This window comes from Pangasianodon hypophthalmus, chromosome 12, assembly GCF_027358585.1.
Source record: "Pangasianodon hypophthalmus isolate fPanHyp1 chromosome 12, fPanHyp1.pri, whole genome shotgun sequence".
Classification (NCBI taxonomy): domain Eukaryota; kingdom Metazoa; phylum Chordata; class Actinopteri; order Siluriformes; family Pangasiidae; genus Pangasianodon; species Pangasianodon hypophthalmus.
The window spans coordinates 5,273,691-5,383,370 of NC_069721.1; the positions used below are offsets into that span (position 1 = coordinate 5,273,691).

At 39.3% G+C, this 109,680-nt stretch overlaps 6 protein-coding genes across 7 annotated transcripts; 4 read left to right on the forward strand and 2 right to left on the reverse strand.

The window, feature by feature from the left end:
- Positions 1 to 19,854: 19,854 nt before the first annotated feature.
- col1a1b (collagen, type I, alpha 1b) lies at positions 19,855 to 41,624 on the forward strand. Its single transcript, XM_026915780.3, has 51 exons — positions 19,855 to 20,073; positions 21,466 to 21,654; positions 22,059 to 22,090; positions 22,354 to 22,395; positions 23,019 to 23,111; positions 23,884 to 23,949; positions 24,540 to 24,584; positions 24,751 to 24,804; positions 25,035 to 25,088; positions 25,667 to 25,720; positions 25,992 to 26,045; positions 26,138 to 26,191; positions 26,327 to 26,371; positions 26,495 to 26,548; positions 27,060 to 27,104; positions 27,378 to 27,431; positions 28,099 to 28,197; positions 28,288 to 28,332; positions 28,762 to 28,860; positions 29,075 to 29,128; positions 29,233 to 29,340; positions 30,077 to 30,130; positions 30,658 to 30,756; positions 30,842 to 30,895; positions 31,099 to 31,197; positions 31,389 to 31,442; positions 31,627 to 31,680; positions 31,819 to 31,872; positions 32,002 to 32,055; positions 32,254 to 32,298; positions 32,454 to 32,552; positions 32,665 to 32,772; positions 33,541 to 33,648; positions 34,450 to 34,503; positions 35,873 to 35,926; positions 36,039 to 36,146; positions 36,230 to 36,283; positions 36,401 to 36,454; positions 36,625 to 36,786; positions 37,113 to 37,220; positions 37,344 to 37,451; positions 37,645 to 37,698; positions 38,048 to 38,155; positions 38,363 to 38,416; positions 38,502 to 38,609; positions 38,757 to 38,810; positions 38,926 to 39,033; positions 39,139 to 39,412; positions 39,768 to 39,958; positions 40,494 to 40,736; positions 41,004 to 41,624. Exons 1-51 carry the CDS (start codon positions 19,992 to 19,994, stop codon positions 41,148 to 41,150), a joined length of 4,347 nt encoding a protein of 1,448 aa, XP_026771581.2. The 5' UTR covers positions 19,855 to 19,991; the 3' UTR covers positions 41,151 to 41,624.
- Positions 41,625 to 42,247: 623 nt separating this feature from the next.
- sgca (sarcoglycan, alpha) lies at positions 42,248 to 53,863 on the reverse strand. Its single transcript, XM_026915784.3, has 11 exons — positions 53,727 to 53,863; positions 53,046 to 53,174; positions 52,226 to 52,380; positions 52,069 to 52,138; positions 50,561 to 50,759; positions 49,784 to 49,946; positions 48,688 to 48,896; positions 48,562 to 48,588; positions 46,012 to 46,197; positions 42,971 to 42,997; positions 42,248 to 42,840 (listed from the first exon to the last, which is right to left on the reverse strand). Exons 1-11 carry the CDS (start codon positions 53,761 to 53,763, stop codon positions 42,834 to 42,836), a joined length of 1,209 nt encoding a protein of 402 aa, XP_026771585.3. The 5' UTR covers positions 53,764 to 53,863; the 3' UTR covers positions 42,248 to 42,833.
- A 6,177-nt stretch (positions 53,864 to 60,040) lies between these two features.
- rfng (RFNG O-fucosylpeptide 3-beta-N-acetylglucosaminyltransferase) lies at positions 60,041 to 71,752 on the forward strand. 2 transcript variants are annotated; one of them, XM_026914578.3, is made up of 10 exons: positions 60,043 to 60,199; positions 60,354 to 60,416; positions 62,856 to 63,331; positions 65,518 to 65,566; positions 65,763 to 65,865; positions 66,589 to 66,742; positions 68,760 to 68,845; positions 69,629 to 69,794; positions 70,318 to 70,403; positions 70,608 to 71,752. In XM_026914578.3, exons 3-10 carry the CDS (start codon positions 62,942 to 62,944, stop codon positions 70,672 to 70,674), a joined length of 1,101 nt encoding a protein of 366 aa, XP_026770379.3. In that variant the 5' UTR covers positions 60,043 to 60,199; positions 60,354 to 60,416; positions 62,856 to 62,941; the 3' UTR covers positions 70,675 to 71,752. The 2 variants fall into 2 exon arrangements, with proteins under 2 accessions (XP_026770377.3, XP_026770379.3); XM_026914576.3 differs by having other exon boundaries at positions 60,041 to 60,416.
- Positions 71,753 to 73,522: 1,770 nt separating this feature from the next.
- On the forward strand, positions 73,523 to 80,100 carry dcxr (dicarbonyl/L-xylulose reductase). The gene is made up of 8 exons (XM_026915966.3): positions 73,523 to 73,682; positions 73,793 to 73,890; positions 76,268 to 76,422; positions 76,517 to 76,559; positions 76,645 to 76,744; positions 78,376 to 78,440; positions 79,530 to 79,647; positions 79,891 to 80,100. Exons 1-8 carry the CDS (start codon positions 73,631 to 73,633, stop codon positions 79,992 to 79,994), a joined length of 735 nt encoding a protein of 244 aa, XP_026771767.1. The 5' UTR covers positions 73,523 to 73,630; the 3' UTR covers positions 79,995 to 80,100.
- Positions 80,101 to 83,394: 3,294 nt separating this feature from the next.
- On the reverse strand, positions 83,395 to 95,598 carry lrrc45 (leucine rich repeat containing 45). Its single transcript, XM_034309354.2, has 18 exons — positions 95,496 to 95,598; positions 93,057 to 93,349; positions 91,973 to 92,034; positions 91,657 to 91,727; positions 90,358 to 90,536; positions 90,031 to 90,159; positions 89,126 to 89,238; positions 88,963 to 89,021; positions 88,593 to 88,670; positions 88,277 to 88,412; positions 87,628 to 87,705; positions 87,433 to 87,544; positions 87,263 to 87,333; positions 87,076 to 87,168; positions 86,227 to 86,319; positions 85,862 to 86,035; positions 84,724 to 84,871; positions 83,395 to 84,023 (listed from the first exon to the last, which is right to left on the reverse strand). Exons 2-18 carry the CDS (start codon positions 93,325 to 93,327, stop codon positions 83,827 to 83,829), a joined length of 2,064 nt encoding a protein of 687 aa, XP_034165245.2. The 5' UTR covers positions 93,328 to 93,349; positions 95,496 to 95,598; the 3' UTR covers positions 83,395 to 83,826.
- Positions 95,599 to 101,617: 6,019 nt separating this feature from the next.
- cabp5a (calcium binding protein 5a) lies at positions 101,618 to 108,179 on the forward strand. Its single transcript, XM_053238789.1, has 6 exons — positions 101,618 to 101,699; positions 103,128 to 103,158; positions 104,616 to 104,759; positions 105,220 to 105,329; positions 106,301 to 106,448; positions 106,569 to 108,179. The coding sequence occupies exons 1-6, from the start codon at positions 101,664 to 101,666 to the stop codon at positions 106,595 to 106,597; spliced, it is 498 nt and encodes a 165-aa protein (XP_053094764.1). The 5' UTR covers positions 101,618 to 101,663; the 3' UTR covers positions 106,598 to 108,179.
- Positions 108,180 to 109,680: the final 1,501 nt, after the last annotated feature.

Genomic DNA, 109,680 nt, shown 5'->3' on the forward strand with positions numbered 1-109,680 from the left:
CTGCGAGCACATTTAACAAAAGTGTTTCATTCAAGCGGCTAAAATACTGGTTTTGTTCAATCTGAATTCTCCACAGACAATGTTCATGCTAGTTATATCATGCTGGAGCATCTGCTTTAGTCACCATGTTTTAACAGCCCCGAGAGTTCAGTCAGCAAATACAGCTTGAAGAAGAGTGGCCTGCTAAAGGCATTTGGCAGAGAATGCACACGCTTCAGAGACGGCGAGTCTGAAATTTGTCTTCCATAGACGTGTAAAGGTTCATTTCTGATGCTGATAAACTAATCCTGGCAAATAATACCAGCTAAACAATTCAGCTTGCTTTCTTTTCAGCTTTCGTTTCTAACTTTTAGAGATTTTGAGAATGGCATTTGTCTCTCTCTCTCTCTCTCTCTATCTGTGTTTATATCTCTCTCTCTCTCTTTCCAAACACCTCCCTCTTGCCGTCTGGAAATACAACGTTCAGCACGACTGCTTTTTTCCCTTTGTCGTCTATTTGACAGACAAAAACGGAAAAGATCCCACATAACATTAAAATGTCGTGATTTTACAGTCACTTCCAAAAAACCAAGATGCGCAATGATAAGACTGAAATCACTGCATTTCATGTCCAGTCTGCCAACGTGTTTTGTGACCAAATTTGATAAAAGCGGCAAGACGAAAACAGCCGCAATGACATCATTTAAACGTGGTAATGAACTCTATGTGAATTTTGTGCTACACAAAGTCTAGGGCACTGATTTCTTTATTTTTAATAAAGTTAAAAACAAATGTAGGAAAAGTATCTATCTGTATATGGTTTTCTAAGATATGTCACACTGATATTTGGTTTTAAAACTATAATTAAGAAATACTTAGCCACAGTTCATATGTTTGTTGAAAATTAAATTGACGATTGTGATTTTACCCGTTAAAGACTTCATAGCTTCTCATAGCTTAATTTCTAAATTATTTTTTAAATCTAACTTTGCCTAAAAATAGAAAAAAAAAGTTTCAGGAAATCTCTAAAACACTTCAGATTGGTGTATACAGAGTAGATGGACTATGATTTTTTCCCCAAGAGCTGGTTTCCAAATTTTTTGCCCTGCCTGGTTTTACACTCTTTAATTTCGGATGTTTATTTCAGGAGAGTTTATTGTCCCCGTTCCTGTTCTGAATGCCCAGAGAAAAGACAAGGACTGAGTGGTGATATTTTGGGAGCTCCGTTGTGTCTCAGTAACACTGGGTGTGTATGTATGAGAAAGAGTGTGTGTTGTCTGCTCTACGTTTGTGACTCACGTTAGCCATGTCCACTCTATAATTTCAGCCATAGTGGTATTATATTATATGGTATTATGGCATACACGCTGTATTATAGTGTTCTCGTGCACTCTGAGGTTCTCTTTAGTTCAGTTGTACACGTTCACAGTGGTGCAGGATCCTCAATTCTGACTGGTTGATTCTGAAGAGGTTGATTAATTTTCTATAACAGCAGCTCTGACAGTAGTGCTGGCTGCAAGGCAAATCACAGGTTTATAGTAATGCACTCATTCTAATATATTATTGTTTTTTCTATCATAATAATAAGTAAGTCAGAGGGACAAACAAATACATATAATCATTCATATGGTGATGTTTTCTGTTAGGCAACATTTATTTAATGTTTAAGGAAGGAGTCTACAGTTTCAGCACTTTGTAACAGTAAGTTTTTCAGCACAGGAGAGTTTTCAAGACAAAGGACTTTTTTAATTTTATTTTTGATGCTTTTTTTTTTTTGTCTTATTAACAAAAAGACCAAAAAAGAGATGAAAATAAGAAAAAAGAGATGCTGGTGAGGGAATGAATATTTATAGCTGCTATAGGGGGATCTAACTTGTCTTGTGGATGTTCCACAACATTAACTGTAACTATAAACAGTTAAAAAGCACAACATGTTGTTCATTAATAAATTAAAAATGGTAATCTGTGGCTGCTGTGCTTTAAGAGGAATAAAACACTTTAGGAATGCTGTTATAGGAAAATAACCCAGGGTGGCAACAGTGACTCCGCTTCATGTCAGGCCACATCACATCACCCCATCCTTGATTATTTTCCTACAACAGCACATCCCAAAGTGTTTTATTCCTCACATATATACTCCGACTTGATCATTTTTATAAAATCAACAAACCCATCTTAATCACAAGTATCATCCATCTTGCGTTACTTGGCGTTCATTGGCAAAGATTTGAATTAAAAATTAAAAGGGGACTGTACGTTCTTCACCATCTGGAAGCTGTTATCAAACTCTGTCTCCATGACGGCAAGTATAAATCACCTTCTCTTTCTCTGTCTCTGAGAAGTCTCAGCTGAGGCGAAATGAAGGGCAGTGCACAGAAACTGCAAGTTGCCATCTCTAAGAGAGATGGATATCATGGGCACCGTGGTCTGAGCTAATGACCGGGTGCACTTTCCAAAAGAAAACATAAGTTGCTTTTAGACATAGAAAGCAACTAATGTGCACTTTGTCTGGACAACACCAGTCCTGAACATTTTCATTACAGTGAAAATATCTGATTCAAATGCAAGCATCTCGACACATTCTCCAAATAACCAACACATATCTTAGGAGTGTGAAAGTGTGCCAACAACTTATCTGCTTCCTTTTACAAGGCCGTTTTTTTCCCCCTACATGCACAGCATCGTACGTGGCAACACATCACATTTACTCCAGCAAGAAAGAGAAAGGGATGGAGAGAAAGAAGGACAGATATTGGAAACGTTAAAGGAGAACTGTGGTTTGTGTTTCATTCCCTCCTATTCCGTTCTCAGTCATGGGTTAGAGAGAGCAAGAGCAGGAGAAGGAGCACATATTGCCTGAGTTTCAATGTTAGGGAGGGAGAGGAGACCACTGTGCATTCTTTTCCGTTTAAGTCACTGTTTCTGCTCGGTTCTCAAGTGCACTGGGAGGCCAGGGCAGATGCAGGGATTCGTCTGAGTCTACAAAACTTTAGAAAAAGCCTCAGACTTTGCAGAAATATGGCAGAGAAAGGTTTCAGGCATAGGAAACGTCTGCTTAGTTGTGCACGAATCCTGTTATGTTGTGTTTGGTGATCCAATGAAGTTGGTGTTAAAGAACTGACAGTGCTGCATGTAGAGATTTTGGGATGTAAAGAAGAAATGAGACATGCAAAACTGAGCAAAGATGTTATGATCACGGTAAAATAAAAATCCCACACACCTGAACAAAGGCCCAGAGCCACCATTTGTTGCATAGACAAAACTAAAACTGGCTTTTTATTTTAAGTACTACCATACCTCTTTACTCATCAGTCACATTGATTACTACTGACATTTTCCTCCCAGTGGGGTAATGAGTGATCCAATCAGATGTTAAAGTCACCATGGTTTGGATGTGGGATATTTAAGGGGGAAAAAAATACCTACAATCCAAACAGACCTTTTAGGGTCTTACATTTACTTTTTGTCTAAGAAAGATGAGAAAGTAGCTGGTTATGTTTACCCAGTATCAGGTAAATGACCAGTTATCAATTCTTATACCACAGCACTGTTGAATTCTCAAATCGGATTGGTCAGAAGGTGTTGATTAATTTTCTATAAGTGCAGCTCAGACAGTAGTTCCTGCTGTAATTCAAATCACAGGTTTACTGTGTATTAATGTGCTCCTTTTAATATGTTATCGTTTCTATAGTAACTTACACAAGGACTTGTATGGATGCTCTACATAATTTAAACATACTAATAAACAAGGGGGGGGGGGGGGGGGCATTTATTTATTCTGTCAGCATGTATTGGGTCTACTTGTCCCATTAGAGAGAAGAGTCACTGCAAGTTATTCTGACGGCTCACTTCAATCTTATGATGAAACGTGTCTTTTCTGATGGGAGTGGTCTCATCCAGGATAACTCCACAGGGTATGAGGACTCGCTGATTGGATTGATGAGGATGAAAATAATGGAAATCATATGTTACAGCCTTCACAGTCACCCAATCTCAACCCACTTGATCACCTGTGAGAGACTTTGGAGTGACATATTTGACAGCGCTCTCCACCACCATCAGCATTTGAAGGAATATTTTTTTGAAGAACAGTGTTCCTGTACAATTCCAGAGACTTGTACAATTTATGCCAAGGTGCACTGACGCTGTTGTGGCAGCCCAAAACCTTACTAAAACAGTTTATGTTGGGTTTTTTTTCCTTTCATTCTCCCATTTTAAAACATAAGACTTTGTAAGTAGACCAACTAGACCATGTCTCCATTCAAAAACCTTCAAGCTTTTTGTTATGTTAGAAGATACATCTGTAAGATACTCTTGACCACCTGACAGAGCAATCACGTTTTGGGGTAAAATGTCCTGCTACCTAACTGAATTAACGATGCTATTAAACTTCACAAGACCTCTTGTGCTACCAGCCTCTAAATGATCAATGATCCCCCAACATGTTTTGCAGTTGGTACTAGCTACAATTGGTGCTTTTTTTAAATTATGGCCCTGATTGAGCTTAATGGTATTTTTTAACTACCATTTGACTCATTTGTCCTGAACACTTCTTGGTTTCCTCCTGGTTCAGGAAAGTGAAACAGATTCCTCATATATGCAACAATACTCTGATATACTACTGCATTTAAACAATGCTTGATGAAGTGAAGTGACCCATAGTCAGAATTTGTGCTCTGCATTTAACCCATCCAAGTGCACACACACACACACACACACACACACAGTAGTGAACACACACCCAGTGGGCAGTCTTTTTTGCTGCAGCACCCTGGGAGCAGTTCGGGGGTTCGGTGCCTTGCTCAAGGGTCTCACCTCAGTTGTGGTATAGAGGGTGGGAGAGAGCGCTGGTCATTCACTCCCCCCACCTACAATCCCTGCCGGGGATTGACTCGACTCGAACCCACGACCTTCAGGTTCACCTTTGGGTTGCAAGGCCGACTCTCGATCCATTAGGCCATGACTGGTATTGGTATTAAGGGGCCCAGTGTGTGCCAAGAAAACATTCCTCACACCATTACCCCACCCCCACCAGCCTGAACTGCCGACGCAAGGCAGGTTGGGTTCATGGATTCATGCTGTTGATGCCGATTTGACACCAAATTCATGCTGTTGATGGAAATGGATGTTTAAACTTTTGTTGAAACTCTAGAGACTGTTGTACCTGAAAATGCCAGGAGATCAGCAGTATCTGAAATACTCAAACTCTCATCTGGCACCAATAACAAAGTCAAAGTCACAGAGATCACATTTTCCCCCATTCTGATGTTTGACATGAACATTAACTGAGGCTCCTGACCTGCATCTGTATGATATGGATTGTGCTTCTGCCACAGATGATTGTCTGTTTGGATAATTGCACGGATGAGCAGGGGTACAGGTGTTCCTAGTTTTAAAGTGGCTGGTAAGTGTATATAGGAAAAGTGATTCGTTTCTCAAATTGTTTCTCATGTGTATTCAATATTCTCTTAAAGGGTGCCAATCATTATGGAGTTGCATGTAGCTGACAGTGTTTATCTGTTCTGCAACAACAACCCTGCACATTCTCTGTAGATTATGCAGCAGTCACAGTGGGCGGGATGTTTCTGGTTTGCCTCAAGTTTTGATTGGCTGTCCGTCAGTGTCCGCACTTAATTCCAGATTGTGATCTTTGGTTCGGCAGCACTGTCATGCAGAGTGTGGGGCTGCCAGAGGTTCAGATGAACCTACCTGATGTGCTCAACAGCACAAACATGAGCACGAATCTGGTATGAGACAGGAGTAAGGGAGTAGAACACGACTTGCTTTTAATGATGTTCTCTGGCAGGCCGTGCATCTTGAGGGAGGGAGTTTCCTTCTCAGTTTCAGGCTGCATCAACGCAGCGACAGGATCTGGCTATGCAGTGCGAGTTTTTCTCTCTGTGTAAAGTATTACTTACAGAGTTTTGGGTGACTGATGCCAAATCGCTTTGGCCCACCACTTTCTGTTGATGTATTTTACTGATCGTTGTCTCAGGCTTTGCAAGTACAGGAAGAAATACCTGCACCTGCTGAGTCAAGGTTGCTATCAACAGGCAATACACTGGTATAATGCCTTTCTTTAAAGATAAGAAAAGGTTGAGATAGAGCAGACTGACTGACACCAATCAAACCAAGCTGTTTCTTGAAGAACACACATAAGCTAAGAGTCACTACAATATAATACATTTAACATTTACGGCATTTGGCAGACGCCCTTATCCAGAGCGACTAACAATTATCTCATTTTTATACAACTGAACAGCTGGGGGTTAAGGGCCGTGCTATATTGACAATTTGATTCTCCCATTAAATTAATTGATCTATTAAAATATAGCAGTTAAAATATGATGACACATATCAGTTAATGCAGCTTCTCTGGTAACTTTATTTATAGAATGTATTGGCATTGGTTCAGAAAGAAAACAAACATAGGTAGCTTATTTTTGCTAATATACAGTATATGGAATACACAGCTACCTGTTGCTGTGCTGGCTAACTTCAGTATTTACCACTTTTTGTTGGCTGGAAGTTAGCTCACCAGTCCATCACATGCACTGCAACAAATGATTAAATACCAACAAAAATACAGTGGGGCTATAATACCTTGCTAACAAAGTAACATTTGCTAGCTACTGTATATCAGTTGTAATCATGTGCTTCTGCATATGAAGGTAAAATTTCAAAAACATAACATTCATGCTAGTAGCTTGGCTTTTTGTGGGGCAGGCTAATGCTAGGCTAAGCAATAGGTAACTTTGAAGTTGTTGATGAGTATCTGGCTAGCAAGCTAAGCTCTGAATTAACTTTTGACCCACTGAAACTGTGTTCCTGATACAGGAGACGCGCAAATCTTAATTAGGTTTATTTATTTATTTATTTATTTATTTATGTTGTGATTTTTTTTTTTTTTTTTTTTTTTTTTTTACACATGATCAATTTATTTTCATATAAATGTTGCATGTAATCACACAAGATCTCATATGTGTAAATTCTGGGCACAACATGTTGAAATGCACTTTCACAAGTTTTTCACATGTGATCACATGTTAATGACATAATTATATGTGGAAAAACATATGAAATGTGTGTGATTTTCTTTTTCCATAAGGCTGTCCTAACTGGAGTTTTCTGCAGCTTTGCTATCCGAAGAGTGTCTGAGTCAGACCTAAGCTATTCAGGTCATCTTTCTCTTTTTCTGTCAGCATATAAGTGAATAAAGAGTCTCATTCCCTTTTACCATCCCTCCTCCTTGTACTGTTTCTCTCTGTACTCCATCTATCTGTACTCCATATGGATCCATACTTTAGCCACCACATTTTCGTACCACCTCATCTCTTGTTCTTAGTCTTTCCTTCCCCTCTGCTCCCCTTTTTTCCATCCCTGCCTCCCTCTCTCTCCCTCTTCTTGCAGTCCGTGCACAGGCCTGCAGCAGTATTTACGAGTGCCTGTGCGGTGGCGTCAGGGGATGACTGATGAGGTTTCCAGACCATGGCGCTGAGCTAAGTTCCCCCACCATGCTCTCTCACACACCCCCCATGATTACTTTTGATTTTTAACAATTAAAAATCAGACACATGGTCATAGAAGTTAGGAACATTTGATAGTGACATAATTACAGTTCATTACATTACTAAACACATAAACACAATTCAAATTGTGTCGTCTTTGTCACCTCTTGCATTTCATCAATTTTGTGAAGACAAATGAGACGACTTCTTATCCTGCCTAGCTGTTTAGCCAGCAGGTTGAAGGGAAAAAAGGGACAGAGAGCAAAATTTGCAGAGAGCAAAAAAATATATATATACAAAATAAAACAAATGAAGAAAGCCCATGCATATAAACAGCAAGAGCAATGGAGAACAGCGTATTAAACATAGAGTCTAAAGAGAACTTTTTCCAGATGTTTCCCTGGGCAGAGGTTTTGAAATTAAATGTCTGCCAGAGAGACTGGAAATTATGTCTAGATTGAAAAGAGCACTGAACTGTTCTACAAGCCATGAAACAAAGTGCCTGATGTGTGTACTATTAATATTGTAATAGAAGTCTGCTTTAATGGTAAGTCGCTTTTTAAACTGATTGACATCTCAGATCATCCACTAGGTAACCACTAGGTATTAATCAGGAAATGAGTGTTTACACAGGCAGTATATGAACCCAGTCCTTTAAAATAAGCTTGTGTTTTATTTCAGAGTTGGAGTCAGTTTTAAAAAAAAAGAATAAAGAAGAATAATGCAAGGTCAGTGATGTATGCTTTTTTATGGTCTTTGCTGCTTTGACACAAAACAACTTGAAATCTGAAACACATTTAGACCACACCCCTTGGATAGCAAACTCACAGCGAGACACACATGGATTGAAGTGGATCACTCATTTTTCACTTGTTTGAACTCTTTCACCACAGCACCTTCTCCCATTTCAGACAATTAACCTTAAAACTAGCCTCTGACTAAACTGAACATTATAAATCTCTTTAATTGTGAGTCTAAGCAGTCTAACTGAACTGCATTTGTGTTCTTTCTTTTTGCTGAAACAGTAATATGGTAGCTTCCACCCACCATATGCACATTATCAGAAGTCTGGGAAGAATTCAGTCACATTTTCCATTCTCTCTCTCTCTCTCTCTCTCTCTCTCTTGCTCTCTCTCACCGTTAGCATGGGCGTCTTAGGAAGGAGGAGGGGACTGGTGCTCGGGGGCGGGGAGTAAATAAGGGACAGGACCGTGGAGACACATCTGCATGATTAAGGAAGTGAGGAACTAAGAAAGATGAAGAAAGAAAAACCACGTCACAACGTGAACCAAATGGAGCAGGTCGTGTAGAAACAACAAATGTTTCTGGAGCTGTCTTACCAAAAACATTGTTGCTGAGGTTACACATTTTAAAATAGATGCCAGGTCAAAAAAGGTCAAACATGGACAGCTTCAAACACCAGATGTGTATTTGGACAAGTATGGTATATGTGCACGTATTTCCAGTGTTCCTGTTATGTTAAAACATTATTGAACATTATGCTGCATTATTGAAAACCAAAATCAGACAGATCATGCAATGAAAACATCTTCCTAGTTTTCCCCCGGCACGCTTTCTGAAATGGGAGGAGCCATATCTAAGGGGAGGTCTATGATTACAATCTCCTTTTCCTTCAGGCATCCACATCCCAGCGTGTCCACTGGTGACGTGGTATGAGAATGAAACATATTAATCTCCTTAGGAGGAGCTTTAACAACCAAGTAGACACTAGTTCCAATTTTATCTAGCTACAGATGTCCTATACGTCCTTAAATCTATGAACCTTCCATCTCGTCAAGAACCTGAGCTCAGAATGTCAATAAATGAAATCAGTGTGTGTTACTGAGACAGTAAAATAGTCCCCTGTTAGGGAAAATGATGGGTTTGTTAGAGAGAGTTGGACAATGACTCTGTCTAAAGACAGGCATGATAAGCCATGTCATTACGACTTCAAGGTGCAAGCCTGCCAAGTATTCAGAAGACAGCCTGCCACCCTATAATCGAGTCCACCCACACAAATCCTGAAGGAGGAGTCAGGGCCTTCGCTTGCTTGCAGAGTTGAGTTGAAAGTAAGAGTGCACTTATCTCAAGGTGGTGCTGGGAGGGCAATTTTTCTTATAGCATCCCAGGTGTGAAAATTAAAGGTGGAAGATTTACCCTCAAGTGTTTATGCACAGTCAGTATCCAAATCCCAGTCTTCCCCATTGAATCAGTTATTACTGCTAAGCTGTACAGTCTTGGGTGGCATGGTAGTGCAGTGAGTAGTGTTCCCACTTCACAGCCCCAGGTTCATGTTCAATCAGGTTAAAGTTAGACTGGAGTTTCTCACACATGTTCTCACCATGTGGGTTTCCTCTGAGTTCTTTGGTTTCCTCCCACCTCCCAAAACCATGAATCAAGGTAGACTGTCCCATTCAAGTTGTGTCCTTGCCTCATGCCCTCACTTCTCCCATGATTATTCATGAAATGAATGAATGAATGACTGTAGAGCCTTGCTGGATCTCCAAGCATTTCTTGAGAAAGAGCTTGTCGCAGGCTGGATTCCCATCAGGGGAACAATTTGAGGGAACCTGTACGTATGTGATCTCCCAGATTCCAGAGTACAACAGTACAGGATAACATTTAGCCCCTTAGCTTGTTGATGGACAAAGAAAATTAGACAAGAAAGTCAATCCAGTCTAGTGTATCCATTCAGACCTCAGTTTAATGGTCCATGCCTCAGAGGGACCAACCTAATTTCTGAAAGTCCCCTTCCATATGGACAACTGCTAACTGCGAAGCCCAGGACTTTGTTTATGTTTGTGTTTAAACTGCTGCTGCAAGAGCATATGTGTGAGGGAATCTTGAAAAAAAAAATCCAGACAAAAACGTTGGAATACCATCTACAGTGTTGAGTCAAACATTCATGCAGGAAAGGCTGGAGTGATGTCAGGAAAGCATTAGTCAGGCACAGATTTTTGTACTTACTTCACCGAGGAACATTTTCAGACAGACTGCAGAGCTCAAGGTTAAACCTTTTTTTTTTTTTTTTTTTTTTTTGCAAATACGAAACAAGCTCTTTAAAGTCAGACATTAAGCTTGAAAATGTATGAAAATATATGTCTGAACACCTTCAAACCATGATTTGCATTACAACAAATAAATAGTGACCAGTGCAAAATGGCATGTGTAATTATTTTATGGTAATTTCCAAATGGCTAGTTGCTAGTTTAGTTCCCTGAGGTACTTTAGTATATTAAAAAACTTTAGGTCAAGCCTTGCAGAGCTACGGTGATTGACAGAATCCCAGAAACAAGGAGGGAAGTAGAGAGGAAGAAAAGAAAAAGGGGGAAGGACAAAGGGAGAGCTTGGGGGGTTTTGGCATGGATTTCTCCAGCAACAACTCAAGTGTTCTCTCCCCTCTCTGCAAGTAGGAACACGCGAGAAGCACCAGATGCTCAAGGACTGAGGAATCTTTGCAGCCCTAGACTCTCTCAGCACCTTAAACATGAAATGTTCTTAATGGTCCTCACAACAGTCTAAATAGAATCTAATAGCTCTGAGTCAAACATAGTGGACGTCTTATGAATTATGTAAGATATACTCAATTGTGAAGGAAATGACGTAAAACTGGTGTTAGCTGACAACAACATTACATCATCACAGCTGCCACGTGTGAGTGTGAAAAATCAGACATGATGGCACACCAAGCAGCAAACTGTTTTTGGTATGAATCTCACTGAAGAGCATATCTATAAGATTGATGTTGTGTTCAAGCACCTTTAAAAATCATGAATTCTCTGGTTGCAGTGCCAGATCATGCAATCATTACATAGGCAAACACAACATTTTTCAGATTATAAATTAATTCATATGCAAATGTCAAAACATTACAGGCAAAGCAGATGTAGCCTAAGAATAAACTGGATCTGCCTAACAGACACACCCAAGAGGTAGAAGCCTAGCAGAGGGGGTGCAGAAAGAATGCTAAATTTTCAAAGCTTCAGGCCAACATTATCACTGCACTTACCATATCAGGTAGGAGGGGTGCTTGCATTTTTCTCAAACCAGTTCATTCTACAGTTGTAGTTAACTCCAAGTAGAATGAACTGGTTTGAGAAAAATGGTTGTAGTTGTAGTTAACTCCAAGTAGAATGAACTGGTTTGAGAAAAATGTTTTTTAATAGAGCCAAATCTGGCATGTGTACTAGGTTAGGAACAAATGTAGAGCTTCTAGAAACAGACAAATGTTTCAAAATTCAAAAATCTACCTCCATGTAAATTGAAGGTTTTTAAAATCAGTGAGATTTTCTGACAGTTTCAAAACATTTTACTAATACGCTAATACTGAATAGGTCAAACCATAATCGCAAACAAAACTACTTTCAAAATTTGTGGAATCAAAATATCCTGAAAAACAGAGTATTCTGAAGGATGGGATGGAAGCACTTAAAGCTCGTATGGTCCTAATATTTCATCTGGCTTTTGTCTGGCCACCAGGTGTGTAATACAGAACACGTTAGCCTGTACATGCCCATTTTGGAGTGGTGACACGTTGTCCCTGGCTAGCAAAATGCCTTGTTTGATGGTGTCTATGAGGAAAGTGAACACTTTCCATTTAATTCTACTTCTTTCTGGATTGGGAAAGGGGGGAGTTTCAGACTTCTCTAATTGTAGGTACCAGTGCAGCTGGTGGATTTGAAAGGGAGTCTTATGAAACAAAGCAGGAGCCGCACCTAGTCATCTGACGTGGTGGTACTACTGAGATAAAACCAGGACACTGCTGAGAGATGGGAAGGGGTTATGTGGCAGAGCTAGCACCTGAGGTTTCTAGCAAGTCGTAACCTTAGTATTATAAGGATGTAAGACAAGATAGAATACCAGATACATCGTATAATACTATGTTAGTCTTTCTGGAGGGAATCCAATCAATTAAAATTCACTCAATCGGAATCCAGAGCCTCCTCCTGCCCATCCTGGATGGGATGCCAGTCCATCGCATGCCACCATGCACACAAATTCATGCACGCATTCACACCTAGGGGCAGTTTATCATACTTAAGCCACCTACCAGCATGCTTTTGGGAGGTGGGATGAATAACCTGAAGGAAAGCCACATAGACAAATGAAACTGTACAAAACTCCACAGACAGTGACCCAAGCTCAGGATTGAGCTGTGAGGTGGCAACTCTAACCCGCTGCACCACCATCAGTTAAAATCTTTGCGGTAAGAAGATGCAAAACATTTGTAGATTTTGAAAATGGTAATTATGAGAGTTAAGTGTGCATTATTATTATTGTCATACCTTTCATTATTTACAGACTTGGATGAAAATTAATATGATAGACTGTTACTGTCACAGCTATGACTGACTGCGTGTGATAATCTCATAATTATTCCATGTAATAATATTAAACAAAATATATTTAATATACTTTATTACCCACTATTCCATTCCCATATGATTCGTGCATTCAGGAGCACTATTTCTAACACACCAGTGCGCTGTCTTTTTCATAGTGCACTGGTCCAACATGTGTCCACCCTAACCGCCAGTCTGAACTCTCCCAGACACAAACCACAAAGCCCCACATTACTGCGGCTCCTGCCTGGACAAAAACACAGAAAATTGCAAGTTCTATTTAAACCCAGGCAAGTCTTAACTGTATCTCCACATTTCCACTTCCTTCAGTGATATGAAACCCTGACAATCAGGCGAATGCATATGAAAATGTACATGCTGGAATTTTTGTGTGCTGTCTTGTAGTAAATACTGGATGTGATTTTTGGGTGGGACATAGGGAAGTAACTGATACTTTATCATTGCCATTTTACCACAACAGAGGTAAAGAAAAAAAGAAAATTAAATTATTTCTACATTCATCGCACTTTCTCAGTCAGTAAAGTGTTGATAATATAGAATCAGCCAGTCAATAACCCAGTAGCATATATTCAACACTACTTTCCGACAAATAAATGTTTCCTATCCAGTGTTCTACGGTTAATTTATAGAAGTGCTTGTTGTTAATAGGCATTAGAACTATTTAACTAAGGAAATTGACCAAGTATCTCCACCATAGCTCTGAGTTCTCATAGAGTTTTTCCTTGCCACTGTCACTGGCTTGCTCATCAGTTATTCTAAATCTGGATCTGGAGGTTCAAGGGTGGATCGTCCATAGGGGTAGGTGGGTCATAGTCCAACTAAATACTGTATATCAGGCTTGTTAATCTCCATAAAGTCCTCAACTCCATGCATTTTAAATTCTGTTGAAATACTAATTGCCTCTATTGATTGAAAAAGTTGCAATTTTAGAGACATAAGCCCATGTTCCTTAGATTTGTTCTTATTTCTAAATGTTGCCCAATCATGGGATGGCATGCTCAGTATCCCATTTAGCGCCACAGAGTTTTTATTGCACCTAGTAGTAAAAAAATTATCAGTATCTGAGTGAACTTTTTGTCTGTTATGATCCACCATGCCTGCTTCGATCAAAATGTGCAGGCTTTTTATTAGTACCTAGAATATTCTAGTCTACAGCAGGGAGGAGGGCTTTTTCCTACAAAGCCCCCAGCTATGGGACAGCCTTTCAATCAGTATTCAGGACTCTTTAAGTCTAGGTTGAAAAGTTTTTCGTTTAGTCAAGCTTTTTTTTAACAGCTGTTCTCTTCGGTAATGGAGCACATTTGGGGGCTTAGGGGCATAGAGAGTTTTGGTAAAAACTTGTTTTGATGCTATTGCCCCTTCTCACACATACTCACTTCTGCTTGTTGACTTTGGTGTAGTGGGTTGTTTTATGTCCCAGGGTGCCTCATGGCTGTGTTAGCTTCTGACTCTCTGTTTTATTCATACTTTCATAGCTAATCTCTGCTTGGACTCTGACCACGATTTACCACCACTTTTCAACCACTGTATGATAAGCGCACATCTCTTTTTCTGCTGGTTACTCAGACATGCATTTCTGCTGCCTGATGTGATTCCTGTACCTGATCCTGACACAGTTCTCCAGCTGTGGCTCTGCTCACCCTCTAGACATGCAAGATTCATCCTGATGATCTACTCTGCTTCTGTTCTTCCTGTTTCTTCATCTGGAACTTTCTTCACTTCTGACTTTTCTCCTGTAGCTGTGGATAATCTCACCTGGATACCCTAAAGATTCACAGTTCCCAAAAACAGTTTATGCCAAGGACTCATCTTCCTTCTTCAAAAAATAATCTCACCCGATACTGAAGACTTGTACCTTCTAAGAACTACTGCTGTAATCATAAACACTTCTCTGCTCATCCCTGGACTCCCATACCTACTACTGCAAATCTACACCAAATCCCTTCAAACCCTTTAGTACTGTTTGTCTTTTCTCTATATGACTGTCTACTGTAATGATTCATAATTCCACTATCTCGTGTCACTTAGAAGAGGACAGGTTTCCTTTTGAGTCCGGTTCCTGTCAAGGTTTCCCCTCCCCACTCAAGGGAGCTCCTTCCCCTCAAGGGAGTTTTTCCTCACCACTGTCACTTCTGACTTGCTTATTAGGGATCTACATCCAGATTTCTGTAAAACTGCTTTGTGCAAATGTAATCGAATTTGTGACCTTTTCCGAGTGCAGCAATTTTACTTTCGTGACCCAAAAAAACTTTTTGTGTATTGTTAGGCTAACACAATGCTAGCTATCTAGCACTAATATACCTGATGATACTTGACCAGAAACACTCAAGTTGGTATAAAATATATTTACTTTTATAAGTGTATGCAAAGTAATATATTTTCTGACCAGAGTAACACTGTTAAATCCCACATCCCTGTGAAGGAGCTGTTGGATGTTAGAGACACAGTAGTAGCCATATGATAGGATGGTTCAGCCACCTCACGACTTTCTTTTCGCACATCAAAGAAGATGAATGGTTTTGGCAAAGCCATATTTAAGCTAGAAGGAATTAGAACAGCGGAATTGAATGTGTTTGCTCTTTGGAAACTTGTGAGACAATAGACTTTTTTCTTTGCATTTTTGTCAGTTAAAACTGTTTGGTCGTAATTCACAAAACCTACTCATTAACTAAAACTACCAATAAATCAATGACTAAAAGAAGAATAAGAGTTTCTGTTTATTTGTCATAAGACTAAATGTCGCAAGTTCACTCACTCCAGTGTTTTTTTTTGTCTTCTGTTTTGTTTTTTTGTCTTCTGCTTCCACATAGGTCTGGTTCCTGTTTCTTCTCACCTATTCTTAGTTTTCTTGAAAACTAATTCTCTTGAACTCTCTCTGCTCCAGGGGTGCTATATCATGGCAAATATCATTCTGAGCCCATGTTCCTAAGAAGCTGAGATACACGAAGAAAATTTTTTTTTGCTGTACTGTAATGTACACATAACAAGCCAACGGCTTGCCTCTTCCTCCTCCTCTTCTTTTCCTGTATCACAGTATAGCAACCAACATGAGATGCTGAGGGCTAGATTCCTCCATAACACATGAAGCCAGCTAATGCATCTTTTCCAACTGCTGCTCATGCTGCGTCTGTATATATGAACTCACAAACACCCACATTTGCTAGATTCAAACTGAATTAAGTTTTCTCTCAGAACCAGGTGAAAATAAACAGTGAAATGCACAAAATGAAATGCACCAAATAGTGAGCAATCACTTCTAAGACAAGAGTGAAATGAAAACCAGAACCACTCAGGAATCTGGATACAATGTGTATGGAGAAATGGTCTTAGACTTCGTAGACAGGAAAACCCACTGGTTGTTTGAGGGGTTTGGGTGCTGAACGTAGACAACATCTGATAAATGATAAAAGTAAACTGGACTTAGCATTGTTAGTCATTAGAATTGAGAATGCAGCTCTTTCTGGAGTGTAATGATGAGTTTACAGCTTGTGCATACTAAACACCACTGCCAAAGCTATCAAGCTATAAAGAGTTATTGTCATTTCTACACTAAAATAATGTGTTCGTATCACTATAATACTGCATCAGTCTTACAGTTCAATACTGTGGTCTGTCTGGTATTCCAGGAAAATATTTACTGCCAGATTCTGCTGTATTAATAGACATACTGTATAGCTACTGTAACACTGTTTTGACTATATTGTAAAAATTCAGTAAAACATACATTATCATTAACATTATTTCAAAACTAGGCACTAATTGCATTTATCTGAAGCAGCAAAGGACCCTCATTTTTTCATTCTTTCCATTATTTTGTAATCCTAACACATAGCTTTTGTTTTTGAGAAACCTGGGTGAATGCAAAACTTTTGAAACCTCCAGGCCAGTTCTTCTCAAACTTTTTTCAGCCATGGGCCCCTAGAATATTGTGACTGATCCTCATGGACCCCCCAAATAACACTGCTCTAGGCAACACGATGCAATGGTAGCATAGCTAGTTAGCTAAATAAAGTTATGAAAGTTTGTGGAAAGTTTATGGAAAGAAACATGCCTGAAGCTTCCTATAAATTCCTATTAACTTCCTATTAATTCCCATCTGTCATTTTGTCCACTAGTAATGAAGTTCCTCATCTTCCCAGTGGTGGTCTGTAAATCATGGATCTGTGTTGCAGATGTACGCTGAAAATGAACACCTACCTCTTGCTAATATGAATGTAGGATTATTGTGTACTTTGGTATCTTATAACTGTATACTCAGTGTTATTTATTCTAATTTTTTATGAGACAAAACATAAAATAATTGTTTTAATAAACTTTTTTTAAATTCTCTAGTTAGGATTTTTAGAATGTGTATTTGAAAATTGCATTATACAACTCTCTAGTCAACTAAAATTGCAGCAGTAATATGTTCTTATGAATATGTAGTCCTTTTTACAGCACAACGTACCATTACTGTAAATAAACATTATAGAAATAAAGCTGTAAATATTACTTACAGTACTGACCTGGCAACTCTGCTACTAGTACATTTACAAGGTCACTTTGAGACTTCTGAGTTGTGCGTTGATACACTTTACATAGAAAATAGATTTGTTAAATTAATTATAATATATGATGTGAAAATAGAAGTAAATTTAGATCAGGTTAAATGTATTTACTGCCAAAGTGAAGTGGGAATGTTATATTTCAAAAACTTTATGAGTCAATTCCTTTTAAAATTGTTCTATTATCATTTACAAGCATTTCTGACAGTGCAGACCAGCTCATAAAAAATGAGACGTGTTGGAGAAGGTTCTCTTGATGTCTGATGGTGATATTAGTTATGAGTTTAAAATCTAATATCTATCATTACCACAGCAGTGAAACTATTACTATAGAGTAATGCATTATATCTCAAGGACTCATTAATGGTGGGATAAGAATGATGTGGGGTGAACTATTACACACACACACACACACACACACACACACACGATTTCTCATTTTTTATGCCGTTCATGCTGTGTTTCCTCGGAATTCCAAACCCCTTAAACAGAAAAGTTGTAGCCTTTTCATTCAAACCAAAACAACACTAAAATTACTGTTCTGTCATTTCTCCTTTTGTGTAGCTTGTACGTTGATTGGACAATGTTTGCTTAGTCTGTGTATTTTAGTTTCTCTTCCAAATGGATTTTTGGGGAAAAGGATGATAGAGGAAAAATCCACCTCGTTCACATTCATTACATCTGAAAATGTATTTGACACGCCCCTTCTCAATCACTGCCGATGACGTGTCTGTTACGTGTTCGGACAGAGGTGTCCGAAAAATATCAGCCCTAATGGAGATCAAGCCTAGGGGGCGTGTCACTCTGTGTAATCACCTGACACTGTCTGATAGGCTGCATGTATCTACAGTCTGGGCTAGAAAGAAATCAGCCACAGCCTTGCTTCTTCATACCGATCTATGTATTTTTCTTATGACTGTTGATGGTGCTGTTGCACTTGGTTCCACAAAAGCCCAAAATAGTCCACTTTAAGATTTTTTAACAGAAAATAATCTGATGTGGATGAAAAAAAAAAAAAACTTATATTTTGTGTCTTTGGAAGATTAGCCCATTTATAGGTTCTATACTTGTATCTGGTAGATTGCAGGTTCATATCTCATAAATTCGGGAAAGTAGACCCTTGGTTCGACCCTTTGACAGTGCTGTTAACCCTCAACTGATCAGCTCTGTGCTCTGCTGAGGTTAAATTAGTCTCTTCTCATGTGAACAGCATTGCTCTTTAGTCAGTGAGGCTGACAGCGACTAATCAAAGACAGCACACAATACTGTATGAACTCTTCAGATCAGGCTCTGAACTTGCAACGTGTCCATGACACAACGCATACTTTCAAATAACGCCAAGTCTCTCTCTCTCTCTCTCTCTCTCTCTCTCTCTCTCTCTCTCTCACACACACACACACACACACACAAGTACATAATCTTCCATGTTACATATTTAACCTAAATGCTTAAAATCACTAAAAAGTTTGAGATGATAATTGCCCCATTATGTTCAAATGTGATTTATTTTAATTCATATTGATATTTCCATGAATGAACCATAAATGACTCTAGTTTTGACAGCAGACAAATGCAACAGGAAAATGATGGAATGTAGTTATAAAGTGGAGGAAGATGATGATCATAGATGGCATTGTTACTTTTGCTATTCTGAAACGAGGGAGGAAAAAAGACAGATTTTGTATTTTATTAAGCATAACACAAATGCAAAAGGCCAAGGAGGAGAGTTGGGTGAATACACTTGATTAAGACGGCGAACTCTGCATCAGCCTAATTTCTGCGATTCGAACCACCCTTTTCGATGAAAACAGTCATTAGCAAGTCAATGGTAGAGTCAACAACTGCTTTCAATCACAGAACAGTAGAAAGATGTGGATTAAACAGATCCACCGTAAACACCAGATCTGTGGAATGGCATGCAATCTTTAACCAGCATGTTTCACTGCTCATTTGAAAGTAAAGCCAGAAGAGTTGGAGAGACTTTCAACAATGCACTACAATAATAATAATAATAATAATAATAATAATAATAATAAAATCTATATCTAATGCAATAAGTGCCAAAAAAAAAAAAAAAACAGCCGCAGTGCAATATGTAACAGAGCTCCCTGTCAGTTTGCGTCCATTGTTGTCTTGTGTAACATAACATGAAGATGCACATGTGTTCATCTTCATGTGTTCATCTTCATCCATGCCATGTTAATTCCCTGGAAGAATCTTCCACCTCATCACTAAAAACCACTCAAAACGTCCACGTTGTCCTGCAATTGAGTTCTCTCGACATGGTTTTATTCTTTCTTGGCGAAGGAGGGTCTCTCTCTCTCTCTCTCTCTCTCTCTCTCTCTCTCTCTCTCTCTGTGTATGTGTGTGTGTGTGTGTGTGTGTGTGTTGAACATGCTGAGGATGTTGAGCACCTCCCTAACACTGCTGGCAATATAAAAGCCGGGATGAGGTGTGTGTTTGGGCAGTAGGGAGTGTGTGTGTGTGTGTTGGGGTCTGGGTTTGGAGTTATAACCTCGACGTGTATGATCGGCGCCTGCGGGAACTAAAGACACAACACTCTCGCCTCAAAGAGTCTACATGTCTAACATTTAGACATGTTCAGCTTTGTGGATATCCGGTTAGGGCTGCTGCTCGCGGCCGCCGCGCTCGTGGCGAGAGGACAGGGCGAGGATGACAGTGAGTACCGCGAGCTTTTGGGATGAAATTTAAAAAAAAATAAATAAATAAATAAAAAAGGGAAAAAGTGGAGAAGTGGGTTTCCTATAAAGCTGGGGTCCAAACAGCGCTTGCATGTTGTGTTGTGTTGTTGTGTTATGGTGTGGTGTGGTGTGATGTTGTGTTGTGTTGTGTTGTGTTGAGCGCGCGCCCTTACAAGTTTGCTGCAGCTGCCTCGCGCGCAGCCCCAAACTCTAACTCTGGACCCACTTGAGCAGAAAATAAATAAATTAATTTAAAAAAAAAAAATGAAGCTGCACTCAATTTAGCTGTTTTTTTTTTTTTTTTTTTTTTTAACAAACGGAAATTCTTCCTGACAGAGGGCAGAGGGGGAATTTCATGGAGCGTGAGACAGATGTGGAACATCTGGACAGTTTTTGAGCATTAATCAGAGTAGAAGTTAAACAGAGGCTACTCTGTGCAAAGGAAAGAAAAAAAAAAGAAAAGGAATGAACTGAAAAAAAAAAAAAAAGCTAATGTCGATGAAAATCAGTGATGTCTGCTCTGTAATATCCAGAGACAAGATAATAGGCTTTAATCGATGATGTAGTTTGGGCGGTGAAGTCACTCATGCGTAAAGTGAGTCAATGGCGGCACCATGTGGCCGCTTGGTGTATTGCATGCAGGCGCAATTTTTTTTTTTCTGGGGGCGGGGTATAGTCTGGGATTAGGACACGCCCACTGAACAAAAAATCGTGTTTTTTTTTTCTCCCCAGATTTTTTTTTTTGCTGAAGTAGAGCTGTGTTGACTTCAGAAGCATTCTCATGCAAGCTGCTGCTGTGAACTTTAGCTAATGTGAACCAGAAAGGTCATAAAAATGATAACAGTGATTAAAAATACAGCAGTGATTTAGTACAATTTAATTGAAAAAGATTGTTCAAATAGCCAACATACATACATACATACATACATACATGCATGCATATATACACTGCCATGGTACGGAGACTGTATTTACAGTTCTGTTTGTTCATTTCTGAAACATTCAGCATTTCTATGTCTGCAGAGTTTCTGGGTCTTGCATGACTGGTCATTGTTGGGGAAAAAAAGCGATCAGTGTTTGTGAAAATGTATAAAGCGTTAAATAGTTGTACAGGAAGACATCTGGACTTTATAAATGAATTAACATATAGACATGATGACTACCAAAATAACTCAGATCCTCGTTTATTATCCACGTTATATTACCTATGTAAATATTTTTGTGAACACACAGAGATGTTCGTAACTGAACCTCCTTCTTCCACTTGCTCCAGGTGGAACATTGTGAGGAATTCAGAAGGTCAGGAATCAGTGAGGAACCTAATGAAATGCTCATAACTCACGTGTTCCTCTTGGTCTTTCATTCGTAGGCATATTCAGTAGCTGCACATTAGACGGCCAGTCGTACAATGACAAGGACGTATGGAAACCTGAGCCATGCCGGATTTGCGTGTGCGACAGCGGAACTGTCATGTGCGACGAGGTGATCTGCGAGGACATACCGGACTGCGCCAACCCAGAAATCCCCGAAGGCGAATGCTGCCCTATTTGCATCGACGGTATATTTGCCACATCACCACTCACTCGCTCGCAGACGTGCTAGTTTTATGTCGCCCTCTAGCAGACTTGTCTCTTTACCTGAGCTCGGAAATATTAAAACCCAGTGAGGTGTCTCTCCTCCGATGGCCGTCCTGCTGGAAGGGAGCACAGTCTGGGAGGGCGCTTCTGCGGATCTATTTTCACACTGGATTAAGATTACGTTTGGAATGATCAGTGTTTGGCAGTTATTGATTTCGTGAAAGGGAACACAGTGGAACACTTTTTTTTCATGATCAAAGAGTGTTTCATCCGTTATCTTGGGCCAGTCATAATGAAAAAATACATAATGATAGAGAATATGTGTCCAAAACACTTGATTATAGACAGGCAAAGTACTAATTTTGATTTTTATTTCATTTCTCAGGCACAGAAACACCAACCACTGATAGTCCTGAGGTCAGTAACAATACCAGCTTACACTCAACACATACCTTAGTCATATATTCTTCATAATTTTGTATATAATTTTGTGTAAAATGACAAATTTTTAAATATAGATAGATAATAAAATAATTTGTGTACAAATGAAAAAAAAATCACATCCACTTTAGTTTAAATATATATATATATATATTGTTTATATATATATAAATATCATATTGTTTGTAAAAGTTATATTTTTGAGGTACAATTATATAAATATATGTATGTATTTTTAGAATTTTGGACCCAAAGGTCCCACTGGACCTAAGGGTGACCCGGTAAGCACCATTTTCCTCTTCCTGTCTTCCTTTGATATGGTTGTGTATTGCTTTAAGGTCGTGGTTATGTTGGCCTTGTTAATTTAATTTGCTTTTATAATTTTTTTTTCGGTTGTGTCAAATGATAAAGGTTATCCAGACACATTTTGGTGAAGTGTTAAATATTTAATAAATTCAACAAGAAACACAGAAACAGTTGTTTATATAAACCATAGGTTATGGAGGTTATACAGTTATTTTGAGTGAAGAAATTATACAGATCCTCTGTTGCCAAAATAATGGCAAAATTATTTTGTAACCTTATGACCTTATGACCTGTGTCAACTTTGACCTTTGCCACATTAAATTTAATGTATGACCTCAACATTTTTAATTTAATAATAAATGCCATATCATAACTTTTATTTTATTTATTTATTTAACAACTTTCTATTTATTTTATTCTATTTATAACATATTAAGTATATCTATTTATAACATATCAAAATTTATAGATTAATTTTTTTTATTTCGTATCATCATTTTCTGTGTCTTGCAACTGCACTGTAAGAGGTGGACTGGCTGTTGCTAAGCGTTTAATACATTTATGTATTTCTAATATAAATTGCGCTTTGGTTTGACAGGGTCCCGTTGGACCTGCCGGAAACGATGGCATTCCCGGAGAGCCTGGACTTCCTGGACCTCCTGGCCCCCCTGGACCCCCTGGTCTCGGTGGAGTGAGTACATCACTTTATAAATTTTCCACAGATAAAGCTGTGAAAAGCAAACCCATGCATGTTTAAGACATCATGAGGACAGTGTCCTTATGCCATGTGGCTCAAACACAAAATCCAACACATTACTTTAAAACTTACAGTGGACTACAGCATCTAGTTAGCAGGAAAGATCGGGTTTATATCATGTGCTAATGGGAATCTGATGCGGCAATGTAAAATCTCTTAACACATAAATTAAAAGTAATTCATAGGAAAGTACGTGTCATCAGGTTTCGCACCTGAATTTGTGATTAACAGAGATACCAGGAATTATCACAAAGGACATGTGGTTTAGAATTGGAGATTTTTTTTTCTGTTAAGTGATTCTATCATGTCACACCAAGACAGCCAAGGAAACCAACTCCACCATTTTCCCATGAATTCCCTGTAAATCAGCACCACTAAGATGGAGAGCAGCTTTAACTCTTTACGTGTAGAAGCTCTGAGTGCTGTATATTTATACACATCACATGAGCAGCGTGTGACACCAGTGACAATGTGAAGAAACTCCAACTAGAGAAAATGTATGAATATGAAAATAGTAAATAGTATAAAGAATAGTAATACTGACGCTGTGAGGGAGAAATTTCAGCAAATCAAATCGAAATCATTTTAGTCTAAATGCTAACCTGTGATCTAAACCAAAGTAGTGGGATGCACAGAGACATGTTGAAGGCGTAATGGACGGATTATTATAGCTTTTAATTTATAACTTTTGTTTGTTCTTTTGCAGTACAACTTGCCCCAGCTGTCTTATGGTAGTGAGAAATCCAGCGGCCCAGCTCTTCCTGGACCACCAGTATGACACCATTGTTCATCTCTTCTCTTCTCTTCTCTTCCCTTCTTCTCTTTTCTTTTCTTTCCTTCCCTTCCCTACCCTTCTCTTCTCTTCTCTTCTCTTCTCTTCCCTTCTTCTCTTTTCTTTTCTTCCCTTCCCTACCCTTCTCTTCTCTTCCCTAACCTTCTCTTCTCTTCTCTTCTCTTCTCTTCCCTAACCTTCTCTTCTCTTTTCTTTTCTTTTCTTCCCTTCCCTTCCCTTCCCTACCCTTCTCTTCTCTTCTCTTCTCTTCTCTTCTCTTCTCTTCTCTTCTCTTCTCTCCTCTCCCCTCCTCTTCTCTTCTCTTCTCTTCTTTTCTCTCCCCTCCTCTTCTCTTCTCTTCTCTTCTCTTCTCTTCTCTTCTTTTCTCTTCTCTTCTCTTCTCTTCTCTTCTCTTCTCTTCTCTTCTGATGTTGACTGTGATACGTGGTAGATGAACTTTACAAAACCATAAAATCTATTATGCTATAGAATTATGCATAAACACATGAAGACTGTGTCTTTTTTTCCGTAATTTCACACTAATAAATGCATCACACACCTAATTGTCTCTCTCTGTGTCTCTCCTTCAGGGCCCAATGGGACCCCGTGGACCTCCTGGACCTTCAGGTTCTCCTGTAAGTTTTTTTTTTTCCCAGTGTCACATAGTTTTATGCTCAGATCAGTTCAATCCTAAAATGTGCACCATTATTACCAAGGCCATTATTAAGAACACATTTGCAGCCAGTAGAGCAATGTCAGTGACATTGTTTTCTCCTCATTTTCCCTCTCTCATTCTCTCAGGGTCCTCAAGGATTCACTGGCCCTGCAGGTGAACCTGGCGAGCCTGGCCCTTCTGTGAGTATTTACTTCCTGCAACACTCTCCCACTGGCAACATCACTTCCTTGCTCTGTAGATGTCACTTCCTTTCCACAAACAGTGGAACATTTCTGTTAGAAACAGATTTGGGATTATTGAGATCACCCAATCTCTAACTTATTACTATTACATACAAATGTATGCATATCTTTATACAGTATATAAGTGTATGACATCTATTTCATACTTATGATTTTATTGTCTTCAGGGTCCGATGGGTCCTCGTGGTCCTATTGGTCCTCCTGGAAGGAACGGAGATGATGTGAGTCCATATTTAATTTCTTATTGAATTTCTTTTCTTATTGAAAAGTGTTATACAGTCTGAGTTTACTATCCAGAGCTAACAGTTTTCAGGATTTTTCTAAAAACAAATGCAAACTGTTATTCGGTATGATATTCAGGAAAAAAGTTTCGGTGGATATTTCAATATCATTCCTCATATAAAATTTAAAATCTCTCTGAATATACAAAGCACTAGCTTGATTTAGATTTTTGTTTAATATTCCACTGAAATAGTAACATATTTATTACTGTCATACTCACACAGTATTCACACAGAATTGTCTCTGCCACACCGCATTCATTAGATATAAGATTTTCATTTACTGATATGATGAAATATTTATAATAATAATAATAAAGTATCCAAAATAAATTCCACAGATAATAAGAATCTAATAGAATCATTAATAATGTAATAAAAACAGTTCTCAGTGTTAGATAGCGTTAGAGTTGTGGACCTTTGCGTAGATGTATCCAGTGTATTATAATCTGTTGTATTATATGTGCACATGCTTTCATTTAAACATGAAAGTCTAAACCTTTTTCTCACTTTTTTAGGGTGAAGCTGGCAAAGCTGGTCGCCCTGGTGAGCGTGGAGCCGCTGGTGCTCAGGTCCGTATACCTACTTGCTTTTCTTATTTCCCTCCTCACGTTGTGTTGACTGAATATAGACATTCACATCCTGTTCATATTATTAGTAAACAAATAAATCAAAATCCTGGTTTAAAAAATTCTGTTCTGTTTGTTGTAATAAATGATCATTTTAATGGAATAAACTAGCTTGAGTAAAATGAACCATTTAGAGCATTTAGTTCATATTAACGGAAGTCTCATCTCTCTCTCTCACACACACACATACACACACACATACACACACACACAGGGAGCTCGCGGTTTCCCTGGAACCCCTGGACTTCCCGGCATCAAGGGACACAGAGTGAGTATGACAGAGCATGAAGTCAAAACCCTGTCAGTTGACCTCTGAACCCTCTGTGACCTCTTTCTTTCTATCCCTTTATCTATCTTTAGGGTTTCCCTGGTCTAGATGGAGCTAAGGGAGATACTGGCCCTGCTGGACCTAAGGTACGATTCTCTCTTTGAACTTTGCGAACATTTTCGATGTGTATGATATATTTGGATTGAATTGTTTTAAGGAACTGTTTGATCTTAGTTGAATTTATTTCTATGGAAATGAATTGCATTGTGTGTTATTTGCAGGGAGAGCCTGGTTCACCTGGTGAGAATGGTGTTGCTGGTGTTATGGTGAGTCCATTAGGTTTTTTTGTTGTTGTTGTTGTTGTTGTTTAGTCTGTCAAATCTATTTGCTAGACAGAAATATGTACCAGTTTTATTAAAAGACTTTTTTTTCCCTTTTTTATTTTCTAGGGCCCTCGTGGTCTGCCTGGTGAGAGAGGCCGCCCTGGACCTGCTGGACCTGCTGTAAGTGTCTTGGTCACTCCGAGCCCTTCATCAGCCATTTCCACCTTCCTTTACATTACATACAGATTACAAAGAATGAGCTGAATTACGTAATACAAAAGCCGCACCCATCGTGCACTGTACCACTGAAACTGTGTAACACCAACCTTTTCAGAGGTAATAACATTTATGTTATGTAGGTCATCAGAAATGATATAAATAATAGGGAGGTATTCTACTAATGCAGTTCTAGCTCGAGTAGATTTACAGTTAATGCACAGTAAGTTACAGTGTACTTTATGTATTCAATCATTCCTAAAATTAAGTGAACAGGACTTTTCATTCAGACATTTAACCTCAAACTAATTATAATTTTTCATTAACTGTCTGTTATCTGACAGGCTAAACTAGTTTAACATATTTTTTGTCAGCACATTATACTAAAATAATACATTCTATATGCTTTGTATAAATTTTTAACACATTTCTGACAGTTTAACTGATTTTTTTCTGTCATATTTGCTTGCCATAGGGTGCTCGCGGTAACGACGGCAACTCTGGCCCTGCTGGACCTCCTGTAAGCATTACCTGTACTTTTATTAAATACAACAGAAATACTGAATAATATATAATTGTCTTATATATATTGTCTAAATATAACTATTAATTTGTGATGGTGAAGTATTAGTAGCATCTTTCCACGTCTTTTTCACTTCCATAAGCTGACATGAGGAATATAAAAGATTTAGATATGCGTTGTACTTCACCAGACAGAGTTGATGCTTGAATGGAGAGAGGAAAAGTGATGTAAGTGTTGTGAGCTTTTCTTTTATCTGATTTTCTCTTATAGGGACCCACCGGCCCTTCTGGTCCTCCTGGATTCCCTGGTGCTGCTGGAACTAAGGTAGGCCTTAAGCCTCTCCAACACACACACACACACACACACACACACATCATTATCATCATCATCATTACAGAACGTATTCCTTATAGTTATGCTCCCCTTGTATGTTTCCATGGTATTGATTTGAGCAGAATTACACCCTGGAGACATTTTACATTTACATTTAGAGACACTTTTTAGTCATCTCTAAGAAGTGTGTTACATAAACATGTTTGCAAACATCCATTTGCAGACACAATGATTTCCTTGTCCCATTTTTAATACAGATTATTAGATTAATTCTGTTCTCTAGTTTCCTTTGTGATACTTAAATTATTAACATAGACAACCGAAGCTGAATTACATATCTTTTCTCAGCTTAGCTTCTATATTTATATACCTTGGCTTGACTGTCAAAAGGACATTCGGGGCTGAACTGTTCCTCATATCGGGTGCTACATGAAGTAAACATCTATATAGTGAACATATATTCATTTGGCTCATACTTTTATCCAAAATTAGGAAGGAACTGAACATTTGAGGGTTTAGGGCCCGACAGTGGCAGTGCTGAGATTTGAATTCTCAGCTTTCTGATTGGTAGCTCAAAGCCTTAACCGCTGATCCAGCACTGCCCTACTGCCTCTCTGCATGACAACAGCATCTACATTAACCTCTTACCCCTCTGCAGGGAGAGACTGGCCCTGCTGGAGGCCGTGGCTCAGAGGGACCTCAGGGAGCCCGTGGTGAGCCTGGTAACCCTGGACCTGGTGGAGCTGCTGGACCCCCAGTGAGTCAATACTTTTTATATTTATTTGTATAATTATAATTAACAGTTTTGAGTCTGAACTGAGCTCTTCTCTTCTACTTCTCTTTCCAGGGTCCTCCTGGTAGCGATGGCAGCCCTGGTGCCAAGGGTTCTCCTGTAAGTAATTTGTTTTGTCTTTTATAGCAGACATATCATTATGATTAGTCATTATGCTTAGACAATATTATACATACTTTAGGTTTGATTGACATACTGATATGACAGGAAATCTTAAATAAATGAAAAAATCAGCCTTGTGCAAAACATCCCATGAAATAGATTAGAAGATTTTTAAACCAGATTAAAAACAATGCTAGGCTAAAATCAAAGAAAATGAGCAGATTGTGTTTTAAGAATGATTTTCGCAGGGTCTGCTAGTGCAGCACTGCTGCTCCAGTGTTACACGTCATTTCATCTCTTTGTATTTGTTAAGGCGTAAGCAGCTTGATATAACAATATGATACTGGGTTAGACAGTTATCATATCCAGAATATTTCATACAACCTTCACTGAATATTCGCTTCTCATTTCTCTGAACTTGTGTAGGGTCCTGCTGGTATTACTGGTGCTCCTGGTTTCCCCGGTACTCGTGGACCTGCTGGACCCGCTGGATCTGTCGGCGCTGTTGGACCTAAGGGTGTCAATGTACGTACACTTTTGTCTGACCATAGACTTTTGTCTGTTATTTTTGTGTAGGTTTCTAACACCTATAGCCACCCTGGTGGGTTAAAACAAGCTAACTCAAAGATGGACCTGATTCTTTATCCCTCCAATCATTCGTGGGTTGATTACTATATTTATCGCTTCACATTAGAGAAGATGAATAGGTTCTGATGGTACTTTGTTTTGCCGATCACAGGGTGATGCTGGTGCCCAGGGACCCAAAGGAGAGCCTGGTCCTAAGGGAGAGCCTGTGAGTATGCTTAATGTTTACCAAGAGGTGTACGTGAAATGTGATGGTGGAGAATTGTTGATCTGATCCTCTTTCCATTTCTTCTTTGTCTTTCTTTTATACAGGGACCTTCTGGACCTCAGGGTCTTGCTGGACCTCCTGGTGATGAGGGAAAGAGAGGAGCTCGCGGTGAGCCTGGCGGTACTGGACCCGTTGGACCTCCTGGACTTCGTGTAAGTTTAAAATATAAAATTCTACATATTTGTGTTGGAGCACTTTCCTGATCTCGTTTCTTCCCGAGTCCTGACAGATCCCTCAGAAATAATCAGGACTTGTGACAGAATCACAAAGGGAATGCAGAGAATCTTTTGTATACAGTACAACAACAGACAGACTATCTTCAAGGCAAAGAAGCTTAGAGAAGTGTTAAATACACCTTTACATCAAGTATCTCATTGTAAATCAAGGCCAGCGCAGTTCTCTTCACATACATTATCAAGCCACTGTGTCTGTTCTAAATCAACACGCTAAAATGCTCAGAGGAGAGCATCAACTTGTCCATGTTGACTACTGAAAAAATTTTAGATTATTAGGATATGTCACAGAGCATAAGCTTTGGCCTGTGCATCAGAAGCTCAGATGACTCAAAATGTACAAGTTTCAAGCCTAATTTGTATATGCATAATCTTATATAACTTTTAGAGCTAATATTCAAAACTCACAGTCATAAGTACATAAAGTATCCTACGATCAGAACTATTTTACATAAACAACTATTTTTTTACGTGTTTTTTTTCCAATTAATGCATATTCATAAATAAAAATAGAGTGTAAAAGATATGTAGATGTACAGAATGTTATACAGCCACAAGTTCTTTTGCATATATAATTTTCTTCTTCCTTTCATTCTTCCCTTCTTCATTATTATTATTAAGTTCTGTTAATCTTTACATCCGTCTCTTCAAACAGGGTGCCCCTGGCAACCGTGGTTTCCCTGGTGCTGATGGTGCCCCAGGCCCCAAGGCAAGTCTTTCAAAAACACAATTCACTATTCATTTATGGGTCACGTATCAAACGTAAGTGGGGAATCATCATTCCTGCACCGTAGGACAGAAGAAATGTGCAGAGCGTATTCTCGTACCAGCTGCCCCACTAAGCCCTTTCAGTTTCTGATAGGATGTAGTTTATTATAAAATGAAATGGGTCAGAATTTCTGTCTTTCTAACTCCCCCTTGTTTCATCATGAAGCAACTCGAAGTTCCTGCATGGTCTAAGAAAAAAAGTCAGTCAACACACTTGAAAGTTTCAGGATTTATGGGGTTAGTGGTCATAGTTGTTCTTAGAACTTCATTCTCATAACATCTAAAATCCACTAAAAGCATTACATTGTTCATCAGAAATTACAGTTCCTACAAATTTCTTACAAAATGTAGGCTTGGGTGGTTCTGTAGAGCTGTCCATGGTGCTGGATCAGAGCAGTCAGAGCGCAGCACATCGATAACAGTATAAGATGGAGATGTATAAGTTGTATGTATTTTCTTGTATTACAGGGTGCCCCTGGTGAGCTTGGCCCCAACGGACCTGCTGGACCTCAAGGAGCCACTGGAGAATCTGGCCGACCTGGAGAGCCTGGACTGCCCGGATCCAGGGCAAGATTATTGTCCTTTTTTTTTCATCTTGGTGATTATTTCCACATTTCTAGTCTTATCTTACTGTCCCATGTCTCCTATTTAGGGTGTGTCTGGTTCCCCTGGTGCCCCTGGACCTGATGGCAAAGCTGGACCTGCTGTAAGTCAAGTTTATGACCACACATTATTATAATACAGTTCAATGCGTCAAAATATACAGCCTTTGACTATAACATCATGGTGCATGTGTAAAGAAATATTAACTACATGTCAGACATGCCACTGGGTAATAATTTCAAGCCTTGCACACACTTGGCGCTGGGTTGTTTTCAAGGGAATTTAGCATGGTTCATTCTTTTTCAGGGTCCCGCTGGTCAGGATGGTGCTGCTGGACCTCCAGGCCCTGCTGGATCTCGTGGTCTCCCTGGTGTGATGGGATTCCCTGGACCTAAGGGAGCTGATGTACGGAAAGAAAAAACACTCATCACCAAACCATCACCATACTATTTCTTGTTTAATATTGGAGATAAAATTAGTGAATTGCATTCTGGCTACTCACAGTGTTATGTATCATTTGCAGTCATTTGCAACTTGAATTGATGTATACCGCAAAAAAACCCCTGAGAATTAATTATGATCCTGTCCTCTTGTAGGGTGAGTCTGGTAAACCTGGCGAGAGAGGCATTGAAGGACCCGTTGGTGCTGTGGTGTGTACTCTTTCCTCTCTACTAAAATGGTTCTTTATATAAAAAAAGAATAAATTTATTTTCTATTTGAAGATTGCTCAACTTGTGTACCTGGGAAAATCTTACTCATGTATACTGCCTTCCACACTACATGGCATTTTGAAGTCATTATAAACTTGAGTGATTTTTGAATGATCTTTTATAGGGTGCACCTGGTAAAGATGGTGATGTTGGTGCTCCTGGACCTTCTGGACCTGCTGTACGTTGTTTATAGGAATAATTAATAAAAACAAATATGTATTATTTGTGTTGTATTTTGTTTTCATAAATGTAACACATTATAATTGAATGCATTATAAATCTCTATTCTGAGTGTTTCCACTGTTTCTTTTAACAGGGACCTGCTGGAGATAAAGGAGAACAAGGACCTGCTGGACAACCTGGATTCCAGGTAGCTGTTGACCCTCATACCAAAACAAGCTCTCTTCATTAATGAAATTTTTTTATTTATAAGCCTTTCAGGTCAATCAATTAAAATGGGGCACCATCAATCACTGCTATGCTTTTGTTACCTTGGCAGGGACTTCCTGGACCTCAGGGTGCCACTGGTGAGACAGGCAAGGCTGGTGACCAGGTGAGTGCCAGTGCAGTGTGGTGGAAATGTAATATCCATCACTTATAACATAAGGTTCTGCTCCTTTTTTGTTACTTGCGTTTGTATTAAGTATAGGCCTAACATAGGCATTTTGAAGCCAACCAGGTAATATATTGCATTATGATATTTAGTCCTTGGTCACTATTAACTGTTAATACTGTTTGTTTCTCTGAGTAGGGTTTGCCTGGTGAGGTTGGTGTTCCTGGACCTTCTGGTCCCAGAGTAAGTATCACTATGGTCAGATTTTCCATCCAAAAAAAGCGATAGCTTCTTCAAAATCTTCAAAAACTTAATTGCCCCAGCTTAATAAGAACCTGCTATTAGTCTACCTACATTTGGTGTTATATATAACTAAAATGTAAATCCTTTCCCCTCAGGGTGATAGAGGTCTTCCTGGTGAGCGTGGTGCCCCAGGCCCTGCTGGCCCCACTGGTGCTCGCGGCTCTCCCGGAGCTGCTGGTAACGATGGTGCTAGGGTAGGTTTCACATGGCTTGTAGTTTCATGAGAAACAGGAATAAAGTCTGCTTACATCTGTAGAAGAATATATGTGTGTTTATGTGTGTGTGTGTGGGTGTGTGTGTGTTTAGGGAGATGCTGGTGCTGCTGGAGTTCCTGGTGGTGTGGGTTCTGCTGGTCCACAGGGAATGCCTGGAGAGCGCGGTGCTAGTGGACTTCCTGGCACAAGAGGAGATAGAGTGAGTGTTGAACATCACCTTTTCATATTAAACCCACTTTGAAAATCTACACCAAATTATTTTCCTCTCTGACGGCTTTAGGAACACATTAAGCCTAGTCTTGAGCTAAAAACCTTTTTAATTGCAATGGACAGCTACACTGAAAGTAATACATGACAAGGATAGACCCTGTGTCTGAAATTCCAGCCCAGTCGGTTCAGAGTAGTGCCTGTTCTATTCTTTAAAACACACGTTACTAATAAATTGTAAATAATGAAGCGTTCAGCCATAATCATAGCTTACAGATACAGAGTCATTTTTAAAATTAGTAATTTTTTTTAAAGCCATGATGATGTCATGGTGGGTGGCTCTTAGCTACATTTAGATATTTACTGATGAGACTTATTCATGTCTAAAATAATTATTGATTATGAGTATTATTATAACACTGAAAAAGCGAACAAATCTGTAAAAATTGTAAAAAATTCATTACAAAACATTTAACATTAAAATTTTAACAGCAAAATTTTAACATTCAATATTCATGATATTAATCATATAGCCCTAATTTACTGTATATAAATATATATCAGGTGAAGAGAACTCTGTGATCCTGTATAATTTGCAGAATTTTGTTTCAGCTGCATCAACTGAAAGATCCATACTATATTTAAAAGTGATAGTAGAATGTTGCACAGGAAAATTATAACAATAATTTCTAAAGCTTTCACTTGAGTTTGGAGAATGGTGTGTGATCACGTCTTTACTAGTGCTGTCTTCCGTTGATAGGGTGACTCTGGACCTAAGGGCCCTGATGGTGCCCCTGGTAAGGATGGTCTGCGTGGTTTGACTGGTGCCCTTGGTGCCCCAGGACCTCCTGGTGCTGCTGGAGAAAAGGTTAGCAAAGCTGCATTGTTTTTTTTTTTTTTTTGTTTGCTTGTTTATGATTTTTCGATTATGATTATTCGATTATTTGATTATGAGAATGTACACTATTGATTATAGATGCTCTCACTTAACCATCAAGGTCACTAAACCCATTCCATCCTGTTTCATTTTTCAGAACATTGTTCTACAGCACATTATAAAATAGATAATTTCGGTTCTAAAATCTGTGAAAGTCTTCAGTACACGCACAACTGTGACCGCATCACAATAATTGAATTCAGTATTAACGCACTAGTTTTTAAATCATTTCTATTCAAAGAATATCCTAATCTTTGTTTATGTTGCTTAGCAACCAAAGCTTTATGTTAATAGATTAGATAGCATAGTGAAAAGATTCATTGCGCATATTATTATTAATAAAATTTATTACCTAGTAATTGAACATTACATTTTACTGTATTATTTTTGTCACCCTCGAGTGGCTTATTGCTTTAGTACAGAATCTTCATCTTAACTCAGTAGCCATATCAACAGTTCTTGATTCTTGAAGATTCTTGAAGATGGCAGCTGGTCATGTGGTCATGTGACAGACTACAATCACCATTTTCTTTCAGATTTACAGTCTAATCATCTTGATAACATTTGACGACATCTCATGTTCCCTTGTAGCCATTTTAAATCTGCAATTTTGATCAGACAGAACATGTTATTTTTGCCTGTAGGGTTTTTGTGTGTGTGTGTGTGTGTGTGTGTGTGTGTGTGTTGGAACATGTGCTGTGTCATTAACATGCATTTCCTGTCATGCTGCAGGGTGAACCTGGACCTGTAGGACCTGCTGGATCTACTGGACCTCGTGGTGGCTCTGTGAGTGATTCATGCATGCTTCAATAATCTGCACAAAACACACACTGCCATGACTTATGACATGACAACAGTACATGGGGGAAAGGGAAAAACATGGGAAAAACTCGAATAAATGGGTGGAGGAACATAACGAGTGCAGATGATTTTCCATACAGGCGAACTACAAGATACATTCGAGCGATTAACATCCTACCATGCAGGATCAGCAGGCCTAGCTGACCCTGATTTTGGATTAAGATCCAAATCCAGAGAACTAAGCTCACCTTGAAAGAGAGTTCATTATTCTTGTTAGCTCATGTTTCAGTAGGCACAGTGACTAATGTGACATCTGGCTTCAGTAAATAGAATTGGAAATGAATGACACATCAATGATTCTCATACACTCTGTGGCCAAAAGTATGTGGACACCTGACCATCACATCAATACATACTTGTTAAAGGAGGATTTAGTCCCACTTTGCTGTTATAATAACCTCCACTCTTCTGCAAGGGCTTTCCACTAGATTTTGGAGAGTGGCTATGGAGATTTGTGTTCATTCAACCACAAGAGCATTAGTGAAGTCAGGCACTTATGTCAGGTGAGGAGGCCTGAGGTGCAGTCGGTGTTTCAGTTCATCTCAAAGGTGTTCAGTGGGGTTGAGGTCAGGGCTCTGTACAGGACACTCGAGTTCTTCCACTCCAGCCATGGCAAACCATGTCTTCACGGAGCTTGCTTTGTGCACAGGGGCATTGTCCTGCTGGAACAGGTTTGGGCATCTTAGTTCCAGTTAAAGGGAAATTGTAATACTAATGCACAGCATACAAAGACATCCTATACAATTGTGTGCTTCCAACTTTGTGGCAAACGTTTTGGAGAAGAACCTCATACCGGTGTGTGTGATGGTCAGGTGTCCACATACCTTTGGCCATATAGTGCACATTAATGCAATTTGTAAAGCAAAACAGAAGGGCAACTGTGCTTCAGGTGACTGAGGATGTTAATACAGGATGTGATCAGATTGACAGCAAGGACAATCCAACTGCACAGAAAGTGGTATAATAATAGCGTCACAGTGCATAAACCCTTCGTAGGAAAGGTGAATGCAGTAAGACACCTTAGTTGCTTTCCCTGTCTGTAGCTCAGTGATGTATTCACTATAACCCAAAGAGCATAAAACACTGTCCAGTAGCCCAAATCAGAGACTCTGACAAGAATTTTGGCACAATATAAATGCACATCGGCCATATTTCAACGTACAAACGTATAAAATTATACATATCAACACGTCTTCATGTAAGAATTCTACCAGAACCGGTTATATACTGACAATATATACATTTCTTAGCTAGGTAATGGCTAATCATGACATTTTCTCACCGAACTACCCAGGGTGACCGTGGTGAGCCTGGACCTCCTGGACCTGCTGGATTTGCTGGACCTCCTGTGAGTGTTCTGTCTTTCTCTCTATCACATTAGAAATATGGTCATTTATTTTTCAGGCAATATCCAGTATAGAGAGAAAATACAAGTTGTTGTTTTTTACCTTATAATACAGGGTGCAGCTGGCCAGCCTGGAGCCAAGGGTGAGCAGGGTGACAGTGGACCTAAAGGTGATGCTGGACCTCCTGGACCTCCCGGACCTGTTGGTGCTGGCGGTCCTCAGGTACCGTGCCGAAAGCTAATATAACGAGTAGATAATAGATAAATGGACATACATATATAAATATTTCTCTTTTCTTTTTCCAGGGCCTTGCTGGTGCTCCTGGACCCAAAGGTGCTCGTGGTGGTGCTGGACCTCCTGTAAGAACCTGTTTTTAACATCTCGTTCAATTGTTAATATGCTTGATGCAGCTCGTATGCTAACAAGTGTTGTACAAGATAAGTCATTAGCTGTGTATACTTCTTTATTTTTAATAGGGTGCCACTGGTTTCCCTGGTGCTGCTGGTAGAGTTGGACCTCCCGGCCCTGCTGTAAGTTACTTCCTCACGATCACCTTCATCATCCTCGGTGTGGTCGTATCTGTAGTCCCTTCCCAATAAGGCATTATTATTAGCTTATAAAGTATTAGCTTAAAAACGGACATTTCTACAACGTGTTACATTAAATTGAAATGATCTGCTCATAAATCTCTCCTTCCTAGGGTGCTGCTGGACCTCCTGGCCCTGTTGGCCCAGGTGGTAAAGAGGGACAGCGTGGTGCACGTGGTGAGAAGGGAGCACCTGGTCGCCCCGGTGAGGTTGGTGCTGCTGGACCCCCAGGACCTCCCGGAGAGAGAGGTTCTACCGGTTCTGATGGACCTGCTGTATGTAACTCCTTCACTCACATTTATTCAGTTCAATTAAATTTTATATATTGTGAAGCACTTTTAACAATGGACATTGTCACAAAGCAGCTTTACAGAAATCCAGATATAAAATTTTCGTTTAAATTTATCCCTCAATTGCTTCTTAGTTGAAACCTTTTTTGTCTTTGTAACATTGTATGGAACTAATTATTTGAAATTTGGCACTTCATTAGTAAGGAAATGAAATATTCTGGTCCTCTGTGCACAAAGTATAACAATGGATAGTATTGCAACAGTAATAATGCCATTTGAAGACATTACCCTTTGCTTTGTTTCTTCTCTAGGGTCCTGCTGGTGCCCCTGGACCTCAGGGTGTGAATGGAGGATTTGGTATTGCTGGTAGCCCTGGACAAAGAGGAGAGAGAGGCCTGCCAGGTCCCGCCGGACCAACTGTGAGTCTAGCTTACATTAGTCTCTTAAAACTTTAGTTACTCTCTAATCAAGACATAACACTAGTCTACATCAGTTATGAAATGGATTTTCATAAAGCTGATTGTGTTTCATTCTCCACTTAGGGAGAGCCAGGAAAACAGGGAGGTACTGGTGCAGTTGGTGAGCGTGGACCTCCTGGCCCAATGGGACCCCCTGGTCTGAGCGGAGGTCCTGGTGAGGCTGGCCGTGAGGTAAGAAAACCACTTTTATACATTTGCACATCCATGTACCATTAAAAAACTGCTAGATGCTAAATATAAAAAAAACAACTAGCACTGGAGCATACTTTTTTGTTCCTCTAACATAGGGAGCATCCTGTTTTGTGTGATGACATGGTAATATTATTCAAATAAATGAACTTTCTTTTCCTGTGTCTCATTGCAGGGTAGCCCTGGTCATGATGGTGCCCCTGGTCGTGATGGTGCTCCTGGACCCAAGGTGATTTATACTGTCTTTGCATTTTTAAGCTTGTATTTATAATCTTGCAGAGCAGTAGTTTAAACTGTATGGTACCCTTTATTTAAAAGAACAGACATATCACAGGAAATGGTATTCCTGCATTATGTGCTGTATATTAATATTTTAGTAATGTAGTAGATACTCCAAGAAAGATAATGAATTACTTGCAATGATGCAGAAGAGTTTTATGTCATTTAATTTTGCCCTGTTTTGAAGTCTGAAGAGCCGAATGGATTTGTGTGTGTGTGTGTGTGTGTGTACAGTCAGGAGTATGAAGCAGTGCTGTGCTTGCAATACTTTATTTTTGCGATTTTACTGTTTACCTCAGGGAGACCGTGGTGAGTCTGGACATGCTGGAGCACCAGGAGCTCCTGGACCCCCTGGACCTCCTGGACCCGTTGGTCCATCTGGCAAGCATGGAGATCGTGGAGAGGCTGTGAGTTCCAAGAGCTTGTGTGCTTTTTTTTTTTTGACATTTAACAGCTGGGTATTTTTATCCAGATGGGAATAATTTAAAGGGTTATCCAGTCAATGACGTACAACTGTAATAAACGCACATTTTAATTATCAATATTAATGTTCTCATTATTAATATAGTGCGTAGCTTACTCATGTCTTACTCTCTATCTCTCGCGCTCTCTAGGGTCCTGCTGGTCCCGCCGGCCTTCCAGGACCTGCTGGTGCACGTGGTGCTGTGGTGAGTGCACCGAAGCCTTTCAAACATAAAATAACACTTTTATTCAGGAAAAGTATTTTTGCTAAATACTTATATCTATGTCTAGGGCCCTGCTGGTGCTCGTGGAGACAAGGGTGAGGCTGGAGAGACTGGAGAGAGAGGCATGAAGGGACACCGTGGGTTCAGTGGCATGGCTGGACTGCCTGGACCTGCTGTGAGTGACCATGTCAAATAGCGAGAATGAGAGCCACTCAACCCAAGCAGAGAGGCTAAACAAAGCTTTACAGAGCTATTGCTATATTTTAGATCTAACGTAACGTCTCTAGTAGAGAATGTTTATTATCATTTTGTGCACCTTTAGGGCCCCCCTGGTGAGCCAGGACCTGCTGGACCCACTGGCCCTGCCGGACCTCGTGTAAGTCTTTGATGCCAAATCTGTAATTTAGTTCAGAAAGAGGTTCTGACACAATAATTATTTACCAGTTGGCTGTTCATTTCAGTGCTGAGTGGTACTGCCATTTTCGTTATAGGGACCTTCTGGCTCTACTGGTGTCCATGGTAAGGATGGCATGAACGGCATTCCTGGACCTGTTGGACCTCCTGGACCTCGTGGCCGCACTGGAGAGATGGGACCTGCTGTGAGTGGCTTAATCCCTCTTTAATTCATCCCACTGTTCCCTCTATGTATCTAATCTTTGACTTTGGCAGTCCCTGATGTCCTTGACCTACCTTTCTTTTCGTAGGGTGCCCCTGGTCTTCCCGGACCCCCAGGTCCTCCCGGTCCTGCAGGCATTGGTGAGCCATTCCCCATCATTCCCCAGCCTGAGAAGGCAGCTGACCCATTCCACGGCTACAGGGCTGATGAAGCTACTCTGCGTGACCGCGATGCTGAGGTGGACACCACCCTCAAGTCCATCAGCCAGAAGATTGAGAACATCCGCAGCCCCGAGGGAACCAAGACAAACCCAGCTCGCATGTGCCGTGACCTCAGGATGTGTCATCCCGAGTGGAAGAGCGGTGAGTCCAGAAGAGTCCAGAGATAGCTAGAGAAATTAATCCTTTCCTAGATATTTAGACAGCAGTGCCTTATGAAACTAAGTGAGGAACTAGGTGAAACATTCATATTTTTGAATGTGTTAGTCCTTCAAACACTGAAAACTATCCTTAAAACGAGCAGGCCACTGAGAAATTAGCAGAGTATCTGACTTTTCTGGTTTTTGTGCCTCAACTTCTCAACTTCAAACTTAATTCATTTGTAAAAATATAATTGTTATTTACTACACAGCTAGGTTCTAAGTGATAATTTTAACCTTTCAGTCTTAGCCTTACGGTCTCTGACTCTTCACTACAATCTTCTGTTCATTTGCTAAAGGTTCCTACTGGGTGGATCCCAACCAGGGATCTCCTCTGGATGCCATCAAGGTCTTCTGCAACATGGAGACTGGTGAGACCTGCGTCAACCCGACTCGTGCCAGCATTCCTCTGAAGAACTGGTACATCAGCAAGAACATCCGTGAGAAGAAGCACGTCTGGTTCGGAGAGTCCATGCCTGATGGCTTCCAGGTAGGGGAAGATGATGTAGTAGTCTTAATTCTGACCAAATGTTAAAGCAAATGGCTGTGGAGGAAAAAAAATAACCGATGAATAGAGAGGAATAGTTCAGGAACCACAGAGGAGGGTAACATATTACATTGTGTAATGAAATGAGAATGGCTAGATTATGGGTGTGTCTGAAAGGTTTGAAGACATCAAGCCATACTTGAATAAAATGTTTGTATACAGTTCAGCCTTCCAAGGGTGGTGTAGTCAGAATATTCGCTCTATTATCCCCAACATTATGATTCCATCTCACCTAATGGACTTCAAGGTTGTTGAGCATTAGGGTATGTTGGTAACCTGGCAACATGGTGACATATGCTGCCTTAGAACCCTGTCTCAATCCATTAACTTCGTAAATATCCAAGTTCTGCCTTATAATACAGCAAGGCATCAAGGCCATGTGTTTCCGACACATCTTATGCACATCCTGCATGTTATATCCTAAACCCATGATATCCAGGTGAATGGATTAAACCAAGTTCTCTGTCTCCATCCACAGTTCCAGTATGGCAGCGAGGGCTCCGACTCTGATGATGTGAGCATCCAGATGACCTTCATGCGCCTGATGTCCAACAAGGCATCCCAGAACATCACATACCACTGCAAGAACAGCATTGCCTACATGGACGAGGCCTCAGGCAACCTGAAGAAGGCTCTGCTCCTGCAGGGATCCAACGATGCCGAGATCAGGGCCGAGGGCAACAGTCGCTCCACGTATACAGTCAGCGAGGACGGCTGCACGGTGAGATCTCTCTCTTTTCTCTCAGCATGGCATTTGTGTTTTCTTACAGTCTCACATTGCTCCCACTCGTTTTTGCTTTATATTACTATATATCATATTTTTATCTTTTTTTTTCACTTGTAAGGATTGTCTATCATCCTTCACATTTTTAAACATAACAGCATAATAAGTAAAATTATTACTTACATATAAGTTATTAAGGGTCTCTTGGTGTTATGAATACTGCTTAGTGATTAATATAATTATTCCATCTTCTTGTCTCCACAGTCGCACACTGGCACTTGGGGCAAGACAGTCATCGAATATAAGACAACGAAAACATCTCGTCTTCCCATCATTGACATTGCTCCTATGGACATTGGTGCTCCCAATCAGGAATTCGGCATAGAAGTTGGCTCAGTCTGCTTCTTGTAAAAAGATAAATCTGGACATTAAAAATGTTGTTGTTTTGTTTCTAGCAATCATCTCCAAATCTTTTTCTATGCATTAAAAAAAAAAACTCATTCGGCTGCAATCAGTCCACGTGCTTACACTTTAACATCCTTGAGGACGGTGCTTGTTGTGATCTCGAGAGACGTTCCGCTTTTCTTTTTTTTTAAGAAAATAATTTTGAGGACCACTATTGCCAATCAGCGTCAACATCATGGACACTTAGTGAGAATTTTGTGAGTCATTTGGCAACAAGAAAATAATATATACCTGTACTTGTAAAGTGTAAGATCACCCCCCCCAAAAGATGCCAAAAAAGAGCAAACAACCCAAAAGGTCATGAAAATACCGGTGACTTTTTTGCCGTTTTTTTTTTTTGCCACTGCAGAAGGACAATGAAAAAACACACAAGTGCTAATGTACCATTTTCTGGTGTTGAATAAATCTGAAAAATGACAATTAAGTGTCTTGTTCTTCCAGCCAAAAGGGGAAAGATGTCAACATCCCATCATTGTGTCACACAGGCTTTAGACTCAAACTCGTAATGGCTACCTCAGGACAACCAATCATGTTACCTATGGGTGTTTGGGGGGACACTAAGGCAGGTTATTACCACTCAAAAAAAAAAAAAAAACGTATTAGCAAACTAAAAACACAAGTAACATTTGTGAAAAGGTGCTACTTTCCTCTCCGGGTCCTAACTGTGGTGTATATGTGTTTGACCAAAAGAACAGAAAATGCTCTTTTTTGTTTCTGTCTCTTGTGCTCTTGGGACCTGTTTGGTGCTATTTAGTCTTGTTGTCAATGTGATGCAAGTTTTCTCTCATTATACTGTTGGCTGAAAAAAAAAAAAAAGCTGAAAGCGATGCTTACTGTAGGTGAGTGAAGTAGGTGGACCGATTGCCAGTTTGATTCCCAGGTTCCCTGTAATCTTTGGGGAAATCTTTATTTGTGTCTGCACATGGCCCCCCGACTGTCAATTTTTCATTTTTTTCCTCTTCAAATGCAATGCACACCTTTCGTTTTTCCTTTTTTTTTTGGGTTTTGATTCATTTGTTTTTAGTTAAATAAGGCGGCACAGAAAGAAAACCACAACCAGACACTTTAATGGTTCCAAACAGAGGATCTGTACTTATTTTGTACATGTATAATATTTCGAGATGTTTTTAATTATTTTGGATGCTGAAATAAAGCATGTTTTAAAGTGGTCAAAGGAATGTTCGGCATGTCATCTTCTTGCCATGGCCTCATTGCCTTTCTATAAAATTAAGCAATCTATACTGCTTAGATAATAATATTTGATTTACTGGACTGATATATTTACACATGTGCTAGCATTTGGGTGGACGGAGGACATGTTCTTATGGTTAATATGTAAGCAAATCACATTCTACAGGTATCTATTTATATATTTTCCTAACACCAAGAAATAGATGAAATACAGATTTTAAACATTAGCATTACACTTCTAAAAGAGCCAGTTGGTGCACTTAAAGCCACATGGTACTGCAACTTTATCCATAACAGCAAAGCAGAGTGGCACATACCGTACGCCTATTAAAATGCACTTAAACACACAATGCAGATCAGAAAAAAAAAATCAGAGCAAGCAGAAAAAAACTCCCCAGCAACTTGTGATCCTTCACTGGGTTCCCAAGAACCATATCTTTATTTCCTAAAAAGCAGAAAAAGAGTTAGATATTTATAGTTATACAAGTGGATAATTATGAAATATAATAACAAATACATAAATGAAATGAATGAAATTAAATGATTAAAAAAACAACAACAGAGATGAGGATTACCTGGGCAGTGTGTCAACATTAGGTTCCCTGTAGGGACAAAAAAAAAAAAAAGAAGAAGAAGAAGAAGTCAGGGACTTTTGAAAAGTATTTCCAAATCGTAAATAATTATTTATCGGTCACAAAAGGCAAGGAAAGTTCATTTGTATAGCTGATTCCATCCACAGAGGTGATTCAGAATGCTTTACATGAGCAGAAATGATAGAAAGAGGTAAGAGAGAGATAATAAATTGAGCTAAAATCAGAATTAATATAGCAAAATTCATTTAAAATTTAAGGTTAAATGAATAAAAGCGCAAATGGCAAGGTAAGCACAAGAAAATAGAAATGATTTTCAGCTGGAATTTTAAAATAGCTACATCTGAGGCACATCCGTGATCTTCCAGAAGTTGGTTCCAGTTACATGGAACATAAAAGTTTAATGTTTGATGTTTAATTCGGATTTTAGTCGCTACTAACTGACCTGTACCCAAGCACCAAAGACATCTACTGTGCTTAAATTCTTTAGACTAGAAGCAGCACTTTAAAATGCATTCTGTGACTAACTGGAAGCCCGTGTACAGATTTTAGACCTGGACTATTGTTCTCTGTTCTCTTGGCCGATGGACGATGACAGTAAACCATTACAGTGCCACCTAATATGATGGTTTTCACAACATGATTCATGAACATCTTCATGATTTGCTTCAAATTCCTCCAATTGTTTTGGAATCATTGTTACATTCTCTACTAGTACAGCCTGTTACTGTCATTACTGCTTTAGGACTGGGCACTACTGCATGTATTACATATTTACTTTTATCACAGAATGACAGAACGTGGATGTGAGAAGACACTGATGTAGCCATGTCTCATCCGTACTCTGGAGTCATACCGTAGTGTTTCTGACTGCAAAACCAGAACAGTGATGTATTTAAAAAACATCCCTTGCTTTGCTATATTCCATTTGAGAGTCACATCTCATGCAATACTGCAAAAAAAAATGACATCTTTCTAGAGATGCTTGGATTAGAATTCACAAAATATTCAAATTATCTCATAATTTACAGAAATATTCTTCATTATGGTTTAACCCAGCAGTCCGCATTGGTAAAAAGATGGTTTACTGGAAGTACTGGCACCAGCAGGGTATAAGCATCATTGATGACTTATATGAGGATGGGGTGTTAAGGTCATATGAAAATTTTATTAAATGTTATAATCTTGTAGGAAAAGAAAATTTTTGGAAGTTTCTACAGTTATGTAATTGTATATTGTCTAAAGGTGGCCCTGTGGTCGACAACCCTTGCGTGTATTTTCTGTTATTATGGTATGTATTACAATGGCAAGTGGGATTATTTTGAGATACTGGAAGACAGTGAAAGCCCCAGAATTGAAAGAGTGGGCCAGTGCAATGGTAGAAATTGCATCCTATGAAGCCATGATTAATCGAGTAAATGGTGTTAGAGAGGAGGGGTTGTCTCCATGGGAAGAGTTCTGGACATATATTACTGTAAGGTCTCAAACTGAATAGACAACTATTTTGTGTTCTGTCTTGCATTGTATTTTATTACATGGTCACCTGTAATTATTACACTTATTACATTACACCTGTAACCTTGCATAATTATGGTAATGTTGTATTTCTGTTACCTATCAGCCTTCCAAAAAAAAGCAATAAAAACTTTAATAAAAAAAAAAATGACATCTTAGCAAGAGAAAATGCTAATAAAATGCTAATATTTATCTAGTATTTCCTATTATAAGGTTGCAACAAACAAAACAAGATTATTAAACGTATCATGGGGTCCAAAAGTCTGAGACCACACTGAAAATCTGAGATTATTTATTTATTTATTTATTTAAAACTGGAAATAAATAATAACATTTAGAAAAAAGGAAATGTGCAATATCTTGACTATTCAATGTTTGAGATGTTGCACTATTTCTAGGTCACTATTTAAATTTAAGAAATTTGTGATATTGATCATGTTGACTCCTTGGTAGAAAAGGTCAGATTTTCCGTGAGTCTTATCCCTTCCACTGAAGCACGGATTTAGACGACACTCTCATGCATTTGAACTAACATCAGGTTTTACACAAACTTTTGGAGTCTGTGTCAGTTATTAAAGGTGTATTAGGTAAGACTTTTTTCAAGATTAGGGCTATAACAGTTAAGTAGATTTTTTTTTTTTACACTACTTGAGCCCACTTTCCATTCCTGTCCATGTTTGGGAAGCTCCGCCCCCAGGATCTAGACCATCTATAAAATGACTGACAGGAGGTCCATCCGGACTGGAAACCAGCTTTTTTTAAACAGGCTTTCTCAGCCACTTGATACACTTGTGCTGAGGCAATGGCTTAAACACTTATTTTTCATCATGTTCTACATATATTCTAGGTTATGAGCACAAGTAAGAAATTTTAGCAACTATCAACTATCGCACCTTTAATGCAAAAGTGGAAATACCAAATACTAATAAATTCTGATGTGTAATACGTGCAAATATTTTTAAGATTCCACTTTTCACTCAAGTTGTTGCTGCTAATCTCATTTGTAAGGAAAAGCTTTGTGTTAAATTGAAAAAGAATGCCAAACAGAAGCATTTTGACTAGTGATCTCAGACATCTTTCTAAAAATTCAGAAATGTATTTCTAGAAAAAAAGTTAAATTATCTGACATTAGAAAGCTTTAAAGCTCCAAATGAGTAAAAGAATCTAAAACCAGGCTGAATAATCTTATATTTAATTTATATTAAACGCACAATTAAAAATATCAGATAACATTGGACATATTCAAAATATTTTCACTTGTTAAGATATCATTTTTGCAGTGTATGCACAAAGGTTGATGACAAAACAGTTTGGAGCTTTTTGAAGGTGAGGCTGTAACATTAAAACACCAAGGCAATGGCTTCGAGTACACACTTCTTTCTCCCAAGGTTAGCATTATTCCTGCTGAGAACGCCCTCTGCTGTGACATGGGCGATATGCACTTCCACCATGTGAGAGTCAACGATTAAAACAGTACAAATAGTTAATGTGCAAAAAGAATAACGGCTTACTGCTGGGCCATGATGAGGGGGATGTGGACACTGTCGGAGGGATACTCTGGAGGAGCCCTCTGCCCGGTTCGGGCGTTAAACATTGGCAGTGTAGACAGGGGCTGTGGTACACTACCACGGCTGCCTGCCATGTTCCGCAGTTCATTGCAGTTCCCATGGATGGTGTGGTGATGGTAAAGCTGGAGCCTGAGCATTACAGATGGAGGGATGAGAGAAAGAAGAAAGAACAGGAAGAAATGCAGTGTGAGAGCGAAGAGAAAAAGAAATGGTATGGACACATGTAAACAAAAGAGGAGGAACATTAGCATTAAGAAAGTGATGAGAAATGTTGTACTTATAATATATTGATTCAGTTGTAATATATATATATATATATATATACTATATGGCCAAAAGTATGTAGACACCTGACCATCACACCCATATGTGAGCCTTCCCCAAACTGTTGCCACAAAGTTGGAATCACACAATTGTATAGAATGTTACTGCTGTAGCATTAAGATTTCACTTCACTAGAACTAAGGGGCCCGAACCTTTTTCATCAAGACAATGCCCCTGTGCACAAAGCGAGATCCATGAAGACATGCTTTGCCATGGTTGGAGTGGAAGAACTCGAGAGTCCTGCACAGAACCCTGACCTCAACCCCACTGAACGCCTTTGGGAAGAACTGGAACACCGACTGCACCCCAGACCTCCTCATTTGATATAAGTGTCTGACCTCACTAACGCTCTTGCGGCTGATTAGGCAAATCCATACAGTTACGCTCCAAAATCTAGTGGAAAGCCTTCCCAGAAGAGTGGAGGTTATTATAACAGCAAAAGGGAAACAAGCTCTATATTAATGCCCATGGTTTTGGAATGGGCACATATGGGTGTGATGGTCAGGTGTCCACATACTTTCGGCCATATAGTGTATATATATGGCCAAATATATTATATATATACTGTATAATTGTATTAGATTTTTTTTTTATTGTTTCTTTGCTTTTATGTAAATTTTCTCTTGCTTTTATGTTACACTGTATTGCAATTGACAACATTTGCATTTCTATTCCACCATTTTATAGGCAAGTGCTTGTGTTTAAAGGTAGAGGTCTAGAGGCTACTGAAAAAAAAGTGCCATCTTGGACACCTCTACTCAATAAATAAATAAATAAATAAATAAATAAATACAAATCTGGCAACCTTGGATGTGTAAACAACACACAGGTCATTTTAATAATCTGAATGGACCACCTGCTTAACCCGACTCTGAATACAAGTAACTTTCTCCACATAAATATTGACGTACCTCTTGAACTTAACTTGCCAAATCTGAATACAGCCTTTACACTCACTGTCCACTTTATTAGGAACACCTGTATTCCTGTGCATTCATGCAGTTATATAATCAGTCAATCATGTGGCAGCAGCAAAATGCATAAAATTATGCAGATACAGCTCAAGTGCAATGTTCACATCGAACATCAGAATGGGAAAAAATATGATCTCTGTGACTTTAGCCGTGGTTGATCTCCTGGGAATTTCACAAACTGCAGTCTCTAGTGTTTACACAGAATGGAGCAAAAAAAAAAAAAAAAAAACACATCCTTTGTGTGGAGGTTCTGGAGGCTAAAACACCTTGTTGATGAGAGAGATCAGAGGAGAATGGCCAGACTAGTCTGAGCTGACAGGAAGTCTATAGTAACTCAAATGATCACTCTTGACAACTGTGGTGAACAGAAAAGCATCTCAGAAAGCACAACACATCAAACCATGAGGTGGGTGAGCTACAACAGCAGAAGACCACATCAGGTTCCACTCCTGTCAGCCAGGAACAAGAATCTGAGCAATTGTCCAGTTTCGATGAGCCTGTGCCCATGATAGCCTCTAATTCCCAATGTGGTTTCTACTGTTGTAGCCGATCGACCTCAAGGTTTGATGTTTTGTGCATGTTGAGATGCTTTTCTGCTCAACATGGTTGTACAGAGTGATTATTTGAGTTACTATATCCTTCCTGGCAGCTCGAACCAATCTGGCCATTTTCCTCTGGCTTCTCTTATCAACAAGGCGTTTCCACCCACAGAACAGTCGCTCACTCAGTGTTTTCTGTTTTCACACCATTCTGTGTAATCTCTAGAGATGTTTTGTGTGAAAATCCCAGGAGATGAGCAGTTTCTGAAATACTCAAATCTGGCACCAACAACCATACTACGATCAAAGAACACCGAGATCACACTTTTCCTTCACTGTGATGTTTAATGGGAACATTAACTGAAGCTTTTTACCTGTATCTGCATGATTTTTTGCATTGTACTGCTGTCACATGATTGGCTGATTAGATAACTGCATGAATGTGCAGGTGTGCACTGTTCCTAATAAAGTGGATGGTGAGTGTATAATGAACATCTAATAATGGCTCCAATAGTACAGTCTGTTGTCATTACTATCATTACTATCATTACTACTGCTATTGGAGTTTACATTCAATCACTAATCAAATGTCTTTTACCAGAAAATAAATGTGAAAATGTGAAGAGAATACTAAGATAGTAATGTGGCATACATACTCTGGAGTAATGGCGTCACGTTTCTGACTGCGAAAAGAGACAAATGGAATAGTAAGTGTATATACACTCATCGACATTCTTCATTTCAGAAGTATATTCTTCTGGTCTGGAATGAAGCGAACTTACACTCCTTCTCTCCTGCAGCACATCACGTAAGCTAGAATGAGGCAGAGGAGGATGGCGAGAGCGAAGGGCACGATAACAGTAACGATGTAATCAGGGATAAAGTCTCTCTCAGGTGGAGAGGCAGGTGGGATAAACTCTCCTCCCCATGCCAGAATGCCCGAACCCATGGTTGGTGCCGGAGTAGGAGGCACAGGCCTGGATAAATCAATCTGAGGGAAATAAAGAAATGATAAATGATTGATTTGTTTATTACTAGTTTTTTTAGTTAGAGTGTACTTTACTTCCTTGCAGTTTTATGTGTATTATTATGCTTGTGATATTGAAGAGTATATACAGTAGCCTTGTGGACAGGACTTTATTATCTCACATGTTGCAGCATCTTGCTGGAGGCTCAGTATCCCACTGTATACATTTGACATCATTTCTTTCTAGCATATTTCTTTTATAGAGCCTAAGCTCATGCTGGGAATACTGGGGAATGAGGTGGGAATGTAACCTGGGTGGAACACCAGTCAACACACACACACACACACACACACACACACATACCCATGGGCTATTTTTAACATAGCCAATCTGGAGAACCCAGAGGAAACTGGAGAAATCAGACGAAACCAGCAGTAATGGGGAAACATGCAGAAACTCCACACAAACAGTTACCCGAGCTCAGGATAGAGCCGAGGACCCTGGAGCTGTGAGACAGCAACACTACCCGCTGTGCCACCATGCACAAATACATAAAGCTCTAAAAAGCCTTTTTTAAAATGAAAAAAGCCTTAAATTTAGCATATGTAATGTTCACTGAGATATAATTGTGTCTTAAGGTAAGATTGCCTCCTCAGCATTCACCAAGAAGTTCTATAAACTCTATATTTTCCCAGTAGTTACAAAATTTTTTCACTTTTTACTATTTACTATTTTGCTAGCTGCACATCAGCTTCCAAGCTGCACAGAAGAGGGTTTAAATTCTCTTTCTTTTGGTTCGAACCTCATTGTCCTGTGAGTTTAAACTTAAACTTTGACTTGCTGTCACTGATACATAACCTTAACCTTTCAGCCATCACTGCTCACACTTGGTGATGTTGTAAATGCTTACCAGAGCTGACTTACACCAGGTCACACAGTTAGCAGGGATGCTGCACACACTGCAGTCTCCGCTGAGCTTCCCTCCAGCCTCACACTCTCGCAGATGAGCTTCTGTCTGCAGCCTCAGCAGACATGGGGAGTAGGGTCGATCTGACCCCAGCTTCACATACACACTGACACACACACACACACACACACACACACACACACCATTCCAACCCCTGAAATCGACTATTCTTCTTATAAAACAGCAATTTGTCAACAATTTATTATATTTTTTTTATTCATAAAAGAATGACATGCCATACTTTTTATCTGTTTATAGCTACATTTTATGGAACGTCCATGAGGCAAGTTAGTTTCTGTTAGCACTTATGTTACACAAGCTATAAACAGTCGTTCCCTCACCAGACAACAAAAACGCAGCTAGTCATGTTATCAGAATCTGAAAAGCGCAAAGTCGTCTATCTTTAAGACTTTCCCGTGGTGGAAACTTGCTGACTGTTACAAAGCACTGACACTGGAGACTCCTTCCATAAGTGTTGAATAAATGTCTTCTTTTTTAAAATTTCACCATGTTAACAATTATCCATTTTGCTTTGTTAAATAACATAATTTTAATCAGTTATTGTGGGAATACGTAGATCGTCTGCCATGAAAAAACCCTTGTGAATAAGCTGTTGCTATAGAAACCATGACATATTAGAATGAACGCATTAATATAAACCTATTATTCGAGAGTTCAGCAGGATTGTTGTATAAAAAAGAATAAAACACTTCAACTCACCCCTCATAGTGTCCAGCCAGAGGCAGAGGGACACGTCCACCACGGTCCAGAGCAGAGGTGATGTTGACGTAGTCGAGGTTATCAGTTCCCCAGATCAGCTGGATGTCCTGCTTGATCTCCTCCTGAACCTCAGATGGTAAGACCTTCTCGATCTCCCTCAGCCCAATGAAGAATTCAGCCTGGTAAGGCATCTGTTTGACTGGGAGCAAAGAAATACTGCATGATTGCATTTCTCCTCACCTGTTGCTTTACGTATTTTATTTAATGACAATATTTATGACTTTATTTTGCTCAGCTCACATTTACGTGATTATGTATTATTTGTTTTTATGGACCAGTCATTTAAAATGAGGTGTAATTTTCTAAATCCTTTTGTGAGGTTTTTTTCTGCATATAAACTTCATGACTGACAAATCAGTGCTAAATATATTTTTAATTGCACAGACTTTCTATCCCTGAGCTGTTAATCTTCGCACTCCCACTCACCAACATGCTGATCATTAAACTACAGACTCCTGTGTGATTGTTCTGCTATAAGACTCTCACTCAGTATAATTCTATACTGTTACACTTTCATATTTAATCTCTGTAATATTAAATATGAAATTTATTTTTAATATCTGTGCAAGAGTCAGGTTTTTTTATTTCTTACTTGTACAAATAACCTGCAAAATATGTAGAAGATGATTTTTAAATAATAATAATAATAATAATAATAATAATAAAAAAAAATAATGGTTTAAGACATGACCTCTGAGAGGGCTAAGAAAACCCACATGGAAAACTGATTTCCGGCCCGGAATGCTTGTTTGTGTTTGGATACGCCTCCTGTTAGACACTTTCTAGACATTCTACACTATGCGCCGACATAGATCCTGGGAGCGGAGCTTTGTGAACACGGGCGGGAAGGTGAAAGGTGGGGGGTCGGCTCAAGGAGTTTAAAAAAATCTTTCAAATATCTAACTGACCTACTTCACCATTAGCTAATCTTGGGGGGAAAAAGGTTCCTTTGTAGTACTCTATAGTACTGTCAACTAAAGTTTTTAAATCATGCATACATATACACACACACACACACAAATACATATTTATATAAAGTTTCGTTTTTTGGGAGATATTTAGATATTTCAATTGTAGCCTCCTAATATCATGACCACAAATCCCTGAGAAGCAAGGTGCAATAAAAGTGTGTGAGTCTGAATATTTAGTGGCCACATTTACTCCATATTGTATTTCCATCAAGATCCCCAGTCAGATAAAAAGATTTTAAGACTCCATTTCTATCTAAACTGTTTATACTGCAATTATTTGGGGTTTAAATTAGCTTTACAACTGCTATTATATCAGGAAAGTTGGTATGACTCAAAATATTTCTATCAGTTTGGGTAAATATGAGATAAAGAAGTGTTTCACCAAGAAGAGTTACTTATGGCACTAACTCATCACTACAGATGAAGATATCCCCTTTTACTACAGATAGGTGGGAGTTGTAGTGGGTTTTTTCTTACCTGCAGGCCCAATGTTTATAACAAGGCGGTCCTTGAAAGTCTCATAACTTCGTTTATTTGTCACAAAAACCTAAATGGAAAAGAGGGAAAGACATCAGCACTATAAAATACCAACTTTACATGAATTCAACATTTACTTCAATCAGATGCTTTGTACCTCTATGATGTTCTTGCCCAGGTCTTGGGGCAGCGGTGTGCCGTACAGGAAGCCGTTGTCATACGGGTGACGCTGTGCGAAGCGCAGCCAGCGTGGCAGGTCTGGGAACTGCTGCTTGTTGCACTTGAACACCATGGGGTCATTATACACACGTCCTGCTTACACAAAGGGAGATGATATAGACAGTGAAATGTGGCAATTGGGAGTCTGTTCCATGTGTACAAAATGATAAATGTGCATGATTTACAAAATATAATTCCTCGAATTATGCAATGTGTAAAAGACATGGAGGAATTAATATTCAAAACTGCAGTGTGTCTGTTTTATTGTAAATTTAAAACTATAGAGAGTCAGGGGGTGTTCCCACAATGCTGCGAGTCCTCTTAAGTCCCACTGAGAGCTGTTGGGTGGGATTTGGCTTCATATGAGAACTAAGATGCATCATCACGCTCCAATTTTAGAAAGAAGTCCGGCTTCACACAGCTAACGGTATCACTGGCTGGTTAATGTTAGCTAGTTAAGATATAATATGCAGAAAACATAGATAGGAGAATAAAAAGTAAAAAATACATGTAGCTTTTGTTCTCCTTATTAGCTAACTAGGCAAAGTTCAAACATCAGCCTGAAAGATGCACAAAAAGGGTTCAGAAGGGAGAAATGATTCATGTTTAGCTCTCTGTGTGTGTGAAGAGGGCATGAACTATAAATGTGGAAACAGTCATCACTTTAATAAACGTCCTCATTATACTGGCATACTGAGTCAGTTGAATAACTTTCTGCTTATTAAGGGAATTTAATTTAATATTCTAATACAGCTTACCATAGTGTTTGAGGAATGGCTCAAATTCATTCTGGTAGACTTCTCTCTTTAGCTCGTGCACAAACAGCTGGCCCACTGGAGCGTGCGTTATGATGTCTGCTCGGACCACCAGCAAGCAGATTATACACACTGAGGAGAGAGAAATGCTGTTTCATCTACATTCATTCATCTGACAGGATCTTTTAGAGGGAGGCAGAATCTTATACAAGCACAGGAAGGTAGATGGAAGGCAACAAAGGCTCTCTGGCAGTCCTGGAAATTACACTCTCAGCTTTCTGGTCACTAGCACAGAACTGAGTTACCCCTATCTTCTGTGCTTCCACTGCCCTCAAACACACAGTTTAATACTTTACACAAACATCATGTGGAAAATAAAAGGAAATATGTAAGTCTTGACTTTCATGAAAAGTGCCTCAATAAAGTCACAGTAAATATTACATACATTTATATATTGTGTTTTTTTTTCACGGGTTTACACATAGAATAGGACACAGTAATATGGGATTAGTACAGCTATATAGGTCAGGCACTGACGTCATAATAAAGCTATATTCAGGCGGTTTTTACTGGTCAGTTAAAAGCTCGTCTATGTATTGCATGGACTCATGAATGTGGCTAAATCAAACATTTTGTCATAAGCAAAGCCATTTGGCAGAACAAAAGAAAAGTCCAAATACTTGCCTGAGAGTGTTAAAACCCAGTTCCTTCTGTCTGCCATCTTGTTTTGAAATTTGACTGACAAGACCAGCTGGAAAAGACAGTGGCATCCCCATTGAGTTTAAAAGGGAGGCTATTTTTATTTCAGCCATAAAGCCATACCAGTGTCTCTGTATGAGTGTGTGTGTGTGTGTGTGTGTGTGTGTGTGTTTGGGGGGGGGGGGATGGAAACCACATCATTTTGTGTTGCTTGGTAGACAGATACAGTGCCTGAAATGGATGTTTATCAAGGTTAAGGTTTGCTTTAGGACATTACAGGATCACTCAGTTGCCACTGAGCTACAGTCAGGGGTGTCACAGAGGAAGGGATATCCCACTGTCCCTGGGATACGCTCTGGATCCACCCCAACCTTGACCAGGATAAAAAGCTTACTGAAGATGAATGAATGAATGAATGGTGTAATTTTCAGTGGAGGCTCATCCATTGGGGCAGGGTGGGCATCACGTACAGTATATCAGCCATTCAACAAATGTCAATATTCATAAAGTTCTCATTCACAACTCCATACATTTCGTTGAAATACTTCTAATTATCTCTTTTGAGTGACCAACGATTTTAAAAAATGTTGCTATTTGATATCAGTGCCACATTTAGCTCCATAGAGTTATTATTGCACAAAGTGGTCAAAAACGTGAACTACAACAAACACTTAACGAGGCCTGTTGGGGTAGGAATCATGCTGCCCCATGCTCAAGAGAGGAGCACAGGACTTGGCAGGCCTGGGTTTGCCAGATTGGCTAGTTTAAAGAAGCCTCACGGCCATCAAGTCATTAATCATAATATATTCACCTTGCCACGTCACCATGTCAAACATACTTTCACGTCAACAACTGCACAGAGTTTTATCAGTAATCTCCCAGATTTACTAACCATGATTGGATCACCGTCTGATCCCAAAGAACTTGACCAGGCAACTGAATGCTTAGACTCAACGTTCTGCAACTCGCTAGATAAGATAGCTCCACTTAAAAGAAAAATAATTAGGGAGAAAAAGCTAGCACCCTGGTATAGCGATCACACACGAACTTTAAAACAGACCACTCAAAAACTAGAATGTAAATGATGTCAAACTAAATCGGTAGTATTTCAACTAGCATGGAAGGAGAGCCTTTTGAGCTATAAGAAAGCTCTTAGTGCTGCTAGATCAGTGTATCTCTCCACCCTAATTGAAGATAACAGAAATAATGCTAGATTCTTATTTAATACTGTAGCAAAATTAACTAGGAATAAGACCACAATAGAAACATGCACACAATCATTATATAGCAGTGATGACTTCATGAATTTTTTCCAACGGTAAAATTGAAAATATCAGGCAAGAAATTCAGACTATTAATTTAAAACCGGACAGTTTTATAACTAACCCTGTAGACGATAATATAATAATATCAGATCAACAATTACAATGTTTTACTCCCCTTGAAGAGACTGAACTAATTTCACTAATTTCATCATCAAAATCATCAACCCGTATACTAGATCCTTTACCTACTTGTTTCCTCAAACAGATAATTCCTGAAATAATTAAACCTCTTTTAAAAATAATCAGTTCTTCCCTTAGCATTGGCTATGTACCTAAATCTTTTAAATGAGCAGTTATCAAGCCCTTGATTAAAAAACCTGACCTTGACCCCTGTCAGCTGTCTAACTATAGACCAATATCAAACCTCCCCTTTATCTCCAAGGTCCTAGAAAAGGTTGGAGCACAGCAGCTATGCTCATACTTACATAGGAATAACGTTCATGAAATGTGTCAGTCAGGATTTAGGCCTCATCATAGCACAGAGACAGCACTGGTAAAAGTTGTAAATGACTAACTACTGGCCTCTGATCAGGGTTGTGTCTCCTTGCTTGTGCTGCTTGACCTTAGTGCAGCTTTTGATAACATTGATCATGCTATTCTCCTCGATAGACTGGAAAATGTAGCAGGCATTAAGGGAATGGCCCTTTCCTGGCTCAGGTCTTATTTGACTGATCGTTATCAGTTTGTAAACGTAAATGGTGACTTCTCTTCTCATACTAAGGTAAAGTTTGGTGTCCCGCAAGGCTCTGTTTTAGGCCCATTGCTCTTTTCTTTATATAGGCTACCTCTGGGCAAAATTATCCGTAAGCATGGTATTAGCTTCCACTGTTACGCTGATGACACACAGTTGTATGTTTCAGCAAAGCCAGATGACAGACACCAGCTTAATGAAGTTGAGGATTGTGTAAAAGACATTAGAAATTGGATGCTTATTAACTTTCTCTTACTTTAATTCTGACAAGACAGAAGTACTTGTACTGGGACCACATGCAGCTAGAAGTAAGCTTTCTGATTACATAATAACTCTGGATGGCCTTTCTGTTTCATCAAGTGCAGCAGTAAAAGACCTTGGTGTGATTATCAACTCTAGTCTTTCTTTTGAAGCTCATGTAGATAATATTACAAGGATTGCTTTCTTTCATCTCACAAATATTGCTAAAATAAAAAATATATTGTCACTACACAATGCAGAAAAATTAGTTCATGCTTTTGTTACCTCTAGGTTGGATTATTGTAATGCCTTACTGTCTGGCTGTTCCAGTAGATGCATAAACGAGCTCCAGTTAGTCCAGAATGCAGCAGCAAGAATCCTTACTAGAACCAGAAGATATGACCACATCACCCATATCTTATCCACACTGCATTGGCTCCCAATCAAATTTCGTATTGATTATAAAATACTACTATTGACCTATAAAGCACTAAATGGTCTCGGGCCACAGTACCTGAGCGAACTTTTGGTCTTTTATGATCCGCCACGCCTACTTAGATCAAAACGTGCAGGCTATTTGTTGGTACCTCGAATAGTGCGTGCTACAGCTGGGGGTTAGAGCTTTCTCTTACAAAGCGCCATAGTTATGGAACAGCCTTCCACTTAGTGTTCGGGGCTCAGACACAGTCTCAGTGTTTAAGTCTAGGCTGAAAACATATTTGTTTAGTCAAGCCTTTAGTGAATAGTTTTCTTAGGTACAGGGGCAGGTCTGGAGGGTTCACAGGCATAGAGTGTTGTGGTGAACTGGGATGTTTGGATGCTGTCTCCCACCGCCCCCCCCCAGGGTCCCAGGGTGCCCTCATGTCCGGAGTCCCTGCTTGCACTCTGCACGCAAAGTACATTGTCCTTAACCATTAGAGGACAATAGCTTACCTAACAATCTCTCCCTCTCTCTCCATCTCTCTCTCTCCCCCTCACTCTCTGTCGAGCTACACATGCTACTTCTGAGATGCCAGTGATCCTGACCCCTTCTGCTCCTCCTCGCTGCCTGACCCATCCTGATGCCCTACTTCTGGTTGGAGTTCTCATCGGTTGAGTTCGCTCGCTGCTGCTGTGGGCGGCCCCATATGGACGGTCTGAAGAACCATTTGGTTTGCTGGGGATAGTCCCACCTGGGGGCTGTGGAGATGGCTTGGGGATCACATATTGGGAGCTTTACTGTAATGGCCTGGGACTGCGATTGCTGGAGTGGCTTTGGTGCTGCGGTTGCCACGAACACCTTCGTACTCAGGACTCCATCAGTGGACAGTGGATAGATTTTAACCAACCCGGACTTCTTGCAAAAACTGTGATGAATTTATTGGTTGCACAATTGCACTATTTGTCCATATATTACACAATAATAGAAGGGATTTATTTATAATCGCACTATCCGTTGCACCCAGATGAGGATGGGTTCCCTTTTGAGCCTGGTTCCTCTCAAGGTTTCTTCCTCATATCATCTCAGGGAGTTTTTCCTTGCCACCGTCGCCACTGGCTTGCTCATTAGGGATAAATTCACAGTGATAAATTCAAATATTTACAATATATTTTTGTGAATCCATTTATTTCTGTAAAGCTGCTTTGTGACAATGTCCATTGTTAAAAGCGCTATACAAATAAAATTGAATTGAATTGAATTGAATCCATATAATAGCTTTCTGACGGCAACAGGAACACGTCAGCAGCCTGAATACGTGGTTTCAACTGATTTTGGTTGAAAAGGGGAAAAAAACATCGGTTTGCATTACTGCAACAAAATGAACAACAGAGATTGCAGATTAGATGAGAAATGTTACCTATGACTTTTTGAAAATAATATACTTTCCTTTTAGCTTCTGGAGGCAAATTTGCTCTGAAACAATTAGGAATGAGTATAGTTAATAAGTGTAGTTAATAAGTGCATTATTTATTATTATTATTGTTTTATATATTATATATATTCTCTTGTTCTTGTTGTTAAATACAATATGCAAGATGATCATTTTTACCCTCATTTTAGCTTCATTTCATCAAGTACATTATAATTTAGTTAAGTATATTGTGTTGCCCAAAAACATGCTGGTAGGTGGGTGAGTGAGTGTGTGAAGGTGTGTGTGTGTGTGTGTGTGTGTGTGTGTGTGTGTGTGTGTGCACAGTGCCCTGTGGTGGACTAACCTCCCGTCCAGGGTGCATTCCTGCCTTGTGTCTAGTGTTGACGGGATAGGCTCCAGATCCACTGCGACCCTGACCAGGATAAAGTGCTTACTAGGCATGAATGAATGAATGAATGAATGAATAGACAGTATTCTTTTCTATATAAGATATTCAAATCGCCTGTTTTGGTTATTAGTTTCCTCTGTATAGACTGATTTGGGTGTATTTGAATGAATATGACCAAAAAATTGTATACTGAATTATTTTACAGTACTCATTACAGTTTATCATAATTGGAGTATATTGCAGTAATTGTCACTATACTGTATTTTACTGTAAAATATAAAAGGTAGAGTGTAGGGTCCCTGGAGGACTAGTGGTTAGGCCACAGCACTCTCAAAGCTGCGGCTCGGGTTTGATTCCCGACCAGGAAACCAACCCCAGCCACTGGGGTAGCGTGCAACATTGCGCTGTCAGTCCCGGTCCCAAGCCTGGATAAAATTGGGGAGGGCATCTGGTGTAAAAACTGTCCCAACTCAAATACACTGACTCATGATCCGTTGTGGCGACCCCTAACGCGAGCAGCTGAAAGAGGAACAGCAACATACAAGGCATAGTGTCACATCGACTTCTGGTCTGACACTGCCCCCTGCCGGACCCACTTGTAATTTCAGCAGTGTATTAGTAGTGCTTCCTGTGGTGTTTGCAGAGGTAAGCAAACACAAATATGGGAGATATGGGGTTTAATACATAGCAGTAAAGTCAAAGCAAGTCATATCAAAGAGTCACTTTCAGGTGTTTCATTCGATTTACTTACATTTTAATATGACTAAATATGACACTTCTGCTTTTACCTACATTTAAGCTCACCTGCTGCTGAAGAAGTTGTTTTTTTTTCCCCATTCAGCACAAAAATCTTGGCAAGTGTTCATCAGTTTTCCCTTATTTACCTTTTCAGAAAACTTTTCTTAGAATTTAGCAGTTCTGAAATTTCCTTTTGACCGAAATGCTTTTTGTTACTTCAGTTTGGAGCAACCCTACAAATTCACCCATAAATACGAGTGAATACGAATGAAAACGAGTAGTGAAGGCTAGGACAAATGTTTCAGCTCAGAGACTAGAGTGGCTGGAAAGATATCATTTTCTCCATCAAATAATTATGGTTATGCCCATCAATCATATGATGCAAGCTGTTTTTTTTTGGTTTGTTCTGTCTTTCATCAGCCAGCGTAATTATATAAACAGCATACAAGTCTCTGCATTTTGCAGATTAAACAGCTATGAATATATAACATTATATTTCTCTATCTATCTATAATATATATATATATATATATATATATATATATATATATAGAGAGAGAGAGAGAGAGAGAGAGAGATAGATAGATAGATAGATAGATAGATAGATATTTGTATATACTATAGATAGATAGATAGATAGAGATGTATATTGTTATATATTCATAGTTGTTTAATCTACAAAGCAACTAACTTTGAACTCTGTTATGTATATATATATATATATATATATATATATATATATATATATATATACACACACACACACACACACACACACACATCTATATATAAACAAAGTTCAAAGTTAGTTGCTTTGTTAAAAATAACCTCCTTATACTTGCAGAATACTATATAATGAATAATATGATGGATATGTACTTCACATTTTGTGATTGAGAGTCAGTATCTGTAATATGATTGGCTAACCCTTAACCCCAATTCTAAACCTGACCCTTCTATGATTGGCTGATGCATCAAATGATTGACTCTCTGTCTGCTTGTCACGCCCACTGGATCTGCAGGTTGCGGTTTATATACTTGGAGTAAATACGGTAAAGAGAGCTGTCGTCCTACATTACCGCTACGATCTAGTAAAGGCGCAGAGAGAACTTGTGACTGCGCTACACGACGCGGAGGGCATTTAACACAGGCTGGAGGATGAATGCCGGACTTTGTGTAGCTGCTGAGCGCTTTATTCGGTGCTGTGTGAATTGAAGCAGAAGGTATAAGTTTGTCACAGCTGCTTGGTGAAGACAAGAACAAAAACTTTACTGTTTTAAGTCGATGTTTAATATATAAAAAAAAAAAGTTTCTGTTAGGGTGTGATTTCCTTCACTTCTCCTCGTCAGGCTTTGTTTTTAATTTTTTTTGCTAAAGTCGAGAGGATGAAGACAGATGATGTGAGAAAGAAAACTGCTACTACACACATGCTGGTTTGCGGTAAGGTTTTACTCTTTTCTCATCTGTTTTTCTTTCTCTCAGTCACTCTGACTGGGTCACTCTGAACTGTGTACCGAGTAGCTGCTAGCTGGGTTAGCGAGCCAGAAGTCAGTGGAGTGAAAGGAGAATTGACTCTGGGTGAATCCCAAATGGATCCATACTCCCTATTTAAGTGCACTGCACAGGGCATACAATAGAGGTGTTTTGTTCCATATATAGTGCACTACATGTCCATTTAAGATTGCGCCTTTGTGCAGGACGCACTGCGAGCTGTTTGTGTGCTGTTACTTTGTTGCTGTTGACGCGTTTCAGCTCAGAACTGTCTGGAAGATAAAATGTGTCCTTGTTCAACATGAACCGAGGCACTGTTCCGGTTTATTTCAACATTACTGTGTTGAAACTGTTGTGTAAATCTGTTTTCCGCTCAGCTCGGAGGTGTACAAACCCAACACAAACGCTGCATCACTGCTAATTCTCTCATTAAACTGCCTTTAATGCTTAGCTAGCTGCTCTTTAATGCTTAGCTAGCTGCTAATAGGATATATAGAGTCACTTTTAGAATAACATTTAGTCTTTGACTGGACTTCTGAAATGCTACATCGTGTGTCAAAGTAGTACACTAACATAGAACTTATTTTGCATTATTTAATAAGCTACTGTGCCATTTAGGACACAGTTAAAGGAGCAATAGTCGATTTTGTTTTAGTCCTTATTTGTACAAATAACCTGGAAAATATGTAGAACATGATTAAACTATATACTGGGTTAAGCTGTGGCCTCAGGAAAATTATTAAGTCGCTGATTAAACCCATTTGGAAAGCTGAGTTCCGGTCCGGAATGCTTGTTTGTGTTTGGATCCGCCTCCTGTCAGTCACTTTATACAAACTGTACGGGCCACCTAAGAGCCTGGGGGCGGAGCTTCGTGAACATGGGCGGGAATCATTCAAATGTCAAAGTCACCTACCTGTTAGACACAAACAAAGCTCCATCCTGAAACACATGAAATAGATTTATTAGGGCTGCAGAATATATACCGAAATTATCGGAATATCAAAATATGGTGACATGCATATCGAAAAGGCTCGAGATAACTGAATGATTTTAATACTTCAAAAAGTTATAAAAAGTCAAAGTTTTAGGGAAACGCAGATAGCAGAGAATGTTTTCTTTTCCTGAAAAGAACATGAACCGTATGTTGGTTATGTCATTTTCAGTTTTTAAATATATAGATTTATATATGTAAATATAATTTAAATAGATTTTACACACTTTAAGCATTATCGTATTTAACAAGTTATCGAATATCACATTATTCTTCAATATCGTGCAGCCCTAGAATTTATACTGAAATATTTGTGATGTGTTTACTGATCGTGGTGCTGATTTGTTGGTTGGTGCTGTATTTCTGTTATTCCTGTGAGGAGTTAGCGGTTGTGTGCTGCGCTGACATCACAGGAGGACGTTACTGGATCAGTTACAGTGCTGCTTTACAGGAGAAAGAAAATCTCAAACATTGGTCAGGTTTTACTGTTGGCGCATAAAAGCAAAAAGAGCAAGAGCTTTTCTCACTCACCATATTAGTGAGAAATCCAGCGTAGAAGTAGTGGAGAGAGCAAACGCTGACGTCCCACAATGCAGTGCAGCTATATGACGCACTTGGACTTACGGCAGAGCTTAGTGCTCTACGAGATCAGGTCTAAAGCGCTGCTGCACTGACACCCCCCACCCTGTGTGCTTGAGAAACAAAGTGCGGTGAAAAAGCATGGACTTCAAGTCAATTAAAACTTTATTTATAAAGTGCTTTTACCAGTGGACAGCAGCTTTACAGAAAGCCAGATATGGATTTAGATTTAGATCTCTAATGAGCAAGCAGGAGATGACAGTGGCAAGAAAAAAAACTCCCCGAGAAGACATCAGGAAGAAACCTAGAGAGCAACCAGACTCGAAATGCAAAATGGATGCCTGCATGTTCTTTTGATAGCAACAAGCTAACCAGCTAACTGTGATGAGTGATGTATATTTACCTTTTCTAAATTTAACAAGCAAGTATGTCTGTATATTGATTGATCTGAAGCGAATACTAGTACATACAGTAGAACTCATTTAAAGGTAAAAGGTGCTGCTTTGTTTACTGTTCATGACGAGAGCAGCCATGTTGAACTATGCTATGTCACTTGCTGAACTGGGGTTTGAGGAGACCGTCTCGACTTTCCGAGTAGGAATTCCGCCTTCGGCCTTTAGTCGAATGCAGCAGTATTTCTTGGCCCTTAAGAACTCCAGGCTGTTTCAGCTTCCAGCCTGCACATCTGTGAGCAGTTGAAGTGTCAGCTCTGAAAGTAGAAGTCCAGAAATCACTCACATGGACGACACATGCTACTTTTACTTCATACCTATCTGTAATAGTCATTCTTTCTCTCTTCCATTCGTTTTCTCATACAGACTGCAGCTCGTTACACTGAAGATGGACACAGGAGAGGAGAGGTGGCCGAGCCCAGGTGGCTGAGCTGGCACTGAGCTCAGGAAGAATGCATTTGTCTCCGGTTGGCACAAACAGACGTTGCTTCCTGGCCTCTTCGGCCCTCTGTGCCATCGTGCTGCTGCTGATCCCAACCCTCCAAACGCCACAGCGGCAGGGCGAGCTGCCCCGACCTCTGCCCCAAACCAGGCCTGCCAGAGGACAAAACACCACTGGCTACAAAGGTGCTAGTAAGGCTAAGCATGGCAGAGTCATTGGGCTACCCTTTCCTAGTGACAAATCCCAAAGGGACTCTGTAGGTGCTGACTTCCTCAGCTCACACTCCAAGGAGCCTCTGGGACTGAAAGACATTTTTATTGCAGTCAAAACCACCAGGAAGTACCACAAATCACGCCTGGAGCTTCTTTTTCAGACCTGGGTGTCAGAAGCCAAGGTGCAGGTGGGGCACACTCTCAACTAACAGTTTAGATGTGAAGTATTGGACTGCTGTTACTGCAAAACCTAGATGTGAAGTCTGCAGTGTGTGACATTCCATTTCCATGAGCTGTTAGGAGCTGAGAGTAGGAGCGGAGTTTATTTGGTTTCTAGATTGGAACATTTTTTTTTTCCTGCATGCCTTCACTGATTTGCTCTCGTGAGATACACACTGGGATTTCTACACACGTGCTGTTGTTCATTTGAATTAATAAAATGACTTAACTTGAACTGGGGCTGTGGGGCAGGAGCAGGATGAGTACAGCAGTTTTAAAGGTGTAGCTAGTGAGGGCCAGAAGGGGCGGACAGGCAGCTATTATTTGGCAGCATGCTTGGTGGAGAGTTACTGAAAAATAAGTTGGGAGGGATGTTTGGGGTGAAAAAGCACTGTGTTTGCTTTCGTGCAAAATTTATTGCGGGCCAAAACACCAGCTGGGGCACTTCTTTTCCTGAACGAGGTTTGCAGTAGGGCCAAACGCATCATTCATAAACAAAGAATCAAGTGATATAAATGAGAACTCCAAAGAATCAGTCAGTCCTTAGTTAGCGAACTGGTTTGGCAAAGAAAAGTCAAAATTTCTACCTTGGCTGTACGCAAACATTTACATAAGCGGTGGGTGTTGAGTAACAGCAATACCCAGAGAGAACTGTTTCACAATCAGCCTCCTAACACCAGAGTATGGGTTCCAGTTAAATCACATTAGCTTGACAAACACAAAGGATCTTTTCACAGTTTTCCCCGGCTTAGAGTGTCACTTATTTAATTTCTCTGTATTAACAATTCTGTCTATGTTTAAAAAGCATTTGATCTCAGGTTTCATCCAAAGCAGCTCTAAACATAAGAAGCGTACAAGATTATATAATGGTATTAATTTCCTGGAAATGAATCGCACTAAACTTTCAATCAAGTGGCAAAAGGAGGCACTCTGAAAGAGGCTTTTGTTCAGTTTAGTTTGTCACAAGCCATAATAAATTCACCAAGAGCGTGCAGGCCAGACACTTTTATCTGGAAAAAAATGGTCAAGAGCTATGTTTCTAAAGAGACTGATTAGGATTACTGATACAGCATAATGCTGAAACGTGGCACAGACATTCCGAACCAACCGTAAAAGCTTCCATAATCCACTGCAGGATGGAATTCACTGAACCATTTTACGTGTCAGTGTTTTACCACAGTGCTGTTTAGTTCTCTGTTCTCTGTTCAAAAGGTGTTGATTAATTTTCTCCAACAGCAGCTATGATCATAGTTCCAGCAGCAAGCTAAACCACGGGTTTATATTAATGCACTCATTCTAAAATGTTACACAGGGACTCGTATGGTGAAACTTTCCCCATAAGCAGATTAAAACCATTCATGATTGTTGATGTGGTGACGTTTTCCGTGATGAGAAGCATTTATGGAAGGAGTCTCCAGCATTATTTAGCATTTATGGAAGGAGTCTCCAGTGTCAGCACTTTGCAGAGGTGTAAAGCTGTAACTTTGCGATTTCTCTGCTTCGCATTGTGTCCAAGAACACCATTTATCACTGCAATGCTTTATCAAAGAGTGTTCAGTACACCATTTAATTTATTATTAATGATATTCAAATAAACAATTCTTCCACCATGCACTGTCTGTTAACAGTCAGCTTTGGTTGCTAAGCAACATAATGGCAAAGATTAGGGTACTCTATGGACAGAACAACAGTGAAATGGTTTTATTGATTTAAAACCTTTCAGTTATTGTGATGCGCACACACACACACACAGGTGTGTATATCAAGGATTTAAACAACAGTTTCAGAAGCAGCATAGATTTTAGAACTGAAACTATAAGAGGAATATAACACTTTACAACATGCTGTTATAGGAAAATAATCAACGTTTGGGATGATAACAGTGGCCTGCTTCACATCACATGACCGCTTCATATTTTATTCCTTACATAACACAATAATCAGCATACACAAGGCTTCACGTTAGGGGTGGGCCGCCCAATTGTGCAATGTATATGTGAGTATCACTATAACTAATAATCTGAGCGATTTCTAACAGTAGTAACACTGTAGTCACGCTTGGCCGAGTTCAGACCGAGGGAGATGGACAAGAACGTTTTGTAGCTCCAACACTGGAGCCAATGTGTTTTAAACACTATCGCTCTGTCTCTTTCAGACGTTTATCTTCACGGATGGTGAGGATAAGGAGCTGAAGCAGAAAGCAGGTAACAGCCTATACATAAAGCACACTGAGCAGCTTTTTTTTAACCCACAATTAATAGCTAAATAACAATCCAGGGCTCCAGGTAATCATCACAGAAACATCACATAAAGCAATAAAACTTGAATTAAATTTCCCTTCAGGTTGTTACTCATCTCTCATCTCTGTGTTTTCTTCCTTTATTTGTTCTTCCATTCAAGGAGGCAATGTCATCAACACCAACTGCTCAGCTGCTCACACACGACAGGCGCTGTGCTGCAAGATGTCTGTGGAGTACGACAAGTTCATCGAGTCACAGAAAAAGTTAGGTTTTGAAGTCATTGTAATAAATATGTTCATCGTCCACGTTAGCTTGGTGCAGTGGCAAAGATGTATGGAGATGTGATCACCATCATGACATACTGATCTTCACAGATATAAAAATGTGTCCAGCAAACTCCAAGCTAGTTTCCTGGATCATTATTCATCATTTTTATCAGTGTTGATGCCATTTTCTTTCCGTGACTATGTCTGTTTATCAGCTGACCTGATGTCAAGCAGGCCAGTACACTCTGTATGATCAAGGACATAAACTTTTCCAAACTAAGACACAGCAATACCAGACATGCCAGTAAATACTCTGCAAGCAAATGGAACTGAGTTATCATCTACAGTAGAGCAAACTTAACTATCACCTGCCAAAACCCATTAGGTCAGAGTTTCCATTATTTATAATCCATTATTTATAACGTATGTGATTTCTACAGCTGTAACTAAATGTAAAAATCACAGACCCCCTGGCTATGCTTCACAGACCCCACTTTGAGAACTGGAGAGGTAGAGGATAGGATATTGCTAAACATTTATACTGTCCATAGGATCCAATTACTAAATACTTGAAATATAGTAGTTTCCTTTTAACCATCTCAGTTTGCCTGTTCAGAACTGCATTTATACGATGTGCTATTGTTTGCTGGAACTGTTTACAACATAACTGTGGTAAATATTGTCTTTAACCTCTTCTTCACTTTCTCCACTTCACACTAGATGGTTCTGTCACGTGGATGACGATAATTATGTCATCCTGCCGAGTTTGCTGCAGCTGCTCTCATCCTATTCCCACACGCAGGATGTGTACCTGGGCCGGCCCAGTCTCGATCACCCTATAGAGGCTCCTGAGAGGGTCAGGAGTGATGGATCGGTGAGCAATTCCACCTCCTAGAAGCCCATGAAACCAATGCATGACCTTCAGTGCATGACTTTCAGGAATGACACTGACGAATTATTGAAACAGGAGCTGTAAGGATTAGTTGACATAATCGGATACATCAGTTATGAAAGATGATCACTGTGGATTTTTATATTTGATGCATTATTTACTTAACTGGCAACAGAAATGTGCTATAATGCAAACTTTTTGGGCAAACAACCCCAAATGGACATTTTTACAGATTTATAATTTAAGACTAGTGTACAATTTAAAAAATTTTTATGTCAGCAAAATATGTGTAAGACAAGTGAAGAAAAACCAAATGAACATTCCTTGCACTGATTTACCACTCTAGTGGGAAGGGTGAACATGCCTTTGTCACATCCAACTTAGAATAATAAGGAACCTAAGGAATAAAACTAGACGGCACATCAGAGCCAGCACTTCCCTGTTCATCAGGTTTCAAACTGTCACCTGTAAAATGTTTAGCGATGTCATTCACAGCAGTGTTAAACACAATGACAAGCTTTGTCTCGTTTGAAAACTTTCCGTCGTTATCGTGATTGTTGTCATGAGCCGTGTCTCAAATCGAAAACTGACTTTACATTCAAAAGTATTTATTAATTCAGAAAATCCAGAAGACTGATATTCAAAACAGATCTTTTCGTGGGTTTGAATGTGGCATGAGACTTTTTTTCTTTTTTTTTCTTTTTTTTTCCAAACATTAATAGGAAATCCAGTATATAAGTATATGATTTGAGACAACGTACAGGGAAGTCTGTCCATTTTTTATTTTTATTAATTCTTATCCTAGTGCAGCATGTAACAAGAGTGAATAGACAAAAATAGCATGTACACTCTTGATTTAAATGTGGCTTGTTTAAATTGCCACTCCCAGTAAATAATTCTAGTATTAATTCGTAAAATAAATAAATAAATGACACAAAAGGGGAGATTGTGATTTTTCTCTCGCAACCCAATTTGTAAATCAAGAACCCCACACAGGGTCGTGACCCCCAGTTTGGGTTCCCCTGTTATAATGTAAGAGCACAGAGGTCTCTAAGAAGTCGTACATCACAGGAGTCAAAAAGAGTGAAACCTAAAACCCGGATGTTTTACCTCAAAACAGTAAAGTCATGCCACAGTATGCATAAGCAGCATCACAGAGCAGAGACGATGCACAAACATTAAACACAAAAGCATCAGAAAACGCCTGCTTGCTGAGTGAAACATACGTTATAGCCTCATATTACATTTCATGGACAAGGCTTTTTTTAATTTTTTTTTTATATTTAGAAATAAAATATGTATAGCAATTTTATACTTTAGTAAGGTCAGTTATGTTTAATCTGTTTAACTTTGGTTTGTTAAGATTAATGATGAGACAACGTCTGTGATTCAGTGCAGTTTAGATAAAGATGTAGAAAGAAAGCTCCATTTAAATCCACAAATTTCAAGTTTCTTGGTTATTGTTACTGTAAAAGGGATAATCATTGGATTAGTACTAGAGAAGAAATTCAGTGGAGTAGCAAGATGTTAAAAATGTTAAGGTTAGATGTTAATGTTGCTCACAGTTTTGTTTTATGTTATATTACTGGGAAAAAAACAGTAAACAAAATGCTAAATTATTTGTTATAGCCATCATTTATATACCACATCTAAGCAAATTCATTGAACATTTGTCGATTAATTCACGTGAATATTAAAATATTCATTTTAACTGAAGCACAATGCAATTAGGAGTTGCATTACTTTATTAATTACTTAATTCATTCATTCATTCATTTATTTTTAAGTGGTGTGGTGTGGTGTGGTGGGCGTAGCTCGGGGAAGTGGTGGAGAGGTTCATTTCTGTGAGATCAGGGAAAAGTGGAGGAAGCTGGGTCAGAATCAGCTAGTGCCCTTTTTCTTAAAGCTAAAGCAGACGCTACACGTGCTGTTAGTGGGCAGTTGGTGAGTAATGATTGTCAGGATGATCTCTTAACCATGTATATTACTTATTTTCCAGACGTCTGTCAAGTTCTGGTTTGCTACTGGAGGTGCTGGCTTCTGTATCAGTCGAGGCCTGGCACTCAAGATGAGTCCATGGGCAAGGTATTCAAGAGTATTGTGTATGAATTAACAGTGCTCCACATTTAATAACCTCTCTACCATTCTGAATTTGATAAATAACCATTTTTGTGTATGCCTATACACTCACAGGCCACTTTATTAGGAACACCTGTACACCTGCGCATTCGTGTAGTCTGCAGTGCATAAAATCATGTGGCTGCAGTGCATAAAATCTTGTGGATATCAGACAAGAGCTTCAGCTAATGTTGATATCAATCATTAGAATGCAGAAAAATGTGATCTCTGTGACTTTAACCGCGGTATGGTTGTTGGTGGCAGATGGGCTGGTTTGAGTATTTTAGAAACTGCTGGAATTTTCATGCACAACTCGAGCGTACACAGAATCGTGAGAAAACAAAAAGCATCCAGTGAGCGGCAGTTCTGCAGGAGAAAGAGGTCAGTGGAGAACACCTAGACTGGTTCAATCTGACTGGAAGTCTACAGTGACTCAAATAACTCTTTGCAACCGTGTTGAGCAGAAAAGCATCTTAGAATACCAAAACTTTGAGGCGGTTGAGGAACAACAGCTGACGACAACATGAGGTTCCACTCCTGTCAGCCAAGAACAGGAATCTGAGGCTACAGGAGGCACAGACTCCTGACAGGCACAAACTGGACACTCTTGGAACTTCAGCTGTCCAATTTCTTTGACCCTGTGCCCACTGCCCAACTGCATGAATGAGCAAGTGTTCCTATTAAAGTGGCCAGTGAGCATATTATTAGCATTATTGTGTACCAATGCAGTGTGATGTTTCATTGTCGCAGTCTGGGGAACTTCATCACTACAGCAGAGAAGATCCGTCTCCCGGATGACTGTACGATCGGTTACATCATCGAGGCGCTGCTGGAGGTTCCTCTGATACACACCAACCTCTTCCACTCACATCTGGAGAACCTGCAGAGGATGCGTGCGGCGGACGTCTTCAAACAGGTCTCTCGCACGCTATTCTCACACCGCAGCGTGACTCGGGGAACGGATTTGCATAGGAATGACTGGTGCGGGATGCACGCTTGATTTTCACACCTGTAATTATGGACAGGAAGAGTGGGGAACTGATTTCAACATCAGTACAATAGCTGCTAACACTTGATACTAGATGATGGAGGGATATAGAAAGTTCACAAAGATTTGACTAAACAGATAGAATGACATAGCAGAACGTAGTATAAGTGTATGTAATGCTTATGTAATGATGACTTTTAGTATTCCATTAACCTGGTATTAATATTTTACATATGTTGACCTACATCTATGAAATGATAAACTCTATATTGCGTTGTAAAAGCACTGGCTTCTAAAGATACAGTACTCAGAACAATATCTTTATCTAGATCTTCGTCCATAAATGTATTTTATCTCTCGTAACCCTGCGGAACTTGCTGTAAAGGTTGTGTAATCTTTCAGTGTGTTTTTCCTCACTGTCTGCGCTCTGTTTGTTTGTTCACCGATGTAGGTCACGCTCAGCTATGGTGGTTTTGAGAACAGGAGGAATGTGATACCTATTGCCGGAGCATTCTCCTTGACAGAGGACCCTTCACGGTAACATTCTACAAGTTTATTGAGAATATTATTACCACTGACCACATCTATTAACACAGAACTGTAACTCTGGAGCTGCCAACCCACTAGCACATTACCGTTACCATAAACACAATTCGGATATTAGTGCGGTCTATTTTGCATGGACATACCATAGGCTGCCTTGATTTCTGTATCCCTTATGGATTATTTTTCCCCCTTTAGGTTTAAGACTGTTCACTGCTTGCTTTATCCTGAGACTGAATGGTGTCTCCGCGACAGTCATCGCTGACCTCAACGCGCTCTTCTGGGGATAAAGCAAATATCTCGTATCTTGTCTGAACTCTCAATCTCAAATGGCTATAATCGTGCACTAATATAACTGACTAGCAGGCTGATTACCATGTCAATTTAGCACTGCTGCATTCTGTACAGACGTCAATGAAGTTTGTTGAATTTTTTTTTTTTAAATAGATTAACAGGATAATTTATTTTGATGTCCCAAAGTCTGGTCTGAAGACTATGAGAAATAGCAAAAGATTATATTATATTTCCCCCAAGCCTATCTTCGATCATTTTTTGTTTTGTTGATCTTGTTACATTTTTTTTTTTTTTTTTTTTTTTTTTTTTTTAAATAAAGGCCCTCAAGTACATTTCAGCTCAAGGCTTTAAAAACGCTGAACTGAGCTGTTCTAGTAGGCATGTCATGCAGGAGTAAATATCAGTTTAATCTGTTTGGGGAGTCAGGTTTCACCTCCAGATAGACTCCTAAACAAAAATAGGAGAAGTCATGAGGACATACATTTGAATAAGGTTTCAGTCCGTTACAGTTGCAGTTTAGGCATGAATTCAGTCTAGGAGCTCCTGGAATCCTGGAATTTAAAGCGAAGGATATCTAACGTAGATTTTAATGTGATGAGAACGCATGAATGAATGGAGGCCTTAAGTCAGTGTATGGATTCATACGCATCAGCTGACTAATGAAAAAACTAATTAAAGTAAAAAAAGAAAAAAAGTTTTTAGAAATATTCTCAGCTCTACTGTGCATTATAATTGTGCTCCACTAAAAGATGCCTTAACACATTTCAAAAAGCTGCCAAAATATTTGTGATTTTTTTTTTTTTTTAAATCCTATGATGTCTCTGCTCATTTATGCACAAACATGGCTTTTCACTGCAGGTCAGTGATTCATGTTAACTTGCCAAAAAACAGACTGAGGTATTACTTTCCTAGTTAGTGATGATGAAAATGTTATTGACGAGTGAACAGAAGAGGATTAAGCAATGCCAAGCTGCTGCCAAATACCATTGCTATTTGACTCTTATCCTGTCCTTCTTTTCTCCTGCAAATAAACCATGTTGTTGATTTTTTTTTTTTTTAAGTGTCCATTTATTGCAGCTGGAGTTCTTGTCAGTCAGTATACTCTGTATGGCCAAAGGTTTGTGGACACCTGACCATCCCAACTATATGTGCTTGTTGAAGATTCAGTCCCCCTTTGCTGTTATAATAAGCTCCACTCTTGTGGACGTGGCTGTGGGGATTTGTGATCATTCAGCCACAAGAGCATTAGTGACGTCAGGCACTGATGCTTGTGAGAAGGCCTGCTGCACAATCAGTGTTCCAGTTCATCCCAAAGGTGTCTTTGTTGAATAAACCTAAGCAAGTGTGTATGTATGTGTATATATATATATATATACACACACACACACTGGTCAGCCATAACATTAAAACCACCTTCCTAATATTGTGTAGATCCCCGTTGTGCTGCCAAAACAGCTCCTACCCACTGAGGCATGGACTCCACAAGACTCAATTTCAATTCAATTTTATTTGTATAGCACTTTTAACAATTAATTTAAACCAAAATACATTGTACATATATGAATTTATACCTAATGAGCAAGCCAGAGGCGGTGGTGAGGAAAAACTCCATGAGATGATATGAGAAAAAAACCTTGAGAGGAACCAGACTCAAAAGGGAACCCATCCTCATCTGGGTGCTAACGGATAGTGCGAGTATAAATCGAGCCCCTCTATAACAGTGTACTAAATGGACAAATAGTGCAGTTTGCAAGCAGTAAATTCATCACGGCTTTCACAAGAAGTCCAGTTTGTTAAACCTATCCACTGTCCACTGATGGAGTCCTGAGTACAAAGCTGCTCACAGCAACTGCAGCCCCAAGCCATCACGGTACAACTCCCCATATGAGATCCCCAAGCCATCTCCAAGGTAGGTGGTACGTGTTAAAGTAACATCCACATGACTGCCAGGACACAAGGTTTTCCAGCAGAACATTACCCAGAGCATCACACTACCTACACCGGTTTGCCTTCTTCCCATAGCGCATCCTAGTGCCATCTCTTCTCCAGGTAACGTGATTCATCAGACCAGGCCACCTTCTTCCATTGCTCAATGGTCCAGTTCTGATGCTCACGTGCCCAGTGTAGATGCTTTCGGTGATGGACAGGGGTCAGCATGGGCACTCTGACCGGTCTGCAGCTACGCAGCCCCATATGCAGCAAGCTGTGATGCACTGTGTTCTGACACCTTTCCATCACAGCCAGCATTAACTTTTTCAGCAATTTGAGCTACAGTAGCTCTTCTGTGGGATCAGACCAGACGGGCTAACCTTCGCTCCCCACGTGCATCACTGAGCCTTGGGCACTCATGACCCTGTCTCTGGTTCAGCGGTTGTCCTTCCTTGGACCACTTTCGGTAGGTGCTAACCACTGCATACCCTGAACACCCCACAAGACCTGCTGTTTTGGAGATGCTCTGACCCAGTCATCTAGCCAGCACAGTTTGGCCCTTGTCAAAATCACTCAGAGCCTTACACTTGCCCATTTTTCCTACTTCCAACACATCAACTTCAAGAACTGACTGTTCACTTATTGCCTGTCAGTGTTTTTAATGTTATTGCTAATACAGCGCCTGGTGATTACCGTAAAACCCAGTATATATACACCGCACGAAAAAAAAACAAAACATCAAACCTGATTTTTTATAAAGGTTCAGACTAAAAATCCGATTAAATATTTAACCCGCTGTCCGTCGGTGAATTCCAGCGGTTTAGTCCACTGTAACCAAACAACCTTTGACCTTAAAGAAAGCCTTGAACTTTCCCCTCCTTCCTCCCGCTCTGGATAAATCCCGCTGCCGCTCACTGCGCCGCTACCCGCCGCGAGGAAGCAGCTGCAGCCGCTGGTGCAGCTCTCACGCGTTAACCAACCACTTTACACCCGTAACCATGGAGATCACGTTCACTGGCAAGCGTGCGCTCGTGACAGGCGCCGGAAAAGGTACTTTCTTGTATTTCTTTCTTTGTTTCTTTGTTTTGAATTAAAGACGCAGTGACACTTATTGTCTCTCTCACGCCGCTAACTCCGCTAGCTGACTGTAACACTTGCAGGCATCGGGCGAGCCACAGCTCTGGCTTTAGCGCGCGGGGGAGCGGAAGTGACAGCAGTCACGCGCACACAGGCCGACCTGGAGACGCTCGTGCGCGAGGTAAATAAGCTTGCTAGTTTTGCGAGAAAATGACTTTTCATCTGATCTGGAAATGCTTTTCTCCTCCTGCAGTGAAACCTGCTGCAGTACTTTCTGTCCTGCATCACTGCTTTTTTGTCCCCAAAAACTTCATTAAAATATACCACATTGAGATAAATAACCATGATCTGGATATTTTTATGTCAGAGTGGATTCTGTCTAAAAGAAACAGCAGGATCAGGAGTTTCCACCACTTCAGCGTCAGTATCACTCTGTGCATCCCTCCTGTTCCACTTCCCTTCTGCAAAACTCTACTGCATTCAGTTCTGTTTCCCCTGAAAACTCCCTCACTCACTCACTCACTAACTCACTCACTCACACTCACTCACTAACACTCACTCACTAACTCACTCACTCACACTCACTCACTAACACTCACTCACTAACTCACTCACTCACACTCACTCACTCACTAACTCACTCACTCACTCACTCACTAACACTCACTCACTAACACTCACTCACTCACTAACTCACTAACACACACTCGCTCACTCACTCACTCACTCACTCTCACTCACTCACTAACACTCACTCACTAACTCACTAACACTCACTCACTAACACTCACTAACTCACTAACACTAACTCACTAACACTCACTCACTAACACTCACTAACTCACTAACACTCACTCACTAACACTCACTCACTAACACTCACTCACTCGCTCACTCACTCACTCACTCACTCTCACTCACTCACTAACACTCACTCACTAACTCACTAACACTCACTCACTAACACTCACTAACTCACTAACACTCACTCACTAACACTCACTCACTCACTAACACTCACTCACTCACTAACACTCACTCACTAACACTCACTAACACTCACTCACTCACTAACACTCACTCACTCACTAACACACACTCACTAACTCACTCACTCACACACACTCACTCACTCACTCACTCACTAACACTCACTCACTCACTAACACTCACTCACTCACTAACACTCACTCACTCACTAACTCACTCACTAACACTCACTCACTCACTCACTAACTCACTCACTAACACTCACTCACTCACTCACTAACTCACTCACTCGCTCACTCACTCACTCACTAACACTCACTCACTCACTCACTCACTAACACTCACTCACTCACTCACACTCACTCACTAACTCACTCACTCACTCACTCACTCACACACACTCACTCACTAACACACACTCACTCACTCACTCACTAACTCACTCACTCACTCACTCACTAACTCACTAACACACACTCGCTCACTCACTCACTCACTAACACTCACTCACTCACTAACACTCACTCACTAACTCACTAACACACACTCGCTCACTCACTAACTCACTAACACACACTCGCTCACTAACACTCACTCACTCACTCACTAACACTCACTCACTCACTAACACTCACTCACTAATACTCACTCACTCACTCACTAACACTCACTCACTCACTAACACTCACCCACTCAGTAACTCACTAACTCACTCACTAACACTCACTAATACTCACTCACTAACACTCACTGACTCACTAACACTCACTAACACTCACTAATACTCACTCACTAACACTCACTGACTCACTAACACTCACTAACACTCACTAACACTCACTAATACTCACTCACTAACACTCACTAACACTCACTAACACTCACTAATACTCACTCACTAACACTTACTAACACTCACTCACTCACTCACACTCACTAACACTCTCTAACTCAATCACTCACTCACTCAGTAACTCACTGACTCATTAACTAATTAACTCACTAACTCACTCATTCGCTAACTCTCTGTCCCTCTCTCCCTCTCTTACTCTTTCTCTGTTATTCTTTCTTTCTTTCTTTGTTGCTTTCTTTTTGTCTTTCTTTGTGTCTGTCATTCTTTGTTTCTCTGTCATTCTCTCTGTCTGTCTTTCTTTTTTCTATCCATCCATTCTTCACAATACACTGGATAATATTTTTCACTGCAGAGGTCCTTCCTCACAGTGGTAACATTAACAGTGAGAAATGTTGTTCGTTCTCTGCGCCACCAAGATGGTGACGGATCCACAAGTCAGACTCGCGTCCCTGTGTTCAGACTTACAGAAGTCATCAGGAAACGTCCTCACACGTCCTCACATCCTCACACGTCCTCACGCGTCCTCACGCGTCCTCACGCATTAAATTATTAATATATAATTAGTATGTAATTATTAATCTCAAACATTACGTTTAATCATTCTAATTAAAACCAAATCACTTATGTTTAGAATATTACATTCATCTCCTCCTCATTCCCACATGTGAAAAGTTATTGTGTGTGGGTTTTTTTTTTTTTTTTCTCCAATCTGCAGTGTCCTTCTGTTAAGCCTGTGTGTGTGGACTTGGCGGACTGGGATGCTACGGAGCGTGCGCTGAAGGACGTGGGTCCTATCGACCTGCTGGTGAACAACGCAGGCTGCGCCATGCTGCAACCCTTCCTCGAGATCACGCAGGACAGCTTCGATAAGTAAAGACATCTTCACTTCCATACTTTCATATAAATCTATGTTCTAAAACTGCACATTTCATTTGGACTTGCCATGCTTTAAATGTAATTGCAGGTCTTTCGACGTCAACGTGAAAGCAGCTCTGCATGTCACACAAGTAAGGAGAGAAAAAATAAATAAATGGAACCAGTACTTACTCATTAAAATGGCGTGTTGACTTTAAGTGGTGAATTTAAATATAGATTGTGGCCAGAGGAATGAAAGCCAGGGGAAGTGGTGGCTCCATCGTGAACATCTCCAGCCAAGCTTCACACCGCGCCTTTAAAGACCATGCCGTGTACTGTGAGTAGAAACAAGCTCTTCCCTGATGGGCCTCTGAGCTTCTAGGTTAATTTCCTCTTCACCTTTTTCACATACTAAGCTTAGCTGATTCACATTAAGCTGACAGGGGGTTGTATCCGGTTTAAGAAAAAGAACTGCTAAAATGCCGCCCAACAAACAAAATATTCAAAAAAGTGTGTTTTTGAAAAAATAGTTTCAACATTTCATATTTATTAGAATTCTAGTGCTGATTGGAATATTTGTTAAGCATGATTTCATGATTTGGGGTGCTGTCCGTATCCCACTTATGTAAAGTAAAGGAAAAAAAAAACACAGGTAAAACGTCCTCCACAACAATCTACAGTATATATGTATATATATAAATTCTTCACTCTTCTGTTCTTTGCTAATATAAAAGCAGCTTTATTGCTAATGTCTCAGATGTTATGTTAATATAACATTTATAACATAATAAATGTCAAATGTTATAATAACTCGTGTTTGAAAATGCAGTGAGGGGAAAGTAGAGTTTTTTAAACGTAGTAAATAAAAGTCTAAAGTTTTAGATGAAAAAAAAAGTCAAGTAATGCAGAAAGCATGCAAAATGCATGAAATATCCATCACCTAGAGAAGCATTACAATACTGCAGACAAACCAGAACACACACATGAATGCAGGAGTGCAGGAGGCTTAAATTTACGCACAGCTCGGATCTGGTGGTGGACATGAACACTGGTTGCAATAAAATAGTAGGACTTTGTATCTGTAATCACTGTGTGTCCTTGTAGAAGTTTATTGTACAGTGTTATGAGTGGGTTTGCACTTGATTATGATTATTTATAGCTCTGTTTATTGGGGCTTCTTATGGTTATTAACAGGACAAGAAATTCAGAAACACAATGGCAAAACCAAAAACATGACAGAAAAACCAACAACAGGAAAGTAAATTCACAAACACAACAGCACAACAGCAAAACCAAAAACACGACAACAAAAAAAACAGGACAGCAATTTTGGAAACGCAACAACACCAAGTCAAAATGGAAACAGTGGGCCCTTATTGAATAATCACGTGCTCGTTGCTGATTAAGGTGAGCATCAGTCTGATCGACAGCAGAAAATGGAGAGCTGGCGGATGTGTGCATTAGCAGGAAATACGAGTCTAAATGAATTATTAATGCTGTTATTCCTGATTATTTTTTCAAGGGCATCATATAGTGCTATTTTCTACATTCTGTCAACTTTAAGCACCATTAATATCAGCATCCGAACACTGAAACCCCGCCCACAGGAAGTGTACTCCTCATTACAACAACATAAGTAACTTTGAATGAAATCTTTTTCACTAGGCTAACTAAATAACAGACTGAAAAGGTGAAATTCTTTTTCCTTGTGATAGCGATAGACGCCGTGTCCAATCAGGAACGATCATGTGATCATCAACAAGGATCCGCCCTTTCCATTTGGATTTCATGTTGTTGGGTTTTTGGTTTTGTTTTGTTTTTTTGTGTGTGTTTTTGATTTGCTGTTGCATTTTTGGTTAACATGTTTTGCTTTTACTGCTGTCACTTCCTTCAGTCTCTTCATGTTGTCTTGTTCTTAAAACATATCAGAATCTATCTGACAATGACATTTTCTCACTGTTAATGAAGGTGCTACCAAAGGAGCTCTCGACATGCTGACCAAAGTGATGGCTCTGGAGCTGGCGCCGTACCAGGTGAATCGCTGTTACCTCATTAATGCACCATCAAAACCATCAAAACAATTACTACACTCCAAAAAAAGACATCTTAGCAAGGGGAAATGCCTTGAAAATAGTTAAACTAGTAGTTCCTATCTAGTAGTTCCTATCTATTATTAGATTTACATTAAATTAATGTAAGAATATTTAGCCTACTATTTAGTAATTTTAAATTTTTTTGGAAAAAGTAAAGTTATCTGCCAATAGTCTAAAAAATATAAAGCTTGAAATGAGGAAAATGTCTAGAAATAGGTTTAATAATCTTATGTTTGGTTAGTTGTAATCTTATTATAGGAAATACTAAATAAATTTGACTGTATTGAAGATATTTTCACTTGCTAAGATGACTTTTTTTTTTTTTTTTTTGCAGTCTATTTTTATTAACCAAAACATAAAATGCTACTATCACTGGCCCTGTTCTCTGTGTGGGAAAGATGGTGTTCATTTCTCCCCATGTCAGTGATAGTAGCCAATAGAGGGCTTCTGTGAATGAATGTATGCTGTGATCAGCAATTCAAAAAGATTGCTTCATATGTCTTAGATGGACTTAAGGGGGCTTATTCCTGCAAGCCTGTTTATACTAGCTGCCACAATGATAATTATATCAGGAGAAAAATGGACTAAAGCTGCTTTATATCCACTTGCATTCAGAAGGTCTGTGTGTGATCTCAATAAATCCAGTGTCTGTTGGATGAACGCTTTCTCATACTGCAGCAGCAAGCCTAGCGATGGTCTAGATTGCTGTAATAAATCTTAACCTTTTCTCACAGTACACTGGCGTTCCATTCCACTGGGAGAAATCGACTTGTATGACATTTTAAATCAGTATAAACAAGCCTGTGATAAGATTAGTCAGGACACTGTTGGGTTTCTGTGTGTAGAGTATCATGACTCTGTGTTTAGCTGCTGGTCAGCAGGGTGATGGGAAATGGGAGGGGTGTGAGCCCCCTGCTGGACAAACAATTCACACCTCTCCGCAATAATATTGGAACAGAGATAAAACGGACAGCACATTACATTTTTCAATGTGTTTCTCTAATATTTTTTATGGTCAAATTTGAGCAGATCAGAGTGAATTCCGTAAACCCAACTGTGGTGATGACGGACATGGCAAAAATAGGATGGAGTGACCCCGCGAAGGCTAACACCATGATATCACGTATCCCGATGGGCAAATTTGCTGGTGGGTTATTGTGAAATGATCATTTAAGAGAGGAGATTTCAGTAAAAAGCTGTAGAATAAAATATGGCCTTGGCTCAATGTCAGGTAGTTTAGTATATAATATTGGTATATACTGTATTTTCAGTTATACATAACATGTATTAAGATAAATAAGCTAAGTAGTGTTGTTTAGACTGAAAATGCCATCTAGTGTTCATAATACTACATCTGATGAAACTATCATCTGCTGTTTTGTTTTTACAGAAGTGGAGGATGTGGTCCATGCCATACTGTTTCTGCTTAGTGACAAGAGTGCAATGACTAATGGAGCGTTCCTGCCGATAGATGGAGGCTTCCTGGCCTGCTAGACTGGAGTCCTCTGTGGGAATCTCTAGGAGGATTGACAGCTTGAAGGAAAAACATTAAGTGCAAACACTTGCATATCAACACCTACAGTGTACTCCACATGCGTACATGCGAAGGTATATTGACTAGAAATATGTATCGCAACTCCTCACATTCAGCCAGCGTGCACTCTTTCCAGAAGAGCAGGAGAAATAAGCTCATAATCAAAGAGAACAATTACACAAGTATACAAGATACAATTATTAAATTGGCTAAACAGCTGTCTTTAGAAACTGTAGTCTATGACACTAATCTTATATTATTTAGGCTTTTATTTTTATATATTTGGCAAGATGGCACTCAGTGTCAGGACACTACCCATCAGTAGTGCATAATGCAATGGAGGCGCATTTTTCAGAGGCCGTTTGGTGTGCTGAAATCTCTTTGCTTTGCTCCTTTCCCCCCCTTACAGCCTACACAATAATCCTCTGTCCTCTGCTAATTGGGAATTAACAGCATTAGCCAGTAACACCCGTGCTCCTCAGGCTCTGCCTTTTGACATCATTACTCTGAACCTCAAGCTTGACTAAGAAATGAAATAAAGCTACAAATAAAAAAAAAAGGCTTTCTTTTTTCCAAAAAGATCTCCTCAACTTACTTACAATTTACATTTTATTCATTTGGTGCTTTTTATCTAGAGCAATTCAGAAACCTGAGAAAAAATTTCAAGCAAAAATCAGAGCAGGTGAAGGTGAAGAGCATTGCTCAATGGCAGGTGAGCTGAAGCTTGAAAGATACCAAGTTGCCAAGGTTTTTGGACACCTGACCATCACACTCATATGTGGTTCTTCCCCAAACTGTTGCCACAAAGTTGGGAGTACAGAACTAGAACATCACTGGAACTAAGAGGCCTGAACCTGTTCCAGCATGACAATGCCCTTGTGCATAAAGCGAGCTCCATGAAGACATGGTGTGTGAAGGTTGGAGTGGAAGAACTCGAGTGTCCTGCACAGAACCCTGACCTCAACCCCACTGAACACCTTTGGGATGAACTGGAACACCGACTGCACCCCAGACCTCCTCACCAACAACAGGGCCTAACCTCACTAATGCTCTTGTGGCGGAATGATCAGAAATCCCCACAGCCACGCTCCAAAATCTAGTGGAAAGCCTTCCCAGAAGAGTGGAGCTTATTATAACAGCAAAGGGGAATAAATCTGGAATGGGATGTTCACAAGAACACATGGGTGTGATGGTCAGGTGTCCACAAACCTTTGGCCATTTAGAGTATCAAGAGATTTAGTAAATATTTTCTCTTCCCTAGAATAAATAGAATGAGCCTAAAAAGGGACATGAGATTTTTTTTTCTGAGATTAAAGGAGACAAAACATGAAAAGGCCATGATTGCCACCAGCTGGATTTGAACACACAATCTCCTAATCACAAAGCAAATACTTTACCACCAGTTTACTGAGTCAAGTTATGTGATAGTGAACGAGCTGCACAGCAAAAATCAAGTTAAAATATTTGAGTAAAATAGAATTGAAATCTCTTCTCCAAAAGATGTATTCATCATAGCATCACAGGATTAAAACTTCCTCAAATAAAAAGCTGAGACACAGGAGACTGAAGCAGACGTCTCCCTTTTATTTCCATTTGATATTGCTGTCTAGGAGAAACTATACAATGCAAAACTATACAACTATCTCAGTGGGATAGAAAGAGCATGATATTAACATTATAGGCTTAGATTAGTCATTTCAGAGAAAACACACACCGTCTGTGGATATGCGACAACCCGATGGTGCTCATAGTCTTCCTGTCCTGCCGTGTGTCATAGGCCAAGACTGACCAGTTTCCCATCCACCATCACACTGGCACAATCTGGACAGGGACACTAGTCGAAGGCATTTCCACTGAGCTATGGAATGTGTTTGGAATTTTGCTATTGTGACGCTTGATTTGTGTGGCATTCCATCATCTGACCCTTATTTCAAATCAGTGGCCATGAATGAATTGTGAAGAAAGAAGAGTGAAAGCCTGTCACTACATTCCAAAACGTCATGAATCAAATTCTCCTTGGTTTTGCCCAATGATAAGGGAAACCTTATAGTTCATTAGCTTCTTATAGTACATTCAAGGTAATGCTAATCAGCATCCTTCATGCTCATCTAAAAACACAGATTCCTGAATGTTAAACTGAATTAATGTGAGTGTGCAGAATGGGTTTTGAGACTAACTGAGCAGTTCCTTCTACCCCCTATGGACAGCAGACTAAGAGAGCATCCATTATGTTTAAAACCAAGCAGGCAAAGGAAGAGGAAGAGAAGGAATAACCCGTCTGTTCTGTTCACTGCGTAGACGTCCCACTGACCAGGTCATCGCTTTTAATGTCATAGCAACTGCTACAACATTTATTTTAAAATACCCAATATACCTCGTTTTCATTCAGTCACATTCAGGGAACACTGGACTTGAGGTTGGAATACATCCTGGAAGGAAGGGACACCAGTTCACCGCATGGAACCATCCCACACACACACACACACACACACACACATTCATTCATAGTAAGGGGCAACTGAAGGTATGCATCCTGTTTTCTGAGGTGGGAGGAAACCAGAAAACCCAAAGGAAACCCATACAGACACGGTGAGAACACGTGAAACACATGAACACAGTAACCTGAGCTTAGGATCGAACCAGGGACCCTGGAGCTACTCTCAGATTAACACGACTGAACATAATTGTTGTAATAAAAATCATTCTTAAAAAAGTTAATTAGATAAATTAGAGATAAACAGCTTTACAGTTGTGTTGGTAAAATGGAAAGTGGAGGGGGTGTGAGAGGGGGTGTGAGTAGTCCAATATCAGTCAGCTATCAGTAAAATATAAATATAAGACGTTATCCTGAAGAAAAATTTTGTGTGACACATTTACTATGTTAGAGGTTTTGGCTATAACGTGCATGTCAATTTTCCCATTTTGCTTTAAAAGTTAAAGGAAGCAGGTTTGCTGTCCTTCCTGAGCAGAGACACAAAAATGTGCCTAAGAAACCATTCTGGGTTTCCAAGATGGTCGCTGCATTCGGAAAAAATAATATAGAAAAATGTTGGTTCATAATGGGGCAGGAAGATTGCTCAGGGCTTATTTGTAAGAGAATATCGTTAATAATAAATGTAGGTTCTATATATTTTGTACCATATATGTCAACACTATTATCTTTGGTGTAAGAAAATTTACATTAGCAACTTATTTGTGCAAAGATTTTATTGTATAAAACCAGTCCATACAACAAATAAGATAAAATCAAGTATAAAAAAAAAAACATAGAAAAGTATTTGGGGATTTACTTTCAATTTGCTATTCCTGAGATACCAGAAGGCCGGTGTAAACGATGATAAAATGATTTACTTGTTAAAAAAAAAAAAAAAAAAAAAGTTTGTTCGTATTGAATAAAACACAATACCACAGCGAGATAAGAATATGCAGAGTCAGCTCAATACATATTATATCTTGCGTCATAAAAAATTAAAATTTTAACTTCTCAAACCAATGCAGTCTGAATTTAAAACATTTTTCCAGGTGGTTTTTTGTTGTACCTCGATGTTGTAACCTAAAATCAGAGGAATTGTGTTATTGCATTGTAAGTCAAAGCGACTGGACTTGGGTTACAATCTTTAGTCATCTGAAGACGGCTGCTTTAACTGAAGAAGCCCCTCAGATGAGTGTTCAAGACTATACCAAGTCCAAGTCCATTCTGCTCAGTTAATACTACTGTCCATTCAAAATGACCTCAGTGACTGAAGACACAGTAAAGGAATTCAGCAGGTTTAATTATGGATTGGGTGAGGGTCATTTTTTTGGGCTGTAGTGTCCAAGAGTGGAACCTTGAACATATGTGAGGATGGCGTTCTGAAGAAAACTGGCTCTCTGCGCCTCGTCCTCACGCATACGTTGGATCTCCGCTTCCCGCATGCGCAGGCGCTCCTGCAGGGACGAGATCTCGCTTTCTTTGTCCAGAAGAGCTTCTCGATGAGTGGTGCTAAGTGCTGTTCCAAAAATAAAAAAAAAACCTTTCAGACACATGGACATATGCACAGACAGTCTGATGATCCTAGGACAGGGTTCATGCCTGTGCTCATCATTTGGTTTGGCTGCCAGATTCCACTGCTAGCTTTGTGTCAGTTGATTGGTTAATAGGTTTATTTATTTTAAAATTCATTTATTTGAACTTTTCAGGTTTCTTCCGGTAGTTAAATATTAAAAGGCAAAATTCAAGTACTACTCTTGTGCACACTCTGCTAGGAGAACAAAAATGGTTGTGTTGTGTTTTTACTGTATTTACTCAGGAAATAATTGTGTATCAAATTTTAGTCCTTTTCTGCCCTGATTACAAAGCACACATTTTACACATCCTCTCAACATTAAGATAACAAAATGTACAATAAATAAGGACAGACAGCTGCCCAATTCCTCTATAATAGATATATAAACAGATTTGGAATATGAATGTGTAATATGGACAAATTTTGAAATCAATTAAACCCAGTTTCCTGTCTGACCAAAGTTATTCCTCAGCTGTTCTAACGATTTGATTTCTGTTTCAACCTGGAAACAAAAACTAAATAATCTTCCGGTATACGTATATGTAGAATACGTATATGTAGAAGCATCAAATGTGCTCTTTATCTATGGTAAAAGTTCTATGTGATGAGCGAAAGCAAAAAACTTTCATCTGTGAGCCTTTACCCTTTATCTCTCTCTCCAAAGCAGCGATCTTCTCCTTTAAGCCGCTCTGTGTTGTCCTCTCAGCTTGCAAGTGGCCGATCTGCTCCTGCAGCTGTACCTTAACCCGCGTCACCTCCGCCACCTTCTCCTGCTCTTTCCCTGCAAGCTCCTGTGGGCCAGAATGGTAAGACTTCAGAACAGAATCACAAAGAAGATAGTAATAACTACGCAGCCTTATACACAGACAGCAAAGCTGTGACTTTAGTGTAATACATTCAGCTTTTGCCAATTAAAAGTAAGGAAACGCTGCCAGGTTTTCTTTTTTGTAGCCCCTTTGTACTTTGCTTAAAGTATTCCTTTTTTGGATGTGGCAATAAGGGAGAGGTGGCAACTGTGACTTGTAAGTCACTTTTGCCCATGTCCATTTGGGAAAGGAAAAAAAAAAAAAAAAAAAAAAAGCGGGGTTCATCCACTCTTGTTGGAGAAAACCCCATTTTCTGTCAAGTAAAAAAATTAAATTGGAAGTATTTTTTTTAATAATATTTTGTCCTTTTCATGTTTAAAACTTTCAGAGTTTTCAGAGTCTGTGCATGCTTATTCAGTTTGCATGATGGTGAGAAAGCATGGGTCTGACCTACAGTAAACTCGAACTTAATAAAAGTTGCGAACATGTGATGCTACCACCACCATGCTTCACTGTGTGAAAATAACAGCCATTAATGGGTCCGTTTCAGGTGATAATTGCTTCACTGCTATTCTTAACTATGAAGCCCACTTACAGCTGTCTCTACATTTAAAGAGAGAAGTCCTGAGTACAAACCTTTAGTGGAGACGATGGAAAAAAAGGTGGTCCTTCATACTGTATGGATTTGGGCCTAACCTGACTGGTCAGGGTAACGACATAGCTCGGTAGTTTGTGGCAGAGTCAATTAATGGAAATATTGGACATATTAGACAACACGCTCCATCTTCAAAACAAGAATGGACTTCATGCCTACATTACAGTTCCACAGACTTGTAGAATCTACGCCAAGATGCTCTGAAGCTGTTCTGGTGGTCCGACGCCTAACTAATACTCTTTATGTTGGTTTTTCCTTTAATCTGTCACCCGTCTGTATGTGTGTGTTGTTACTCTGCAGTTTTGCCGCCAGCACCACACCTGCTGCAGCTCGTCTATCCTGCGCCGCAGGGTGTCCATCTCTACGCTCTGCTGGCCTACTCGGCTGTGCAGCTCAGTGATGATCTGCTTCTGCTGCGTGCAGTGGCTCTGAGCCTCGTCACGTGTCTGACGTATGCTCCGTAACTTCTCCTCCATGCTGTTCAAATGCTGCTGCTGCAGGGTTATACAGAGAGGATCATTTCATCATTGTATAAGAATATTTATAAGATCCTTGTAATTATGACTATCAGATGTATACATGTAATACATCCTGAAGTGATTTCTTGCATCTGGCTTTAAAGAACCATTCAAATCATCCCTGGTCCCCATGTTTCTATATGTACCTCATCGACAGAGATCCATACCTCTTCCAGACGCACATGTGCACGCACTTTCCCGAGCTCCTCTTCTGCCTGAGCCCTCTCGGTCACCATAGCAGCCTTCATTCGGCTCAGCTCCTGTGCGGGGAAAAAAAAAAAGGCTAGAATCAAATTTGCAAGTCAAAATCCCTGTTTGCTTTTCTTGTAAACTCTTTAGTTAAACATTTCAGTTCTGGATTAACTTCTGCTAGCGCTTCCTCACGCACTATACAGACTATCTGATGTAGAGCATTACGTGGAGCAAAAGTAGGAGGAGACATTGGATTAAATTCAGACAACAATGAATAAGAGTGCTCCTGAAACACATTACTGTGACCTTTCATCACATAAACAATCGGAAATTCTCTGGTGAACTGAAACCACAGAAAACGCAGACAGTGTGTGTGTGTGTGTGTGTGTGTGTGTGTGTGTGTGTGTTCATTCGTTTAGAGGTGCAGTAGTCGATTTTTTATTCCTTACTTGTACAAATAACCCAGAAGATATGTAGAACATGTTTAAAAAAAATGGGTTAAGCTGTTGCTTCAGAAAGCTTAAGTCACTGAGAAAACCTGTTTGGAAAACTGATTTCTGGTTCAGAATGCTTGTTTGTGTTTGGATACGTCTCCAGTCAATCATTTCACAGCAATTATACGGGCCACCTAAGATCCTGGGAGCGGAGCTTCGTGAACATGGGCGGGAATCATTCAAATGTCGAACCCAACTAACCATTAGACACCTAATCTTGGGGAAAACAGTAAAAATAATCCTACCTAATGCACCTTTAATTCCAGCAGAATACGACCAAACCAAGCTAAAAATTTGTGGATTTGGATTTAAAAGACGAGTCGATCATACCTCCTCCAGCTGGATCCGCTGACCCTCAAGTTTGAGAATACGGTCTTGTAGAGCTCTCTCACTCTCCTCCAGGTGCTTATTGACATGATCTACCTACACAGCACCACACATTCTCATGTAACATATACGGAGGACACAATCTTATGTGATGTATACTGATGTGATGTCGCTGTGCATAAAACACCACCTCTTTCTGACGCAAACTGTCCATGTCTTCAAGAGCTTGTTTGGATCTTCTCTTCTCCATGTCCAAGCGTTCTATTGAACATAAGAAAGAACTTTAATACAAGTCACTCTGTCTGGCACAGATACAATGCATGCATGTGTGTGTGTGTGTGTGTGTGTGGATGACGCTACGTTCAGCTTGGGACAGGCGTAATTTTAGCTCTGCAGTGGAGTTGGTCAGCTCCTGCTTCAGCTCAAAGATTTGATCTTGTTGACTTTTGCAGCGCCGCTCAGCCTCCTCTAGCTGGACACAGACGACACAGACGTGAACATACACTCTACACCTAATGATATCTAAAACTCAGTTCTGCTCCTCAAGCTCTGTACCTTGTTCCTCAGCTGATGGTTCTTCTCGGTCAGACTGTTCACTTCCCTCAAAAGCTTCCCTTCTCGAAGAATACCGTCCTAAAAATCAAACGTCAGCATTACTAAGAATACATAAAATAAGGAATAAAACACAACGGAGTATGCTGTTATGTGGTGTGATGCAGCCAGACACAAAACGGAGTTATTGGTGATTATTTTCCAATAAAATCACATCACAAAGTGGTTTATTCCTCTAATACCATAGCAATTTTCCTACAATTAAAATTTTTAATCTGCTGTGGAATTTAAAATGCTGTGGAACAGGTACAAGTATAAATAACTATAATTAGTTCCTGTTATCAGTTACTTTATATCAGCTGTATCACTAGCCTGTTTTTTTTCCTCTTGAAATTAATTTAAAAAAAACGCAGCTTGTCATGTTACTAAGAAACAGAGAAAGTACTTGATGCATTGTTACTACAGAAATGATTACATGTTAGAATGATCGCAGTAATATAAACCTGTAATTTGGAAAACACCCAGCACTACTGCCAGAGCTGCTGTTATAAAAAAAATACTCAAAACCTTCTGACCAATCAGAATCAAGAATTCAACAGTGCTATGAAATAATTACATTTAGCATCTGAAAAGGAAAAAAAAACTGTACCACCTCTTGTTGTTTCTTCATCTCTCTGGATTGCTTGTCCATGAGTTCAGTCCTCTCCACTTTTGTTTTTGTCAGTAGATCTCCCAGGTTATTGACCTTCTGCTCAGACAGAGCCAGAGCAGCTTCAGTCATCTGTAACCTGCATAACCAAAAATAAAGAAATAAATAACATCACCTCTGATTAGAAATCAAGAATTTGCTTTTAAGGGAATAGGAGAACCATGAAACCTCAAATATATAACTTGTTCTTAAAAACCTAAAATCCAGATATTCTTTTGAACTGCATACGAAGAGAGGATCAAGTCTGTGGCCTGCTTACTTGGCTGTGAGGGAATTCACGGCTGATTTCCGTTCGTTCAGAGCTTCCTGGAGCTGCCCCAAGCGTACTGACGAAGTTCTGAATCAGACACATGTCTATTATTTTAATAATGAAAATTAGAGTAGACAAATACATGTTGCAAGTTGCCTTCAAATGTTTTAGCATCAACATGTTTTTGGGAAATAGGAGGAAACCGGAGAACCCAGAGGAACCCACAGGGAGATCATGCAGAACTTCGTATAGACAGTAACCTGAGTTCAGGATCGACCCGGGGATCATGGAGCGGCGAGGCGGCAACGCTACATCACTGAAAAATGGACTTTTACTACTTTGGAGTGCAAAGTTTAAAATCACTAAGGCAATAACTGACCTGCTGCTCCTCCCCATCTCATCCCTTTGCTTATCAATGGTCTCCATCAGACTTAGAAACTGCACAAAAGGGGGAGAAAGGGTTACTAACTTATCCTGAAAAGTAAAATAGTAAAATATTTGAAGCCAAAGAATTTAGAGCTACTCCTCTCGGCAGCGCTGACCTGTCGGTTCTTCTCCTCTTTGAGGATCTGGATCTCCTTGCTGAGCACGTGAGTCTTGCTGTGGCTTTCTCGCAGGGTTGTATGTCTATCTGCATTGTGATCCATAGCCTGCTCTGAAAAGAAAAAAATCAAACGGAATCATCTCAATCTGAATCATCTACAAAAAGCATTACAAAGAATTTTACATATATATCTGCTGTTAATATATTTAGAGATGGCATGACACTTTTTCTTTACAGATACTGACACTGAAACCTTGACTATCAGGTGATATCTATATTGTTTTCTTTAAAAACTACGAAGCTTTAAATGTTTTTTTTTTTAATTGAACCACTTCACAATTGAACTCTTTCACACAAAAATCACTTACATTGTAAATATAAAAAATATAATAAAGTATAAATATACTAAATCAATCCTAACAAAAGAAAAAAGTTAAGTTTTTTTTTTTTTTTTTTAACAACTTTCCAGCTCCAAAAATACATTTCATTCCAAAACCAAAAAACTCCAAACTTTGGCATTTGTTACAGGGTCTGATATTTTTCTCCGATATTCGAACCATCGTGGTATCGGACCAACACCAACATTCTGTACCATCTCTAAATATACTGAGTGTCCAAAAAGTCAGGAACCAAGGGGAGTATGTCAATCTGAATATGTTGAGCAAAATCCGTGAAAAAATGATACAGAGGTTGAGAAAATAACGTGTAAGAGTGAACATGTGGAGCATATGCTGTAAATATTAAATAGAAAATTAAGTATCTGTAGTTTTACTCTCATTGGTTCCTGACTTTTCTGACATTTATTGACCCTGAAGGGAAATTTGGGAATTGATAATTTGGTAACATCTTCAGTCACTTAGGCTTTCCTGCTGCATTAGAACTACAAAGACGCTGGTATCTGACCGATGGCTTTGAGAATGTCGCTTGGGATGTTGTTGCCGGCCATCTCGAGCTGGAGGAGAGTGCGGTTCTGCTGTAGAGCTTCTAGCAAAGCGCGGCCGCCCAGCAGGCCAATGTTATTCCACCGCAGGTCTGTCACACGCATTCAGAAAATGTTAATTAATCAGAGAAAGAGAAGATATCTTCACACACACAAAGAGAATAGCACTCTAGTAGCTACCAGATCACTATTTTTGTAAAAGAATGGACTGAGAAACATTCTAAAAAGAGAGAGAGAGAGAAAGAGAGAGAGAGGGGAAATGATCACTGTGTCTACTGCTCAACACCCACCAAGCTCTCGCAGGACCGAGTTCCTTTTTAAGGCCAGAGCAATCTCAGCTGCTCCCTGGTGGTTGATCTGGTTGTTGCGCAGGTCTAGCTGAATAAGGGAACCATTAGAAGCGAGACCTTCGCAGAATACGGAAAAGCCTTCTTCCCACATCCCTAAAGCATTCCACTCCAACACAAGCCTGTAAATGAGATGATGAACTGAGATATTCAAGCACTATAAACTGCAGCAGAATATACACAGCACAATCTCTAACATGATATTGTAACTTTAAATTCTTGATTCTGATTTAGAGAAAAGCTGTTGATAAAATTTCCATAACAGCAGCTCTGACGGCAGGTAAATCACAGGTCTACATTAATGCACTCGTTCTGATGTGTTATCGTTTCTATAGTAACAGCTCATTCACAGGGACCTGTATAGCAAACGCTCCACTTTATTTAAATAATACAGGTTAAAAACGTGTTGTTATTTAACAAAGAAAACTATATAATAGTTGATATGGTAAAGGCTCCTGTAAGAAGGCATTTATTTTATATTTATAGAAGGAGTCTCCAGTGTCAGCACTTTGTAACAGTAAGTTTTCTGCTTTGGAGAGTTTTCAGGATAGAGGACTAGGCTCTTTCCGCTTTCTTAGTCTTTATTAACTTCAAGAGCGACAGAAAAAAAAATCTGCTGAAGAAACGACTGTTTATAGCTGCTGTAGAGAAAGTGATAACAGGAACTACCTAGATGCTTCACTACATTAAATGTAACCATAAACGGATAATATTACATGACATTAAGGAATCAAGGAAAAAATATTTAATCATTCGCAAAATTGCTGTGGAATAAAAAGAATAAAACACTTTGAGACATGCTGTTATGGGAAAATAATCAACTCTAGTGCTGTAACTTTAAGTCACACCGCCCCATTGTTAGTTATTTATCTATAGCAGCACACCCTCGAGTGACTGATTCCTTACTTCACTGATTATGAGCATTATTTGTAATTAAAATTATACTTAATATTTAATATTATGTAATAACATACTATTGATTTAAAATATACAAAAACACTAATTCAGAATCTACTTATTAATTTATTTCATTTATTTATGTGTTCCATTTGTATAACATCTTTCTTACATCCAAGGTCACTTTACTAAGCATATAACATGAAGTAACACAAAACACACACAAAGAAACATTTTCAGCTGCGATATGAAGTAAACTATAAAAAGTGCAGTCATGGAGAGACTGGGATAAGGCATTACACAGAATTAAAGGCTGCTCAGCTGAAGACGTAAATGTACACTCACCTTTGCAATGTCTTGTTTCTCACCAACAACTTCCCCAAAGCCTCTGCTCCCGCACCTCTTAAGTTATTTCCCTGATAGCACAAAGACACATTTTCCAAGATTATACCTTTCACTACAAATCGTTCCCGAGCAGCTCGGCTGGGTAAAGGTCCGGTCACGGCTCAGGCCAGCACACAGCGTGACCTCTTTCTTCTCTAAATATCGCTTGCACAGCTTTTAGGTGTGTTTAGAGTTGTTAAAAATCAAATATTACAGTGTACATCATGACACGATGCTGAGTCAGAGAACTTAATTTTTCTAAAAATCCAATCCTTACCTTAAGATCCAGCAGTTTTACTGTGGTGTTGGAACACAGCCCTTTCAGGAGAAGCTTGGTGCCTGTGATTGACAGAAAAGATGCACTGAGTATAAACGACACACAGTTTGCACCATGAAGCCTGGGTGAATCAAAAGTCTCCATATCCTTAGGACAAGAAGTAAGCCCAGGTTGGAACACTACAACTGTTCGCTAGGGGGTGAATACTTATGCAAGGCTCTATGCATCGACATTTCAGTTGTAGCTTCTTGGAATTTATTGCTTATACACTCACCGTCCACTTTAATGGGAACACCTGTAGATCTGCTCATGTATGCAGTTATCTAAACAGCCGATCATGTGACAGCAGCACAATGCATAAAATCATACAGATACAGATCAAGAGCTTCAGTTAATGTTCACATCAAACATCAGAATGGAGAAAAACTGTGAGTCTGAGCCCATGATAGCCTCAGACTCCTGTGCTTGGCTGACAATTGCAGAACCCAATGTCAAACATCTTGACAATCTAATCGACAAGGCGTTTCCACTCACCATTCTGTGTAAACGCTTGAGACTGTTGTGTGTGAAAATCCCAGGAGATCAGCAGTTTCTGAAATACTCACACCAGCCCATCCAGCACCAGCAACCAAGCCACAGTTAAAGTCACAGAGATCACACTTTTCCCCATTCTGATGTTTGATGTGAACATTAACTGAAGCTCTTGATCTGTAACTGTATGATTTTGTGCATTGTGCTGCTGCCACATGATTGGCTGTTTAGATAACTGCATAAATGAGTAAGTTTTCAGGCGTTCCTATTAAAGTGGATGGTGAGTATATATTATCATTTTTTTTTTTTTTTTTTATGAAAGTTTTTCTTGTTTTTAACCATACACCATAGGGTGTGCAAACTTTTCACTCAGCTGTATCAGATGTACTGAACCCATTTCTACTGTAGCACAGATTAGCTATGGGTGAGTTCAGCTAGCACTATGATCTTATCTAGTATTAACAGATTAACTAATATTACAGATGGTATTATTAAGTATTATATCTATTGCTGAACGCACCGTTCCCAGCATCTTCACTTCATCACCACTCACCTTCCTCGCTAAGCATGCAGTCGCTGAGGATGAGCTCAGTGAAAAGCGTGTCTTTCTGCAGTGTCTTGCCCAGCATGGAGCAGGACTCCACCGTCAGGCTCTGGCCGCTCAGGTCCAGTTTGGTGCCACCAGCCGCAGCCCGGACCTCCTGCAGCTGAGCCAGGACCGACTCCTGGGGCTCCACGCCTGCTTCCTTACACAGCCGCTGGTAGGTTCGTCTGAAATCCTCCATCGCTGGACGAGGACAAGCGTCTCGGCGTGGCTGTCTCATTCACCTTCACACCCACACGGTGCTGCAGAAAAACACAAGAGATGGAAAGACAGTTTTGGTAAACTGCGATGTTTTCATTGTTTCGTCTCACCGCTTCTTTTCAGGTTTGATGGCGTTAGAGTGACAGCCTCATGACTTTCTGGCTCTCCATTTTATTTCTGTACACCTTTTTACACCACTACAGGATAACAGCATATCTAATAATCTATTTTTTCTCTCTCTGTCTCTTTGTCACACTCCTGCTGCCTGATGTGATGCCAGTACCTGATCCTGACACACTTCCTCAGCTGTGGCTCCAGACCCGTCTGATTCATCGTGATTCTACTCCTGCTTCAAACTTTCTGCACTCGTGACATCCCAAAAACAGCTTGTGCCCAAGTCTCGTTCTTTCTTGGGAGGATAATTCATACCTGGATACTGTAGATGTGTACGTAAAGCCACCTAAAGATGCAAAACCGTTCTGTGTTGATGAAGCATTTGCTTCCCTACGGAGACAGCGGTGATGTTTTGCCTACAGGAAACGCTGCACACTGCTTGGATCTGATGCCTTGGTGATAGGCTCAAAGTTCACTCAAATGTTTTCAAATGTGTCTGTTGTGACGTAGCACTACTTCAACGAACTGCTGCTGTAATCATAAAGACTGAATGGCTCATCCCAGGATCCGTCACAGTAAGCTCATACTAAACATCCTTTCCATAAACTTAGTACTGTTTATCTTTACACTTCTACATCTGTATGCTCTAATGATTTATAATCTCACTATGTGGTGTCACCTAGAAGAGGTGACTCTGGTTTTTGACTCTGGTTCCTGTCAAGATTTCTTTCTCATGTCATCTCAGGGAGTTTTTCCACACACTGTCACATCTGGGATCTAAATCTACATCTGGATTTCTGTGGGTAGCATTGCTGCCTAGTTCTCCAGGGTCCCCGGGTCGATCCTGAGCTCAGGTTATTGTCTGTGTTGTGTGTTCTCCCCATGTCCATGTAGGTATCTTCCAAGTTCTTTGGTTTCCTCCCACCTTCCAAAAACATGCTGGTAGGGAGCATACAGTTATAGAAGAGAAATTATTTATCCCTTTGAGTCTGGTTTCTCTCAAGGTTTCTTCCTCATGTTGTCTCATTGAGTTTTTCCTTGCCACCGTCGCCTCTGAATTGCTCAGTAGGGACAAATTTATCAATTTAAAATGTATATATTTCTGGAAAGCTGCTTCGTGACAATGTCCATTGTTAAAATTGCTATACAAATAGAATTGAATTGCAAACTATAATGAATTCACAAATGACTCTGACACTCAAACTCATAAGTTGCTCATAAGTTCCTATTAACACAACTGCAGGTTTTGACTCTATAGTATACACTTATAGAAGAGAAATGATTTATAATCGCACTATCCAGTGTCACTCAGATAAGGATGGCTTGCATTTTGAGTCTGGTTCCTCTCAAGGTTTCTTCCTCATGTTTTTCCTCACCATTGTCGCCTCTGACTTGCTCATTAGGGATAAATTCATAAATTTAAAAAGCTGCTTTGAGACAATGTGCACTGTTAAAAGCGATATACAAATAAAACTAAATGGAATTGAACTGAAGATCCAGCACAACCCTGAGCATAATCATTTTTACTGAAGCTCTCTCTCTCTCTCTCTCTCTCTCTCTATATATATATATATATATATATATATATATATATATGTATATGAGTAAATAATGAGTATTTCTTTTTAATGTGTGCATTACTGAAGATGAATGAAAGAGGAAGTGGAGTGGAGTTCAGTGTTAGGAAATGGAGATAGGAGTTAGCCTGAAATGGGTGAATAAAATATGAAATATGAAATAAGAAATAAGAAAGGCATCTTAATATTCATTAGAAACAAACTTTTGTTGTCTGAAAGTCTTAGCTGCGAGAATAAGTCGTGGCAAATGTGTAAAAATGAACTAAAACATGTTAATACTATCTTCACTCTTAGCTTTTATTGTGGTTTTATAGTAAATATAAGCTAACAGGAGTGAGATTTGAAACCACTGCATGTAAACAAACATTTCGCTACGCTAGCTAGGAATTATCCAAATTATAAGAATTACTGTTATTAAACTAGACATTTAGCTCATAAGAGGAGTGTTTTATTTTCAAATTAATTTTAAAGTGTAAATAAAATCAAAGTAACATACCGTGTGTTATTAAAAGACATCTCGAGGCTCCACTAATTGTTTCTTTTGACAGTTGAAACGTAACCAGGAAGAGAAGCGTAATATCCGCCGCACGGAATTCTGGGTAATGTAGTACGATTCGAGGCACGCGCGCGCTAACTATTAATCATGTTAATTGAAGCTCTTTTTTTTACTGAATATTTCATTAATAATGAGTATTTCTTTTTCATATGTGCATTTGCACATTGCACACATTATCATGGCATAACAATTTCATCATCATCATCATCAGAAATGACCACAGTACTGCTGAATATAAGCATCCTTTAACAATAGGGCAGTGGTAGCTCAGTGGTTAAGACATTAGACTACTGATCAGAAGTCCAACCTGCCAGTGTTTGGCCCTTGAGCAAGGCCCTTAACCCTCAGCTGCTCAGATGTATAAATGAGATAAATCTAAGTGGCTCTGAATAAGGGCGTCTGCCAAAATGCCGTAATATATGTAAAATCCTGATGATCATGGTTGAAGACCAACACACAGCCCACAGGACTATACTTAAAGGAGTCTTTTATTTGCTCATGAATTTCAGGCCAACTCGTCTATTTCTTGCGCCCTTTCACTGGCTATGTTTACATGCAAATCAAATTCTGTTTAAGGTCTATATTCGGGTTGCAGCCATATTCCGAGTATGATGTTTATATGCGTGCAGGCATCAGAATATTCCTGTATACATGGTTGTTGTATGTATGCCTGAGTTGCCTTTCCTAAACACCTAGCCTACAGCTAAGCATCTGTTAGCACCCACAATTCCTTGCAGATTGAGCATGCACGTATATATATCTCCTTTCAGTGGATTTTCTGAAAATAAGTAATAAAGTGTTTACATGCAACAAATTTCCGATTAAGACAGGCATATTCCAGGGGTGGGAATCGGAATTTGGGGAATCAGAATATTGTCTTAATCTGATTTGGGCAATCGGATTGCAGCGTTTAAATGCATGACTAAATGCTAATTCGAATATTGGCAATTATTATCGGAATATTGATGTGCATGTAAACATAGGCAGTGTCTTACGTTAGGAATGTTGTTGTCTAGCTTTGTAGGAAATCAAACATTTGACGCTCCAGCTCAGACCTCCATCACAGCCATGAGTGAAGTGATTTCACTATATACTTTGTACCCCAACATTTCGTCTTTAACTAAATATTTTAACACTGTCGGTTGGAGAACAGACCAGAAATATAAGTTTGCTCTTTATTTGTCCAGAAGTCGTTATATCTGTTGCTGTGTCTGTACGAACTCTTCACAGGCTCTGTGCTAAGAGCCGTTAGCGTTGCCAGAAGCAGTGTTAGCTAGATTCACTCATTATTTTGCTTTGTTAGCCCTTTTCACACTTCTATTATCTTTACTACTACAACAACAACAACAACGACAACAACAACAATGCAAAGCCAATAGAATCAAACACAGATTACAAGAAGTATTTTAGAAAAACTGAAATGAAAGTAGAGTTTCGAGGCAGATAAACTGCAGCTGTAGTGAGTAGAAATGCTCTCTGCACAATGCTAATCTGACAGACTCCGAGTTTGTGTGGTGTTTCATTCCACCTTATCTACGTCCGACTGCTACCTCACTGTTCAATATATTTATCACAGAATAAACAAACCCACTCATCATTTTTACTGTTTTGCTAATTGAGTGAGGCCTCAATTAGCAAAACAGCTAGCTAACATTAGCAAAACTATGCTATCAGTGCTAAATGTTTTACTTTTTCACCTGTCCAGAATTTTTGGACATGAATTTTTACATTTCATTATGTAAAGTGATTAATGGAAATGAACTGTATGGTAAGTATGGTAAACATGAAGCAATAAAAACACAATGTCAATACCTAGCTACTCATTATCAGTGCTAATGTCAGTTAACATTGCATATTATTTGCATATTTTTGTGAATAAATTCTTTAACAACTTATTTATATCCTTTATTCAGCTTGGAATCCTTTGTTGTTGAGTTCTCTAACAATTCTGGACATGTCTTCAAAGTTTACTCTCTACAACATTGAAAAGGTTGAGGTGAAAATCTTTCCACTGGTGATAATAATGATAATAATGGCAATTCCATTGGTGACAATAATAATAATCGGCTGTAAGGTTCATAGGAAATCATTTACCCTGTGTCTTTCCACATGTATTTGTGCTTATTTCCGTGCTTTTGTTTCCAGGCTAAATTATCAGTGTGATAAAGTTGGTACTCTAGACGCTAAAATAAAAGAAAGAAAGGAAGATAGCTAGCTAGAATGTAAGCATTCAGGCATTTGAAGTAGATGATAGCTGGGGATGTACAACCTCTGACTAGTCCATTTGACTAGCTGGTGTCAGTGAGGACCAGTACACTTCAAGCACTGGGTCTATGGCACCAACTTTGGTTGGAGGTAACTGTGTTTACACTCGGGGAGCTCAGGAGACTCAGAGGTTATATTTTTCCAACCAGTTTGTTTGTTCCTCGAGCCTTCCCAAGCACAAGAGCGTCCAGCCTCAGCGTATGTGAACAGAGACAGCTTGGCTGCATCGGACCAGACATTGATCAATCTCTCCACATATCGACATTTTATTGTATAATTATCATATCATATCCACATGTTATTGTATAATTACACAATTATTATTTCATTACATACTGCTACCTGACTCCCACTAGCCCACTCGTGTTTTCCTTATCTCACCTGTCCTTTACGTAACATTTTTGGCATTGGTATTTGGACTATAATGCAAAATAATAGTAATAATAATAATGAAACCTGTATTACAGTCTTCAAGGCCAAAACTGAGGATTAATGAAGTGCAATCAGACCCTTTATGTAACCAAGCAGGAAGAGTTTTGGCACATGCACACATGCAAGGTCAGGGTAGAGGACACCACAGTGAGGGTTTAGTCACGATGGAGTACATTAGGATATAAATGTGAGAATCACACAGTGGAAATCAGTCATGGAGCCTTGACTGTTTTTTCATAGAGTGCATTTTGGTTAAAACCTGCATCACTACTTTCTCTCTGCATGAAAGCAAAAGTGTTTTCACCCTCACTGGCCACTTTAATAGGAACACCTGTACCCCTGCTCATTCAACTGAGCAATCAGCCAATCATGTGGTAGCTGTGCAATGCATAAAATAATGCAGATACAGGTCATGAGCTTTATTTAGTATTTACATCAAATATCAGAATAGGGACATAATGTGATCTCAGGTACTTTGTGATCATGGCATGGTTGGTGCTGCCAGATGGGCTGGTTTGAGTATTTCAGAAACCGCTGATCTACTGGGACTTTCACACACAATAGACTTTAGAGTTACATAGAATGATGAGAGAAAAAAAAATTGCTGGGATTAGCTGAGAGGTCAAGAGTTGAATGATCAGACTGGATTTGAGTTGAGAGGAAGGCTATGATAACGCAAATAACAATAAACTTTTAATTATAATAAAGTCTTTGCAAACATGGTGAGCAGAAATGCATCTCAGAATGCGTAACACACACACACACACATATATATAGCGAAATATATCACTTTACAGGTGAATGTGACGTTTACAGTTTTCCCAACTGGTCCCAAAACTACAGTCTGTATCTATCTTATGATTCTTGTACATACAGTACTGTGCAAAAGTCTTAGGCACATGCAAAGAAAATTGTTTACATATACTATACATATTCATATACATCTAATGTCATTTTTCTTATGACAGAGAAGTACAGAGAAATGTTATGCAGTGTTTGTCCTGGTGAGGTCAGTGTTGAAACACAGAACAGCATGCCAGTGGGGAAGACCACCCCAACTCCCCCTGAACAAGTACTTTGTCTGTTTGCAGTAGACGTCAGGAAGACTCTGTCCAGAGTTAAACCACAGAAAGCTGCATTTCCTGACAGCATACCTGGCTGGGTGCTCAGGGAATGTGCTGATCAGCTTGCAGATGTCCACACACAGACATCTTCAACATTTCCCTGAGCCAAGCAGTCTTCCCTGTGTGCTTCAAGACGACCACCATCATCCCTGGGCCAAAGAAATCATCTGTGTCCTGCCTGAATGACTACAAGCCCATTTGCACTCACACCTATCATCATCAAATGCTTCGAGCGCCTAGTCATGAAACACATAAAGTGCAGTCTTCTCACCACACTGGACCCATTTCAGTACCATCCCAGTATCTGCTACCATCCACCTTTCTCTGACCTATCTGGACAAGAAGGACAACAATGTAAGGATGCTGTACATGGACTTCAGTCCAGCATTCAACACAATCATCCCACAACAACTGATAACAAAGCTGAGCTTTCTGGGTCTGACCACCCACCTCTGCAACTGGATCCTGGACTATTTGACTGGGAGACCCCAGACTGTCAGGATCGGCAACTCCACCTCCAGCACAACCACGCTGAACACCAGTGCTCCCCAGGGCTGTGTGCTCAGTCCACTGCTGTTTAACCTGCTAACTCATGACTGTGCTGCAAAGTAAAGTTCAATTCACATCATCAAGTTTGCTGATCACACTACAGTTGTCATGTCATGAGCAACAATGATGACTCAGCATACAGAGAGGAGGTGAACCATCATGCAGAACGGTGTAGAAACAACAATCTTTCTCTTAATGTTGATAAGACCAAAGAGATGATTGTTGACTTCAGGAGGACCCGAGTAGACCACTCACCACTGCACATCAACGGAGCGACCGTTGAGACTCACCCCTCTCCTGCCATCTGGCAGAAGGTACAGGAGCATCCGTGCCAACACCAGCAGACTCCGCAACAGTTTCTTCCCTGAGGCAGTCAGATTACTCAACACCCTGCTGCCTCCCATCGCTTACCTGGGCTACTCAAACATCTAACCCAATATGACTCAAAAACGTTGCACAGCTGCACTTTACAAAGCTGCATTAGACACTTTTTTTTAGGACTGCTCAACATATTGCTGCTACCCTACCAATAATTTACAGTCTATAGCCCATGTTCTGTATTTATTGTTCTGTCCTTTGTATTTATTGTCCTTTTTATTTATTGTCCTGTGTATTTACTGTCATGTGTATTTATTGTTCTGTGTATTAACTGTTCTGCACTTGTCTCACACTGTTGTGTATTTGCACATTATGTAGTCTTGCGTACTGTTTGTGTTGCACCATGGTCCTGGAGAAACCACATTTCATTCTGTATACACGCTATATAGAGGAATGACAATAAAAATGCACTTGACTTGATTTGACTTGTTCCTTCACTGATTCGCATATTTCGCCTCCTTCATGTCTTCTGTAGGAAGAATTAAAAGTCATCTACACCCCATGAACCCATGACATCTTCCTCAGTTAGGGCCTTGTTCAAACAGAACCTTGTTTTTGGCCTCATTTTTGTGTAAAAAAAATGTGCATTATTTGGCAACTGTAATCATAAGACTCACTATAAGTTTGTTAAGATTCTCAGTATACAAGTATACACCAGCTGAAAAAATAAATAGATAAATAAAAAACTTGTGAAGATAAAAATATGTCATGGGAGCTGCTTCTGTATCTGCACACAATTTTGTATGTACATATGTGTAACAAATCTAAAATGTAACTAAAATGTGAAGTACATCACATTTACATGTCATATATGTACTACTTGTTAAGAGGTCATGTCATGGTGTTTTTTTTTTTTGCCTCGCTGCACTGATCCGATTGTAGATCATGTCATCGTGTCCCCTCCTCCTGCTGCTCTCCTATTTGCCAGAAACCCACATTATAGAAACCACTCACACACTCTCGGCAAAGCAGAGACGAGAGAGACAAGAGAAGGACAAGGACGGACAGTTCAGCGGAGGACACACAGCGGAGTTTTATATACATTAGGCTTTCTAAACAAGAAAGAGAAAATTTAGGTGAGATGGATAAACTCTATTTTAATGCATTATGTAATTAAGATTAAAAAAATAGATGTGATCTGCTTATTACACTGTAACTCACATAATTGTAATAGTAAAATGTTTTCAATTTTATGACAGATACAGTGCTAATAATTTTAATATTTTTTTTTATATTTACCTGACTCTGAACATTTATTGGCCTCAATTTTGCACATAATATTATTTGCACTACTTCTTGCCGTGCCACAGAGGCAGAGCCGAGCACTGAAGTTCAGCTAAACCTCATCTTCCTGAAAGCAATGACTGCGTGCATCTTCATACGAAGAGGGAAGATTGTAAGTAATTTCACATCCTTAAACATTCCACAACATTCCCAACTGTAAATATTAGATGACTTAATGGTCCAGGATCTGTTTATCTTTCCTGACTACCAAATACATACAGTACTGTGCAAAAGTCTTAGGTTATGTTTTTAAACATAAATTTTGTCTTAAATGTTTATTTTATGACTTCTGCATTATTGAGTTACAATAAAATAAACTAAAAATAAATAGAAATCTATTAAAACATAAATAAAATCTAACAAAATTAGATTCCAAACATTAGTTTTCCAACAAAAAATTCAATGTTACAGGAAAATGTTTGTATGACAGTAAAGAAAGCAACATATTACATAATAACATAACAACACCACTTTTCAGACAAAAATCATAATGAAGTCTGTCTGGTTTTATGTGCAAAAACAGAAACAGGTATAACTGTCAGAGTCAGCTGGGTTTTGCATGTAAAAAAAGATGAAAGTGTGACAGTTAAAGTCTCCAGAAGAACTGTGGCAGATTCTCCAAGATGCTCAAAAAAACTTACCAACTGCACAAAGTGTACCTGAGACGACTGATGCATTTTTAAACAGCAAAGGGTTGTTACACTTAATATTGACTTTGTTTAGTTTATTACTCTTTTCTGCTTTTAATAGTGGATTTTTTTATGTCCAAATGTTTAATTTCATTATTTTTGATGGCATCTTTGCTTTATAGCATTTCTTTGCGTGTACCTAAGACTGTAGTTTTGGGACCAGTTGGAAAAACTGTAAATGTCACATTCACCCTAGGACTCACTGTAGGAACTGTGCATGAGTATGTGGTTATATGTGATATATATATATATATATATATATATATATATATATGTATACAGTGCTGTGCAAAAGTCTTAGACACCCTTTTTTTTTAATTTGTATTTTATGAAATTATTGATTCAGTACAAAAACTGTAACATTTCTAAACATTAGTTTTCCAGCACAAAAACTAAATGTTACAGAAAAATGTTTCTATGTCAGTAAAGAAAGCAACATATTACATAAGACACCACTTTTCAGACAAAAAAAAAAAAAAACATAATGAAGGCTGCTGGATTTTGCTGCAAAAATAAGAAGCGAGTGCGACAGTCAAAGTCTCCAGAAGAACTGTGGCTGCTTCTGCAAGATGCTCAGTAACAATTACAGCTCATTTACTTATAAAACTGCACACACTGCACCTGAGACTATTTTTTTAAAGCAGTGTCATCACACCAAATATTAACTTTGTTTAATTTATTACTGTTTTCTGCTCTTTATAGTATTTTTTTAAATGTAGAAACATTTAATTGCATTATTTTTGATGGTATCTTTGCATGTGCCTAAGACTTTTGCACAGTACTGTATGTATGTATGTAATGTAATAGATAATGTAATAGATAATGTAACTTACACTGATTTTATTTTTCAGGAGAGAGAATTGGCAGATGATGAGATTGAAGGTAAATAAGCACTTACATATTCAACTTGGTGCGAAAAGAAACTGAGAACTTAAACCTGCTTTGACATCTATGTATGTAACTTCCAAATCTTGTAATTTCTCTCATAAAGAGTACATTGATTTCAGCTTTCTATGTAAGGATTAAAAGGGTTACTTTATCATTTACTGTTTCCTAATTCTTTATGGTTGGTGTATCAGACTATCAGGAGGATTTAAAGCTTTTTGAGTGTTAAATTTGCATTATTGATTTTGGACAAATGGTACATTCATTAGCTAGCTCACGGAGTAAGTGAAAGGCAAGTGAATGTGACCCCTGTTTTAGACACCTGGAAACTTAACTGACTTGGATAAAAGGATCTAGAGGTAATGTAATATATGTTGAGCTAGCAGACTATGTGAAATGAGCAAGTACAGTACTATGCAAAAGTCTTAGCCACCCTATTTTTTTAGTACAGTGTTTTTTTTGTTTTTTTTTTTACAGATGTTTGTTTTATGATTTCTGCATTATCAAGTCAGTACAGAAACATTTTATATTTCCACACATTAATTTTCCAGCACAAAATGAAATGTTACAGAACAATGTTTGTATGTCAGTAAAGAAAATAAGATGTTACATTAAAGATCACTTTTCAGACAAAAATACATAATGAAGGCTGCTGGGTTTTGCTGCTAAAAAGAAGCGAGTGTGAGTCAAAGCCTCGAGAAAAACTGTGGCAGATTCCCCAAGATGCCCCAGTAAAACAAACCAGCTAATTTTCTTATAAAACTGCACAAATTGTACCTGAGACCACTATTTTTTTTTTTAAAGCAAAGGATTGTCACACCAAATAGTAACTTTGTTTAGGTTATTACTGTTTACCATGATTTAAAGTATTTTTGAATGTAGAAACAAATAATTTCATTATTATTGAAGGCATCTTTGCTTTACAGCGTTTCTTTGCCCATGATTTCTTTGCCAGACTTTTGCACAGTACTGTATATCACTGGTATCATCTTCTGAATTTGTGTTTACGCCCTTGAAAAAAAGTCAGCAAGTCATTGGCCAAAATTTCAGTTATGAGATCTAGCGTTCTGTCCTCTCATCTCATGTAAAAGATACTCAGGTCCAGCTAATGTTTTCATTTTCTCTCAACATGTTTAACCCCGAGGTGACTGCTGTATGACAGCTTTACAGTGTTTACATTGGAGTTGATTTCAAAAGTTTGTTTTTGTAAAACTTAATAAGGAATATTAATAAGGGGTTTTTCTGGTTGTTCTCTGGTTTCTGTCTATCAGGCAAGTTCAACAGCACTTAGATATAAAAAAGACATATCTATTTTTCTTCTTATTTTAGTCAAGTGGATTTCAGTAAACAGTTGATATCAAGTCTCTTGATATCAATATATGAGACTAAGATCTCTAGTACTTTAAACGCTATTTGTCTTCCTGTTGTATTTGTGTGCTTGTGTCTCGCTGCAGAGCTGCGTGAAGCGTTCGAAGAGTTTGATAAGGATAAAGATGGACTGATCAGCTGTAAAGATCTAGGCAACCTGATGAGAACTATGGGTTACATGCCTACGGAGATGGAGCTGATTGAACTGGGCCAGAATATCAATATGAACCGTAAATTCTTTGATGTCTTCTTAAGACATGTTGCAAAGAAATATCAAAAATATCAAAAAATATCTGGAATATATGGAATGTCTGGATTTTGATAAAGCAAATATAAGATTATGATTTGCAGATATTTTTTTTTTTAGATTATAATCTGGAAATGGTCTTGTTCTATAGGCAAAAAATGAATTCTTTCTAAAAAAAAAAAAAAAAAACCTTAAAATAAATAACATTATCTGCTAATAGAAGAAAGCAATTTCAAGCTTATTTAAATTTTTTTTTAAATAATATTATAGTAATTGAATAATCATAAATATTAGATATATCTGACTATGTTCAAGATACTTTTACATCTTAATATATTTTTTTGCAGTGCATTTTGTCCGACCTTTAAAGTTTTTATTGTAATAAATACAATTGTATTATATTTTAATACATTTCTACAATAATATAATTTTCTGCCTTGCAGTGGGAGGACAGGTGGATTTTGAAGACTTCGTGGAACTGATGGCACCAAAACTCCTGGCTGAAACAGCTGGAATGATCGGCATGAAAGAGCTGCGGGATGCCTTCAAACAGGTCAGTAGAGAACCTGCAAATATTTGTGAGTGTGTGTATGTGAGTATGTCAGATATGACCTTATACTGGAACAAGCTGGTGATTTATGCTCAAACCTTCTGTTTGAACATAAATTTATGCAGGGAAAGTTAGGCGTATTCAGAAACGGGTTCAGCACCTGCTTAAGTCAACTTTCTGAGTGCAGCATTCAGACTATGAAGATCACCTGTGTGTCTGAGTAGATGTAGGGGTTTCATCTAGACCACTGCCTTTAAACACAAGCACTTGCCTTTAAGCCCAAAAAACTAGGGATAGAAAATGCAGGCTAAAGTCGAAAATTGTGGGTTTTTTCTTTGTTGTCAAATGCAGTATAATGTAACATGACATAGCAAAAGGTGAAAAAGACTAATATGATCATATATGAATGAGAAGATGGCATGCATTGAAAGAAATATCTAACAAGAGTCTCTACAATATGTTGTTAGTATATTGCTGAATGAACAGTAGTAGTAGTAATCACATTAAACACTGCAAATTTGGTTTAATTCAACAAAATTCCACCCTCATTAGTTGAACTTATCTGATATGCACCAAGAAGTGCAGCCATGAGATCCCACCATGTAGCCATGGGCTTCTATATCTTGTGCATGGAATGGAACCTATTTTATTGAGTGTATTTTTGAGTGTATTTACAGTACACACATTGTGAAACACATTCACATTCAGAAAAAAAGTTCTGTTTTACTCAAACTCCACCCTATGTGCAACTCTGCCGATAGTACTTAAGTCTGTGGTGTGTGAGGTATGTGTGAGGTATACTAAATACTGATGTGCGCAATATCAATAGGAAATCCTCATTACACACGCATAAATACAGTGAATGCGGTCCACTGTGTACGTGGCACCTAATAGAATCCACTAGAATTTTGACATGCTTAATTAACTGTTTTATTATTTATTCTATTATTTAAGTTCTTGTTCTTCTTCTGCAGTTTGACATGGACGGCGATGGAGAGATCACGACAGAAGAGCTGAAGTTAGCTATGAATAAGCTGTTGGGAGAAAACATGACTCACAAAGAGATTGACGCCGTGGTCAGAGAGGTCGATGACAACGGTGATGGAACTGTAGACTTTGAAGGTGTGAACATATGACAGCCATTGTTAATAATCTCCATCATGAGAAATATAATTGAAAAAAATTTGATTTCCAGATTACTGTGGATGGAGCATAGGATAATTTTGCTTTTTATTTTTGCAGAGTTTGTGAAAATGATGTCAAGCTGCTGAGAGAGGTGCAGAAGTGGGAAGTGATGATGTACAATTACTTTGTTATTGTACTTAAATTGGGTTTTAATGGTCTGTACTTTACTTTCTTTCACCTAATAGTTTTCGACTTTCTCCTCACTACATTTTCACAAACTACATCACTACATTTCTCGATAATCATAGACAGGATTTGTATAATCATGTATAAGGAGTTGATATAATTAAACTTTAACAGACTTAACAGTAAGAATTAGACCTGATACCCATCCCTGTAATCTATCTGTTACTATGTACATGTTGTATTTATCAGGGCAGATTATATTATGAAGGCCAGCTATTATCATTCAGCTAGCTTTTATTGTAAGACTTATGATCATGCTAGCAAACATTTGAGAGATTAGGATTAAGGCTTTTTTTTCCTACATTCCTTGATTACTTGGTGAAAGAAGCACTAATTTACCATAAGTAACTAAAATCAGTGTGTGGTTTGAGCTAGACATTTTTTTTTTCTAAATCTTTCTTGTACTTTCATACTTTCATTAAATTTAAGGGTTTATACTTTTCTACTTTATCTTGAATGAAGAATTGGAAGCATCAACGTTTATCAGATTATTTATTTATATGAGTAATTGCACTTTTATTTGAGTAAAGAATGATCTGTGGATAGGTGTAAGCTAATACTGATGGAAACACACATTGAAAATAAATATGCATAAATTAATTAATATGTTCATAGTATATACACTGTAGGAAAAAAACAACATATAGCTGTGCTTGCTGACAGTCTGATCATGTCCTGCACTGACATTCATAGTCACCTGCATAAAATTTGGTTTTCTTCTGGTTTTCCTTACATATCGCACTAATTTACGAGGATCAGGGTCACTGAATGTACGCTCTCAACCAAAATTTCCAATCCTATTTCCTGCTGCCTTTCCCATGGAGCTAAATCCAGATTACTTTAATCACAGTTCCTTGTCATAAACTGCAGATGGGAGGACACATGTACAGGTCAAACAAATCTGAAGCAGCAAGCAATAGTGAAAACAGGAACGGGAAAATAGTCAAGCAATGAGCAAGCTGGCATAACCTGGACTGAAAGGTTTAACATAGCAGAAAGGTTTCCGAATCGAGACTTCGCAAGTAAGCAGGTGACTGTCACAGGGACGGGGAATGGGTATAGGCTGAGGTGTGTGGTTTGTTGGCTGACAGGGATTCATGGAAAATGTAGTTTACCTGGCTGTGTCACAGAAGAAAGCATTGCCATGATATTCCTATTGAGCAGATTTTGTGTGTGACAATCCTGCCATCCATGCCCCGATAATGAACCCAAAGTCACCTACACTTTTCCTCTTGCCATCTTGCCAAAATCTTTCCCTGCACCTGTCTGGAATCATCTTGGTCTTTATATTCATATTTTCCATTTTTTCCTTTAATTCGTCACTGATCTGTATATGCATAGCTACACATATGACTACATATGCAATTTTAACTATGCAAAAGTCTTAAAAATGGTTTTTTTTTTTTTTTTTTAATAGATCACATTATGCAATGATAAAATTAGTGTTTACGAGGCTCAAAAAGTTATACATTACACTGTATGGTGATAAACTACTGTATCTTGGACAACATTTATTAATAAATGTATTGCTTAAAAAAAACGTTCTATTGGTATGCTTTAAATATGTATTACACTATGTTTTGAGTATGCATCAAGTCACAAAGCCAGCAGAAGGAATCTGGTTTGCTAACTTCAACCAGATAGGTAATGCTAGTTACATGTGTGACTGTGGTTCTACTTCACGCCTCCTAACTGCCAGGGCCAGTATGTAATCTGTGGATACTTTCTTGTGTACATGTGAGATTTTCCAACAAAGTCACACACACACAGATATTTCAGGGATCCCTGACTGTTATCCAGGGTTCATAGAGCTACAGATACATATGTAACTAGCATCCCGTTTCGTCCTTCCTAACCACCAGGTGCAACATTTGGATACTGTATACCAACCTTGTAATAAAGAAAAGGACTCACTTTAGATATCACTAAAGGCTACACCACTGGAAGGATCGTAAAATGTAAAATCTGGAGAAAGTGCTTGGAAGCATCCAGGTAGCAGACTTCAGGCTAAAGTGGCATGTCTCTAAATGGCCCATGAGGAGGCGTTTCATAGATAGTGGTATATCACAGTATGGACTGAGTGTAAAGCCCATCTGTAGTCCAAGATGATGATGTCCTCCACCCAGTGGACCAGTCTCAGAAAAGGGACCCCACATGTCTTACCCCCATAACAAACGCACAGTTAATCTGAGTATTGGATGGCTGCAAATTGAACCAGATAATACGTTTGGGCATGTATCAGGCCCAGCAATGTATTCTCCACACACTCACCCTCATTGAAATTCAGTAGACCGATTCACAAGGTTGGGTGATATATCATTGGGTTGGATTCAGCCACAAGGGCACGCCAGAGTCATCTGGCCAAAAATGTATGTGAGGTGGACTTTTAGCCAGAGCATGAAACTCCCCAAATCTACTGAAATGGCAGTTTTCAGTGACACCAATTTCAAGTCAGTATTATTCATAAGCTCATACAAAAGCATTTTATGGTGCTCCAGCACAAGAGGGAAGCCCCGTGTCAGCCTCTTCGAGGACCACGATAGGTGGAGGCCCTCATTTATAAAGGCAATAATAAGTTTATGAGACCCTATAGAGATGCCATTCACAGTTCTGTGGTATGTTGTGATGGCAGCCACATACAACTTTATGGTTTGGTTTGGCAATATGAGCACACATGACCTAAAACTCGTCCACAGGACAATGAGAACTGCATCAATTTATCGGCACAGATCTCCATCAACTCCAACAGATCTACTCATCCAGATGCAGGACAAGAGCCCAGTTTATAACCATGGACCAGCTCATGCCCATCCCCTCAGGAAAATGCTTCCAAAGCATCAATGTGCACACCTCTCAGCTCAAGCATAGCTTTTTCCCTCAGGCCACAACGATCCTCAACAGCAAACGTTAACTGATACTGATACTGTTCATACACACTACATATTTATATATAGCCTTCTTTATTTCTTTATTCATATAGTTA

Bases quoted from the DNA above. Each gene is read 5' to 3' on its own strand.
- col1a1b (XM_026915780.3), top strand. From the start codon at position 19,992: ATGTTCAGCTTTGTGGATATCCGGTTAGGGCTGCTGCTCGCGGCCGCC. The intron at 20,074-21,465 runs GTGAGTACCGCG...TTTCATTCGTAG, and splicing joins AGGACAGGGCGAGGATGACA to GCATATTCAGTAGCTGCACA. The intron at 29,341-30,076 runs GTAAGTTTAAAA...CTCTTCAAACAG, and splicing joins TTGGACCTCCTGGACTTCGT to GGTGCCCCTGGCAACCGTGG.
- sgca (XM_026915784.3), bottom strand. From the start codon at position 53,763: ATGGCAGACAGAAGGAACTGGGTTTTAACACTCTCAG. The intron at 52,381-53,045 runs GTAAGCTGTATT...TTGTGTAAGCAG, and splicing joins GCCATTCCTCAAACACTATG to GACGTGTGTATAATGACCCC. The intron at 46,198-48,561 runs GTATGTATGCCA...TGTAATGCTCAG, and splicing joins CGTGACGCCATTACTCCAGA to GCTCCAGCTTTACCATCACC.
- rfng (XM_026914576.3), top strand. From the start codon at position 62,942: ATGCATTTGTCTCCGGTTGGCACAAACAGACGTTGCTTCCTGGCCTCT. The intron at 63,332-65,517 runs GTGGGGCACACT...TGTCTCTTTCAG, and splicing joins TGTCAGAAGCCAAGGTGCAG to ACGTTTATCTTCACGGATGG. The intron at 65,866-66,588 runs GTTAGGTTTTGA...ACTTCACACTAG, and splicing joins TTCATCGAGTCACAGAAAAA to ATGGTTCTGTCACGTGGATG.
- dcxr (XM_026915966.3), top strand. From the start codon at position 73,631: ATGGAGATCACGTTCACTGGCAAGCGTGCGCTCGTGACAGGCGCCGGA. The intron at 73,891-76,267 runs GTAAATAAGCTT...TCCAATCTGCAG, and splicing joins TGGAGACGCTCGTGCGCGAG to TGTCCTTCTGTTAAGCCTGT. The intron at 78,441-79,529 runs GTGAATCGCTGT...AAATTTGAGCAG, and splicing joins TGGAGCTGGCGCCGTACCAG to ATCAGAGTGAATTCCGTAAA.
- lrrc45 (XM_034309354.2), bottom strand. From the start codon at position 93,327: ATGAGACAGCCACGCCGAGACGCTTGTCCTCGTCCAGCGATGGAGGAT. The intron at 91,728-91,972 runs GTAAGGATTGGA...TTGTGCTATCAG, and splicing joins TAAAACTGCTGGATCTTAAG to GGAAATAACTTAAGAGGTGC. The intron at 87,169-87,262 runs GTGGTGTTTTAT...GGTGCTGTGTAG, and splicing joins ACAGTTTGCGTCAGAAAGAG to GTAGATCATGTCAATAAGCA.
- cabp5a (XM_053238789.1), top strand. From the start codon at position 101,664: ATGACTGCGTGCATCTTCATACGAAGAGGGAAGATT. The intron at 101,700-103,127 runs GTAAGTAATTTC...TTTATTTTTCAG, and splicing joins TCATACGAAGAGGGAAGATT to GAGAGAGAATTGGCAGATGA. The intron at 103,159-104,615 runs GTAAATAAGCAC...GTCTCGCTGCAG, and splicing joins GGCAGATGATGAGATTGAAG to AGCTGCGTGAAGCGTTCGAA.